This window comes from Hakea prostrata, chromosome 1 (assembly GCF_041222555.1).
Source record: "Hakea prostrata isolate BN-2017 chromosome 1, UWA_Hpros_2, whole genome shotgun sequence".
Lineage (NCBI taxonomy): Eukaryota > Viridiplantae > Streptophyta > Magnoliopsida > Proteales > Proteaceae > Hakea > Hakea prostrata.
Genome location: NC_142600.1, coordinates 74,221,196 through 74,343,091, shown reverse-complemented (window position 1 = coordinate 74,343,091; position 121,896 = coordinate 74,221,196). Strand labels below are relative to the sequence as shown.

Below are 121,896 nucleotides of genomic sequence, written 5' to 3'. Positions count from 1 at the left end.
CTCCTTTTGATCCTCGTCTGATCGGTGGTTACACCCAGATCGGCAGCTATGGCACCGATACCCAGACAGGAGGCTACGGCACGGGGACCGGCGGTGGTTACACCCAGACGGGAGTCCATGGCACCGACACTGTTTCCTTCACCGTCTGCTCAAACGCCAGCCCCTTCAATCTTCTCACGAAATCAGTGTCGTCTAGCCAAAGATCCGGCGAAGGAAAAGCCCCCACTGATGCTCCCTTGGGTTGCCTGGTGACACATGGTGGCGACGTTGGCGTTGCCGGAGCCGAAGGTGGAGAGGTGAACCCGCAGAGTCGAGTGAGGAGAGAGAATAAATTTGTTCTATTTTTTTCTCAGTTTTTGGTAAGGGTATTTTTAGAATTTAAAACAAATAAACAGTGGACTAATGGTTTCAATAACAGAATGGACTACCATGTTTAATGAATTAGGTGTTTGTGTTTTTAAAACATAAAATGGGGTGTCAGTGTTTTAAAGCTTCCATTTTGGGGTGCCAGTGTAATTTGCTCAAAAAATTAATAGTAGAGATATGTTTGATAACTTTGCAAGCTAAGGGGAGCTAAGTGATATTATCCAACTAAAAGAGGTCTGAGTGTGATTTGGTCAACTATGATGGGTGTTATTAGTATATTTTCTTTAAGGCTTCAACCAAATCCGAATAATTCACGAACTATTCGGCAATGAAAGGTTTTAGGCTTTAGTTCGAATACCATCGCGATTCTCGAGCGAGCCAATCCCGCCAATCCAGAGAGCTGCCATCTTCGATCACGTCGACGAAGAAGAAGAAGAAGGAACAAGCGAGACAACTGCGTGATCGATGGTGTCACAATACGGCATCAAGTTCGCCGTCAGCATAATTTCTTCCCATTTTGGTGATCTCGTAGCTGTAAGTCTCCGAAAACTCTCCTTCTTCCTTCTCTCTGCAAACCTAAACTTCATATACAAGACTTTCTGCATCGAATTTTATCTCATTACTTCTTTGATTTTCATACATCTGTAGAAAGTATGTGAATGTCTCTTGCGCAAAGGAACTCTTTCACTGGCAGAGTTGCTTCGGTACACCGAACTCCAGAATAGTCAAGTAAAGAACTCTCTACTTGTTCTAATCCAACACAACTGCGTTCAACCTTTTGCTGTCCAGAAAGATGGTAACTTGATTCTCTTCGTTTTCGACTTGCCAGTTTCTCTTCCAGGAACCTTAGAATATCTTTCTAACATATTAATAGTCATAACATATCCGTCCAGGTGGATTTGGGGTTGCTCCGAAGCTTGTCACTCAGTACACTGTGCTATTCAACAACATCCTTCATCGTTTGAGGTTCTCCAAATTTTTGGCTATTGTTGCCGAGGAACTCGATAAAGAGGTCTAGACTTAAGGGGTACTTAAATTCATTACTCAGAGTTACGGGGGCATACAATTTTATTGAAAATTGATAATTTTTGGCAGTGCGAAGAACTCCTTGAAGCTTTACTTCAACACGGTAGGCTTACCTTGGAACAAATTTTACAGCGGGCGCAGTCCATGTCTAAGCAGAGTGATTGTGAGTTCTCTTTTGCTTCCCTTCTACCTTATGGATCTGCAATATGAACTAATCATGGTCTGTCTGAATAGATGATCTTCAAATGGTTTTCTCGTTGTCCCTTCTTTTATTACTTTGAAGTTCATAAAATTTTTATACAGACAGAAAATTTGTTTATTGAGTGCTTGATTTGCAGTGAATACTACCTAGTTCTAGTCTTTGTGTCTTCAACAAAATTTAAATATTTACTAGTTGTTATTTATTCCATTATCTTCTTTAGGGATTCTCTAATCTTCTTTTTCAGGGAGTACTTCTGTTCAGGATGCTTTGCGAGAAAGCTTTACTAGACTTGTCAATGCCCGTTATGTGGAACGCTGTCCAAACCCAGAGCCCTTTCTGGCACCACCAAATGAAGATGGTGATTCTTTAACTGGTAAACCTAGTGCTAAAGCTGCTAAGGTATGTGTGATAGTAATTACAATTATCTGATTGGTGGGACTGAGCTATGGGGTTATCTCCAATATTTGTGAATTTGATTAACTTAGTATATTAGTTTAATTCACTGACTTTTATATGATCACTTAATTTTGTACAAGCAAACTTCTTCGACTTGATCTTTGCCTTGTAGGTAAAATTGGGGAATTATTAGTCTTGGAAGTCAAGGAAACACTTTGTTTCATGATAACTTCTGAACTTATTAGATGACCTCTACATCTTGTTTTTTTTCTTTTTCTTCAGTTTGTAGAGGACCCCTTCATGAAAAATACCTTACAATTTCACGACTGTAACAAATGGGTTATCTAATTGATGGAAACTATAACAAAGAAAAGGTTGCATAATCCAACACATACTGGTTAGGTTCTGTTTGATAATCTCTCAAGAGTCAAGAAAGCAGTGTCTTAACAAGTAGATATCAGTTTCCATGTTTTGAGTCCTAGTGGCACAATTGCTGGTTTTATAGTCTGCATATGGATTTTCTTTCTTTTTCTTTTTATAGGTTTGTTTGATGAATATCACTGGAGAAACCAAAAGACCTATGTCATGGCTTAGTGAATGTTGCAACATTGTAGAACTGCTAATTTTTTGTTAGTCTTATGTCATTCCAAATGATGGAGCTATGTATCTATTGTCTTCCTATTTATGCTTGTAGTTGGCTAAAAGAACTGCACCAACTGTAGAACAACGAGCTATTACAGCTGCAGCTCCTTTGGAATCCACAAGATTTATGATTATGCCAGATATCGAGATTGATGCTGGAGGAGAAAAAACTGCAAGTCAAACTCCCAGTTCAAAATTAGGGGAGAAGGTCAGTGATGCTGGTTATTCCTTAAATTTGCTGCTTCCTCATGCTGATTTTAAATTTAATGTGGCAGCGTAAGTACGCAGAATTGGAGATGGATAGAAAAACTGTGGTTACAATTTCAGAGAAAGAAGTTCTTTGGCGAGCCAATTTTGAGGCATTTATACGTCATCTTAGACATAAGGTCAGTCTTATTTTTATTTGCTCGGAATTGCGATCAGAAAATGACACTGAAAAAACAATTTGCTTCTCAGAGAAAGTAAAATAATGGAAACTTTGTTTTGCTGTGCTGTAAGCTTCTTCCATGTGAACGTTAAGAAATCTACTATAAGCTTCCTTTTTCCCCCCAGGAGGTAGTGTCAATATAGATACATTTCCAATGGCATCAGCTACCTCTACCGTGCCATTGGTGGATATATGGTTACCGAAAGCTAAAAAAAGGGAGTGGAAAAAGGGAAAAAGAATTCAGTTCTAAGATGTCTTCTGATATTGATCTTGGATAGCTTCATTCCCTTCGTTTTCAAGCACCATAGCACAAATGGATAAAATTATCCGTCAGTGATTGGGTAAATATGAATATTTTATGGTCCAAAGTCCTACTAAAGTGTCTTCCTTATATATGGTATGTCCTATCATGGATATTTGAGTATTTATTTGCAAATCAAGAAGCTATCTCAATGGCACCCAAGGAGATCTGAATTGGTATGTTTTTATCATTTGAATAGGTGAGATTATCAAAGCTTTGTCTCAGTTTAGGTTGCTAGGTTCTTTTCAGTGGCAGAGGAAATTTTCGCTTTTTGATTATTGTGGACAATTGAAAGTGACTGCACTTGGCCTTAGACGTGAGAGAGCTTTATCATTCAACTGCAAAAACTCGTGAGATATGAGAGCTAAAAAGATCTGTTTGAACTTAGAAATGAAAACAATTTAGCACCCAAGGCTTATGGCATGCTGGAAGCATTGAACTTCTGTTGCAGTTTTATGTTCAATCTATTAAAGAAGCCAACTGAAACTCATTCATAATGCTAAAAGTTTACTGTTTGATGTTGCTGCATATTGAGAAATACTGATCTAGTTTTGAAGCGTGCCTTCTGAGTTATGACTCCCCACATAAGAAGATAGGTATTTTATGGGTTCAATTGTGGATCTTTCTCATGCGACTTATAAAAGTAGTGCTGGTGGTTGGCTTTATACAATGAAACATTGTTAAATTATGAGTTGATTTGAGGTTGTATTGGTTAGAGATTATCAAACCCTTAATGACTAACAGAGGAATTGGTGACCCTGGTTTAAGTCTAAGATTTTCGGTTCTCTTATTCATAGTTATCAAGGCATCCATGCTATTCAATGCAGTTGGATGGAGGGGGGAGGGTTGGGAATAAAATTGAGGTAACACCAGCAAGGCGACAAGGCGATACCAGGCGCCTAGGCAGCAGCAAAGCAACTGGACGCCTAGGCGACACTCTGACAACTATGCAGTCCTATTAACATTTGGCAACCCAAGTTTGTGATTTCCTTTGGTTGACACTAAAGGCTTCTCTGATGCAGAAGCATTGGTGTGGCTGGACAAACAAGACCTTGTTTGGTAGCCCAGGCAAAGGAGAATTGGGCCTGAATTTGGCCTTCAGTTCCAGTGGGTATTTCATTTTTTTTATTAGGGATAATTTACTAAAGAGTAAAAACAGAAATTAACTATGAGGAGGGTCTTCAGTTGCTGTCAACAGGTATTTGAGTTCATTTTTAGTTTTGAACTCTTTCAGTTTTATGTCATGATTAGGAGTTCAATTTTAATCTCTTTTATCCAAAACTATATGTGCTTGACGCCATTGATTCAACAGGCATGAATGAATTGAACAATTTTGAGTTTTATGTGCTGCTCTTGTGCTGACTGAGTTCTCTTCTTTCTAATTGACTCCAGATTCTACCCCAAGGTGTGAACTTCCTCATATTCTTCTTCTGTGTTTCTTCTTGACTCTGTTTTCCTTTTTTTTTTTCCCTTAAAAACCCCTTCTCTCTTCCTTGATGCTGATAATCATATTAATGGGCTTACTGTATTAGAAAAAATGTTTTGATTGGGCTATTTTTAAAGAAACAAATTTAGGCTTTAAATGGTTGAATGATCAGCGTAATCAATCAAGCCCTTTTAAGTTGGTGGGACATCAAAATTACAATGTGCCTCCCACTTGGGCATATCGTTGCAATTTAACGCTCCTCAAGTTGGAGCATACATGTCACACATGCTCAACTTGGACCTTGTAATCCCTCACTGAATATATTGATAATTATAAGAGAAATAAATGATAGAATCATTCGAAACCTTAACTTCTCACTTTAAAACCAATGGACGATGGTAGGCTTGTCTCTGCTAATTTGGTTGAAAGAGATGTATCACAGCAACAATGATCAAATCTATAAGAAATCAATATAACAATCAGTGGTTCTCTCTCTCACTCCCTCCATTCCTTCTCTCTCTAGATCTACCTGAGATGGCTGGACCAGAGCAGAAGAATCCCTCCAAGAGGAGGTGAGATCTGCTTGTTCTGCCTTTCTGTCTCTGTTTGTCTCTGTCTCTCTCGCTCTCTCCCTCATTTGCTTTAGATGGTCTGGAGCCGGTGCTGCTGTTTTGCCTCCTTCCATCACTCTCTTCTTTCCCTTATTCTCTCTCTCTCTCTCTATTCTGCTTGAGAAGACCAGCAAGGAAGAGATTTGCGTTCGGCCTCTCTCTGCTTTTATCCTCCCTCTCAACTGTCTCTGCTCTCTCGTCCTTCCCACACTCTCTCTCCCCCCTTTTATCTCTCTTGTTTCTATCACTCCTTCTCTTCCTTCTCTCTCTATTACTTGAGAATAGTCAGGAGCCGGAGCAGGCGTATCCCTTTGAGAGAGGGATCTCTGCCTGTTCTGTCTCCCTCATTTTCTCTCTTCCTTCTCTCTCTCTCACTCTCTCTCTCCCTCTTCAAACCCTCTCCTCTCCCCTCTTCCTGGTGTGAATGAATCTTTTGTCTCTGGTTCCGTCTCTCTTCCCTCGTGCTGTCTCTCTTTTCCATCTTCCTTTCTTCCCACTTCTTTCTTGCCTTGGCTGAGAGAGTTCCCTCGAGCCCTTCCCCTGCCACCTGCATTGTACTGTGCCTTGATCTTCCTACTTCTGCTGTTGCCACTGATTGATGCAAAGCTTTTGAAGTCAACTCTGTTGAAGGAACCTCTATAGTTCGATGCTTTGCCACTTGCGGTCCTTGCCGAGTCAAGAAGAAAAGGAGAGAGTGATGTTCTAGGTTTGGCTCAGTCGAGCTTGTCCTCTTGTCCTCATTTTTTTGGGTCCATCACTGCCTAATTCTTTGTATCTTCTTTCTCTTTATGCTCTTTAAGGATAGTTGTAACGCTTGGTGCCACATATTGAGCCTTCTTGGTTCTCTTTTATTTCCCTCCCTCATCCTTCCTTTGGTAATGAATTTTTTTTTTTCATCCAAAAGAAAAAAAAAAAAAAAAAGACAATCAGTTGAAAGGTCTTAGCAACTTTGTTGAACTCTTGAATCGATTAGTGCAGAATAGGGTGTGGAATGAAAAAAGGATTGAAGGGATGGGGGAAGCGAATGGGGAAAGGTGGGGTTGTTTCTGTCAGCTTGGGCTTGTCACCAATCCTAGCCCAGTAATTTCACAAAGGCTCAGGGAATTACTTCATTAATCATATCCGTCCTCAGTGTTGTTCTCCCTTACTAACTTACATATAAAAGACTCAAAAATATACACAGAAAAAAGGAAAGGCTTAGTCCTATCTTTACCTGCTAATGTAACCTAAATTGACTAGGAAAGTGAATTAATAAATGAATTGACTCAGTAAAGGACTCTAACTAAACCATTGAAGTATATCCCGTTTTCCTACTTCCTGTCCATATTTTAGGCTCATTAAATTGGTAAATCACAAAGCAAGCCCATGGGATCAAAATCCCAACACACATATAACCCAACCCAAGGCTTATCTCCACTAAAATAAGCACCAATTGATTTTCCTTCATCAATGTTTCCCCTCTTCCTTTGTGTATTTCAAACTACAGGTCTGAGAGAGATCTCAATGATCTCCCTCAGCTCCACTTCTTTCTCTTGGATATAGTTAGTGTGATAATGTCTCCCCTACGTGACGTAACCTTTATGACCCTAAACCCCCAAAAAAGCGTTTCATAGCAAATTTTGGATCTGGTTTCGGCATTTCATCCTGAGAGAAAGATCGGACTACTTTCTTTCTTTCTCAGATTGAAGTATTAGTGTTGTGCAATCAATTTGTCCCCTTGATGTACCTTTTCCCTGCAGGTTTGGTCACTGGTCAGCGGCAGTATTTCGAGAGTTTTACTCTAGCTGGAGGTTGAAGACAACACCCACCTCTGCCATTGCATGGCATATCAGTCTCTTACACCAACTTTCATTGTCAACCCCTCTTTCCCTTGTTCCAATTATTCTTCAATTAGCATCATTCAAAGTTTAATCCTAGCTGATAAATAATAAATATAAATCCCTATTTACCCGTTGTCTTTAATCTATCGAGTGACCCCTCACATATTTGATTAGTTAATTACTGCTCTACCACTCCCCAATGAAAAGCTTATATATTTTCAGAACAACCACCATTTCTTGTTATTTGACAATTTAGAAATTGGGTGGATCCATAGTGAACCCAAACAGGGTTCTGAACCCCAGGATCCTCACAATTTCTTACAAGATCCACCTGATTAGTCTGCTTAAACCTCGTCCAAATCTTAATCACAACTTCTTCCTTAGTTTCCCCCCTTCTGAGAGAGTGTGTCCACCTCCTACTGCCCTACTACCACTACCTGTGTCGTTGTCACGAATCCTAACCTGGACAAATTGATGCTTTCTTCTTCCTCTTTTTTTTTTTTTTTTTTGGTTGGGGGGGGGGGGGGGGTGGAAAGTTAGGGGCTGGCTTTACATATTGATGAAATTGTTGTGTTTGTAATATTTCTTGTCAATGGAAATTATGCGATAATTCTTCCTTTTTGTTCTTTTTAAATGTGTTGTAGGCTTGTGTTTCAATTGAGACAGCTCGGCTAGATGATGGAGCTGGAACCGTCTTGAATGCAATGCTGGAGGCAACAAAATATGCAGAGAGCAACGTTAAAACAGAGAATTCAGGTGATAACTTTCGTGACATCAGATGATGCTTTAAGCATTTCTTCATTGTATAATACCATTTGAGTTTCTTTGCTTGCTTCAGAAGATAAGGATTTTTAAGCTATTTAGTTCAGTTTGCTTCACAAGAGACTCAGGGCTAATGGAAATGAGAAGTAGAGAGGTATCTGTCTTGTCATTACTCATTAACATGAAAAAGAAGTGTCATATGGGTGTTAGTAAAGAGTGAAAGTATGCTGGCTAGCTAGATTTTTTGTGTTAACATCCTTAAGAGACCGTCTGTTTGATGGAATAAAATGGGTGGGAAAAGTGGATTATTTTCCTTAAATTAAGGGGCTTGTCCGCTGGAATGGCACGCACTTTTCCCACCCAATGCCTTATAAAAGTCCCACAACTGGGGTGGGATTTTGTGAAAAACAAAAAGCAAGCTTACATTTTGGCTGTGGAGCCCACATATTCTACTTTTCCGTTACTTTTCCTTCAGAATTCTGTCTTGCTACCCCATTTACATGGGTCCAACGCGTTTAACTATACCACCACCTTTTCTCCATTAAAAAGATGGTCTGTAAATGGCTCACTAAATTTTGAATTCACTCAAGCTTTTACTTGGGTTGGACACATAAGTTCCATCTTTTATCATTGAACTTTTGAAGTCATAGTGTCATACTAAGGTCTTGTGGTCTAAGGTTCTGTGCTGCATGCCAACAGTAGAGAAGGAATGAACCTATCTAGTATTTAGAATAGGCCAGTGATTCCAATATCCTTGGCTCAAGAGGAAATTGAAACTCTTTTACAAGAATAATGTGAACTTGATCCATTACGTTTCTTTGGTGAACACACTAGCAAATTGATCCTTACTCCTTCGAGGCCACATGTTCAGGAAGCAGCTTCTTAACTCTTGTTATTGTGGAAAATGACAGTCAAACTCAATCTATTTCTTCTCTATGAAAAGAATTGGTGCGAAGACATTCAGGCACAAAGGGTGCAAAGCAGTTAATTGATTAGTTATGAAATTAGTTAAGCTTTGTATATATTTGTATAATTAGCTGCAATGGTGAACATGGTTTCATATTTGTCTACCTAATCTGTACCCCCTTTTCTGATATTGGAAACACTAAAAAAACACTAGAAAAGATGTGATAATTATCAACGAAAACACAAAGGGTACGATTACTAAGCAATTAGGTCATATAGGCAGTTTTATAAAGCTATTGATATCTAATATGCCATAGAAAAACCCATGGTTGTTAATGTGTGAAGGATTTGCATGGACCCTAGAGGAGTCATACAATAGTTACCAATGTGGCAAGGCAACCATGGCATAGAAGACGTAAACAAAGCACGGAAGGATTGTTGATATTGAATTTTTTCGTCCATTTTGATGGTTTTCTTGTTCTGATATTTTGGTCATATTGTGATTTTACAGCTCCCTTGACAATGGATACTATTTTTGAAGAGGTGATGAAAAGTGAAAATGGTCGTACTATGACCTTGGAACATGTGAGAGCTGCACTCAGTCAGTTGGGTTGTCATACCACTACCAGAGTGACTGAAGAAACATACAGCATTGGTACATGTTTTCTCATTTTCAAGCCCTTTTTCTTTGGCTTGGAAATCATAAATAGTGCTTGAGGTGTTAAGTTTGCTAGAGATTTTAATGTTAAAAAATTCTTCTCATATTCAACTAATGAATGCACTGATCTTTTATAGATTTGAAGAGCATTATTGAAAGAGCGCAAAATGAGGAGGTATTTTTATTAAAGGAAGTTCTTCCATTTTATTTTTTCACCCAATACTGGTCCAACCATCCAATGAAATCTGCAGGTGGAATCCATTGTACTGAAAAGATATGGTAGAGACACCTATAGGGTATTCAGATTTCTTTTAAAGAACGATCACTTAGCTGAGACTGACAAAGTAAGAGTTTGTTACATCTTGGATGTTTCTGGGATTTTATTTATGTTCATCCTGACTGTATAAATTATCAAATGCATAGGTTAATAATTTCATGTGTGCAGTATTCCATTAATTTTTCTTTTCTTGTAGATTGCAGATGCTACTTTTGTAGAAAAGAAGGAAATAGTCAAGATTCTTTATAAACTTTGGAAGGATAACTTCTTGCATATGGAGGTAAATTTTGGGGAAAGAGAAAACAACAATATTTGAGTTTGCTTCGGTTGTTCTGTTTTTATTTCTGAAGCTTACTATTTAAAGATAATCTATCTGGACCAGAAATCTCCACAACCAACACTTCAACAAAATATCAGATAAAAGCATACGATCCTTGACTGTATCTGCTGTTGGAATTGGAGTTGATGTAGCCTTGGGTTGAAGGTTTCAACCAGAGACCCTGCCATGAACATTATTAAACCAGAACCATATTAAGAAATTTTTGTTTGACAAGTAGAGATGGCTGTATGGGTGGTTAATGCTCAGAATGCAAAGTGCTAATGATGTCAGGCCCTACTGAAGAACGTGGGTTTCATGCAAATCTAGTGGTTCCTAAATTTTAGGGGATAGTTGAGGGTAACTAGGAGTTGGTCAAAGGTTCTGGAAGGGGGAATTCAGGCCTTTGACTCGGATTGAATGGGGGTATCCTAAAGGGGATGACTTCCTCGAAGGAGGTGCAAATTTGATTAAAAAAAGAAAGGAGAAAGGTCGCTGACCTTGAGAACAGTTGATGATGGGATTCCTTGCCCAAGTCGTGGACCTGCTTGGTGAATCAATAGAGCAATGCCCAGAAGTTATTAGGGGAGGGGGTTAGGTCCCGGACCTCATGAAGACTGCCTATGCCCTAGACCAGTTTGGTAGTCAATAAGGGTCTGACAGCAGTCTCAGAAAAATTATTTAGGTATTCTTTTTTTTTTAGAATTCAAATTAATTAGAATACAACTCTAAAATTGGTACTTGGTATGGTTTTTCTTTTTTTCTTCCCCCCCCCCCTAAATGGACATACTATTGTGTTTTGACTTCTTAATTTTAGAAGGACAAAATAGACATTAAACATTCAACTGTAATGGTATCTTAACACGGTTAGAACTGAGGGAGGCAACAGTAATTTCATAAAGATTATGGTCTTTATAGTAGTTAAGTTATAGTATTGGGGGGCAACAGTAATTATCCCTATATAATATATTATTTACCTAGCCATGCCAAACCCATTTCTTGTTATATAATATACTATACCTAGTAGTAACATAATGATTATTGTTTATTATAGATAACCTATTACTATAATTGATTATTCATAAATAGGTCATAAACATAAATACTGTTGCCCCCCTGTACTATAGCTTAATTACTAAAAGGACTCTACTCTTTATGAAATTACTGTTGCCTCCCTCAGTTCTAACAGTGTTAAGAGACCGTTACAGTTGAATGTTTAATGTCTATTTTGTCCTTCTAAAATTAAGAAGTCAAAACACAATAGTATCTTCATTTAGAAAAAAACCCTATATCAAGTACCAATTTTAGATTCATATTCTTATTATTTTGAATTCAGAAAAAAGAATACCTAAATTATATTTTTTCCACTAAGAAAAGGAACTTCCTAAAATTGATAATGTCAAATTAGATAGTAAATAAATGAAAACCTAATGGAAGTAGGAACTTCTTAAAATTGATAACATCAAATAGGAAAGTAAATAACAAAAACTATAAAATAACACCAAATGGAAAGTAAATATAAAAAAGCTAAAAAATAAGGAGGTACCAAATTAGGGTTAATTTTTTCTTAATTACTAAAGTAATAATGTAATTTAATATAAAGTGTAAATAAGTAGTATAAAACTTTAGGGTTATTTTGGGATTTGAAATAAATAAAAATTGCTACATCATCACTTAACTAATGGAGTTTAACGGTAGGGGGCAACAATAATTATAGGTAAAGTCTAAGGTTGGATTAGTAATTTCAAAAAGTATAGAGGATAAAATAGTAAGCTATAGTATAGGGGGCAATAGTAATTATTTCTATTATATATCATCAGTTTGGTTTCAGGTTCTTCCCCCCCCTCTAGTGAAGGGGTTGGTTTTGGCTTACCGTGTTTATATGTACTAGTAAACTTTCAGGTGTAGATGCACCAATAGCTATATATGAGAGTACATAAAAGATATCAGACAAACGAGGGGAGTAATATATCTCACATATATGGCATGGTATTAATTTTTACAAAAAAAGAAGAAGAAGCTAATTAATTACTTTTTAGATTTATGTACAAAATTACTAATAGATCTCATAGTACTTTGGCTACAGAGTTCGGATATTTGGTAAAACTTATCAAAATTAGGTTGGGCCAGCTCTTAACCAAATAAATGCATCCAAGTAATACTCGTAAGTGACCATTAGTTATAAGGTTGTTAGATGTATTATGAAAGCAAATAATATTTCAAACTATATTATGTGTAGTAGTGATACTGGTGAATTAAGTGAACACAAAGAAATATTTAAAATTGTGATGTTTATTAAAAATTATAATTGCATGAGGCATTTTAATTAAGAGTACTTGATTTCTTTTTTTTCTTTTTCTTTTTTTCTTGGTGATTTAGAAATTAGAACTACTTTGTTCATACATTATGTATGATTTTTTGTTGGCAATCACCCCTTTTTCCGTTGGAAACTTTAATTAGTCAAAATGAAATGAAGAATCACCCTTAGCTGTATTATTCTATACCTTATAATATAAAATGGCGAATTGAGGAAATGAAGGAAATTCATTGAGGAAGAAATAATATGAGATTTGGGATTCATTTTTTTTTAGGGGCAACATTGTAAAGTCATAAGAGAGTAAAGGTAATATATGAATTGTGAAATTATCCAATCATGACTTAAGGGTCTATTTGGTTACATGAGTCTGGAGATTTTAAATATCTAGAGATTTCAAATCTATGGAGTCATAATTCATAAAATTAACTGTTTGGTTAACCTGAATTTGTGGAAATTTCATTACGAAAAACTATTTGGTCGACGTGATTTTTGTGAATACGCAAATATTTAGTGCTTTTATAGTAGGGGTAAAATCTCTGGATTTCACCCCATACCCATAAATCTACAGATTCACGTTTTTAGTGTAAAAAGATGAATATCTAGATTTCATGAATCTAAGGATTTTCACAACCAAACGGGTTTAAATCTTGCATTCATGAATCCAGAGATTTCAAATTTTGGATTCATGTAACCAAACAGGCCCTAACGAAATTTGCTAACCAAGTGTACCATTTTGAAAAATTTTAAGAGACATTTTAGGGTGTTTATGCCAATTTGATAGATCTTTGGGGTGTCTGTGCTTTTTGCCAATTGTCTTGGGGTGTCTCTGAAATTTTTCTTTTTTTTTATTTAGATATACATAATGCATGATTGAGTATAATATATAATCATACAAAATTCGCACTCGCATCCCCAAAACCACCCTCTTGTCCGCCTTCATTTCCAATGGCTCTTGGTCCCTTGGTCCCCTCCCCATTCTCGCACAAGTTTAGGACTCCCTTCCCACCATTTCGGGCTCCCCCAATGACACTACCATTTGGCTTCCCTCCACTACCAAAACCTTTTCCACCTCTTCAGCATGGAACCTCCTACGTGCCCATAACCCTAAACCCCCGGCCTTTTCCGGTTTGGTTTAAAAGACACATTCCCCGTCACTCCCTTACCTTTTGGACAACCCTCAACCATGCCCTCCCCACCCAATCCTTCCTTATTGACCACCACATCCTTGTTAGCCCAAACGAAGGGTTGGAGGGCATGGGGACAGTCCATAGGGAGTCTGAACAGAGAAGGAAAGAGTAGACCTAGGAAACCCAAATGGAATCATGCTTAGATGCAATTTCTAGATAAGCTTGAGAAGGCGGGCCAAGTTAACATCAGAGATCCGGTGAATGTCAAGAGCACCTTCAAAAGTTGGGCGACAAATGGTCGACCAACAGACAGGGTGAATAAAGCGAGAAGCTTCACGCCCTTTCCAGAGGAAGGCAAAGTACAGGGACTCCATGGCATGGATGGTAGACTTTGGGATGGAAAAGATTCCACACCAATAGAGGTAGGAGGATTGAAGGACAGAGCAAATGAAGACCAATCTACCAGCAAATGAGAGAAGCTTGTCTTTCCAAAGTTGAAGCTTTCTACAAATGTGATCAAGCATAAGGAGACAATGATGGCGAGTGAGCCTACCATGAATGAGGAGGAGGCCGAGGTAGGTGATGGGAAAGGAACCTGGCTTAAACCCCAAGAGCTGAAGAAGAGAGGCTCGCATTTGATCAGAGACACCCGAGAGGAAGATGGTGGATTTATCATGGTTGACCCGGAGACCAGAGAGATATTCAAATAGGGAGAGGGCTGAGAGAATGGAAGAAATGAACAAGTGATCAGCTTTGGAAAAGATCATGAGATTATCAACAAAAGCGAGGTGGGTGAGCTTTAGAGATTTACATTTGGGGATGGGAGAAATGAGGAGTTGGTCCGTGTTGGATTGGAGTATGCGAGAGAGAGCCTCCAAATCCAAGTAGAAGAGATAAGGGGAAAGGGGGCAACCTTGGCAAATGCCAACACGAGATGAGAAGAATCCAACCAGGGACCCATTGGTGATGATGGAGAATTGGGGTGGAGAAGCAGATCTCAATCCAATGGATGAAAGGAGCAGGGAAATCCATGGAAGGACATTACTAACATTACTAATGAAGTCCCAACGAATGGAATCAAAGGTTTTATGGAGGTCTACCTTGAGAAGGGCGGCCAGGGAGTGAGAGGATCTATCAAAGCCACGAACAATTTCCGCACAGAGGAGGATATTGTCCGCAATACTACGGCCATAGATGAAAGCAGATTAATTCAGGCTCACAAGGGATGGCATGACCTTTCTGAGCCTATTCGCTAGGATTTTAGAGATGAATTTGTAGAGGAGATTGTAGAGGGAGATGGGGCGGAAATCAGAGAGTGAGGAGGCTCCTTGCTTCTTAGGAATGAAAAAGATGAAAGTTTGGTTGATGGAGGAAAGCTGGGAAGGGTTGAAAAAGAAACTACGGATGGCATGAACAATATTGTGCTCAAGAAAATCCCAGGAGGCAAGGAAGAAACCCATATTGAAGCTCAAATTTCCTTGGCAGATTTTAAAGCTGTTTTAGACATAATGTGTAGGCCGTCTATTGTGAAGCCATCTCTTCTGATTCTGCCCACATACCATGAGAAACAACAATTGTAGTTTGGATGTGTTTCAACTGCGAATAAGCTGCTACAAAGAACTGTCAATGAAATTCTGTTCCAGTATTCTGTAGTTCAAAATACACCTATCATTTTTCTGAAGCAATTTGTTTTATTAACTTTGCACTGGAAATATTATTTAAATCTGTACGTTGATTGTTGGGTACCGGATATCTGCCATACTAATTGCTACATGCACAATCATTGGTGCTTCGGCTTTCAATTATGATATATATTTTTTTTGGGTTTGATAGTTTCAATTTATGCATGATATTACGGTCTGCTGCTGCAGAAAATACTTACACATGGAGCTAAACAGTCACAATTTTTGTTGTGGAAAGTGAACAAAAATTCTGTCTGGGAAAATATTGTAGACGAAATGTGGCATGCTGCCTTAAATTTGAGTCAACGGGTGGCATATGAGCTTGAAAAAGAACATGAGGTTTGCTCCTTCCGAATTCTTATGTAGTATAATTTCTTTCAGTTGATTCTTTTGGACTGCATTTGGTGTTGAATTGCAACGATTTTTAATCTGATTAATTTGATTCCCTTTTGTTTCTGTCACAATGTAAAAGATTTTAATCTAAGGGTATCTTAATTGCTGGCACCTTAAACTTCCAGTTTGCTGCTCTATTTGGTTTTTTAATTCTGATTTGTTGAGCTAAGATGGTCCTGAATCAGTCTTTAATCGATCATGTTAAAATGTACGTTTTGTATCTTTAGGCAACACCAAGACAGCTCCTTGTGTCAGTGTATGCCTTATGGACTGAGCAGTTGCTTTTCTAACATTTTGTATTTAGATTTCATTTTTTTGGGGGCTCCTTTAAATTATCAAAGTTTATTCTATAACAGTACATACTATTTGTAGTTCACTTTGTTACCATGAAATGAGAAGCATGAGATAATTTTAAGATTAAAGAAACAGGTCGAATGAGGGCTGAGGTCATCCGTAGAATACTCTTATATTTATATAGATCATAATCATTTGGTATGATGTATTCAGTATGTTGCTATTGTATTATGATGGGACGAACCTAAGTTTTTTTTTTTTTTTTTTTTTTTATTTTTTTTTTATTTTTATAATGGTAATCTTGCATCATTATGACTCTTTATATTTCTTTAGCCTGTAAGTAGAATTATAGAAATTTTAATATGCTACTTAGGTCACATAAAATGTTCATATGAAAAAAATGTACACGAGAACACTTTGTTCGCCAAGACAACGTCATACAGCTAGCTGCCTAATCACTATGGCACTTAGGGGAGCACTCAAGTGCAATGGTTGTGTGCCTCTTTATTAACTATTATTAACATGCACTTCTGGTTTTTGAACACCATAATGGGTGTGAATTTCTAATTTGGATTTGTGATCAGTTGCACCAAGGTTCATCATCGTCCTATCAACTAGCTGCCTTTGGGTTCTGATAAGTGTTGTTTGTTTTGCAGACCCCCTCCCCCTCCTTTTTTTAGTTGTCTTCCCTTGGTTTTCCAATCCTTTCTCTAAATGTATTGTGGACTGAAAACACATTGGGGAAAGGTAGCTAACAAAGTGCTGTATTAACTGGTGATAACTGGTAAAGTTTCAAGTTTGAATGTGTTGTTATCATGATGTATATGTTCTTCAGAGTAAAGCAGACCCAGCAAGAAGCATCAAAATTTAACTTTTTGAGCTTTTGTGTACAATTTTAATTCCTGTGATGACATTTAATCAAACCTTTTGAAGAATCTGCATAATATTTACCTTAAAATTCAAAATCCATTGTTTTTTATTTCATACTTGCCTGAATTGGAGGCACATCAGGCAAGTGAGGGGACAAAATTCTCCCAGATACAATGAGTACAAAAGCAAAGCATGGATTCTCTCTCTTGGTGTAGAATTACGCAAGACAACTGTTTAATCATGTGATTCGGCTGATCTTAACAGTCACTTTTGCTGACTAGCCATGTATGCCCGTCATAAAATGCTAGTTGAAATTGTTCGAGTGATTCACATGGTCTCTTTTTATATTGTTTAGTTGTAACTGATTTTATTGCAACTTGTGCAGATTCTGCAACTGCCACGAGAGAAGCGAGTTGGAGCCCAAGGAAAACGATTTGAACGCATAAGAAGAGTCAAGATACTCCTAGAATCATCCTTGATGAAACTTGATGACGCCCTCATGCTATTTCATGAGTTCTAAATATATAAATATTCATGGCGAAATGTGGACTTCTACTAGGAAGTGTAGTAGTCTGATTTCCTCTATATAGAAGCATAACTAATTAATCTCCCACTCCTTTCTTCATCTTCTAAACCCGTTTGCTGCAGCAAGTTTTATCGGAACTGTACAGTGATTTGTTTCAGATAACTTTTTTGATGATCTATAATCTGCTGGTAAAGCTTCAATATGTTTGCCAAGATGTCATTGATAAACAGTTGGTGCAAGTTCCGTATGTCTTCAGCTGCAATTGCAGGCTTTTTTTTTTTTTTTTTCAGGGGGGCCACCGGTAGGGCTTTTTAGTTTAAGAGTTTACACCGGTAGGGCTTTTTTATAGCGCAGCGTGCCGTAGGGGCCAGCTTCACCCCTCACCGGGTGGGGCTCGCTTGGTCGTGTCGTCTCGTATCCCTCCCCGCCCCCTTTTGCGCGCGGGGCGGCCCGCTTTCTTCGCTGTTGTGGTTTGGGGCTCCGCCTCGTGGCGTCGCTCCCCTCCGGGTCGGGGGGTGGGGGGGGAATTGGTGTGTGGATCATTTCCCTTGACGGGGAGCACTCTGTGCTCTTCCAACGGCATTACAACCGCAAATTATGTGGAGCTTACATGTAAAAAATAAATTTTATAACCCTAATCCTATGGGTCCTCTTGTAAGTCGTGGTCAACAGCAGTCGGGGGAGACAGACTTGGAAAATTGTTCCAACTCCGTGCGTTAAACATTGAGATTTGAGAGTTCAGCAGCTACCTTTTAGTCTCTTTTTTCATACATACCCTTTTGAGTATTTGGCAAGGGGTTGGTAATAAACACAAAAAAGAGGGAAAAAAATTATATAGAAAGAAGAAAGAAATAATTGAAGGCTGACAATGGAAAAGAATAAAGAATTTTAATACTTAGATCCATAAAAAGTTACAATACCCATAAGGCTGCAAGCCTATAACAACATCCATTCTTTACACAAATGTCAAGAAAAACTGAGACTAAAATCAAAATGGCAAGCCTTTTTTGAGGGTGAAGAGGTATTTTCACAACTCCCGAACAGAATTCAAGCATTACCCCAAAATTCTTCCACATTGTCATTTCAAAGAGCAGAAAATATTAAACCGATCATCAACACACCTGTAAAGTATTCTCTTTTAATTCCATGTGAGAATGATTCAAATCTCATTCCTTAAGAATTTAACAAGAAGAATGTAAAGTAGAAAATAAAGAGGGGGTCAAATGGAAAGACCCCAATGCCCTTCTTTCCCTTCAAAGCTTCAAAGAAGAGCATTTTATCACCATACATTAAGAAGTTGAACATTGGGTAAAGAGAAAACCCAACTTGAGCAGTGCATCAGTAACCACAGTGACCACCTGGGCCTCCAAAATCAAACGAATAACATCCAAATTGGTCCATTTGGTTGAGGCCCACATTGTAGAAATTTGGTCTGTCTGTGTAATTTGCAATGATAGATTCATTTAAAGCCACAAAGCTGCCGTTCTCATCCACAACTTGAATTCCTGTCATGAAGCTTGCATGCTGAAAACCTTCCTCTGGGAAATGTCCACTTCCCATGGGTGGGCTATTAAGTTCATTCATGACCTTGAATGTTGCTCCACCCCATGATATCCCAGTTGCAAAGCTATCTAAACTATTGAATAAGGCCTTGGGCCAATATCCAATTATGTGCAGCTGGTCATGTAATAGCCACCAGTTTCCAGTTAATCGGTCCTGTCACAGCCACACAAAAATATAAAGAGATTAGCCCCAAATGGGCCAAAATAAGCCCAAGCCCAGTCCATTTATGAATTTTCCCTCCCCAGCAAGAAGCAGTTCTGTCCATAATGCAATGGGCATGCTACAGAACTAGTTTTACCTGAAACACAGTGGGTCTGATTTCATACTGGGTGCCATTGTAGGTAGACAATGGTTCTATGATGTAGCCAATTGGAGTTTATGGATTAACTTGAACAAAACCTCTGGGCAGAAAGTATTCCAGCAACCTGTGTTCCCTCTACCTGTCCAAGTGAATGAACATGAAAGGAGTAAGAAGAGAAATTAAACCCAGTTAGTGAAGATAACATGGTGGTGGGAATATCGAATTAGAAGATCAATCTTACAGTCCATCTTGCATACATTCGAGTTGCCTTGTCCCCAAACACTAATGGATCCACCTGAAAATCTTATACCCTAAATCCAACTAACAAAAATGTGGAGTTTATACAAACACTGATGAGGAACAGTAAATCAATCTGAAAGAAACATGCTGACAAGGAGCTGTCTCCCTGGTCTCCATTGACAGTGAAACAAATGTCATCTTACACTGGGCATAAATAATCTTGCCGAAGTTTAAAAGCTTTTAATCCCAGAGAGAGGGGGGGGGGGGGGGAGGGAGGGAGGAAATAGGACTTACCACCCACCCTACTAGAATACAATTGTCATGGTTGGGAGCTTCATTGTAGATCCACATCAAAGCTTGAGTAAATTGGTGGTCTGAAACTTGTGGATTGTAAACATTGATGTGTGTTTTAGCCCCATAATAGACATTATCTTCTGTCATTATTATTCCTGCTCTCTGATAATGAATTTTTTTGAGATGTTAATTAAACTATAGCCAACAATGGAGAATGGGAACAACAACTTATATCACTTGACCATTCATGATAACTGATGAAAAAAGTAAAAAAGAAAAGGATAGGAGTTTAGTTTCATGAGGTAGATCAATGAAAGGTGGCTTACGTGAAAACCTGGATAGTTAGATGTTTGGGGATGAGATTTAGAAGCAATAGTATCCATGGAGATCATTCTAGCCCTTATCAGATCTTCCTTTGTAGTTCTCTTGATGGGGACTGTTCCTTTTGGGCAACCCTCACTGTTTAGCTTAATCTGTGGATGCCTAACCCCTGATGAAGCTCCATGTATCATCCCTTCTGGGAATTGACTTGGTCTCATCTGTACAGAAAATTTTCAAGTACATCCCTAAGACATCAGCATACCCGTCATAGATTCTTTTATCCTTGTCTACATTGAAAAATCCAAATCAACTTCATTGCAGAATCAGCCCATGACGCTTGAAATTTGAAGGCAAAATTAGAGGATGACTTGCCTGGATTGTATGATTCTTGAGCAACGGATGATAAAATGCAGGCTGCTTGTTTATATGAACGCCCATGTATAGTCTGTAGAAACAAATCATTTCATCTAATGGTGTTCTTTCTTATCTGATACAACTTGTTGGGGACTTGGGAAGATTTCATCAAGAGAAAGAACCAAACCTGAATAGTTTTGAGTGCAGGTTTGTTGAGAAGTCTGACTTGTCTATCCAGTTCCAAATCTTCTTCTCTGGATAAAGTAGCCATCTTTCCTTCTACACTATAACCAACCAATAACGTAAACAGAAATATTGATAATGGAGAGATCAGCAGGGAGACCTCTTTCAGATCCATCAAATGCCAAACCTGCATCTTCTTTACACTGCTCATATTCCTCTAGGGACTAATGTTGCCCATTTTTTTCACAACACAAAACACCATGGAAAGTGGTATCGTAAAGTTTTAGAGGTTGCTAAAGAAAGGATGTCTACGTAGTACATGTACATCCTGTATAATCCGAGAGAACTAATTTAGCCATGTTTCTTCTCCAGTGGATTTCGGAAAGAAATATTAATACTCATGGAAGGCGAATCATTTAGTTTGCATACCATCTCTTGTGTATATATATATTGATTAAAAAAAAATCTCCTATATTTCAAATTATATATCAGATGAATCCTTCTGTTAGAATAATGAAATTAAATGGTGACTCTGCATTTATTGTATTTCTAAAATTTTCCAAACTGCCTCCTTTACCTTTATACTTGTTATTAATACCCATGACTGATTTTTTTTATTTTTTTTTTTTTTTTTTTTTTCCCTCACTGGATTCAACAAGGATAAATAGGCCTTTCAGTTTTAAGTACAATGGATATTGTAATATAACAAATTTCAGGGGATATAAACGTAACAGCTCGTAAACTTAAGAGATTTATATGAAACTATATTATTTCCTCATCATTTATTTCCTAGAATGCAGATGATATCGATCTCAACTCGAACACTACCTTGGCCAAACTGGATTACGGGAATAGTGTCCCCTAAATATGTGATGAAAGTTATATGTGGGTAATGGTATCCTCAACCTTTGAAAGTAGAAGATTCTGATTTATTGATTTTGGTGTTTTTGACAAGAACCAAAATTGACGAGGAACACTAGCAATCATCCACTGGTTTTGGGTTACGGGCCCCGAATGTTCTTGACTGTCTGATGTGCATCGATTGACCTAAGAATACCATCCCAACTCTCAAGAATATCAAATGCATTCCAAAATGTTCTGACTCTCTCTCTCTCTCTCTCTCTCTCTCTCTCTCTCTCTTTCTCTCTCTCTCTGTGTGAATAGAGAGAATGCAGTAGTAACAACCTTGCTTCCCCCATTGCGTAATGTTCGACATTTCGAGTTCAACCTATATAAGCATTAGCCACGTGAACTACCAGCATAAGCACTGACCCCATCAACGTAGCCCCACTAGAGACTTGTATAGTCAACACGTTTGATTTGAAGCCTGTATAAGTGAAATTAAGAAGATTAGTTGTAATGATTTGTTTGATCTGAAGGAAAATATAGTTCTCTTAAGACGACATTTCCCTCCACCACCTACTGAATGTATTCCCTTGGAAAAACTGGTATGAAGTCCAGAAAATCCATCTACCTACAACAAAAATTTTTGGGGAAGATTGTTCCTCTTGAAAGATGTGCGCCTTCTAACTATAAAAATGCACAGGCACTAAAATTTTAACATATCCGCTCGAACATGACAATAAACCTTGGGAGCCATTTGCATTTTGCAACTGCAGATCAAATGTTCCTTTTTTGAATATACAGAAACCCATGTTCTGATGTCTAAAAGCAACAATCCCTCATCCTGCGGTTGTGTCTTGTGAGCAAATAGACGGACCACGCAGAACCCTTATGGTTCAAATCCAAATAGGTTCCCATGCAACTGATAACCAAAGTACTTACTAAATTCTCAGTAGCATAACAGAAAGGTTAAATAGGCTGTATCTATTATATACGTTTCTACTGATGGCTTTTGAGCAGACATACAACATCATTATTCAATTTTACACCTCACTTTAAGGTAGATTATAAGCTGTAAATAGGGGCTAACACTGGCAAAGCTGATGAATATACAGCCATATCTGAGTTACAGCATAGACCTCTAAAGTATGTGCTGAATCTGGAAAAACAAATTACAGATAAGAAAGCACAGTGAAGGCCAAACCATACAAAGTGATACTTTGATATCCACACGAAGACCACTGGTAAAATTGTTCAACAGGGCAAAATTGCAATAGTAAAAATAGATTCACATTGTTGATGATAGTTCCAGTTTCAAGTTAAAAGGTGAAAAAGGGTAGCAGAAAATGTACCCAGAAAAAAAAAAAGAAAAAGCTAAGCAAAGAACCTTCAACAAATTAGTTAAGATGGACGGTAATCTTAGTTACAGAAGTGGATTTTAAGATCATTTAATTGAATTGGTGACTCCATATTTTCTTTCCCCCTAGGGGAGAGTGGTCCGTGGTACCTCTAGAGATTTGATTTAAATCCAAAGCCCTGAATAGCACTGATCACTCAGCCAAATAGTCCTGAAAACAAGTGAGGACTTCAAGTAGCTGTAACAATAAAATTTCACACAACACCCTCAATACAACCATAAATAAGTGAGAGCTTGTATTTTCCTACAGCAATTAGCCACCCAAAAACCAAAAAAGCTTACTCAAATTATGTTAGTATGCAACAGAATTATGTGCCAATCACAGTTTAGAGTTAGAAATAGATAGAGCATATATGGTAGATACATGAGTTAAATGGGTAGACCACCCACTGCTTCCACATTCCCCCCCACCCCCTTTTTTTTTCCTTTTAACTTTCTTGTGTTTTCCCTTTGCCACTTTTGTTTTATACTCACTAGTGACAGTAAAATCAATATACATAGCAAAGGGGGACTCATCACCTAATCATTTTTTGGGAGTAAAAGACTAATCACCTAAACATGATCACTATAAAGAACAGAATGAAAAAGGTAAAATAAATCAGATGTAAAACAAAGATTTATCTGTACATTTACTTCTTAAGTTGTTACCAGAACTCATCAGCTGCCACAGAGGAAGGTGGATATGGGTCATCTTTCTCCACCTCCATCTCCACTTCTGGTTCTCCAGATCCAAATTCCATCAATTCGATATCAGCAAGGTTTTTCAGATCAACAATGGAGAGCTCATTGAGACACCTTACCACCAAGTCGGCAGCTCCAAGTTCATACACTGGCTGCTTGCTTGCAACTGCCACACACTTCATGTGAGCATCATGAGCAGCCTCCAAAGTTGAATTAGAGTTCCCAAATATAATGCATCGCTCTGGTATGAAGTTGAGAAGCTGAGCAGCATAAACAAACATCTCCGGGTCAGGCTTCCCCCTGTGAACATCCTCAGCCGCGACAATCACACTGAAAATACCTTCAATTCCAATTGATCCAATTGCAATCTCGAGAGTTTTCCTTGGACGGGTTGAAACCAAGGCCATTGGAATCTTGTAATTCATCAGGGCATTAACAAATTCTTGTGACCCTGTCCGCAATCTATAAATCCCACCTTGCAAACCTTCATATATCTCTTCCTTTCTTGAAGCCATTTTTCTCAGCTGCCCTGGATCTCTTGACCAACAGAGAACTTCAGAGATTGCCTGCTCATTTTTCATTCCTTCTATTCTTTTAAGTATGAAAGTTGGTGGTGGTGATTTTCCTTCTTCTCGGGACAAAACCAACCATGCCTGCTTCTCGAGATCAGTATCATCTTCAATAAGCACCCCTTCCCATTCAAAGATTGCACCCAACCACCCACAACCCATTCTTTCCTGCCGTAGCAACGGATTGTGTATTGAAGGATTATCTGCCTTATTTGGTGGTGGAAACAAACCTGGTTTATGTTGTATGGTCGTATCAGTCCAGTAATTCAAATCCTTGGTTGCCCTCTCTTCCCTTGGGGAACCCAAATAAGACTCTTTTGTTAATTCCATTCCAAGGGCTTTAATTTTACAACCCCTTGAGGTAGTTGAAGAAGATGAAGTAACCCATCGACCCAAAAATTCTGCACAAGGGAGCTGGCAAAAGTCAAACATTCTTCTCCTGAAGGAACCATCCTTGAAAGGAGACCCTTGAGATACCGGACGGTGGCTAAGAAGAAAGGTCGTTGCAATTGAATCCACCATTTTATGCCAAAATTGGAAATGCAGACACTACAGCTTAAGTCAAAACCAAGCTTCACGACAGTATCCGTCTTTGAGATTAAAGAAAATTACAATTTAAGTACCTCGTTGAATTGAACCAGAAACCAATTGATTCCTATGAAGCCTCACGCCCAGAAGCCAGTCCTGCCACTTGAGTTTCCCAAACCACTCTGCAATCTCCTCAATTCAAGCAGAATTTTGTTCCCGCAAATAAAAATACACAGGGGCGGGGGGAACCAATTTTTTTGGGCTGTAATTCGTATAAGGTGATTAATGTAGTCTATACATTCAGAAAAATAGAAGATTTACTATATAATGCTATAATTTCTTCATCTTTAATTGCATTCCCAGCCAACAAACACAAGCCAAGAAGAAAAATACGAGCAAATTCGAAATTCCACACCAGAGGAGAAATAAAATCGGAAGGAGTACAAGATTCAGGTACAGAGAAAATTTAACTATATGAAATCTAATTTTAATATTATAAACAGATACACAGAGAAGCTAAGAATCGAAGCTCTGATCAAATGAGAAATGGTTAAACAGAGGGTTAAAAAGAGAAAGAGAGAGAACCCGATAGAAAACCTGGAGAAATAAGAAGCTATCGAAGAACACAGAGATGACGACGAGCAGGAAGAAGTGATGAAGATATCATAAAGGAATTCAGAGATTGGTTACCAGGAAGACGAATGGATGAAACGAATTTCCTCTCTTCGAGCAAGATCCTTCCTTTCTGTGGCTTACAGAACAAGTAAGCCTGGAGAAATAAGAAGCTCTGATCAAATGAGAAATGGTTAAACAGAGGGTTAAAAAAAAGAAGAGAACCCGATAGAAAACCTGGAGAATAAAGCTATCGAAGAACACAGAGATGACGACGAGCAGGAAGAAGTGATGAAGATATCATAAAGGAATTCAGAGTTGGTTACCAGGAAGACGAATGGATGAAACGAATTTCCTCTCTTCGAGCAAGATCCTTCCTTTCTGTGGCTTACAGAACAAGTAAGCCTGGAGAAATAAGAAGCTCTGATCAAATGAGAAATGGTTAAACAGAGGGTTAAAAAGAGAAAGAGAGAGAACCCGATAGAAAACCTGGAGAAATAAGAAGCTATCGAAGAACACAGAGATGACGACGAGCAGGAAGAAGTGATGAAGATATCATACAGGAATTCAGAGATTGGTTACCAGGAAGACGAATGGATGAAAACGAATTTCCTCTCTTCGAGCAAGATCCTTCCTTTCTGTGGCTTACAGAACAAGTAACGTTTTACAAATTACAAGAACAGCAACGTTACCACCGGCACTAAACCGGTTGAGGAGTTTTACGTGTCGGTTACGCCACCATGAGAAAACTGAAATGGCATTTATACCCCCGCCTTGTTTAAGTAATCATAATTCCAGCATGAGCTCAATGATTGGTTCTCATTTTGCTCTGAAATTCCAAACGCATCAAAGACAAGCTTCGTCCGAGTCAATCCAACCGATCGAACCCATCGGTTCAGTCTAAATCGGATTCAATTGAACCATTTGAATCAAACTTGTAACTTCTTTTTTTTTTTTTTTGGTTTGTCAACCCCGGTTTATAAACCGGTGGTTTGACCCGCGTCGCACATCTGGCTGTGGTGGGTGAGTCTCCTACCGGGATTTTTGCATCCACAAGGATTCGATACCAGAACCTTGCTTAAGGGAACCAAACTGCTTACCACTTGGACCAACCCCCGTTGATGCATGCATCTCTTGTCACTATGTGAGTACCATTTCAACCACATGTGAGATGATTTTCTTCTTCTTATTATTTTTATAAATAAATCGATCTTATTGTTTAAAAAAGAAATTGAGAAATAGATAAGATTAAAAAAAAAACGTTATGAATTTAAAATTATCCAATTGAAGCTGTGTTTTTTATAAATTAACTATTGCCCCTTACTTCTAATGATGTTAAGAGATAGTTACCGTGGATATGTAATGTCTATCGTTAAGAGGCACCAACAATTGCCCTTATAAAATGATTTGAACGTGATTGGCAAGAGAAATGCATGCATTGACCCTTCAACGATCTAATGGCCCCCATCACCAATCAATTGGACTGATGGATCACTTTCTTGTCAAGAAACACGTTTGGCCAGTTGAACTTCTGAACCAGTACTTAGATTAGATGTGAGCCCCTCCTTATTCCGTGACTGAGAAAACGTCAAAAAAATTAGTTATGTGCTCTCCTAACAAAGAAGTGATTGACTCTCCTGACTTGAGTAGAATAATGCCCATATCCTTTCGAAAATTCTGGGTCGGTTGGTAGGTGATGGCTCTTGAAGTGTCTGGAGTGCTTGTGGATGTCATTCAATCAGTGTAGCAGAAGATACCAAAAGTCTATCGGTTCATGATATGGAGATGATTCCACAGCTTCCAGGCTTAGCTTGGTTAATTTTTTCTCTTTCCTTTTTTTGGTAACCAGCTTGGGTAGTCTTCCAGGTTTCCAGCAAGATGCACTGTTTCCTATTTATACAAATTTACAAGTTAAAGATAGTGTTTTTTTTTCTTTTTCAGATTTTCTATTTGATAAAAAGATTTTTTACATGTAGCCCCTAGTTTTGGATCCAATCATGTTAAATCTCTGAAACTGAATGAATTTACATGTACTTCCTAATAATAGGGCACCCACATCAATTACATCCTCAGAGAGAGCTTTGTCGTCTGCAAAGGTCGAACCTATGACCTCTCTACTGAGAAGTATAGATCTTACCACTCAACCAACGTTGCATTGACAGTTTCCTAATAGTTTTCATTTTTGCGACTTTCCTTTACCGGCATCCTTCATTTTTTTCCCATTTTTCAGTATTCATTTTTTATCTCTTCATTCCCCCTTTTCTTTTAAGACTTAATTCTCTCTAGTTTGTTTTAAGTGGTGTTGTTCTTGGTATTGCAAAATGAAACAATAGTAAGTCACTGAAAAGTGAAATTAAAATATCCAAACAAGATGACATATTTGAAAATCCAACTTCCGTCGCTAGACAATGCCAATGGCTACACATAAGCAACTTATATCTGAACCAGCAAACCAGCTTGTCTCACAGAAAAGCAAACTACAGCTAACACTTCCAAAGCTGATCCAGAGAAGAGATTGATGACACAAAATGGAACAGTTAGCAGCAAGCGACTCACGAAAGAAGCACCAGAAGAGATTCATTATAAAGACGATTAACAAGTACAGAAATGTGTGAAAATTATACACTCAAAATTTTCCCCACAGTCTACACCTTGACCTTCCACAGTTTTTTCCCTCCCTAAATTTGGGGCCATGGATATAAGAATTCAGCATTTACAGAGGTTAAAATCATCCATTTCTAATCCCCTTGGGAAGTACACCATAGTGATGCAAAAATGTGTACCGATCTCTTACTTTGCAACTTGACGAGACTCCTTTGTTACCCCATAGTAGATTGATTTACTACCAGGATACATGAGAAAATTCCAGCCACATGGTGATCCCCCGACAACATATGTGCCGGGAAGTCGACCGTCATCTGACTTGTGAGCGTTACCTCCAGGTGGTTGCTTCCCACCTGATGATTTCTCTATAGTTTTGTCAACTTTATGCTGCTCCGCCCTCTTGTCCACTTGGCGCTTTTCAGCTGGTTTCTGCTTGTCCTTGGTTTCACTTATCAAAGACTGACCATCCAATGTACTCTTACACTTGCCCATAGAGATCCTCTCCATTGTCAGCTGTTTATATAAATCCATCATAACCTTCATCCCTGCATGTATCAGTTAACAAATATATCAGAATGCCTACATATGAAAACACTCAGTGATCATAACATACTAGGGAAGAGAAAATGCATTGGAGACTGCTGGCTGCATATAAAGTGCACCAGACAGCATTCAGAATCAGGGCAGGTGTTGCCCTGAATGCTGTCCAATACCACATAGAAAGTGAGGGACCAAAGTACTACTTATGTGAAGAAGAGAAACTGATTTAGTGGAAGCGATCACAAAAGGAGTATTCTCAGCTGAATCTTACATAGACTGGTGAAGAAGCAAGTCAACATACTTAACATTTATTAAACCAAGACACTATTAGCCATATTATTTATAGAGTGGATCTTGTTGCAATCGAAGTGACGAACTACAAAGTTGTAACCATTTTTTTGACTGCCTTCTGTCTTGTTCCCAGAAGTTCTTTAAGTCAAGGGTACAAAGGTTTTTCAACCTGGTTGACAATAAACTTAACATTGAGCAATTCTTATGAGAGCTCATTGTCATGCACACTTTCATAGTTCACATGTAACTGACAATATTTTACCCTCATAAGGAAAAACACAGGTAATAGTAAAACGGCAGAAATGTACCGTAGCAACTTATTTTTCATCAATTTTGATGTAACGATCATTTACTTATTTAATGGGATAATAAACCATGTGATCTCCATGATTTGGATTATAATGTCTTCTGCAAATCCTACACCAAGACCAATTGAGCATAATTCTGAACAAGAGTCTGGGTTTCAAGGACAAAATACAAACCTGAGAAAATAGAGCAAAGTACTATTAAGCTACTTGCCATGGCTTAACCTGGCTACACCAATGGTACCAGCACTTTACACACTTACTAGTACCAAATCAGCCTTACTTCACCCTGAAGGGACTTGGGAAGATAACTATAAAGAACTCATAGAGATTGAGAATTGCACTTCAGTAGAAAGCTTGTCTACAAGGCTTGAAAGCTTGCTTGCTTTCTGGATGCATTATCCAAATGAGGTCCACCCTATTTATAGGCACCACATATTACAAAAAATGTAGATGATATTTAAAATAGGGTGGATGAAGTGGAGAGGTGGATCCGGGGTCTTATGTGATCGGCGTATTCCATTAAAACTTAAAGAAAAATTTTATAGGACCGTTGTTCGACCCACTATGATGTACGGTGCAGAGTGTTGGGCTGTTAAAAAAATCATATAGATAAACTCAGTGTAGTAGAAATGAGGATGCTAAGATGGATGAGTGGCAAATCTAGGATGGATAAGATAAGAAACGATCATATTAGAGTTGGTTTGGGAGTTGCTCCCATAAGTGATAAGCTTAGAGAAAGTCGTTTGAGGTGGCACGGCCACGTTCAACGGATACCTATAAATGCTCCTGTACGGAGAAGTGATATAATCCATATTGAAGGAACTAGAAGAGCTAGGGGTAGACCTAAGATAACCTTAGGAGAAGTGGTGAGAAAGGATATGTATAGCTTAGGCCTTGTATCTAGCATGGCCTCGAACATAACTGATTGGAGTGCAAGAATCCTTGTACCTAGTTGGGACAAGGCTTGTTGGTGTTGTATATTTAGATTTGTCCTTCATCCAATGATTGAACATGTTCTACTCAAGGAGACTAGAAACTTCCCCACCTCCTATATTGCTTACTTAAAATGGGCTTCAATGACAATCAATTCTAGTCACACTCGGTATCTATTCATAAGCAGAAAGAACCAAGGATCAAAAGTGGACCAGGTTCATATAGTATTGAGCGCACTCAGTCTTGACTAGGCTAACCGCTGCATGGGATCTTAATGAGTACCACTTTAATTTAAATTGTGCTACCTCTTGACGTCCTCCTAAATGTGGTAGCCTTGCACTAAGTGCAGCCTTTTGTTACTTCATTCCTAGTTCAATTAGGAAAGTCTATTTCAGTTTTATTTTATTTGAGTTTAAGACATAATAGCTATTTAGACAAGGAAGACTCCTTTTCATTGTAGGAATTTGTTTTAGCTGTAATTAATATATTATTAGACTCAATAGCTACGCACAATTTTATTAATGAAATAAGCTATATTTCCTAAGATCTGTGAGAAACAGTGCGGATGAGACACCAAAGACCTGAGATTGGTCATTTGCTTCAGTTTTCCTCTCCCCTCCTGTGTTTTACCGCCAGCCAGGTGTTGTTTGAGCTTCCTATTGATTGGTACTGTTAGTGACAAGTTGTTTCCTCTGTGTTCCTTAAAGATTCAATCATTCTTCACTCTACTATTATGTTCCATAATCTGTTCTTATCTAACAGCATTGTAATTGATTTTCTATCCACAGTAGTCTCTTCATTTCCAGTTTTCAGCCAAACTGTTTGGACTGCTGAACCTGTTCTACCAATTAGTTCAGGGCCAAGCTTAAGAGTATTGAAAAGAACCCCAGAGGCCCAGAGGACCACTCCACCAGGTTTTTGAGGGTATCAGATCTGTTGATCTGAAGATGGTAAAAGTATCCTAAGTTATGACTTTCGTGATTTCAGATATGAAGTTTGTTTGATTACTCGAAATCCGACCATTAGGTTGGGTCTATCTTTTGAGCTTAAGTTGAGCATAAAAATGAAACTCAGTCTGAGTTTTGGGAGAAGCTGACCTCATGATTTGATTTAATTTGAATATCCTAGTCTGAGATTTCAATTTTAGATTTGATCTCCTTCTAATTACTTCTAAACCAGCCACAGTATTGCTGCTATATATCAAAGGAACTTTATTCTAGTTGCTTGTGATTGAATCCTAGAGTTGGACCCTAGTCTGAGGAGGTTGACTTTTTGTTGACTCGTTGCATTTCAGCTGGCTTTGTGTGATTTGTTTGTCAACTTGAGACCCTGTAGCAAGATTGGGCCTAGTTGCCACAGATCCGGTATAGCATTGAATTGGTATCCGAACTATGGTCAAAGAGAGTTCTAAAGCCCCAAAGTAGGCTATAAAATCTCTTATTGAATATTCAAAAGCTAGCTAGGACAACTAGTACGGATAAGTAATTGGATTCATTTACTGCACAAATCAGGGTACAACAGAAAACTACAGTTAAATCATCAATAATCCAATCTTCCGAGAAAACAAAGCTACATCACATTTTGATCGAGACTTGAAGAACTAAGGTAAAGCTGAAATCCGAGGAGTACAATGGTTAACATGATCACAAATATTTTTCTGATTGGTTGCGTCCCCTCGACAATTAATTTCATTGGTTCAACCTATCAGAGGAGTGAAAAATGAAACTAGCCCTTACCAAGTTAACAAGAATAGACAGCAAGGGACTGCATGGTGCACTCCTGAGAATTTTTTCTATCATCATTGACAAAAGCCTACAATTTGGGAAGAAATGAAACTGATATTGAAGAATAGCATCTAGCATCAACTTTTCAACAGATTAACACAATTTGTCAGAGGTATATGACCTTGCAGGAATGACTAGCTCCTTCCTCACGTCGAATTGGGATTACAAGCCCATATTTGTGAGCATATCCTCAATTTGAATGACACCTTTGGGATGGCCCTTGAAGCATAGGTTTTAATCAAATCAGATCATCAATGTTGTATTCACAATCCAGAAACAACAGGGAGAACTCCATGGTTCCACCCAAGGAAGGGGGAACAAAAGAGGGGGGGGGGGGACTCCACAGCAAATAATCCAAGTGACGCTTATACTGAGCTCCACAAGCCACATCAGATAAGGGCAAAGCTCCAATGATTACTAGAGGTGCCATTACTAATCTCATGAGTTCGGCCACTATGCAACGTTTTCGGCAATGACATTTTGGACATGAATAAAAGGTCAACGGTGTCACTGAAATTGAGAGAATATGAAGATGTTTGAAGCAACAAATACCCATGGTATTGACTGATGTCTTACTGGATGACCATGGATTATGGCAATAATGTGGCCTGGGAGAGACAAGAACCAATGTTTCTTCGATTTCAAGGTAAAGCTATGGTACTTAACTGGATGACCATGGATTATGATGCACTAAAGTGTGGCCTGGGAGGAAACAAGAACCAACATTTCTTTGATTCAAGGGTGAACCTATTGTACTTAACCTACTCAATGTATCAGTCATGAAACCAAGACCTAAGGCTGCCCAAGCCAAGTGCCAACAATAGTAGCAGCCTATTCTAGAGAAGCAACTAGCAAAAGGAAACGTAAAAGAAATCAGTTGTGAACGAGTGTAAGCACAAGTGAAGGACATGTCAAAAGCAATTACTAGGATTATCTCAGGAAGTCCTTGATAACAAGTGGTGAATCAGATGTTGTAACCCCTACAAACAGAAATTGAGTCTACAGTTGAGACGGTTGGAGACAGATATGTGGAGGGTCCCATGGATACATTTAAAGATGTTGACACTGTGCATGTGGAGTTCATTTTGTCAAAGTGACTGAAAGCGCCCTCCTTACCTATATGATTACATTTTTACTTGAAAGGAGCTGCATGAACGTTACTATGGGTTGAAGACAAACATACACCAGGAGAAAATTGGTTACCAACTATATGGTAGAATTTCTTCTAAGATGAAGGAAAGGAGAAAGAGCAAATGGATGAACTAGAACACTTAAATGAGTTCCAAAGGAGGATCAAAGCTGGTACAGTTGGCATCCATTAAAAAAATAGGAAGAAAGGATGTCTAAAAGTGAACCAGGTCAATAGGGTATCAAGCAAAATTCTAAAAATTGGGTACTGAATCATTGAACCAACCAACTCATATCGGAATCAACCATTCCCAAGTTGACTGACTCAGTGTCAAAACCCTAGAAATTTCCTAGTTTTTGGATAATGACTGTCCAATTCTGCATTCAAAAACCTTGGTTTCAAGCCACTTAGTCCTGGCACGGATAGCCAGCTCATGGGAGCTTACTGAACCTAATAGAATTGCTTTATTTAATTCCTGGTTCAACAGTCTGAGTATTGTTTTATTTCAGATCAACTTGCAAGAGTTATATAGCTAAGGAAGACTGACCTGCAGGGGAGGGGATTGTTTTCGATGTTATAAATTACATTGTAAGATTCAATGGAATCACCTCTTGGCCCACAATCTGTGAGAAACAGCATGGATGAAGCACCTCAGAACTGAGATACTTTGTTTACTTTAGTTTTGTTTTCCCCAACTCTTTTTTGATGACAGGTAGTTCCCACCTCTGGGCATTATCCCCAAAACCTAAATTTAGGCCAGACCACTGGTAGAAAGTTCTAGACAATGGACAGTGCTTAGCCCAAAAGCTCAAATCCATGGGCTACTGAGCTTGGCCTGTGGACCTTTGGGCAAGCAACCCATGACATGCTGATCATAGGAATTAAGGAAAAGAATACACAGTTAAGTGACTCCAAAAACAAACTGACACAACCATCAAGACAAAGAAAAAAAGTAAGATAACACAATCATGTCATTTAGTCTGAAGGTTTTTACCTGGAAATATCTCAAAGAATTTAGTTATTAGAGTTACTAAAAGGACATCATGTGTGCTCAAAACTCACTTATTTCAGTTACAAGAGAAGAGGACTTGGGGAACATCCACAGTAGGTGCAACTAGATAAAAGCATGTCACAATGACTGCTGACACATGATACACCTGTTAATTGACCTACTTGTGTAAAGAATGGTATGTTGATCAGGTTTGACACTTTGACCTTGTTAGAAGAACTAAAACTATGTACTTGACGGACAGAATTAACCAAGATCCAATTCAGTCAAATGCTATGAAAGGAGATAACTATAGTTGGCCTGTTTTTTGTAGGAGCAATGAGTTCCCATGGGTCTTGATTGAGCTTACTCAGAATTAAAGATGAATTCACGATCAGCTTCTGCAGGTTCCAATGTTGGTATTGAAGTAATAAATAATTAAACTTGAGCATCAGTAACTCCATATTTGATTTAGACAAAAGATTATCAATATCTAAGGGAAAAACATTTGCAAACACACTGAAGAACCTCAGCAAGTGAACAAACTAGAAGTCATTTTCAAGAGCTTACTTTTCCGGATCTCAGTAGCTCCTTTGGAATTTCGAAAGTCAGGAGTTTGGAGAACCTTCAAGAGAACAAAACCTTTTAGGCTAAGGGGAGGTAAAATAATATTTCAAGATGAATCAGATGTAAATATACATTAACAGAATTGCTTTCCAACGTTGACTTTGGTAAGTTAACAGTAGAATGTTAAAATCCTAGGAAACAAGTGCAAAAAGGACAGTTCTCTTACAGAAGGACCAATTAGAATACCAAAATATAGAGTATCACACAAATATTTCATTTGAATGAAAATCGTGATTTTTGAATTTCACTGAAATTGTCCATGCTCAAAAATTTTATGGTTTCACCTTCTACCCCCATTTTCTTGATTTGTTTACCTGAATCCATCACTCTGCACTAAATTGGTTTATATGTTTGCTGAATTTAGCTTATTACATTTGAAATTATCAACATAGTAATTCTAACATGTGCCCATCTACTAAATTTAGATTCCAACTAAGCAAGGCAAACTAGACTGAAAAACATCACAACCTAGCACAAAAAGCAGAAGCTAGTCAAAGATAAGAACAGAAGGAACAACAATATCATCGTAAATGCTCAAGAGAGAAAGGAGAAAGAAAAAAAAGGCTCCTCGATTCAACTATGAGATAACTCCATCCAGCTTTCTTTCCTCTCCTATTAGGTGAAGCAGTGATTTGAGAGTTCAATGCTTCATACCCCAGCCAATTAATTTCAAACCACCCTAGAATTTCTGTCTTGCATAGATCAACTTGGTCTCACCAATGAGAACTCATTATTCAGTTGCTCTCCTAGTCTTCTAACACCTCTGTGGTACTCATCCCTATCCATAACCAATGAATCCCCGACATCCAGAAAAGGATCCTCGGTGATTAAAGATGGTCCATTCTCACAAAGATTGGATGCTGCTCTAACATTATCAACTCAATTCAGCCTTATCCCAACTCTACATAAATCGTTCTCCAACAAGATCTATTTCAAACCGTACTAGTTACAACTTGCAAGGTCCAAGTTAAGCAAGTCTTTAACTACCACTTCTCCCAAAGTCTGTATAGGTCTGCTTATGGCTCTTTACCTTTTCAATCTAATCAAATTGTAATTGGGTCACTACCTTGAGATCCCTCCCCCCCCACCCCCACCCGGCCATGTCTATATCCACATATATATTTAAAACTCTTGTTTTCTTTATGCTTGTCAAATTACTCTCCGGAGATCATAAGCCTTTTGTAGATCAATTAAGACCATATGGAGATCCTTGTTGCATTCTATCTTTCCATCATTCTCTTAAGTAAACAGCTAATCTTGCTAATCTTATAGCATAAAATCAATATGGCTATCTATAATAATAGTTTCATTATGAGTTTCAATAACTTTGTTCCACAATCACATAGCATGTCTCATTAGATTAATCTTCCATGCCTTTACAAGTATCATAGCTTTTATATACTAGAACCACAATGCTTCTCCACCATTCATCAAACATTTTCCCTATGCTCATAATCTCATTAAACAACATGGTTAGACAAGATAAACCACCGATCCATAAACTCTTCCTCACTTTTTAGGGGGATCCCAAAGATTTGGTGCCTTGCCTACTTTAATCCTCATTGAAGCTCCTTTACCTTCAGGCACCTTAATTTTTTGTATATATATCTCTGATGGGTAATGCAACCTAGCAGAACACTATTACTGGAAATATCTTCATTCCATAAATTGAGATAGTTTTTTCCATCTCTTCTAAATGTCCTTCCTTAATAGAACATCATCATATTCACTTTTAATGCATAATGCGGACAAAATCTCAACTCTTCCCTTCCCTTGTGTTGGCTATATGATAATAGCTTCTCCCCTCCCTTTGTAAATATCCTCATATTTCTTTGCCTCTTGCTTTTCCCACAACCTTCCCCTCATATTCACTATCTTATAAAGATCCTTATTCTTTGCACCTTGCTGCCTCAACCACATTAAAGAACATAATAACCAAGAGTTCATCCAAGAATTATGTACACACGGCCTATATATGTATGTCTATGAGGTAATCCCCAGAGCATATTGTGCTCTGATATAAGTTGAAGTAATTCCAGCAGCCGAAAAGTCAACAAAGTTATTCTTCATGGTTCCAAAACAATACCAGTTGGAGCAATTCGAAAAGCTGAAAAGTGAACAATGTTATGCTTCATAGTTCCAAAATAGAGGAAAATATCATCCAACTACCAACAATAATATTTCATTGATAATATTTGACGGCTATGACCTGCAGTAGGTAGGTGGAGTCAAGACACAAAATGTCACACATCTTCTTTGATATCATTCCATCTTAAGGAGGATGCTAGGCAGATATCAGGGGAACATCCTCTAACTAATGCTACTGCCGACCCCAAACATACTCATAGATAACACAATACCAGCTTTTAACTTTCAACTTCCGCTCAAATTAGTTAGTAAAGCTTAAACCTCATTTATCCCTAAAAACAAGAACAGGAAAGGGTTCCAATTTAATTTGAGGCAATGAGCTCATTCTCATTAGAAAAGTATATCCCAAGTTCCACTGCTTCGCAGTGATTCACAGGTAGATTTTGCAGCCAACTCCAGAACTTGCCGTACGCGGTGGACTGTAACACTCTATACATTCTTAATCTAGTTTCCTACATAGCCTAAACTGCATTATGCAATGTTTTAATGACAATCTTAAGATTACAACATTACTGTACTCTCAGCCAGAAAATGAGCAACTCCAACAAGCACCTTGACAGCTAATCGCCCCCACCCATGAAAACAGAGAGATCGCTGACTCGTATAAATCAAGTATATTCAATTAATAACATTGAGTTGAACGTAAACTGAAAAATCCTATAAGCACTTATCAAACTCCTCATGCCATGACATGATATAAAGCAACGAGTGAGCACGAAGAACTAAATATACAAAGGGCCAGCAACAGGGTTAAGGGAAAGAAAGATCGTTTCTGGAAAAATTCAAGCTTAGAGACCCCTCAGAGAGCGTAGAGGGTAGTGCGAAGAAAAAAAGAGCCAAAAACACCAGCAAAGCGGCCGTAGCATTTGATCACATAGAAGTAAGACAATCTGTACGGAGTCAGGATAACCTAGGGATAAGCGTTTTTCCTCCCTTTTCCTGAACAAGCTCGTAATTACCTCGATAAAGAAGGGGCGAAGATCTTTAACGACTGCACGGATCTTGAAGTATGTAGAGTTGCGGAGATCGGCACTTTCGAGCTTCCTTTTCTTGTTCTGAGAAGCAGCAGAAGAAACAACAGCCGTTGGAGCAGCCACCGCCGGAGGATCAGCAACCGCCGGAGGAGGAGGAGCAGGAGGAGGAACTAGTGGCGGCTCCGAAGGGAGAGTTTGCGCAGAATCCGATGGTTTCACCGTCCGAGTCTCGGCCACAGCGGTCGCGGTCGCGCTCGCGCTCGCGCTCGCTACAGATTTTGCCTCTTCCACCTCCATAGCTTCTTGTGCCAAGTAAGAACCAGAGACAGAGAACGGAGAACTGAACAACCAAATACAATTTTTCAGAAGGTAGCGTGTACTCTGCAACAGCAGGGAGCGAGGCTGCTACGGATGCTAAGGGTGGAAGGTCCAAGGCAGCTCAATATTAGAATGGATTCATGTTCATTGATAAGCCCATATTAGTGGACCTGTTAAACGGCCCAATAGTCACTAAGTGGGTCACAGCTTATATGGGCCCAATAGGTCCAATCCAGCCCAATATTAGAATTCATGTTGATAGATCGGCCCAATAGTCACTATGTGGGACCGCTTATGGGCCCATGGTCCAATCCAGCCCAATATTAGAATTCATGTTGATAGATCAGCCCATATTAGTGGACCTGCTAAATGGCTCAATAGTCACTATGTGGGACACAGCTTAATTGGGCCCAATGGGTCCAATCCAGCCCAATATTAGAATTCATGTTGATTGATCAGCCCATATTAGTGGACCTGTTAAATGGCCCAATAGTCACTATGTGGGCCACAGCTTAATTGGGCCCAATAGATCCAATCCAGCCCAATATTAAAATTCATGTTGATTGATCAGCCCATATTAGTGGACCTGCTAAATGGCCCAATAGTCACTATGTGGGCCACAGCTTAATTGGGCCCAATAGGTCCAATCCAGCCCAATATTAGAATTCATGTTGATAGATCAGCCCATATTAGTGGACCTGCTAAATGGCTCAATAGTCACTATGTGGGACACAGCTTAATTGGTCCCAATAGGTCCAATCCAGCCCAACATTAGAATTCATGTTGATTGATCAGCCCATATTAGTGGACCTGTTAAATGGCCCAATAGTCACTATGTGGGCCACAGCTTATATGGGCCCAATAGGTCCAATCCAGCCCAATATTAGAATTCATGTTGATAGATCAGCCCATATTAGTGGACCTGCTAAACGGCCCAAAATTCAGCCATTAATGGCCCATGAACAACTTCACTTTCGTCGTGAAATTGCCGGTCAGTGCAGCTGCCTCAATTGGTTTTAGCGATGGGGGGGGGGGGTAAAAGACTACTCTGGCTCTCTTTGGCGCCGATTTATATTTCAGTTTATAACCTACTTATGAATAATCAATTATGATAATAAGTTATGAGTAACAAATTATTTTAATTTGGTTACTATTAAATATAATATATTATATACCAAGAAGTAGGTTTAGTACAATTGGGTGAATAATATATTATGTATCGGGCTCTTTTTTATATCAATTCTTATTTTTTATTATGTCTATTTAAAAGAAATAAGTACAAGAATTCATTATTGGTCAAGAAAGAAAAATGGTTTGGTGAATTTTGTCAAAAATAAATTATGTAATGAAAAATAAGTTTAGTATGTCAAAATAAAAATTGTTAGTAAATAATAGTGAACAAGTGTGAAGAGAAAAATTTTATGGTTTTTAGAAGAAAAAAATGTGTGCTGACTATTTTACCCACAACTTAACATAAGTAAACTTGCATAAATGAAGAGAATGAAATTCTCATCATAATTCATAATAAACAAAAAGTTCATTATGGATTTTGAAAGTTTTTCTATTATTTTAAATAAAAATAAAACTGAAAACAGATGCCAAACAACTTAAAATAATGAAAAAACCTCATAATTGAGAATGCTGATTGATGCAAAAAAGAACCTTAGTTCTTTGTTAGTTTACCTCCCAAAACTAAAAAAGACCTTGTTCTAATTTTTTGTAATTTTACTTTTTGACCCCTACTTAATAGTAATTCTGCACATGTTTGTTAATAGGGGGGGGGGGGGGGGGGGGGGGGGGGGAAAAAAGGGGGGGGGGGGGGGGGGGGGGGGGGGGGGGGGGGGGGGGGGGGGGGGGGGGGGGGGGGGGGGGGGGTGGGGGGGGGGGGGGGGGGGGGGGAAAAGCAGGTACCCACAGAAATAAAAATTTACAATTATACCAAATAAATCTCTTTATGTTTATAGATAAAAAAAAAATCATAAATTTAAATTGTAGCAACAAATATTGATTAAAGAAAACTAAGTTGAATTATTTTTTGGTTCTTAATTTCAAGAACAAATTGCATTGGCATCCCAAAATATAGGCCTTAAAGCACTGACACCCCACTTTATGTTTAAAAAGTACATACCCCAAAATTAGATTTTTATTGGATATATTTGTCTAATTTGTCATTAAAAACTTTTCAAACATTGTTTATTATAGTAATTTTTTTTTAAACAATGATAAATTTGACAAATATATCAAAGAAAATTTTAATTTTGGAATCTCTGTGCTTTTTAAACATAAAGTTGGGTGTCAATGCAATTTGATCTAATTTCAATTATCAAAAAAATCCTTAATATCAATTGGTCTAGTTTGTACACCATACAATCAGATCGACAAGACCGACCTAAACTAGTCTAATGGACCAAAATCAAGAAAACAAAAATGCACAAGCCTTTATGAATTTTTTTTAGGGAAGTTTTTGGGGTCAGGGGGTTGAGAGGAAGGTTTGGAAGGAGAGAGGTTCAAATCCAAATTCTTATTAGACTTCCTATCTCTAGAGTTGCCAAAAGCTCATATTTTAATGATTCTAGGTAGGGAATTGATGTTCCAACCAATGAACGAAAGTTCGGTCGTTTCGCTTGGTTCGGTGGTAGCCGAAACCATTAAATCGGCGAAATTTCGGCGAGATTTCGCCGATTTAAAAGGTATTTTTCGTTCCAACTGAATAAGAAAATAAAAAATAATTAAAAAAATAAAACCTACCGTGAATGCTAAACCACTTTCAACCAGCTTTCACGCAGCCCAATACCCTCATAATTACCCTCCATGTGAAGACAGAAGTCACTCAACTGAATAGTGAATACTCACGAAACCCAAAGCCCTCATTAATTTCTTTTCTTTGGGGTTGCGTACACACTTGGTTTTGGATTGAACTTCATCTCTCATCTTCATCATGGAGTTGGACGCTGGGCGAGCTCTCGCCCGCAGAGTCGTCGGAAGTCGCTGCTTTTGCCACTTATTCGCATACCTTATCTCTTCTCCGCCAACGATAACAGTGCTCGCTGCAGTGTAGAGTGGAGAGTTCCTGTTGCAGCCATGGCTTGTGCAGCTCTTTCTGCTATTCACTCATCCAGCCCTGCTACGTTCTTATGCAATTCTCAGAAGCCCATGGCTTCCATGATTCCTTCCAAGTCATTATCCCAAACCTTAACTGTCCCCGGAAGCTTCAACGGTCTCCGCAGGCTCTTCCAGTCTAGCGCTTCTAAGCCAATTTCATCTCGCAGATCTTCTCTGAGAAGGAGCTTCATTGTCAATGCGGTAATTTGCCGAAATATTGTTCCTTGATTTCAACAGTGGTTTCAGTGCTGTGAGAGAGAGAGAAGCAGTGAACGATGAGGAATATTTCGCATCTTCTTCTTCTTTGGTCTTCTACCGTCGATATTGGCCGAATTTTCGCCGATTTGACGAAATTCCGGCGATATTGAGCGATATCTCGGCGACATTCTGTATTTCTCGTTTCGCCCCTCGTTTCGCCGGGCTTCGCTGATATTTGGCGGGGTCGCGAAATTTCCTTCCATGGTTCCAACTTCCAAGTCTTCTCTTTTAACTCAAATTTTTGTTTGCTAAAACACAAATATTATTTATACATGCAGCCAATTTTGACATGTGCTAATAAGTATGAATATAAAAACATTAATTGAATGAAATATTTTTAACTTAACTTGAAAGAGGCAACTTATGTGAATTGTGATATTTTGACATCTTTTTTTGCTTCCCAAAGAAATAGGTTCAGCCATTCCAGCCTTTCATGAGATCCAGAATCTAATGTTTCCAAGGCTTCACTTTGTGTTTTGCATCTACTTTGCACCTAATACTACTAAGATACACCATTTGAACTGAGTATAAGGCTGATCTAAACTCAATTCTTTTGAATAATCAAATTTACTCTCTAATTTATCTATTCTCTGAACTTTTTTTTTTTTTTTTTTTTGGGTGAAGAGCTTTATTCATTTAAAAGAGAAGCCCCTGGGATACAAAGTACCAATTACATCAAAGTGCAAAAGCCAAAGAACGAAAGGGGGGGGGGGAGAGAGCGAAAAATAAGATGCCCGAGAAGCGGCGATAAGAAGCTAATCTATCGGCTACGAGTTGCCTTCTCTATGAGTATGATTTACAATTAAAACATCAAACAGAGAGGAAAGGCTGAAGATATCATGTATATAATGACTGATCTTCCAAGGTGGAGTCTCCGACTTCTTGTTAATCAGATTAACAACAGCTTCATTGTCACTTTCAATAATTACTTGCTTTAGATTGAGAGAGATAGCCACTTTAGACCTTCTCGAATTGCAGACTTCCATTTGAATGGCTTGTGAATTTCCTCCTTTACGGTAGAAGGTGAAGAGAGTGTGACTCAAGTGATCACGAGCAATACCACCAAATCCCGATGGAAGCTATTGGAACCCTTGCTGATTGCAGATCCATCAACATTGATTTTGATGTAATGCAAAGGAGGTGCACTCCATTCAATGCTTTTGAACTCTTTTCTTGATTTGCTATCTGATGAAGGGCTAGATGCTCTGCTGTTGATCGGCGGATCTCCATATATGATATGGATTACTCATGGTCTAGAGTAACGACATTATTGAAAGCCATCCAAATGTGCCACAGCATGAGTAAGTGTTGTATGAGTTCCTCCAATGCTGAATTGTTTCTTCTTGCTAAATTTAACCACCGAGAAATCTGATCTATAAGATTTGTGGATTGATTCCACCAACAAATTCGAGCTTTGACCATACTGTTTGGCAAAGTGACAATGAAGAAAGATATGATTAGTAGTGGCCCTTTCTTGTGAACGGTGAGCAAATATCATTGATTCTACACCCTCTTTCGGATAAAGGCGGGTGTGGGGAGCTTTCCATGCGAAGTTTCCAAACAAAATGAATTACTTTGGGAGGCGGTGGGAGGTGCCATAAGACAAGCCATGGTATTGAAGGACTTTGATTATGATTTTCCGAAAAAATCTATAGTGGCAACTGTAAAAATGCCGGTTGATGTTTTCTCCCACATAATTTTGTCTTGACAACTCAATAATGATAATGGATGCTAAGATTTTTTCTGCCAAATCATTCGCCACCAATCTCTAACTTTGTCATCATTCCATTTAGTTGTTTCGTATCTACAAAGGAAGATACTAGGTTGGGGACTCACCGGGTGGCGGTGGAGCTTGAAGAGCTGGAGTATCTGGGATCCATCTATCCATCCATGGATTGATGTTATTGCCATTGCCAACCATATGCATAATGCCGGTAGCATCAAGTCTTTTACTTTGATAATGGATTTCCATCCCCATGATGCATTAATAGGGTTGTGGCTTGCGGTTACAATTTCTGAAGTATTTTTCCTTCATTAATTTGTACCAAAGTGATTGCTTACCAATTATAAGTTCCCAAGCTCTTTTAGCAATAAGAGCAAGATTCCACATTTCCATATTTTTGATGTTAAGGCCTCCCAATCTCTTAGGTTTACAAATTGTGTTCCAGGTGATGGGTGAAAGTGAGATTTTTCTCCATTTGACCAAAAGAAATTTCTATTGGAAGAGTCCAACTCATTGAGGATTTTCTTTGGTAAGATGAAACATGACATGTAGTGAGAGGGAAGAGCTTGTGTGACTGATTGAATAAGAACTGTTTTGCCACGAGCTTAAGAGTTTTGCTTTCCACCCCGAAGTCTAAGATTCACTCTTTGAATAAGATTTTGACAATGATGTTGCTTGATCTTTCCACTAAACAATGGGATGCCGAGATAGATGTCAAGATCGAAGTAGGAATGATATTGAACTTTTCAGCAAGAAGATTTCTAGTTTGGTTTGGAGTGCTCTTGCTGTAATGAGCTTTGCTTTTCTATCTATTTAGTTGTTGACCAGAAGCTAGACAATATTTATTTATGACCTTCAGAAATTGGTTAGCTTCGAGAGATAGTTGCTTGACCAAATAGAATGAGGTCATCGGCAAAAGCTAAGTGTGAAATGCTTTCTCCTCCCTTGCGAGTTTAATACCTCTAATCTTCTTGCTTAATCGGCTTTTATAAGTGACTTGAGAGTAGCTCCGCACATAGAACAAAAAGATAAGAAGATAGAGGGTCTCCTTGTCTTAGACCTCTAAAGGGGTGAAAGAATCTAGAGGGTTTACCATTGATAAGGATGGAAAATTGAGGAGTGGTTATGCGAAACATGATCCACTTAATCCAATTTAAAGGAAATCCATAAGCTTTAAGAACTCTCTCCACAAATGACCATTCCATTCCGTCAAAAGCTTTACTCATATCAAGCTTGATAGCCATTATGCCTTTCTTCCCTTTTTTCCTTTGATTTATCTTGTGCATGATTTCATGGCCAATCAAAATGTTGTCTTGAATATGTCGGCCTTTTATGAAACCATTTTGATTGAAAGAAATGAGATGGGGCAAGATCAATTTGATTCCGCTCACCATTAGCTTAGAAATGATTTTGTATGTAACATTACATAAGCTAATGGGCCTGAATTCATTGAGAGTTGGGACATCAACTTTGGGGATAAGAGAAATGAATGTTTGATTGATTTGTGCTTGGGAAAGAAGCAGTGTCAAAGAAATGTTTTACATGCTCAATTAGATCAGATTTGCACAAGCTCCAACTGGATTGAAAGAAGCCACTGGAGAAGCCATCAGGGCCAGGTGATTTCAGACTAGAAATGCTGCTGAGTGCTTCAAATATTTCACTTTCAGTGAAAGGTTTGGACAAGAGCTGAATATGATCTGAGTTGATTCTGTTTTGGATGGGCTCAAAGTAGGAGTCTTCAAAGACAGGTTTGGATGATGAGTAGACTGCTTTGAAATGATTTATGAAGGCTTCTTCAATTTCATTCTGATCATGAAGGGAGCTTCCTTGAAAATTAAGACATTTGATTCTGTTTCGAGCTCTGAACCAGTGATCCTATTATGCAAGATATTTCTAGAATATCTATTTTATAGTGCTACTTGCATCTTTTTATCTATGGTCGTTTATGCATTTGGGTATGTTGGTCGTTGAAAGATTTATTGACAGAAGAGTACTAAAAGGGTTCATAAAAAATTCAATTATTCTTCTTCAAATCAAATAGAAGTAAGAATGTACAAGGGCAACAAGTATAAGACTATATAATTGATGAAATAAAATTTATCTGGATTGGCAAAACATGTCTTTTATAGAAGTTGAAGAAGAAATCGAGAACACTACTATGCATCCATATTTTGTAGAAGAAGCAATATAATAATAGCAACAACAATTTGAATAGGGTGAGTTGAGGCGTACATAATAGTACTTTTCTTTAAGGTATTTAAACGCCCCTATAGTGCCAATTGGATTTGACTTTGGTGTCCTCACCTCCAAGATATAACAACTCCTTAGTCCTAATGGCATGCACCCCAAATGAATCTACTTGCAAATAACATTTGCAGATACTCACAAACTTGTCAACAAAACACATACACTTTGATAGAAAACCAAAAAACTAATATTGGTGTTAAGACTATTAGAGTTATCAAGAATCAACTTTTCTCTTTATATAGACGAGGAAGAGACACCTAAAAAGGAGTATCTCCATAAGGTACCTCCTAGACCATGTCTTTTCCCTTAAGTGTTGTTGTTAGTCATTTAAACAAGACTTTCTATAGACTACCATTAATAATATTACCTCTAACCCTTCATTATAAAACACAAAAAATATTTTGAATCTTATAATTTAAAAATAAATTTAAAATTCCAACAAAGAACAAGGAAAGCAATAGGAAAGAGAGCTCATTTAAAGTAGCTTATCACTCCTAGACTCGTAGTTAGGCTCTTATATCTTTCAAATAGAGTTAATTTCCTTTCTTAGAGGTTGCTACTACCGAGTAGCCAAGAACAGAACTTTGATTCCATCTTCTTCTTCATTCCCTTTCTCAAAGCTCGCTACCTAGTAGCCAAGAACAATACTCATGGGGTTTCTAGCTTCCTCGTTTTATTTTGTAATCTATACGATATAATCAATGCACTCTCCCCCAACCCCCGGGGCCACGACTACTGTAAGTGTCTGTTAAGCTATATAAGGGGAAACAATTTATCTTAATTTGTTGGTTTTGAGTTTCATTATTAAGATGGACCATTTAGAGAATAAAGGTTTATAGCTCTTCATTAATTCATGCACAGATCATAAAGTATTCATCTAAGCAATGTATGAATTGGCTTGTAGGTACGAATGTCTCTCTCATATATATCAAAAGATAAAAGGGATATGAAATGTAATGTATAATGATTGTGTGAGCTCTACGCTCAATAATCACATTTTTTGGGAATATGCATATGGGATCACCTAGAAGGAAATCTCAACCGTAGTTAATCTATGTTCAAATATTAATCTAGTTTATGTTAGGGTTTAGGGTTTAAGCACAAAGTTGCTTAAAACATTACACCCTGAATATCTAATTTGGAATACCCGGAACATTGCTTTCAACTAATATTTATAGAACAATACTAGGTTTTATGGTAGGTAAATTGGACTCTCCTATAAGGCCCATTACACCGTTGGATCGTAACTAATCTGATGGTCTATTTTATGACATATGTTAGTTATAACTCAAATACCTCAACCATAGTTAAGTATGACTAAATTACCTCAACAATCTCCTCCTATTTTTTACATATGGCTCCGGCATTAGTCCCATAATATAATGTTCAAATTGAATACAAAATCATTCATAACTTTTCAAAATAAAATAGTATCTAATTAAATCCAAATGAACACTTTGAATCAAAACATGAGTTTTAGAACAAATCTAAACCCAATCTAATTAGAAATTCTTCTTAGAAATGCATTACTTATTTTTACAAAGAAACAATACAATTGTTCCTTGCATCTTTGAACGATTGACTCATAAAGTGAATCATCCTTATCGAGACCCATCCTAAAAACTTTGACTAATTACTTGTCAAAAAAATATATCCACCAAACCCTAGGATTGGATTTGCTCCTCCATTTTTGCCATCCATTGCAAATTACCAAATATAAATTTCATAATATATGAGTTCAATCATTTGCATAAGTATCTAGTTCAACCAAAAGAACTTAGTACAACTTACATGATGGCTGAAAATTCATTTTCTTATCAAGTATCTATACAAGAACAAGATATAAATGGTTTATTTTACAAATAACCATTTTATGTTTCCATTTGGAATATTATGGTTATTATGTCCAACATAGTTATCGATTGTTTCATTAAATTTGGAATGATAAACCTTTTTATAGAAGACATATCATCAAATGTGAAATGATATAAAGATAACAACAACATCAATAAAATATGTTAACAATTTTCATATTCCTTGTTTGGAATAATAATGTAATTAAGCTTCATACAAATGTTGTTACATCATCAATGTGGAATGACCTTGGACACCTCTATACTCTATAATCCTACCAAATTATCTGAAATGTGTAAACCTTCATGAATGCTAACAACTGCTAAATGATATTCGAACAATTCAAAATAGTATAGAATTAGAATAAGACCTACCTATATGGTTTTTAAACCCATCTCTCCGATAATTTTGAATGTTAATATGTATTTCAATCCCTTTGTAAATGTATCTATCATGTTCTCATTGATCACACATCAACTAAAATGATCACTTCTTGTTCTATTAAGTAATCCAGTACAACATTTCTTAGCCTAATTTGTCTCCTATTACTATTAACGAGTGAGTTATTAACTATTATTGTTGTTACTTAATTATCGAAAAAACTTAAAGAGATTATTTTTAAGTTAATCAAAGGAACATCCATAATCATATCTTTTATTCACTATCTACTTTATCTCCTCCTGAGGCTGGAGAATATAATTCTGATTTCATACAGAATATAATTCAAAGCAATACAAATTTATCTCTTGATTTCCTTTCAACAGCTACTTTACCGGATGAAAAAATAATCACTAGTAGATTTGTTGTTCCTATTTCTAAGCAACAAGATGCATCAGAATTATCCCACTCGAATTGAAGGATGTATGGTTTAGAAAAAAGCATAGTTTGAAATACTCTTAAAGTATCTTATTAGTCTTGTGAAAGCAAACTAATGCTCTCTACTAGGATTATTAGTGAATCAACTCAGCATGCCTATCGTATAAGCTATGTTAAACTTAATGTAACTTATTGTATCTATTTTGTATAGATCAAAATATTCAAAACGTTGAAGGAGGATTATCAATCTTAAAATATTGCTTAAATAAGAGAAGAATAGAATCATTCAACTCACTGTGATTAATGTATTGCAATGTTTAAAATCAAAGTACAAAATGAAACATTGACATTAATTCAAAGCAATCTTGACATTGTTAAAGGTAATCATGAAAACTCTTTTTTTTTTTTTTTTTTTTTTTTTTTTTTTTTTTTGTTGTAACAACCATGAAAACCAAAATAGCAAAATTCTATTCATTTCCTTTTTCCTTTCAAAGTATCGTATTCAAACTTTCAAGGGCTTGATTGCACCAACAATTTTTAATTTTTCTCCCGGTTTTTTACCAATTCAACTGCCTTTTGGATTTAAGATATCCATACACTGTTACGAACTTGGGATTTTGGATTATCTATGGCTTTCAACCAACTACAGTCCACTCTACAAACTGAGCTAAGGTCGGTTCCCTCCTCAATAAGATAAGGATAACATTAAACAAATGAAAATTCTCAAAACAAAACAAACTGTATTAATCAATCGTCCATCAATTTTATCCTTCTTAAAGCATGAAATTTCTTTGTGAGTTTCATTCAGAGGTGATTCACAAGTCGTCTGCAATTCAAAGGTACCACCTTCAAACTTTATTTTGGATATACGTGTCTTATTCACATTCCTCTTTAAATCAAAATAATGATTAATTATTATTTATTTTGGTTTGAGGAATAATGTGTTTCCTTGTTGATATCGAAACCAACAAGGAATTTGGTTAGTTTTTTCAAAATTAATATTCTGGGAATTACATGATTAACAGATAAGGTGCTTGAATTCTCTTTTCCCTAAAAATTCAGGAAAAGTAGGAAAAATATTCAATGCTTGTATCTTGTCATGATTATGATGTTTGACAATGCCATTATTACAACGAATTCACTAAAATTAAATACAAAGAAAACTTAAAGACAAATGAACTGATCAAAGCAGCAAGCGATTTGAAAATGGTAAACAACTATTCACTACGTATGTCAACCTCACTTGTATGAATGTCTCTACATTTGCTCACCCTATGCAAGTGTGTGTTTGTGTGTTCTAAATACAACCAAGAGAACGATGGAGCACAAAAAGGTTAGACAACACGAGGCGTTCACCGGTTCCGTCGAAATCAATCTTGATTTGATCCAAGATACCCAATTCCTTGTCTTGATTTGTGCTTAAACCCTAAACACTAACAATCTTAAAGCATTACACCCTGAGTATTTAGTTTAGAATACTCAGACCATTGCTTCCAGCTAGTATTAATAGAACAACACTAGGTTCTACGATAAATTGGACTCTCCCACGAAGGCCCATTTCACCTTTGGATCGTAACTAATCCGATGGCATATATTAGAACATATGTTGACTATAATCAATACCTCAACCATATTTGAGTATGACTAAAATACCTCAACAGTTTCTTGGCCGTTGCTTGGCCTATTTTATACAGACCGCACGCAAGCCTTCATGTTTGCATCTCTCAACTACCTTCAGCCATTTGAACAAGCACAGATTCACATAAATTATATCGGCAGTGTTCATCGTTAATCTAAGCCATCTAATAAGCTAGACACGGTGTTCAATTTAATCATTTTTTTTTTTTTTACGTGAGAAAAAGTTTATTGCAACTTAATCTTTTGACTTTTAACCTTTCCAATAGAAATTTTGAAGGTGGGGTCATTATGTGCTAGTTTAGGTCGGGGGGTAAGAAGGAGTAAGGTTCCGAGAAGAAGCTTATCACTCTTAGAGGAGGAGAAGAAAACACTCGCAGTAGAGAAGAGACCCGTCGAGATAATAGAACAAAGAAAAAATACTGTAATTTTGATAAAGTAGCATGGTTCATTTGTTTGACATTTCGTAACAATTCTCTCCATTATAGAGGCATGGAGCATTGTTCTTGTTCAAATGTTTGATTTGATGCCTCAATTGTGAAGTCAAAATGGTTGAAGCTCTTGCATCTCTAACTACTGCCAAGCCTGGTAACCATCTTTCCATTTTAGCACCTCTATCTTGCTAGAAACATAGTGGTGCTCATTGTTGTTTTTGAGTTTGATTTTCTCAAGGGTTTTGCTTGGTGTGTAAGAATGAACTAGTGAACCATTGTGAGATATATGTAGTATGCCATGTATATAATCTCATCTCTGATTTGGCAAATCCATTCGAGATTCATCTCCAAGAGCACGAGCCTGTGGTCTTCATATGTCACCTACATAGTGAACTCCTTTCCAACTTGGAGAAGTATATTGATTACAGGTTATCTCTAATTTATTGACCTATTCTATATTGTTTTGTTGGCCTATTAGTTTAGTTGGTTAGAGTGTCGTGTTAATAATGCGAAGGTTGTTTGAGACCTCAGATCTGCATGGACCAAATTAAAGTTTTGCTCATCCAAAAAGGAAAACAACGAAATTAGAATAGGGAGATTATCCTATGGAGAACTAAATTGAATTTTCCATTCGTACTTTTTTTTTGTTGACTCAAATGTATATAGTGGCCCATTAGCTCAGTTGGTTAGAGCGTCGTGCTAATAACGCGAAGGTCGCAGGTTCGAGACCTGCATGGGCCAAATTAAAGTTTTATTCATCCAAAGAGAAAAATATCAAAGTTAGTGATTTTATGGAGTGAGTTAATGATGTTTTTGGTAATGGGTCACAAAACTGATTTAGGGCCTTTTTGGTTACATGAATCTGGAATCATTAATGGGAAATTTATATCCGTTTCATTGGTGTGATTGGGTTCATGAAATCTAGAGTTTGCTTCATTCATCCAAAGAGAAAAACATCAAAGTTAGTGGTTTTATGGAGTGAGTTAATGATGCTTTTGGTAATGGGTCACGAAACTTATTTAGGACCTTTTTGGTTACATGAATTTGGAGATTCATGTTTTTTTCGGTTTGAAAATGTTGCAAAACTGCATGATTGGGTTCATGAAATCTAGAGTTTGCTTCATTCATCCAAAGAGAAAAACATCAAAGTTAGTGGTTTTATGGAGTGAGTTAATGATGCTTTTGGTAATGGGTCACGAAACTTATTTAGGACCTTTTGGTTACATGAATTTGGAGATTCATGTTTTTTTCGGTTTGAAAATGTTGCAAAACTGCATGATTGGGTTCATGAAATCTAGAGTTTGCTTCATTCATCCAAAGAGAAAAACATCAAAGTTAGTGGTTTTATGGAGTGAGTTAATGATGCTTTTGAAAATGGGTCACAAAACTTATTTAGGACCTTTTTGGTTACATGAATTTGGAGATTCACGTTTTTTTCGGTTTGAAAATGTTGCAAAACTGCAAAACCTCGACGCCTGAGAGATTCGAACTCTCGCGGGGAAACCCCATGTACTTAGCAGGCACACGCCTTAACCACTCGGCCAAAGCGTCTTTATATTTGTTGGAGCGAATTAATTTACTCAAAACAAAAGAATTATAATGGTATATATCAACCACAAAAAATGGTGGGACATTCCACCATGTTCTATAAAGGAATAGATGATGAACTCCCTTAGCTAAGAAATCAACAAAAACATTTTTCAATTTATTAACAAAATGAAAAAATACAAATACAAAGTCTACTAAATCTTTAAAATATCATAAACTAAGTTGATGTACATTCAATCCAAAGAAGATGTAGCAACTTGAAGAGCTAGAATCGCAGGTAAACAATCCAAATTAACTTGAAGATTATCAACCCCCAACAATCTAGCAAAAAGTACTCCATCTCTGATAGCGAGAAGTTCCAAAAAAGAAGCGGATTCACCCCTCCCCTCCTTGCATTGAGCTGAGATGAAATTGCCCAAGTAATCCTACAAAATAAACCACAAATCAATTTACCTAAGACAAAAAATTATAATATCATTCCTTGCATTTTTTGAGATCATTTGTCGAGCCTTGTACATTGTGAGCGTTCACTATTAATCATTTACTATTAAAAACATGTTAATTGATGATCTGATATCTTTCTTTTTTTTTTTTTGGTTGCCAACCCCGGTTTCCAAGGCTTTGACCTGACTAATCCGGTGTTCGACCCGGGTCACACACCTGGCTATAGAACTCAAAGCAATACAAATTTATCTCTTGATTTTCTTTCAACAACCACTTTACTTGATATAAAAATAATCACTAGTAGATTTGTTGTTCCTATTTCTGAGCAACAAGATGTATCATAATTATCCTTCTCGAATTGAAGGATGTATGGTTTAGAAAAGAGCATACTTTGAAATACTATTAAAGTATCTTATTAGTCTTGTGAAGGCAGACTAATACTCTCTACTGGGATTATTAATGAATCAACTCAGCATGTCTACTGTATAGGCTATGTCTGGCTTAATGTATTTTATTGTATACAAGAGACTACCAATTAGTTTAGAATAATCTAAGTGAATCACACCTTTATTGTCACGAGATACAAGCTTTTGTTATAATCATATGGTGTTTCTATCGATTTGCATCCACCTCATCATCTAGAAAGTAGTTTTTCAATATGGTTAAATTGGCTAAGGGTAATTCATTGCCCAAAAAACTTACTTTCATGCCAAGAATAGTGTCTACAATATCAAGATCCGTCATGTCAAATTCTTTAGTGAATGTTTTTTTTTATGTCATTCACTATAGAATGATCAAAACCAATAATCAGCATGTTGTCTACATATAAGCAAAAAATTATAATCATATTCGACACAAACTTATAGTAAAGTCACTTATCAAAGTTACTAATTTGAAACCCTAAGCTCTTTACTATTTTGTCATATTTTGATGCCATAATTTAGGTGTTTATTTAAGATTATAAAAAACCTAGCTTAGTTTATAGTTTTTATGTTCAAATCTTTTATGACATACCCTTTAACTTTGTTTATGTAGATTATATAATTAGTATACTCTTTATCTATATCATTCACTATATCGGAATCCACAATATTTAAAACCAATATGAATCACTTGATATGAAACAAAAACTTATATACATATCTTTTTTTATTTTTAATACTAAGAATCAACGATACAAAATTCATAAGACTGAATCAAAAACACATTAGTCTTCTAAAGAACAAATTCAAACTCTTTCATCCAAATTTTGTTTTATCTTTCTTGCATTGATTTTAGACCAAGTGAAGGTCTCCAATTTGGTCACAATAAAACACATTTACAAACTTTAATTCAAATTGTGTCTTTTTTTTTTTCAATTCTTTTTTTCTTCTTCAGGTATTAAACTTAGATCCATTAAAAATCTGCAGTTTGACCATATCAATTAGAACGGCATCTATTATAATTTTATACACAATTAATTAAGGAGGAATTTAATTAACTAATGTTCAGTCAAATAAATATCAAACCTGAAGATAACTAAACTGTGCAATTCACTCTAACCAATTCGTTGTAACCAATTTATTTTCTAATCAAATTTACTCTAATTTAAGCAGCAAGCGATTTGAAAATGGTAAACAACTCTTCACTACGTATGTCAACTTCACTTGCATATATATCTCTACATTTGCTCACCCTATGCAAGTGTGTGTTTGTGAGTTCTAACTACAACCAAGAGAACGATGGAGCACAAATGGATGTATGAACAATTCAAAGGTTAGACAACACGAGGCGTTCACCGGTTCCGTCGAAATCAATATTGATTTGATCCAAGATACCCAATTCCTTGTCTTGATTTGTGCTTAAACCCTAAACCCTAACAATCTTAAAGCATTACACCCTGAGTATCTAGTTTAGAATACCTAGACCGTTGCTTCCAGCTAGTATTAATAGAACAACACTAGGTTCTACGATAAATTAGACTCTCCCATGAAGGCCCATTTCACCGTTGGATCGTAACTAATCCGATGGCATATATTAGAACATATGTTGGGTATAATCAATACCTCAACCATATTTGAGTATGACTAAAATACCTCAATAGTTTCTTCCTACATCATGAGAGATAATTAGCTATGCAACCTTTGCTTGGCCTATTTTATATAGACTGCACGCAAGCCTTCATGTTTGCATCTCTCAACTACCTTCAGCCATTTTGAACAAACACAGATTCACCTTTTTTTTTTTTTTTTTTAAAATTTTTTTAACGTTATTGCAACTTAATCTTTTGACTTTTAACCTTTCCTTTAGAAATTTTGAAGGTGGGCTCATTATGTGCTAGTTTAGGTCGGGGGTAAGAAGGAGTAAGATTCCAAGTAGAAGCTTATCACTCTTAGAGGAGGAGAAGAAAACACTCGCAGTAGAGAAGAGACACGTCAAGATAATAGAACAAAGAAAAAACTACTATAATTTTGATAAAGTAGCGTGGTCATTTGTTTGACATTTCGTAACAACTCTCTCCATTATATATAATTAAGTTTTCAGTTTGTTGACCAAAAAAAAGAGGCTTGGAGAAGTGTTCTTGTTCAAATGTTTGATTTGATGCCTCAATTGTGAAGTCAAAATGGTTGAAGCTCTAGCATCTCTAACTACCGCCAAGCCTGGTAACCATCTTTCCATTTTAGCACCTCTATCTTGCTAGAAATATAGTGTTGCTCGTTGTTGTTTTTGAGTTCGATTTTCTCAAGGGTTTTGCTTGGTGTGTAAGAATGAACTAGTGAACCATTGTGAGATATATGTAGTATGCCATGTATATAATCTCGTCTCTGATTTGGCAAATCCATTCAAGATTCATCTCCAAGAGCACAAGCCTGTGGTCTTCATATGTCACCTACGTAGTGAACTCCATTCCAATTGGAAAAGTATATTGATTACAGGTTATCTCTAATTTATTGACCTATTCTATATTGTTTTGTTGGCCTATTAGTTTAGTTGGTTAGAGTGTTGTGTTAATAGCGCAAAGGTTGTTTGAGACCTAAGACCTGCATGGGCCAAATTAAAGTTTTGCTCATCCAAAAAGGAAAACAACGAAATTAGAATATGGAGATTATCCTATGGAGAACTAAATTGATTTTCCATTCGTACTTCTTTTTTTTTGTTGGTTAAAAAGAAGAGTTCATTTTGACCTAAATGTATATAGTGGCCCATTAGCTCAGTTGGTTAGAGCGTCGTGCTAATAACGCGAAGGTCGCAGGTTCGAGACCTACATGGGCCAAATTGAAGTTTTATTCATCCAAAGAGAAAAACCTCAAAATCAATGATTTTACGGAGTGAGTTAATGATGTTTTTGGTAATGGGTCACAAAATTGATTTAGGGCCTTTTTGGTTACATGAATCTGGAATCATTAATGGGAAATTTATATCCGTACGGAGTGAGTTAATGATGTTTTTGGTAATGGGTCACAAAATTGATTTAGGGCCTTTTTGGTTACATGAATCTGGAATCATTAATGGGAAATTTATATCCGTTTCATTGGTGTGATTGGGTTCATGAAATCTAGAGTTTGCTTCATTCATCCAAAGAAAAAAAACATCAAAGTTAGTGGTTTTATGGAGTGAGTTTATGATGCTTTTGGTAATGGGTCACAAAACTGATTTAGGACCTTTTTGGTTACATGAATTTGAGAAATTTATAGCTATTTGGTTACATGAATCTGGAATCATTAATGGGAAATTTATATCCGTTTCATGGTGGATTGGGCACGTCAGAGTTTGCTTCATTCATCCAAAGAAAAAACATCAAAGTTGTGGTTTTGGAGTGGTTTATGATGCTTTTGGTAATGGGTCACAAAACTGATTTAGGACCTTTTTGGTTACATGAATTTGAGAAATTTATAGCTATTTGGTTGCTATGAATAGTTGGATTCATGAAATCTAGAGTTTCACGTTTTTTTCTGTTTGAAAACGTTGCAAAACTGCAAAACCTCGACGCCTGAGAGATTCGAACTCTCGCGGGGAAACCCCATGTACTTAGCAGGCACACGCCTTAACCACTCGGCCAAAGCGTCTTTATATTTGTTGAAGCGAATTAATTTACTCAAAACAAAAGAATTATAATGGTATATATCAACCACAAAAAATGGTGGGACAGTCCGCCATGTTCTATAAAGGAATAGATGATGAACTCCCTTAGCTAAGAAATCAACAAAAACATTTTTCGATTTATTAACAAAATGAAAAAATACAAATACAAAGTCTACTAAATCTTTAAAATATCATAAACTAAGTTGATGTACATTAAATCCAAAGAAGATGTAGCAACTTGAAGAGCTAGAATCGCAGGTAAACAATCCAAATTAACTTGAAGATTATCAACCCCCAACAATCTAGTAAAAAGTACTCCATCTCTGATAGTGAGAGGTTCCAAAAAAGAAGCGGATTCACCCCTCCCCTCCTTGCATTGAGCTGAGATGAAATTGCCCAAGTAATCCTACAAAATAAACCACAAATCAATTTACCTAAGACAAAAAAATTATAATATTATTCCTTGCATTTTTTGAGATCATTTGTCGAGCCTTGTACATTGTGCGCTTTCGCTATTGATCATTTACTATTAAAAACATGTTAATTGATGATGTGATATCTTTCTATTTTTAAAAATTATAAAAGTAACCCTGAATACATAGTAGTTTGTATTGATTTAACATTTAGTTAATAAATTACCACCCTTGATAAATGATTGATAAATTACCTCATGTATTATTTTTTATTCACTCTCAACCTTACTCCTCCTGAGGCTGAAGAATATAATTCTGATTCCATACAGGATAGAACTCAAAGCAATACAAATTTATCTCTTGATTTTCTTTCAACAACCACTTTACTTGATATAAAAATAATCGCTAGTAGATATGTTGTTCCTATTTTTGAGCAACAAGATGCATCATAATTATCCTTCTCGAATTGAAGGATGTATGGTTTAGAAAAGAGCATACTTTGAAATACTTTTAAAGTATCTTATTAGTCTTGTGAAGGTAGACTAATACTCTCTTCTTTTTTTTTTTTTTTTTGATACATAAACGCGGTTAAAAAACCCAAATCAATTTAAAGAGAGCTGGTCAAACGATCCACATGAAGGAACTCCTCTATATCTTGAGGGAGTTCTTGAAAGAAATGCGTAGGAGACTCCAATGTTGTTGTTCTCTTCGCCATCCAATCGGCAACCATATTTGCTTCTCTATTAGTATGAGTAATGATGATATTTCCATGCAAATCTACCAACTCTCGAATCGCCACAATAATCCTTGTCATCCTTCTTTGATGTTGAGCACTCAGTTTCAAACAATCGATTGCTTGTGAAGAGTCAAACTCCATGTAAACAAGTAGCATATTTCTTTCTATTGCATAGCATATGCCTACACAAATAGCATGGAGCTCAGTTTCAAGAACATTTGTCTTGGGGATTTTATGCACAAAACCTCCCAAGTACACCCCTTCTGAGCTGCGAAAAACCTCTCCAATTTTATTGAAATCTTCTTTACCAACTGCAGCCAAGGCAGACTAATACTCTCTACTGGGATTATTAATGAATCAACTCAGCATGTCTACTGTATAGGCTATGTCTGGCTTAATATAACTTATAGTATACAAGAGACTACCAATTAGTCTAGAATAATCTAAGTGAATCATAACTTTATTGTCACAAGATACAAGCTTTTGTTATAATCATATGGTATCTCTATCGATTTGCATCCACCTCATCATCTAGAAAGTAGTTTTTCAATATAGTTAAATTAGCTACGGCCCATTTCACCGTTGGATCGTAACCAATCCTATGGCATATATTAGATCATATGTTGGGTATAATCAATACCTCAACCATATTTGAGTATGACTAAAATACCTCAACAGTTTCTTCCTACATCGTGAGAGATGATTAGCTATGCAGCATTTGCTTGGCCTATTTTATACGACTGCGCACACAAGCCTTCATGTTTGTATCTCTCAACTACCTTCAGCCATTTTGAACAAACACAGATTCACAATTTTATTTTTTTTTAACGTTATTGCAACTTAATCTTTTGACTTTTAACCTTTCCTTTAGAAATTTTGAAGGTGGGCTCATTATGTGCTAGTTTAGGTCAGGGGGTAAGAAGGAGTAAGGTTCCAAGTAGAAGCTTATCACTCTTAGAGGAGGAGAAGAGAACACTCGCAGTAGAGAAGAGACACGTCGAGATAATAGAACAAAGAAAAAACTACTATAATTTTGATAAAGTAGCGTGGTCATTTGTTTGACATTTCGTAACAACTCTCTCCATTATATATAATTAAGTTTTCAGTTTGTTGACCAAAAAAAGAGAGGCTTGGAGAAGTGTTCTTGTTCAAATGTTTGATTTGATGCCTCAATTGTGAAGTCAAAATGGTTGAAGCTCTTGCATCTCTAACTACCGCCAAGCCTGGTAACCATCTTTCCATTTTAGCACCTCTATCTTGCTAGAAGTATAGTGTTGCTCGTTGTTGTTATTGAGTTTGATTTTCTCAAGGGTTTTGCTTGGTATGTAAGAATGAACTAGTGAACCATTGTGAGATATATGTAGTATGCCATGTATATAATCTCGTCTCTGATTTGGCAAATCCATTCGAGATTCATCTCCAAGAGCACGAGCCTGTGGTCTTCACATGTCACCTACGTAGTGAACTCCATTCCAACTTGGAAAAGTATATTGATTACAGGTTATCTCTGATTTATTGACCTATTCTATATTGTTTTGTTGGCCTATTAGTTTAGTTGGTTAGAGTGTCGTGTTAATAACGCGAAGGTTGTTTGAGACCTCAAAGTTGCATGGGCCAAATTAAACTTTTGTTCATCCAAAAAGGAAAACAACGAAATTAGAATATGGAGATTATCCTATGGAGAACTAAATTGAATTTTCCATTCGTACTTTTTTTTTTTGTTGGTTAAAAAGAAGAGTTCATTTTGACCTAAATGTGTATAGTGGCCCATTAGCTCAGTTGGTTAGAGCGTCGTGCTAATAACGCGAAGGTCGCAGGTTCGAGACCTGCATGGGCCAAATTGAATTTTTATTCATCCAAAGAGAAAAACATCAAAGTTAGTGATTTTATGGAGTGAGTTAATGATGTTTTTGGTAATGGGTCACAAAACTGATTTAGGGCCTTTTTGGTTACATGAATCTGGAATCATTAATGGGAAATTTATATCCGTTTCATTTGGTGTGATTGGGTTCATGAAATCTAGAGTTTGCTTCATTCATCCAAAGAGAAAAACGTCAAAGTTAGTGGTTTTAGAGCCTGTTTGGTTACGTAAGTCTCAAGATTTCAAGTATCTAGATTCTTGCCCTATTCTCTATATTGTTAATTTTCAAGTTAATTGCACCTTTGTTTCTATCTAATACAAACTTATACTATATTTGGACTAGTTGGGTTATTGACATGTATTTAAATGCCAAAGCAAGATTTTTTGTTTTTTTTGTTTTTAGTAAGATGTAGACTTACAGAGTTCAACTCTTGCTATGGTATATATGGCCATATAGGAACTCCTTTTATAGTTTTATTAAGGAAATCCACACTTTGATTTCTCTATTTATATAACATATGAACCCCACCGGCCCCACTAAATAAATCCACTTTTTTGTCCTCTTATTGGTTGGTAAGATTTCCCAATCTATATTTGCAAAATCTGACTTTTCTTTATATATATATATATATATATATCATCTGTTGATCAATGTTTGAGTGAACCATCAATCCTCCAATATTGATGGGTTCAGACAGTGGAAGTAAATTAAAGATTCAAACTATCTCAACAGACATCAGGAAAGTCTAACTTAGAGACACAAATTTGATCACATCCGACAAATTGATTGCTCAAAATTAAAATATAAACCGGAGGTCCAATGTGAACCCAACTAATTTCATATGAAGTACGCCAAACGCGATCAGACAGTCGTCATTTGAGCCTTGCATTTGCCCTTTCGGCCCTATTGATTATTTTTTTTTTAAATAAAAATTAAAAAAATAAAAATATATATATTATCTTAAATATGTGACTTTAGGAAAACATCATAAATACGTACATGATAACACCTATCTCTTTTGGAAAGAAAGTGTAATTATGAAAAAAGATTTTGGGACCATTATTAACAGTGTCGAGTAGCGACTTCGAAGACTGACTTTTTTAAGTCATGGAGGTTGTGTGTGACCAACCAGGGTAGGAGCTAAGAAGATTACCCTTAGAAAAAGGTAAAAAGTATGGTAGGAAAGTAGGGCCAATCGGTAGGGGACCGAAAGACTAGCACATAGTAGTTCCTAGGAAGATTACCCTTAGAAAAAGATAAAAAGTACGGTAGAAAAGTAGGGCCAATCGGTAGGGGACCAAAAGACTAGCACATAGTAGGGGACCAAAAATATGCACCATCATATAAGCTTTTGCTTTTTGGTAGACACCATATAAGCTTTGTTGAGGTTATGCTTCAGCTAGCTAGCCCACCTCTGCCGCGTATGTTTTTTTTTTTTTGGTAAAGGCAATGTTGGTTTTCTTATGTCCCTAGATCTGCCAACATAAGTGCATATATTCTAGTCAAGAAGGTTCTGTCCATTTAACAAAAGATAGACTGCCTTATTTCCAATATGTGGCTTCGGAATTCTTGTATATCTAGGCTCTGACTTCTTATTACTGTGGTCGTACTTCTAACACAGTAGTAGTAGCATTTTATGTAAAGGTACTAAAACCAAAGAGGTCTTTATTCTTATGTATCTTTGCCCTCCCTCGATCTATGGGGCCCCGGTAATTGAATTTGGCTGACAATGATGACCCAAAAAAAAAAGAGAACGAAAGCCTATTTACCCTTTTAAAAAAAGAAAGAAATAGTAGATATCATATAAGACTAATTAGCAAGCTAGGTTGCCTAGACTAGCTTCCGTGCACATTGACTACATTCTCAGGATGTTATTTTTAATTTGAATATAAAACAAGGCTTTGCCTCTAGCATCGAGGAAAATTTTATTTTTGGGGGTGTGTGGTAAAAAACTCATTCATTGAGGCTGCAAAGCTAGGAAAACAGAATAAGAAAGAAACTGCAACCAAGGAGAAGAAATGGGTTATGAAGTAAAAATTACCACCGACTAGTCCCTCCATGCTAGGTGATCAGTGATAACATTGATCTGCCTACAAATTTGAGTGACCATACTGATGCGTCTCAGTTATGTCGTTGTTGTATCCAACTAAACCACCTCTTGTTATGAAGACGATGAGTCCTGCAAGAAAGGTTAAATGCCGGCCGGCTAGAATACTAGGCAACCGCCTCCGATGGCTTAGTCAGATAGTAAACAGAATAAGATCCCGTACAAGAATTACACAAGATTATGTTCAGAATGTATTGGATGCCTACCGGAGGGGAGTGTCTTGGTATTTATACTGTAAGTATTACCTTTTATGTATTTGGTAAGTTTACCCGACGTAGGCTGTTGTTTCTCCTGAGATTATGCCTCCATGTCGTTGGTCCCACTCGATCGATTATTGAGTTGACCTTCTCGATTGAGAATGGTTGCCATACAAGTCAAACATACGTTATGCTTTGGTCAAGTTAGTTGGCTCTTATCCCGACTAGGTGGTATGCTGAGCGCCAACCGGGTCAGACCCGGCCGGGTAGGAGACTTCTGTATCACATACATTTCTCGAATTTCAGCCCCATAATGGGGATAAGACCATGAGGGGACACGGTTTTTGAACTTTAGAAACTTAAAAGCAAATATATTAAAATCAACATCCAACAAAAACATAGACCAAAACAGTAACTTAGACCACGAAATAAACCGGTTTAACTGCTGTCTCCAACCGACCATGGTCGGAAGTTTGAAAGCTGAAAAGTAGTCAACATTTTTTGGAACTTGACGTGATGACGTGTCTCTGTTGTTCATCTACTTATTAAAACCCTAAGCTGAGTCACGGCCCCCGTGTTCCCACCCTCCGTCCCTTCCCCTGGTTGCACTCAAACTGCTATTCTGTGTTTGGATGGTCACTCACTCCATTTACTTTTCTCATCTTAAAAATCAATTTTTAAAATCCACCTTCGAAGTTTTGTCGATTTCTTACTCATTTTTCGGCTTGTTTCCTTTATAATTATTTAACACGAAAGTCAATTCTTAAATCAACATTTCCATTTTCCAACCCAAAAGTCAAAACATATCTCACCAATGAGAATATTAGATGTGATCAGCTCCGTTATTGTCTAAAATGTCATTGACCATATTGAGATCAGGTCAGCTCAAATTGGATTTAATTAGATGTGAACATCTCGCATGAAACAATCAAAGGAAACAAGTCAGAGACATGTTCATGGCAAGAAAGAAAAAGAAGCAATAAACAATGTCAACCTATGCACATAACTTAGGTAAAGAAGCAATAAGGTAGCTTCTATTGCTTTTCTCAATAATTTCCCAATGGAAAATATATTTGTCTGTTTGGCTTTTACACTAGAAGTCTCGATTATATGACCAATTGTTCAACAATTTAATATAGTTTTTGATGTATTGACCTCAAGTTATATTGTGATCCGTTGACCATTGTGTTAGGGTTCATTTCTTTTGATATCACATATACTAATGATGAAAATAAATTTTGATATGGATTGATATGATCTTAAGTTATTTTGCCTTGCAAACTAGTTTATGGAGTCCAAAAAGCCGCTTCATAGTATAAAGTCAAGAGTTTGAATTTCTTTACGACTAATGACAAAGCCCTGTCATATATATAATAACTATCACTCTCCTTATACACAAAGTTACCCCCCTCCCCCGCGGAGTGTAGTTGAAGTGTATGTAAGCTGAACCGAATGAACCTCAATTCTTGAAAATATATCTCAAAAATTATAATAACATTTGAACGCTCTACCTGCATAAAGAGAAAAAATTTCAAAGACATAATTAAATTCTTGATGCTTATCCAATTTCAAACCAAGATTTTCTTCCTTTTAGCAAATTAATGGAAATGACATGAATTGTCAACCCTTAATTTTACATGTGGTTGACTTGTTATTTTCTTGTTTTTTATAATTTATATTTAGGTTAATATAGAGACAAGAAAATGGCATTGAATTGGCTTTTAGGATTTGAAAACTAGTTTGGAGAATTAATCAAAAAAACATTTATCAACCGCAGTTGCTTCTGTTGATTTGCAATGAAATGTTATTTGAAACTTCTATTCAATTATTATGCATTCAAGACTGATTCATTTCACTCGCTTGAGCCTTGAATTGGATTATTAGATATAGAACATTTCAGACACCATTTTGGTTTGACATAAATTGGATGATGAAAATGTCTAACCCTTTTAATTAATTTGAATAATGAAAAAAACTAAGTAGAGAAGAAGAAAAAAAAAATTCAACTTTGATTAAAAACTTTGACCTTAGACTTTTGATCTCTTCTACGAAGATTTTTGACTGATAACATTTAACATTAATTATCCAAAATTTCAAAAATTTTAAGGTTAATTGAGGTAAATATCCTTATGGTAATTTCCATCATGAGTCATGATCACCTAAGCCCACATCATCTATTCTTGTATTTGAATTAATTCTTTTTTTATCATGGACAGCCTTCTATTAATAGAATACAAATTAATCAATACCTGAATTGTTTCATTCTATAAAGAATATATATTTTTATTATCCATAAAAAATAAAATAAAAATCCTAGTTTAGGGTCTTAATCTAGTGTTTGGAAAGAATCTCAATTCCTTGGCTATATCAAACCACAATCCACATCACCTCTTACGTCAAATTCACAAAAAGCAAAGAGAATAGTCTAGTAGCACTTGAGCAACACAAAAAGAAGTGGGACACAATCGTGAAGCCTTCGTCGTCATCACTTGCAGTTGCATCCAGACACCTGGTTGGAAAGGGTGAAAAGGAAAGAAATAGGAAAGAAGCGTAGAAAGAAACCATGGGAAAAAGATTAAAAAAGAAAAAAATGTAATGCACGAGTGAGACCGAAATGCCTTCGAAGTTGAACAAGTTCAACTCGTTTCTTAAAGTCAAAATCCGACATTCTTGAACCCTCTTCATCTATAAATACCCCAGTTCTCCTCCCTCTGAGTACAATTAATCAATCCTCAATCTGCTCATAGAAAGGAAACAGAAACAGAAACAGATAGAGAGAGAGAGAAAGAGAGAGAGAGAGAGAGAGAGGGGTAGGAGAAATGGGTTTTCTTCAGTTTCTGCAAGTTCTGGGATTAGCCATGGCAGCCCTTGTCATGTTCGTATGTTGGGTTTCACCAATCCAAGCATATAAACGGCTCAGGAAGAATGGTTTTCGAGGTCCAAAACCGAATTTCCCTTTGGGAAACATTGAAGATATGAGAAGAAAGGAGGAGGAGAAAGATTCTCTTGAATCTGTAAATGAAACCCATAACATCCATTCAACTGTCTTTCCTTACTTTGCCCGGTGGAGGAAGACATATGGTAATTAGTACTTAAGCTTCAATCATGTTGAGTTAATGGATATGGATTACCTCTGTGTATATATAGCTAACTTGAAAAGGGTTTCAATCTTTCTTGTTTGTTTCAGGAAAAGTATTTGTGTATTGGCTTGGAACAGAGCCTTTTCTGTATGTTGCAGATCCTGAGTTCCTGAAGCAAATGTCATCAGAAGTAAAAGCCAAGAGCTGGGGAAAGCCCAATGTGTTCAAATATGACAGAAAACCTATGTTTGGGAAAGGATTGGTCATGGTGGAAGGGGAGGAATGGGTTCATCATCGTCATCTCATTGCAAATGCATTCTCACCAACCAACCTCAAGGTCTCATTTTCTTCTTCTTCTTCTTCTTCTTCTCCCTCTCTCATTTTCATGGCAGGTCATAGTATAGTTTCATGCAGTCAAACTCTTCTCATTTACGTATACGTCATAGCTTGCATGAACATGATTTATTGATTCCATCTTCTCTTTCACCAATTGACCAAAAAGATTTCCTTCTCGTTGTGCTTTTATAAACCCTTTAGATTTCATTTAACTGTTCAAACGTTCAATTTAGTAAAGCGACCGCTTTGATGGTTTTAAATGGGTTCAGGTTGTTGATCGATTTCCTTATCGAGAGCCATTGCTCTCTCTCTCTCTCTAGACTAAATGATCAGTCGGTGCTGTGAAACCGTTATCCTTTCCTCTCTTGTTAAGGACTTTTTTTGGTTGGTGGGAAGTTGCGAAATTGCTTCGGAGCTGTAGAGAATAAGATCTTGATCGTACATTTTCGAAAAGTGTATATACTTTTACTCTTTTGAGAAACAGATGGTCAAGATCGAATTCTCCAGTCAAATCTTGATTGACTGTTCACGGCACTAAAGTCAAGCCCAAGAGGTTGGGTTCCAAAAATTGAGTGACTAGGCCCACATGTTGTGGAAATCTTAAGGCAAGATTAGCCTTTTCCTCAAATAATTCAAACTTCTTAACAATTTTTGATTAGCTTTTGCAAAGAAAAATATTGGGTGAGAAAATTTGCTACCTTTCTTTGACTTTCCTTCGGAATTCTTTGATTTTGAAGAAGCCAGGAAATGGAACAAAGGAGACAAGTAAACATTCTCACATTTAAAAACCCTAAAAAACTCTTCATTTTATTCTCACCTTATACACTTCCAGCCCATCAAACGACACCATTAATTCAATTAGTCTATTTTAGTGTTATCAGTCAATACTTTAATCCAGTTCGACTATGGTGGGCCCATGCACGATCCACTCCGACCCAGCTCCACTACACAATCATTCTCAACTGTTGATTCTATTTACTAAACCATCATTTAGTTTCCATTATCACTCAAAATTGTCCAATTAGCGGTATGCAACAATGAAAAATATTTATTAAAAAAATATAATTAAAATGTCTCAGCAGAAGCGTGGTGAGTCCATAACTCACATGTCCCAGATCGAAATCTGACTCTGATAGCATAGAAAAATGCTTTCACCACTTTTTATTCGTATTGAATTCAATGATTTTGTCATTTTTCTTTTTTTTTTTTATCTTTCTTTCTTTCCTTGCACTTGATTGCACCATAAACTTGACTTTATTTACTTTTGTTGATCCCTTAGGCACTAGCAAGCTCAATGGTGGAGTCTGCCAATCATATGCTAGACCGGTGGGATACCCTCATTGCCTCTGGTGAGCCCACAATCGATGTTGAGCGAGAAGTCATAAGTACAGCTGCTGAGATCATTGCAAAGACAGCCTTTGGTATCAACGACGACAATGGGCGTAAAGTGTTTGAGAAATTAAGAGCCATGCAAGTGTCACTCTTCAAGTCTAATCGCTTGGTTGGTGTTCCTTTCAGCAAGCTCATGTACACTAAAAACACCTTGAAATCGAGAAAACTAGGAAAGGAAATCGATAGTCTACTCTTATTGATCATAGATTCCAGGAAGAGAAGACTAAGCAGAGTTGCAGATGATGATCATGATCACCCACAACAACAAGATCTGCTTGGGCTTTTACTTGCTGATCAATCGTCAGAGAACAATAACCAAACACTTGATGGGCAAAAGGGAATTGATAAGAAGAAGGAGAAGCTTACAGAGAGAGAGCTCGTGGACGAGTTGAAGACATTCTTCTTCGGTGGTCATGAGACGACGGCTTTGGCCATCACATGGACGTTGCTGCTCTTGGCCTTGCATCCTGAGTGGCAAGATCATCTGAGGGAAGAGATCAAAGAAGTTGCCGGAGATGGCCCCCTTGATCCTACCACGCTTGCTCGACTCAAGAAGGTATAATTTCTAACCGGGCTCTGAAATATGGGCACTAGATTGCATCAATCTAATGTGTGAGTGCGAATCACTTCTATAAGTGCTCGCCGCTCTCAAAAAAAATTTTTCCATACATATTGTGTGGGGTCCACAACTGATAAAATAATTCAGAATAGATCCCACATGATATGTAAGGTAAAAAAAATCAGTACGGACTTTGTCTCAGCTCAATTCGTTCCATCAGCTTCATAGTTGTTAGCGTGTTGACCAGCACGTGGTTTTTCAATTTGATGTGTTATGGGTAGTTTAGTAAATATACTCTTCTTCTTTTTTTTTTTTTTTTTTTTTTTCTTTTTTCCTTCATCTGATGGGCAATTTCCTGTGTGACAGATGGGATGGGTGATGAATGAGGTGTTACGTTTGTATCCATCAGCACCGAACGCTCAAAGACAAGCAAGAGAAGACATCCGGGTCGGGCGAATGGTTATTCCCAAGGGAACAAATATTTGGATAGATACTGTAGGAATGCATCATGATAGGAGTATTTGGGGTAAAGATGTGAACGAGTTCAGACCCGATAGGTTCAAGGAAGATCCGAATGGGGGCAGCAACCACAAGATGGGGTATATGCCTTTCGGGTTTGGAGGTAGAATGTGTGTGGGTAAGAACTTGACCCATATGGAATACAAGATTGTGTTGACCCTTATGTTGCGTAGGTTTTCTTTCTCCCTTTCTCCAAGCTATTGTCATTCTCCCACCATTATGCTCTCTCTGAGGCCTAACCATGGCTTGCCAATTGTGCTTCGAGCCCTTTAGAAAGCCCTTATCAAATTTTTTCTTGTAAAATTGTTACATTGAAGAATTCAAATTTGTTTTGTCTCCACCACGAATTGATATTCTAAGAGTTTATACATTCCATCAGATGAAAACCCTAAGATTAGAAGAAAAGCAATTAAAAACGTATACATTGACCTATTAGCTTAGTTGGTTAGAGCATCATGCTAATCACGCATAGGTCATATGTTCCAAACCTTCATGGGCTAATTTAATATTTAATTCATCTAAAAGGAAAACATTAAAGTCAAACTACATTGGCAGGAGTTGTAAACGATAAAACACCGATTGCATTTCAAATCCCAAAGTATATATTAACAATAGAGTAAATTGCATGGTGTTCTAAAATGGAGTCCTTAAAGCACTGATATCTCACTTTATGTTTAAAAAGCACAAAGACCCCAAAACTGGATTTTCATTAAATATATTTGTCAAAATTATCACTGAAGAAAACAGTTAAATCACTGTTTTATTTTCAAAAATATCCCTATAATAAACAGTGTCCGAAAGATTTTCAATAACAAAATCGACAAATATATCCAATGAAAATCCAATTTTGGGATCTTTATACTTTTTATGCATAAAGTGGGGTGTCAGTTCTTTAGACCTCCATTTTGGGGTGCTAGTGCAATTTGCTCTTGACAATATTAGCTTTGACCTGCCTGAGTCAAATTAAAGTTTTACTCATCTAAAAATAAAAATATCAAAGTTATAATAGAGAGATTATTCTATGGATAATCAAATTATAATTTAATTTGTGTTCTTTTTGCTGAAAATAAAATTCGATCGATAAATACATATTGGCCTATTAGCTCAAGTTGGTTAAAGCGTTGTGCTAATAACACGATAACCAAATTAAAGTTTTGTTAATCCAAAAGAAAAACATCGAAGTTCAAGCAGAGAGATTATTGGAAAATCAAATTATTTTTCCATTCGACCTCTTTTCATTAAAAAATTACATTTTGTTTTTTCGGCCTATTAAAGTAGAGAGATTATTCCATGGATAATCTAATTATTTTTTCATTCATGCTCTTTTCATTAAAAAATAAATAAATAAATTTTGTTTTGTTGGGTTATTAGTTTAGTTGGTTAGAGTGTGGTGTTAATAACGCGAAGCTCGTTTGAGACGTCAGACCTACATGGGCCAAATTAAAGTTTTGTTCATCCAAAAAGGAAAACAACCAAATTAGAATATAGAGATTATCTTATGGAGAATTAAATTGTTTTTTTCATTCATACTTTTTTTTATATATAAATTAGTTCATTTTGACTTAAATATATATGGTGGCCCATTAGCTCAGTTGGTTAGAGCGTCGTGCTAATAACGCGAAGGTCGCAGGTTCGAGACCTGCATGGGCCAAATTAAAATTTTTAATCATCCAAAGGAAAAAAAAAAAACATCAAAGTTAGTGATTTTAAAGCCTGTTTGGTTATGTGAATCTGTAGAATTATGACTCCATAGAAACTTTTTATAAATTATAACTCCATAGATTTGAGTGAGTTAATGATGTTTTATAAATTCATAATTAAAGAAAATTGTTACATTGAAGAATTCAAATTTGTTTTTCCTTCACAATGACTTGATATTTTTTGTCAATGGTGGATTAATAGAGCAGTTAAAAGGCCACCCTCCCACAAGGAGTTCTTGGGTTTGCACCCATCGGGTGGCACATATATTAGTAATATTCCCCCCATATACAAACTCTTTGGCTTCACCCAAAAAAAAAAATAATAATAATAACAAAAATCTAACAGTTTATATATTCTATTAGATAAAAACCCTAAGATAAGAAGAAAAGTAATTATAAAAGTATATATTGACCTATTAGCTTAGTTGGTTAGAGCATCATGCTAATAACGCAAAAGTTGTAGATTCCAAACCTGCATGGGCCAAAATAAAACATTAAAGTCAAATTGCATTGGCACGAGTTGGTTAGAGGGTCGTGTGCTAATAATGCGAAGGTCGTAGGGCAGAGACTTGCATGAGCCAAATTAAAGTTTTATTCATCTAAAAATAAAAACATCAAAGTTATAATAGACAGATTATTCTATGGATAATTGCTTTTTTCATTTGTGTTCTTTTTGCTCAAAAATCAAATTTTATTTCAATTTATAAAGTATATATCGGCCTATTAGCTCAGTTGGTTAGAGCGTCGTGCTAATAACGCGAAGGTCGCAGGTTCGAGACCTACATAGGCCAAATAAAGTTTTGTTAATCCAAAAAGGAAAACATTGAAGTTTAAAGTATAAAATTATTCTATAGAGAATCAAATTATTTTTCCATTAATGCTCTTTTTGTTTTTGTTTTTTTTTGGCCTATTAGCTTAATTGGTTAGAGCGTTATGCTAATTATGCAAAGGTCGCAGGTCTCAAGACTGCATAGGCCAAATTAAAGTTTTGTTAATCCAAAAAGGAAAATATCGAAGTTAAAGTAGAGAATTATTCTATGGAGAATCAAATTATTTTTCCATTAATGCTCTTTTTGTTAAAAAAAATATATTTTGTATGTTGGCCTATTAGTTTAGTTGGTTAGCACGTTGTGCTAATTATGCAAAGGTCGCAGGTCTGAGACCCGCATGGGCCAAATTAAAGTTTTGTTTGGCCAAAAAGGAAAACAACGAAATTAGAATATAGAGATTATACTATGGAGAATTAAATTGTTTTTCCATTCATGCACTTTTTGTTAGAAAAATTAAATTTTGTTTTGTTGGTCTATTAGTTTAGTTGGTTAGAGCGTCGTGCTAATTACGCGAATGTCGCAAGTTTGAGACCGGCATGGGCCAAATTAAAGTTTTGTCATCCAAAAAGGAAAACAACAAATTAGAATATAGAGATTATCCTATAGAGATTAAATTGGTTTTCAGTGGTACCTTTTCTTTTTTCTTTTTTCTTTTTTCTTTTTTTGTTAAAATGAAAAGTTTAATTTGACCTCTAAGTATATGTTGGCCTATTAGCTCAGTTGGTTAGAGCGTCGTGCTAATAACGCGAAGGTCGCAGGTTCGAGACCTGCATAGGCCAAATTGAAATTTTATTCATCTAAAGAGAAAAACGTCAAAGTTAGTAATTAGTATACAAAAATCATTTTATGGAGTGAGTTAATGATGTTTTTGGTAATGAGTCACAAAACTTTTTTAGGGCCTCATTGGTTTAGGGCCTGTTTGGTTACATGAATCCAGAGATTTCAAATCTCTGGATTCATGAATCTGAGAATTATACCTGTTTGGTTGTAAAAATCTCTAGATTTCAGAAATCTAGAGATTCACCTTTTTACACTAAAAATGTGAATCTGTAGATTTATGGGTAAGGGGTGAAATCCAGAGATTTCAAAAAAGTTATACATTTGCACATTCACAAAAATCACGTCGATCAAATAGTTTTTTAGGATGAATCCACAGTTTTCATTCCACAACCAAACATCTAATTTTATAAATTATAACTCCATAGATTTGAAATCTATAGATTTGAAATCTTCAGACTCGTGTAACCAAACAGGCCCTTATGGAGTGAGTTAATGATTTTTTTGTAATGAGTCACAAAATTGTTTTTAGAGCCAGATTTTGGTTACATGAATCCAGAAATTTGAAATATTTAGATTCATGAATCTAAGATTTATACCCGTTTGGTTGTAAAAATCTTTGGATTCATGAAATCTAGAGGTTTATCTTTTTACACTAAAAACGTGAATCTATAGATTTACGAGTATGGAGTGATCCATATATTTCATTGCTACTATAAAAAGATAAATATTTGCACATTCACAAAAATCACGTTGACCAAATAGTTTTTTAGGATGAATTCACAGATTTCATTCCACAACCAAATAGTTTTTTAGGATGAATCCACAGATTTCATTCCACAACCAAATAGTTAATTTTATAAATGAAAAATTTATAACCGTTGGGTTGTTGTAAATCGTTGGATTCATGAAATTTTGGAGATTCACATTTTTAGCTCAAGATTGTTTGTAGATTCATGTTTTTTGGGATTTTTATTTGCAGCAGCCGTTGCTAGTTGCTGACAACGATATTGATAGCAACATGTCATCAAAATATGATCAAACAATTGAGAATCAAATAGTGTGGGTTCACTTGTAAGAACTATTTTCTATTTTTACATTTTAAGGATTTAAGGTTTATTAATTTACAAAATCAACACTTTATTTATCCGACTCCCAAATCCCGAATCTGCATTCTTTCTCTCATTCTTCATTTCCCTTCTTTCGCTTGGGAAGGAGAGGAGAAGTTTGGAAGCATCTCACTTCTCCTCTCCTTCCCAAGCATACTTGTCTTCTCCTCTTCTTGTGGCCACTTCCTGATCCAGCAAAGCGGCTGAATTGCTCCTGTCACACCCTACCCAGCCAAATCCGGTCATATCCGAATGCCCGTGAGGGTGATACACTGCAAGATCTGGGTTCAGTGACAAACCTATACAAAACATGATATAGCATAATTAAATGGACAAGAATAAATAAAGTTTATCATATTAAGTTATCAAAACTGAAATATTGGTTACAATCATCCATTACTTCAAAATAAAAGTATAACATCAGAGTTTTGAAAAGAAAAGAGGAACGTTTTATTTGCAGTGGAAAAATAAACTAAACTAGTTCTCTAGTGGAATTCACACTGACATTAAGCTCCATGTGTGGCCACTTCTTCTTCGGTCACTCCTTCAAGAAGATATGTCGGCAACGAATCCTCCATTTGGAAGAAGTCCTCAAAACTTGCAGTGTAATCTAATATAAAAGACATATAAAAAGGAATGAGTTCAAAAGAATTCAGTGAGGTCAACTCAACATCATATCATGCATTCATTCACAGGATTCCACACCACACATATAACATGAATATCAATAATGTAATTAATGACAATGATATGAATGTTTATGCTCTTAACTCTACCATGAAGTCTCTATGGTAGAGACGCATTAAGTCACACACTAGTTTTCTTTGGGCGGTCTCATCACTCTTCCCTCACGGCACTCAAGCACTGGTTCTCCGCAGTTGTTGTGTATAGTCCTGTCAAGTCATGGTTGGGGATTAAGTCACCACTCTCTCACTATGACTGGCGAGTGTCAAGGATAATCCTAGGCCCAATGCAAAGTCATACAGTCTTATACTACATGTGGTATGGATACTTCTCCTATGGCACCAACCAACTTGGTTCAGTATCCAATATCCCCCCTCATGCCTAGTGCCCTGTTGGTTCGATACTTTCCCACCTATGAATGAAATCCTCAACGAGAGGCATCTTTTGGATCCCATTCTTTAACCCAGTGGTCATCCACATATAATGGACATGATGATATCCATGTCTTCTTATGGATCATTTCACTGGTCTTGAGCGTCCATGAGCCCAAATCTATTATATGCAATCCTACATCTCTATGATGATAGTGGGCTTGCTTGACACATAGGACTCAGCCACTAACATCACAGGTTTATCAGCTTCAATACCCCTGCCGAAAGGGTAGTAATACTCATGAGGTCACCTAACCCAACATTTCTAGACATGCCTTAGGTATGTCAATCAGTATTCAGGGAAGCGCCAAGGGCCTTAAAATCTAAAAATAGAAAATAAGTTTTACAAATTACAAGTGAATCCAATTTTCAACTGTTTAATTATATTATAATTTTAATTACATGACCCTATCAACACTGTTGCCAACGGCTGTTGCTGATGCAAATAAAAATCCGCAGATGTGTTATTTGCGCATTCACGAAAGTTACCTCGAGGAACTCTACGAAGTTCGACAGATCGACAGTGGAAGCTTTGGTCGAACGAAAATAGCATTGAAAAAGGTAGATCATTGCTTGCATCTTCGTTATTCTTCATCTCTTTTGCATCTTCTTCTTGTTCTTCGTTCTTCTTCATCTTCTTTTTGCATGTCGCGTCTTCTTCATCTTAGTTTTATTTTTCCCCCCAACTTTGTTGGTGGACGTCAGTAGTTGGTGGACATCAGTAAGGCTAATAGATTCTTCCTTTTGCAGGGCCTGTTTCTTCGCATCATTGATGGCTAGTTGACCCTGTGGATTAGCATAACCTTTACCTGCATTCAAGGTATGATTTTTAGTTCGTGTAAAGGTAGTTAGACACCCCCACCCCCAAACCTACCAAAATAAAGGCCTAAATATATATTTTGGTTTTTCAATATTTTTTTTTCGTCACTTAGGATTCAAAGCATTGGTGATTCAAACCATTTGGCCATTCTCTTAAGATGAATAATTTGAGGTAATTGTTCATGAGAAAGGCCTAGTGAAATCCATATAATGAAGCACCAAAATTTAAAACCAATATGATTCATTAATACGAACAGCGAGATCAGCTAAAAGAATATCATACCCATTGAAATTTACTCTTGAACCTGAAGGAAATAATTTAAAGCCTTCATGTTTAGGGTTATAGATTTCGCATGAGAGAGCAACATAGCAGGCAACTGATGAGCACATTTATGTGTGAAATCTTAGGGCATAAAACATGCATTTTACACACTTATAGTGGAGCTAACTTGGGTTTTATGTTGTTTTTGCAAATTTTATGACTTTTCAATATTTAAGCAAATATTTGGAGTTTTGAGTATGAATCATGCAATTTTACACGTCAAGAAGTCCATTCAAATTCTCAAATGCGAAAATGAGCCTGATATGCAGCATGATGGGCTAGAGATATGATTATGGGCAAACTCCGAAATATTTAAGAGATAAAGAAGGCAAATTTGATCTATGGCTGAGATTATAAATTATCAATCAAATTTACAGAGATATTATTGAGAGAGTCAAAATGGAGAAAAGAGTCCTTGCATACCTCAATATCATATTTCCTATTTGTGATTTGATTAAAGAAAGAAAAAGAGGAAAAATAATTATATTTAGATAAGGAAGAAGGAAAAATCTCCTTTTTGAATGTTTCTGTTCAATTTTGATCAAGCCATTCATCGAACGGACATCCGGTGTTCGATCGAGCTGATTTTTGGAGAAGAGCTTCACGACTTCTTGATCCTCAAATCCAACGGTGCAATTGTGCATTTTATCTTTCTAAGTCAATCCGATTAGTACGTTAAAACCCTAATTGGTTGAGTCAGATAGAAACCCTGAGTTTGATTCAAATTATATCAGTAACAAATAGGACAACACTTCAGATTCTGAGAGAATTTTCAGACTTCTGCTAGGAAGTTTCTGGCCATCTGCGTGATGATAATAGTAATAGAACATCTAATTAGGATTATAGTTAGTGAACTAATATTAAAGTTCTGATTCTAGCTGCAAGTGGCCTGTTAAGTCTGGATTGAACTGGACTACATGGCTGGCCCTATTGTACAAAGGACTTGTTGTCTCACACTCAGGGTCTGGTTGTTTCTTCTTCTCGTGAACATATTCCTTACATCAATCTACATCACAAATCCTTCAAATAATTAAATTAAATTCACATATTAATCACTTGAAAATTTGTTATTCAATTTTGCTCTTTCACCTGATAGAATATGGGAATGCACTGTAGTTTATAGTGAAATCAAGGTGCAATGGAATAACAAGTCACAAAAATTTGTTTTACGGGCAGTGAATGGGAATTGGTTACGGGAATAAAGCCACAGTACAAGTACAACACCCAGGTGCTAGGCCGGTAGGTTTCCTAATCACAAGTGGTTTCTCTGAGGTTTCCACTTTCATTACTACCCAGTACCACTGATCTAAACAAGTTTCACCCAAATGATAAAAAGAAGAGACAAGAATTTAAACCACGTAACCGTGAAAAACTAACAGTAATTCAGAAGTTGATGATTTTTTTTTCTTCTTCTCTTCTCAATCTATTTCAGTAGAATCAATTATTATTGACCAGCTAGTTTTGATATACAAGATTACCTGAGTAAGGGACACAAGAGAGTCTGATATAGGTGCAAATGGGAAATGACTGGAAAGTGAAAAATCATACTAGGTTCTGGTAAGTGCCTTTTGAAATTTCAAAGTTTGGAATGAGATGGGAACAGCAGGACGACTTTAGTTTTTTATGGATTTAGTGCAAGTATTCATCACAAACTGAAAACAAAGCTTCTTAGTGGGTCACTAATCTCTAAGCCCAACCAACATTCACCAATCCTATATTTAAAAATTAATAAGATTATGAAACATGGTTAAAAGAGGAGACACGTGTTGTATGGTAACGATTTTGACACACTTATTTTATGCCATTTGCCTGTTTTGACACAGAAACAAAAATCTTGTGCGATACACCGGTCTAAAATTTATGTGCCCGTACAAGGATTTGACACACAAATTTGTTGGGTAGAGAAGCCCCAAATTACGGAAGCAATTCTGTTTGAAATTGCGGGGTACTGGTGAGGCTCGTGACGGTGATTAGGGTTATCGATGTAATTTTCACGATAACCCTACGCTTTGCTCAACTCTGTCGTCTCTCTCAACTCGCTCAACTCTGTCGTCTCTCTCTGCTCTCTCTCGTCTCGCTGGTCTCTCTCTGATTTCTCTACCTGCTCTGTATTGGAGGTTGAAGAAGAGCATCAAGTCGGGTTTGGTTTCGCGAGAAAAGGAGCCCTTACATCTTGACTGCCCTCCTCCTTTGTCTCTCAACAATATCGCCCCTGGTTGTGGATTCTGCTCTGTAGTTCGAGCTTTTGGTTACCGAAGAGTTTTTGTGGATTCTGCTCTCAAGGTTCCTCGTCTCGTCTCTCTCATCTCACTCAACTCGGCAAGCTCTCTGCAACCGACACTCTTCTTCTTCTTCTGTGGTATACTACCGCTGCCACCAGGTATCTTCTTAAATCTCTAGTTTGTTGAAGGCCAACAACTGAAACTATATAAATCTCCGTAGAAATTTCTAATGATCTGTTCCCTTAGCAATCGACCTTCTCTGTTGCATTATGAATTGTATCTAAGAAACACGTACAGCCTGAGGCAAATTCCACGGATAGGCTTCCTATGGATTTGTTCTTGTGCCAGACTCTCTGGTTGGTTACGTTGATACTCTGACCTGAATCTTCCTGTTGTCGGTTAGATTCATTTTGACAGAAAGGCCAACAACTGAAAATATATAAATTTCTATAGTGATTTAAACTGTTTACATGTATAAATTTCTGCAAAATTCTATGAGGTGATTTAAACTGTTTACATATATAAATTTCTGCAGAATTCTATGAGGTGATTTAAATTGGTTACATATATAAATTTCTGCATTTCTTGCATTTATGGATAATCTCATTTTTTGGATATCTTGATTTTCTGTAGCAATCTTGATGATTGAATATCTAAGAAATGGTCTATAGTAAGTCAGTGTCATTATCTGCCTTATGGTTTGCTTGTCCATCAAAATTTCATTTTGAATGAATCACTTGACAGAATTGAGCATCCACCAACCATGTTTTGATGTCTGATTTTGCTGAGTTGTGTAAGCTAAAATGTCAAACTTTGATATGCAAGAGCAGTAATTCGAACAGTAGTTTTGTTTGCTTTTCACTTTGGCTCATACTAGTTTTCTTCTTTCCTTTTAACAAACTGGATCATCTGTAACTAAACGTAGAATTGCAGCTCCGCAGGCTTAAATCAACCTATGACACTATGGCTTGGGTGGGCATTAATTTTAAATGTTTGTCCCCATTCTTCTGGAAAACAACATAGCAAACTAAGAAATCATAGTGCAAACCTCCACAAGGGCAGTGGGAACCATACACCCTATGGCTTCCAGTATGTGCAGGGTGAAAAAGCTCTCCAACTATTCATGTTCAGTCTTTATTATTTAGTTAGTTCTATGAAAACCAAATGCGTTGTTGGGCCTTGTCACCTGCTAAATGCTTGATCATGGGTTCAATTCATAGAAAGAATCTGAAAAAAAAGAGAGAGATAAGGATGCTTACACTTGACTTGACCGTCCCTAGGCCAGGGGCTGTGCTGTTCATTTAGCTTAGCATGCCCATATCTTTCTAGGGGTGTGACCAATTGTTACTTGATTTTGTTTTATGTGACCAATTGTGTATCAACTGATGTGTATTGTACTTTTTTAATTATTTTATTAAAAAAAAGTGCCCATTTTATATGCCGAATTGTACATACCATACAAGATTCTGTGCCAAGATGGGCCAGAGAAACGTGCCCATCTGTGTCCAACCATACAAGATTTCAGTATAGATTCTGTGCCAAATTTGCCTAATTTGGCACAGAACCATAAAAAGTGGATTTTGTGCCGAATTGGGAATTTTGGAACAGAATCGTTACCATACAACCCCTATATCTAAATTTGATTTGAAACTCTTAAGCCCAGCAGAGTTTCAGATTGGAGCTCTAAAGATAAGGTTGCTCACAGGTAGCAATCCGACGAACCAACCTAACCAACCAATGTTTGAATTCTCTCTCAACGTTTCCTTTGTTCGTAACTCTCTATTCATAGGAACACAGCTATAAGAAGTGACTGTTACTTCTTACCATCAACATTGAAATAATTTCCAAAATCTCATTAGCATCACATTTGAAAATTGTGTCTTTTCTCCAGCTGTCTAGTTTTTAGACAAGAACAATTAGCCCAAAGGGTAAATGGTATTATTTATCATACACTTTTTGGATAATAGATGATTTGAGACTCTTAACTACTAAAACGAACAATGAAGTTCCAAACACAGCAATAAAATGTTGTAACAACGTCTATTTGGTTATGGACCAAAAGGAAGAAGCTTCATTGAGAAACAGAGCAGATATCCTTATACGAAGAGAGGGTATTTTGCTTGTTTTCTGTTATTTATTGTCCCCAAAAACGAGATTGGTTGTTTTCAGGAAAGAGGATTCAATTGATGAAAACAAATATAGATATATAGAAGAACTCCCTATAAGGATAAATAAATTTCGGGGAAAGACAAAAGAAGAAGAATTAGATGAACATAGACGAATACTAATGAGAAAATCCTATTTCTTTCTTTGACCTATCGGCTCAGCTTCTCGCGATGCCACCCCCAAAAGATGCCTAAACGAATAATAATATGATAAAAAAGATAAACAGCTGCAACAAGCGATCCCACCATCAAAAGATGCCAGAATGAATAAGATGGTAAAGTGATAAACCGCTGCATCAAAATGACACCGACGAAGAAGTTTCGAAGGGACGGCGGCTGGGTTTAAAGCTCGTTTGAGAATTAGAATCCCTTTCGATTGTTCTCTTTCCCTCTTTTTTAAAATAAAAATTATAAAAGATTTCGATTTACCGTTTTAACTTCACTTATGGACGTAAGCACGGGCTTTTATTCTTATAAACATCACCGTGAAAGTACTAAAATTTGGGAGAAAAAAAACCACTGAAATTGATTTTTTTTCACCAAAAAATAAATAAATTTGAAATTGATTTTTTTCTCATAGATCTTCTCAACACTTTGTAAGTGAAAATAGTCTGTACTAACAGTAACACTATGAAAAATATATATTTGTGTAAAGATCAAAAATGAAAATTATACCAAAGACTACTTTAGGTTTGAGTTCGGACATTTTTATGAAGAAATTTTGGGTTAAAGATGTTTATAGAATTGGCAAAACATGTCATGAGACCTTTTGAAAATTAGTTTTTAGTAGTCAAATTCTCATTTAGGTGTTCTATCATTCTCGGAGAACAAAATAATGACCAAAATGCTTTTAGCAAATCGGGTGGGACTTCGTTATTTTCTTCCTAGAAAATTAGTTGATCCAAAAATCATGCTTTACGTGGCTATCTGCAAAACAAGCCTGACTTGTTTTTACATTTCGAGGCCACATTCCAATTCTCAAAAAGGAGTGGAGAGAAACTCAGGCGAGAGTCGTTGGAGGAACACATCCTTTTCTTGGCTCGCAACTTGAAGAAGGTAACAAGTTCTTCGTGTTTCCAGATAAAGCTCCCATGAGACTACACCTACTGGCACACCTAGTCTTGCCTCCATCACTCGTGCTCGTGGATCTAATTTTGGAAAATGCTTGTAATCATGGGGTTGCTATTGGAAGAAACTCAAGGCTAGTTCTCAGGTTTCTACAGATTCAGTTGGACCAAATAAAACTTGTTATCATTGAGGTCAATCCTAGTCATGTTTATAAATTTTATTGGAAGTTACATGGCAAACCTCCTCAGGATGCTCATATGGTTACTATTATGGAGACCACTTTTACATCTTCACAACCTAACCACAAATTGTATATGAAGATACCTGCAGAGGATTGCAATAGCTTCGCCTAATTTTTAGAACATGTTTATCTAACACTAATCAAATAGCGGTCTTCTAGCGTAGGAACACTGATAGGCAAAGAATGTTCCTAGCACAGAAATGTTGTCAAATGCTACCTAGTTTGCTCGGATCTCTCAACCTCTGATTTTCTCCCTCTATTGGTTTTCTTTCCCATGCTTTTATTGTGTCTCTCGCAACAATTATCTAGGTTTTTCAGTTAATTGTGCGTGTTTTTTCTTGACCTGGAAAAGCAAATCATCATCTGGATTTTGTAGTCAGCTTTGGGTTATGTTTTGCGATTACCTGTTTTTCCTATCTGAACAATCCATGAATCATCTGAGGTTTTAGATGTCTCTACTGTGCGTTTTTTGATGACGTTTTCTTTGAAGTTGTTGATTTTTCAAATCTGTAGATTAATGAAGAACTTTTTCGTGTTTTCTACTACTGTCTAGGGTTTAGACACGTCTTGTACTGTGTCGGCATGCCCATAGCCATGATGTGGTTGTCTCCCCCCAATTGTTGATCCTAGCAGTCATAGCTCCTAGCTGGCAAAAACTGATGCACACAGTGTGGTTTGATTGAATCAGTATATAAACATTGACACTTGAAAGAATACAGTGATGGGTAAGAAAAAAGGAAACAGAGGAGGCCAGACGCCATCTTCAGTGCACCAACTTACGCTGACGCTGAGGGAGGAAAGTAGCGGTAGGAAGCAAACCAAAAGTAGATCCAACAATATCAAGTCTATATTGAAAAAGCAGCATTTGCAGAATCTTGCACAGTGGGCTGGTGCAGAAGCATCTATTCCATCGCTGGCTGCCCTCTTTGGGCATCGTTTGGCAGATTGTGCCGAGGCCATGGAGACGCCACTTGATCCCTCTCTGTTCCTTTGCCAAAGGTCAGTACCTCTTCTTTCTTTGATCCAAGTTCTTCCTCATTGACTGAATACTTCATCCTTTCACCATTTCTGTTTTGACTACTATGTACATATATCAAGATATTTGATCTATATTTGTTCATTATAATGTTTTCTTCCAGTAGTTCTAATGAAGATATTTTCTTTGATGGAATCTAATGAAGATATATTGGTTCCTAGCTTCATGTTGCACTCAAGTTGAATTTCCTTGTTGATATTAATGTCTCCTCCCAATTACATATTAGTTACAACGAGGTGCAATATTCTCCTGTTTCCAGTTTTAATAACTTCACTTTATACAACTTTGGTGTTAAGTTTCAACCTGATATTGATACTTATCATTAGTGTTCTGCTCTATTATATGTAAATGGTCCAATATTTTAGTTTTTATCCAACTTTGAGGGCAAAATGATCTGATCTAACTTGATTCGGCTGATCCTTATTTGTATCAATATCAATTTTATGGCACGCGGACCAATATTACGAGTAAATCCCGGTGTAGAATTGCTTATGCAGGCGCATGCTAGCAAGAGTGTCAATTGTGTACCGAAAGCGTAGCATACCATACCGTTTTAAAATTCGGTACGGTATATTACGATATGGTATCGTATTGATATAAGATATTATACCGTCGGTATGTACCAAATACTGTACCGATTTACCATATTCCGAATACCGTACTCAATATCAAACACCGAAAATCGTACCGTATTGGGTTATTTCCGTAATTTTACTTTAAACTTATAACCCTAACTCCCTTCGTTTTAGACTTATGTTTTACACTTTTGCGAATTACTCTTCGTCTCTTTGAGTTCGACTTCGTTTCTGACTCTCTTCAAGTTCGACTTCGTCTCTTCGAGTTCGATCAATCCACGAAGGGAGGATTAGCAGTGATTTTAGGCTGGGCTTTGGCTTCTGAGGTCGAGATTACTTTAGCTCCATTCATTTCTCTTCTAGGTCTTCTTCGTATCTTTTCTTATCAACTACCAAAGTTCCATTGTCGATTGCTCGAGAGGTTGACCATCTCCGTTTGGCTAGCGAAAACCTGTCTACTTTGTTAGTGTTTCAGATGTGTGTGACCTCTCCGAATTACCCATTTTATTTTGTTCTTAAACTGCTTTCATGGTCTATCAAAGAAATTGTTGGAGCTGAATGCATGCATATGACGAACCAGGGTAGACTTTCAAGTACCCTTCTTGCTTCCCACCCCCCACCCTTTTTTTTTTCTTTTCTATTTTACTTTTATTTCTGAATTTCCCTAATCTCCCTTGTTTGTTCTCTACAAGTGTGATCAGAAACTTGATCAAAGTAACAAAATTCTTGGGGAGAAATGCAATCATTGTCAAGTACTTCAATTTTGATATCAAACATAACTTTTGCCCAATGAAAAAAATCGAAACTGGAATTTTGACCTTGAAAAAGGCCAAAATTTTGATATTTCGGTCCAAATTAGTGATTTTTTTTCTTTCTGAAAATTTGAACTTCAATTTTGGGCTTCATATGGACTCAAAATGATTTGGATTCTTGCATACTACCTATTTTAAGCATATAAACACTATAGAACTTCTAGTTTACCAAAAAAAACCATTGAAAATGTAACATTCAAGTATGTACTACATATGAGAAGAAGCGAGAATGTTACCAATTACAAGTCTACTCTATTCCATGTCTTCCTCTTCCGTCTGCACCCCATACAAATGACTATACAAGCCCCATAATGTTTGCCCCATATAGTTGCCGATGTAGTGCAGCTTTGTACGTGGCCTCATCCACATGTCTAAGATTTCCTGATGGTGGGAAGTTTTGAATCTCCAGATAAAGAACTGGCTCAACTGCATATGGAAAGACTGGTGGTGGCTGTGGTATAGAGTGGAAGATCTGCTCAACAAATGAAGACTTAGGCATAGAGTGGAAGATCTGCTCAACAAATGAAGGAACACCCTAGTTGTTAGTATAAGGTCCATACTGACAATAAGGTTCCAATGGGTAACTCCGATAGGTGATAGTGGGAGGGACACCATAAGCTCTATAAGATTCATAACCATAAGGCTCCACTAGTGGCTGACCCTGAGTCTGATAGCCAGGAGGGACACCATATGGTCCATAACCATAAGCTCCATAAGTCGACCCAGTAAAACCAATACTCTCCACAACAGTATCATATGAGGACTCTGCAAGCCTATGCCATTCGGATTCTCTGGAGGTGGAGTCTCTAGAATCAACTATGCTTATCGATCTCATAGATCCCACCAAGCTCTCGGCATCAGCTGGAAGGTAGGACCCATATGATAGCATGTCCTTTGTGCTATAGCCGTGCTATCTCCCCTTCCCCTTCCTCGAATATGTAGAGGAAACATTTTTGCCTTAAGATGTAGCTCAGTATGGTTTGAATCTTGTGTCGTGTGGGTGAATAGACTCTTGCTTGTAAATCTCGTTGGTCGTCCTCCCCCCTGACTCTCATGTACTGGTGGTGGTGGTGGTCTATCCCTAGGATCAGTTGAATCTTGATCACGAGGTCCAACACCCTCCTCACCCCCTCCATCATCATCATCACCATCGTCGTTATCATCCTTACCATTGTTGTCATCACCAGAGGCCTGAGTCACATCATTCTTAGTGTTGGACCAGACAATCAAATCCTCGCTCTGGGTGGATGCACTAGAGTGTAACACGAAGGGACGGGCGGGCGTTGCATGTGCACCCCCCTCTTGGGCCATGAAGTCCTCCACATCAGCCCGCATCTCCTTTGCAATCTATCTACTGGGACGACCTCCTTCCTCATCCAGCAATGGCTTTCCACTGTCCCTGATCCAGTCAAACTACTGGGTTATCATCATCCATCTCAAATATGTCGGCCAACTCAATCTTGTTACTCTCTTTGTCCATCCCCTGTTTAATATGATCCTCCCTCAGTCTCATATTATAGTGTAAGCAAAAAGGTCCTCTAGACTCTTCATGCCCAATCGGTTGCGCCTCTTTAAGTGAATGAGGTTGAAGGTGCTCCAATTTGGCTCACAATTAGTGGCAAAACATGTCTGGGAGAGCACTTTGCTTGTAATCGTACTCAAGTGGGGTGAGTCACGTCCAAATTGCAACCACCATTCAACTGCAACAAACATGGACTCCAAGTCATTTCAATACTTAAATAACTAAGTTAAAGATAGAATATAATAATTAAATATATAATGAAGGAACTTACCCTTAGGGGCAGATTCCTGTCCCAATGCGGCCACGAACCGACTGAAGCTCCTAATGGCATCCCTAAATGCCTTTATCTAATATATTAAGAAAAAAAACAATAACTAGGTTAATAACTTAGTATAAAACTATTAATTCTGAATATCTAATCATTATCTAATCATTATCTCACCTCCATAAGGATGTTTTCTTGTTTAGATGGATCTTGTTCCAACTTCTCCACTGTAGTTTTGATGGCATCCATCAAATCTTGCCTCATCCCAAGATTGTCCTTGTAATGGTACTTGGGATTTAAATAGTATGTTGTGTAAGAAAAAGTATGTCATAAAAGGGAATAGTTAATACTTAATAGTGTGATAACATAATGAAAATTAAATTGAACCCTAGACTTAACAACTCACTAGCATCATGCAGTGGATGCTGCAACATAGACTCCCATCTAATTTGGATGATGTTAACGACTTTCTTATTGCCGTGTGGGTAGACCTGAGCAACTTGCTGCTTCATCTTATCTACTGCAGCCCATATGTGTGGAAGAGTTGGTCTTCTCTGCTGATCTACCATCCTTAACACATGCGCCACAGGCTCAAGCATCTTAACCACTATCCTCATATTATGCCAGAAAGTCTCATCGAGTATGGTCAACTGTGCTCTCCTTCCTCCCATGGATGAAGAACCCTCCCAGTTAAACCACTGCTCTAATGCAAACATGCTCCTAAGACCAGTCTTTCTACTCTCAAAGATTTGAAGTGCTATCCAATTGGTAGCAAATCTAGTTACACCTGGCCTCACTAAGTCACCCTGACACTCGTCGCTCATCATCTTTAATGCATAGGTGTGGTTATAAATGAAGGTGCTAACTTGTCGGGCTTGTTCCATGGTCTTTTTCACAAGCTTGACCTTTCGGATGTCCTTTATCATTAAGTCAATGTAGTGAGTAGCACATGGAGTCCAAAACAGCCTATATATGTCCATCCATCAAGGCATCAATACAAAATTATAAAGTGTACATGTAATGTAAATATATGTATTTAAAAATGAGAATTTGTACTATATGTTTTGATACCTGAAGTTCCCTTGCATCTTCAACCCAACTTTCTTGTCATTGGAGACATTTATCAGTCACAATTTGGATCACATTTTTCACTCCAACCTCCTTCACCACTTGCTTTAATAATTTATAAATGTATTTTGCATCCTTCTTCTCACCGGATGCATTTACTGACTTGAGGAACACTGTCCTCCCATCACAATTCAACATGAAATTGATGATGGACCATTCCAACCATCAACCATCACAATCACTCCATAATGAGCCCACACAGGCTTTAATTCATTAATATACTCATTTAACTCCTCCTTATGCTTAGGCAAATAGACATTATATATCTCATATGGAGTGGGTTCCTGTACACCACTCCCAACCCTTCATATCTCCTCAATTATATCCTTATAGTAAGGCTGATGCAGCACAACCAGAACCAGAAATTACTGTTCACGCTACAGTAGCGTGAACAGTAACCTAGATGATATTTTTCATATTTGGTGGACCCCAAGTCTAGCTTGCATGGAAATAGATTCAAATTTGGTGGGCCCAAACTCCAGCTTGCAAGGAGATAAAATAGGATATGTTTTCGTGGGAGTTCTAGAGATAATTTAGAATTTTATTATTTATTATTGGGATAATCATGTAATCAAAGTTTTTTTATTTGGGTAGGATATCTAGGATAAGTTTTAGTTAGTTTTAAATTCCTAAGAGTCCTTGTAGGATCAGTCTTTTGTTAGTTTTAAATTACCAAGAGTCCTATTAGAGTCTGTTTTCGTATCAAGTATGTTTGTTTTGTTATTTAAACACTTGTAATCCGCTTATTGAGTATGGAATAGAAAAATATGAATTGAAGCTTGAGCTTTGTGCGTTTGCAGCCCCCCCCCTTCTCTCCTCTTTTCTTCTTCTTCTTCTTTTCTTCTTATGAGTGTTCTTCTCTCTCTTCCTCTTCTTCAAGACTAATTCTTCTAAGATTTCCCTTCTTCCCCCTATCTTCTTTATATCCTTCTTTCTTCTATATTCTGTCCCCCATTAAGGGCCCTTGGGCTGTATGTGTTGCAAGCCTGGAATACTATGGTAATAAGCCCATTTGGAGAAAGCCATCCCCACCTTTTCTTCACACTTCCCCACAAGTGCTTCAACTTTCTCTGCTTTTGCTCAGGCCTCCTAAATAGGGCCGAATCATTGTGAAGAATTTTCAGATTCGGATCTGTAGGATGTGCTGGTGAAGCTCGACCCCTTATTGAGGCCCGTGGGATAGGAACCTCCTGCCTCACGCTGCAACTCCTCCTCATAGGGTTTTGGGAGTTGCATGTGCCTCCCATACTTGCTGGCTCTCTAAAGGACCCACAACCCATAGACCTCTGTTGCCTCCTCATGTCATCAACTGTCTGCTAGTCCCTACTCATCATTATTGCCCTCCTGATTTGCTCGGCCTCTAGGTCAAGGTCACATCCATACTCTCTTGGCTCATCTAAACCATAATCATTGGGCTCTGGAAGGTCATCTAGGCATGCATCGTCGAACTCCTCCTTTTGTGTTCTCTTCTCTTTCCTCTTTTGCTTTCCCCCATTAATATATGAAGCCATTGCCTTTTTGACCTCTAAGGGCACCTTTTGGCTCCCTACTACATCCCTGTTTCCACTAGCTAGATGCACATTCAATCTAGTGGCCCCACCTCCTTCTATTTGTTTTTTGTAGTAATTACACTCACTCTTCCTCCTATCAGCTGTTAGTGGCCTCCCATGTTGCCAAGTTATGTTTGACATCTTTGGAAGAAAGTGCTTGATACAAGAAATACACATTAAGTATCTTGAAAAGCTCCACAATATGCTCCAAAAATACATACATGCTTCTAATATAACCTCCTTATATATATATATATATATATATATATATATATATATATATATATATATATATATATATATGTACATATATGTACATATATATGTACATATATATATACATATATATGTACATATATATGTACATATATATGTACATATATATGTACATATATATGTACATATATATATATGTACATATATATGTACATATATATGTATATTACCAGGGAGAAAAGCGAGGATCTTTTGCGGTGTTCACAAATATCAATGGAGAACCATTGATGAATGATACATGAATGGGGGAGGGTAAGCCTACTTCTAAAGAGAAGTGGAGAAATGAATGCTAAAGAGAGTCTAAGGAGAGAGTCCAAAGAGAAAGTCCCCTTCATGATAGAGAACACCTCTATTTATAATCATTCCAATGATCTTGATGGATTTTGGTGAGATATTGTTGATTAAGCAATGAAGGGTCTTGATCGTATTGTTGAGATCTTCCTGTAATCTTCTTGGATTTGGTGAGATAAGGTTGTGATAAGGTTACTGTAGATGAATAATAACCTGTCGGGTACCCTTGTTTTCGGCCGTCCGATTGGAATCTCGAATCTCGACCCTTGAGATGAATTGTTGAGATATTGTTTAAAATGATGTTTAGGTCTTGATTTGATCTTGGCCATTGATTTGCATTGTTGAGAGGGTATTTGCTTTGCACCATTGGATGCATATATTTGCTTTACACCGCTTGATGCAGATATTTGTTATGCCCCATTGGATGCATAAATGATGATTGATGAAGAATCTTACCAGGGCATTCCATGTGTCAAAGATACTGTTTTCGCTTTTGGTTTGGTTAAAAAAGATTAACCCAATTTGGTTGAGCCGGGTTTTGGTTGGATTGGTTTAACTGCGACATTTCCAAATGCAACACTCCTGCCCTTATCAAATCATTAACAGGGCTTGTACCAATCCCCACAATTTCTCTGGCTTCATCTTACAACAGCAATAAAGCCAAGCTGTTGGCTAAACAAGCACTTCTTGAAGCCCAGTTCGCCGCCCTTGACAAAGAAGATGAGGACGACAAAGAAGATTATGAACAATCCATCAGTGATTCCATGTTGTATTCCTTGTTATTTTGGACAACATGCACATGATCCACTAAATGATGAGAAGGAGGACAATAATAAAGACCTTCTCGCTGAATTCGTTGCATCCACCTCCTTTCTTTGTGTTACTAGCAAATGTGGCCGAGGACGTGGCAATGGACGTTCCAAAAATACAGCCAATACCACCGACAAAGGAAAAAAGCGTGCTGCCAAATAATCATTTTGCTTGAACAATTATGTCCAGTTTTCAGGATTTGAAGATGGGAAATCGTCAGCCATGATGACATCAAAGAATGGCCCGTAAGCCGTGACGGCAGTGTCGGCGCCCTACTACCCAAGGTAAGATATGGATTACCGTAACTATTCCAGCCATGAATAGTTTGATGAGTCCTATCAGTAAGAGGACAAACTGTTCATCATTCTGGTTTAAGAATGGTCCAGTCTATATCCGGTTTGGTCAAATATGATTAAACCAATCTAGCAAAAACCTAGCTTAGCCAAATTGGGTTAATTTTTTTTAACCAAACCAAAAGGAAAAACAGTGACATATGGAATGCCCTGGTATGGTTCTTCATTTATCATTTATGCATCCAATGGCATTTATGCATCCAATGGTGCATAACAAATATCTGCATCATGCGATGCAAAGCAAATATCTGCATCCAACAGTGTAAAACAAATACCCTCTCAACAATGCAAATCAAGGGCCAATATCCAATCAAGGCTAGGACATCATTTCAAGCAATATCTCAACAATACATATCAAGGGTCAAGATTCGAGCTTCCAATCGGACGGCTGAGAACAAGGGTACCCGACTGGTTACTATACATCTACAGTAACCTTATCACAACCTTATCTCACCAAATCTAAGAAGATTACAAGAAGATCTCAACAATGCGATCAAGACCCTTCATTGCTTTTTCAACAATATCTCACCAAAATCCATCAATATCATTGAGATGCTTATAAATAGAGGTGTTCTCTATTATGAAAGGGACTTTCTCTTTGGACTCTCTCCTCGAACTCTTTTTGAGCATTCATTTCTCCACTTCTCTTTAGAAGTAGGCTTATCCTCCCCCATTCATGTATCATTCCTCAATGGTTCTCCATTGATATTTGTAAACACCACAAAAGATCCTTGCTTTTCTCCTTGGTGTGTGTATATATATAGTATTTTTTTAATATATAAATAATTTAAAAAATATATAAAATGCACACTAATTATCTTAAAAAGCCCCACAACATGCTCCAAAAAATTGCATACATGCTTCCACTAATACTTTCCTATCTTTAAATTTAAAACAACAATTAATTAGTTTTTTTAATATTTAAATATTTTTTTAATTATTGATATATATATATATATATATATATATATATATATATATATATATATATATTAAATATAGTAAAAATAGATAATTAACAGAAGAAAAAAAATTTGATTCAACACCATCATAGCAATTTGGTGTCTCAAGTCTCACATACATTAACATGAAGCTCATACATCTACTATACATATGCATTTTTAGCAATATACATAATTTACAAAATATTTTTTAATAACAGAAAAATAAAAAAATAGTAGAAAGAACCAAAAAATTAATTTTGACACTACAAATTCATAGATCAACACTCTAAAGTAAACATTCTTAAATTTGGAAGTAATCCAAGAAGATTTAAGGCTCAAAAAAAAAAAAAAAAGAGGAAGTTGATTACTCACCTTGCAAGATTTGAGAAGATCCACAAATGGAGCAAATCTAGTGTTTGAATGAAATGGAATTGTTGAAATTAGGTGAAAATAGGGATGAAAGCAAGAGAAATCAAAACAAATTTCAAAATAGGGTCAAAATCAGAGAGGCGATATGGTTGAAATTAGCGATAGGTCTTAATACCGATCGAAAAGCTTGATTTTATAAGCTGGGGTTGTATTGTTTTGTGTCGATATGACACGATACGAAATATTGTGTCGTATCAACCGAAATAGCGTGTCATATCGATCGATATATTACACATTTCGTGTTCCTATCTTTGCATTTCGTTTCGTTTTTGAAAATTGCAAACATTTCGGCCGAATTTTGACAATTTTGGTTGAATTTTCTTCTATGCTTTTGTGGTCTTAGAGTGTCACTAGAACGGGGATTGGTTGTATGCTTAAGGATTAAAGTGTTTAGGAAGGGAAGCGTTAAATCAAATTGCTTAGAAACCGTTTGTGGAGAGCGTTATTACTTATAACTTAGTAGCATTTGGGATCACATTCGTTGGGTTGATGGTTGACCGCATATGTTTACTAGACAATGGAACATAATAATATTAATATGCCTCTAGTCAATACTTTAGCTTATTGTGGCAACATTACAAATCAGAAGATTAGAAGAATGGGTTTTTTTTTTACTGAAATTATGCAGTACCATATAATGAACTGTGCCATTTTTCCGTACCAATTTTATACCAAAACTGTACCGTACTGTTTTCATACCATACCATATAAATTCGGTATTGTACAGTTTCGGTATCCGGTTTTGAAATTCGGTACAGTACTGTACCAAATTGACATCCTGACATGCTAGTATGAAAACTACAGATCTGGTCCATCTCATTATCAAATCTTTGATGCTGAATGCTTTGGTCAACTGGGGGGGTGGGGTGTAATGCTTAACCCAAACCTTAAGCTTTTCACCTTATGTGTAGTCAGTTGAAAGTTAGACTCATCTTAGGACATGGAACTATTGTTTTAATACTTGGTACTCTGTTAGGTTTGTCTACAACTTCTGGAGGAAAAACTTATTGACATGATACATTTTGTTGATTTGTTCAATCTGTTGGTTGTTTCAGTTGGACGGATACAGGACAGAAAAGAATCAATCTTTTTAGTGCAATGTGTTGATTGTTTTAATTGGACAGATAAAGAACAGAAAAGAATGAAGCTTATTAAATATCCATCCCAACAAGTTAGATGGGAGAGTATGGACAGGATGTATCTTCCACGGGTGCATCTAATGTATGCTCCCATGATGAGAAGCTATCCCATGAATTGTGTGAGGATCTCCCTCAGATTTTATAGCTGATTTCCCCTACACGCAGTAGAAAAATTCCTTCTAGACTGGTTTTACTATTTCATGCTGAAAAATATCTTGCACCTGTTTATACATAGGTTGCTGTTTAAAGCTAGGGTTACTTGTTTTGCTAACTCCTTTTCCTGCTTCAAATGTTATATGTTGAACAGCATCAACGTATTGCTTAACTTGTGAAGAGTTTATTGTGAAATCCATGAGTTTAAATGCTGTCAGATTCATTGTTATGGATGCAGTGACAAAACAAAAGGAAAAAGAAAATCATGTGCCTGATGTGGTCATATGATTGGCTCACTCCTTGAGTCTTTAGAGTTGCCAGTCTAGTCATTGTCTTGGGGACAGTTCTGGGCATTATTTTGTCTTTTAGGTGCCACCGGTGTTCAAATAGCAGAGAATTCCCTGTCATTGAAGATTGGAGATAGAAGAGATAAGTAAAAATAAATAGGCTTGGAATTCTCTGAAAACCCTAGGAATTTACCAAGAATAACCTGAGAAATTTTCTGTCAGCTACTAAATCCTCAGCAAACTACTGAGAGCTCTGTCGTCATATTGTTTTTTTAGGCTTGGGTCTTACGCCTGACATTTTTCTACGGAAATGGCAATAGACGAACTCATGGAATGATATGCTCTGTGGACCAGTTTTTGAGGATCCTAATCCACTACTGGAGAATATAATCCTCGTTCATCCGACACTATCAACGAGAAACACTAAAGCTAACCAAAATAATTGCTTTTATCTGCACATTTCACTAGCAGGACTGGGGCTGAAGGTCTAAAACCCAAGGAGTGTGCTGTTGTAGTACCAATCCAGGTCCTCCTCTTGGTATGTGGTCCTAGATTGGTAGATGATCAACTAGGAGCCAGTTCTTCCAAGATCTTGATCAGAACCAACTTATGGGACAAAACAAGTTAGATTTAGGTAGGTTTGGTTATGGTGTATGAGTCGACTTCCTTTATGTGATCTCAAATGGGCTATCTTGTGGATAGTTATGGAGACACTAGATGGTTTCACATGGTTTCAGTGAGGTGCTTTAGGTGGATCTTGATCATCTATTGCCTGACACATGCTGCTGACCCTGCTGCCTGTCGCTAAGACCCTGAAATGTGCACTGCAAATCAATTTTATGATTTTGTGGCTTTGATTCAACCTACTCTTATCTGACACAAACTGATTGACTGTTTAACCAACAGGGAAAGATAGATTGTGTCTTCTCCGTCATCCTTAATCATGTCTTCCTCTTGTTCATCTTCCCTGCTTTCTTGCTTTGACTGTTGCAAAGGCTTGTCTTCCATGTTGACAAGTTAAGCTTTATTGGAGAGATCCTGGTGGTTATTTATGCTGGGGAAGAATATGAAGGTTTGTTGGTGGGTGTTCCAGGTTCATCACCAGCAGATCATTGAGCTATTGGGAACTTGTGGCGAGTGCTTCCAGGAAGGAGTTCCAATGGGGTAGGGATTGAGAAGTTTTGCCTTTCATGACATTGAAGTAGTGAGAGAAAAGACTAAGTAGACTTCCTTTAGTAGAAAGTAAATGCAATTCCTTAAGAAATTGGGTTTTCGTAGGGTCCAACCATATTGCTCTTTCATGATTTTAGGTGTGGCAGGTAGTAAAACTAAATGAGCAAGAACTTAGAAGACCCATAATGAGGCTTTTTTTCTAAAATTTTCTGACTTTTACATTACTGTTTTTGGGTTTCAGGCTTTTGTTCAGATTAATTTCCAGAACCCTTATTTTTGGGGACCATGAAATATATGACTGTTAATCAGTTATCCATTTGGAAATTACTTGAATTTATGGATCAAGGGATCCTAAGTTTGCTTGTCTTCTTTGATTTCCGCACTTGAATTTGTTTCTCCTGGTGGAGGATTTTATTCTCATTTCCTGTGAATTAGGGTTTGAAGATGTGATTCCCCTTCTTTATGTGAAAGAGATTAAATTTGGTGGTGGGTTTCTTACAGCAATGGATTACTGCGTAGATGTTGGGCAGCTGATTCGTGAAACCCCTAGCAGCGGTGTTTATTGGGTTCCAGGGTTAGGTGATATAGTTGTTCGTCGGATAGGATTAACGCTAGTGGGAGGTCCAGGACCTGGGCCAGATGCAGACCCCAGTCTGGTTTCGGGTTCATTGGTTTGGCAACAACACAAATCTGGCTGGTTTACAAGTACTTTCAAAATTTTGAACTTTCAAAACCGTTGGATTGCTTTGCAGTACATGTGGGAAGATCTTAACGATACACAGCAGGGGCTGTATGGGGTGTCAGGCAGCAGAGGATCAGGATCCTAGTTTAGGTTAAGTTTACAGGATAATGGGAGGTTTCTTGGTTTGGGGAATATTCTAAAGATGTGCTTGGGTGATATAGGAGTTTTGAAGTTGATGAAATTTGGATCGTGTCCCCCCCCCCTTTTTTTTCCCGTGGTGGGGGAGGGGCGCTTATGGTGGGGATGATGATCAAAGTTTGGAAGGATTTGAATGCTTGGTTATAAAGCTATGGGAATTCTTGATTTTAGGTCAAGAATTAGGGCTCACAATCAGGAACTGTTGAATTCTAGGTTTAGGGTTGTCAGAATGGGCTGTAACTTTGAGTGATGTAGTCGATATAGGTATATGACCCCCAAGTTTGGTGAGATCTGGATGTCAAAATTGGGAGGTATTGAGTTTGCTTGTTTTGGGGGCTATAGGAGTCCGAAAATTCACGAAAATAAAGAAAAGGTAATTGCATTTGGGGATGGTAATGCAAAAAGTTGACCGAACTGGAGATACCAGTGGTAGATCGATTGCAACCAGGATCTGTACAATAGCGAATACAAGATATAATAACTAGGACCCCTTTTTTTCTCCACATAAGAAAGAACATAAAGAAGATAAGAAATAAAGAAGAGGGGGGGGGGGTATACAAGAAGGATAGATAAAGAAAGGGTTAGGGGGATCGGCTATCTCAGCCCTGGGTCTCTTACCCACGGCTATCTCAGCTGTTGAACATGGCTTCCTCCATAAGCAATGGCGACATGACCTACAAATTTGATTTCTTTAAACTCTGCCTTTTGATTGCTATGTAAGGGCCTATTAATAGCTTGGTTAAGGCTTCACAAGGAATAGGAACTTAAAAGACTGAAAATAGAAACTAATAACCTGGTGACAGTAGAATCTTATGGCAAATAGAAACTAATTAAAATTAGAAATTACTAGGCTTTATGATTTGGTCATATTCATATATGATTAAAATAGAAACTAAACTAAGGTCCTATATCTCCCAAGAATAAAATCTGTGATCTCATCTTTGGCTTCTCAAAATCCTATGAAATTCCCAATATGCCTCATATCAACAGTGTTTTTGCCTGCCTTCATGTGTTGATCTATTTAGTGGTCTAGGTTGTCTAGTCAAATTGTGGAGCAAGGGGACCTTTTAGTTGGACCAGCTGGCTGGTTTGAGCTGGCTTCCAATGCTGGTTGGAATTGGTCCTAGCTGTTCATTCTTTGGCTCATTCCAATGTGTCCCTGTTCTACGTCAGGTGGGGTTTAAGCTTCATGCTTAATTTGATGGAGCAGCACTGAAATGGAGATTTGAAGGCTGAACCCTCAGCCACTGCAGGATCAAGGCTTGACTTCACCAAGAACCCAAATAATTCCCACCTTGGAGTTTCCTTGAGAGGCTACACCAATCAGTACCTAGATAAAAAACATCCTTAAGAGCAGCAGCATAAGGTGAGAAGTAACTCCATGTTCAGTCTGTATTCTTCATTCAATGGGGCTCCATATATCTAGCTTTACAGCCGAAACCCTTGAAATATGACTTAAAACCAACAAAAACTAGGGCTTAAACTTAGGACAACCAACTGAAATTGAACTTGGACATATGAACTTTAATAGGAAAATATAACCTAATAATAGCTAATTAAAAGACTTATTGACCCCTAAACTTTTTTTGGATCAGAAATTGAACCAATTGAAACATGGTTCTGTTAAACAGAAAAAGGACTGAAACAACATTAAGTTCGCGTATTTTCATACTCTACGCAGATTTACTCATAGTTTAGGTCTATTAAGTTAACCAATTATATAGGTAACCTATGGAAGCAGGCCCAATACCTATATGACTCAACCTCGTGCCTATTCCTAGGAAAAAGAACCTGATTTGGTGTTGGATCTGCATCAATTGGCCTTCAAGGCTGCATGAGTAACTGATCAATTCCTTGTCGAAACAACCAAGGTACAGTATTCATCCGTAACCGTAGTGCAGTTTTACTAGAAAAGGGTGCTAGTGGCACCAGGAGCTACCAAAGCTGAACTAGGGTCAACATGGATGACTTCCCAAATAAAGCCATCTTGCCTTTTGGTTTCCTTCTTACAGAAACATTTGATGTGGAGAACATAGTTTCACTTAGTTAATTCCTCGAAAGTTCTTGAGACTGGACTATTGGACCCTCGGCACAATAGAGCAAGATAACAAATCACCCAATCCAAAGCAGAGATGGAGAGCTAGTTCCCCTTTTTTCTCATTCAGTTGAGATGTTTAAGTTTTTATATTCAAGCAAAGATGGAGAGCTTTTTCATCTTTCTTCCCTTGTTTGAAATTTTAAATTTGCTTTCTTTGCTTTTCTCCTCAAATTATTTTCTTTTCCCTAACCTCATAAGGCATGTGGGAACCACTGGATACCCACCTTGAAAGTAACTAACAGGGGAGATTCTGGTTAAATCTGTTCCATGTTGAGAATACATTTTCAAAAAGATTTAATAAAAAAAGTCCCTGATAATTTAAAAAAGGACTTCTCTGAACAAAATATGATTAAGATACATCGACAGAGAGCACTGTGACAGTTCTTCACCTTGTTGCAACCTTGTATCACAGACTCAAAAATTGAAAAGAGTTTCGAAGTATGTATTAATTTTTCTACGTACCTATTAGCATCGTGTTCTCGTATCTTGTCTTGCACTGTTTGATGTGGTGCTGAAATAAGTTGCCCGGATACTCTCATGGTTACTTGGCATGATCTGATGCTAATTCTAATCTGGTAGTTTGCTTCAATAATTAAATGATATAGTTCACTGGCTCCATGAATGAGCGTAAATGTATTTGTTAGAATGATAGTTGATCATTTCCTAATACCTTTTTTCTTGTGTGAAATTTAAAGCAAAAATGACTTGATGGCATAGATTGTTTCCCTTATTGGAAGGCATGCATGGTTTTCCTGACTGTAATTCACTTTGTTACAGATGTGAGACTATTCTTCAGCCTGGCCACAACTGCACTATTCGAGTTGTAAAAGATAATGGCAGGGTACGGGGACATCACAAGAAACTCAACAATCCTACTCAAAACAATGTGGTTTATACATGCCACTTCTGTTCATATAGGAACGTGAAAAAAGGGACATCAAAAAATCACATGAAAAGACCTAGACCAGTTACCAAATTGGAATGTGTTACTTCCACTCCACAGGAGTCTACCATTGTGGAGAAAGGTGTGGCAAGGAAACAGGGTAATGACAATGTAGAGGACTTGTCATTAGAGAAGGCATCCATATCAGAATCAACGCCTGGTGGTCCAGTGGCTGATCTAACAACAGGTGGACAGATTGCTCAGGATGATATCCCTCTAACGCCGTTGGTGAAGACGAGTCTTTCTGTAGGAGAGGGGAAAGGGAAGACGTCTGTATCAGAATCAACGCCTGGTGGTCCAGTGGCTGATCTGACAACAGGTGGACAGATTACTCAGGATGATATCCCTCTAACGCCGTTGGTGAAGACTTGTCTTTCTGTAGGAGAGGGGAAAGGGAAGACATCCATATCAGAATCAACGCCTGGTGGTCCAGTGGCTGATCTGACAAAAGTTGGACAGATTGCTCAGGATGATATACCTCTAACGCCGTTGGTGAAGACTTGTCTTTCTGTAGGAGAGGGGAAAGGGAAGACATCCATATCAGAATCAACGCCTGGTGGTCCAGTGGCTGATCTGACAAAAGTTGGACAGATTGCTCAGGATGATATCCCTCTAATGCCGTTGGTGAAGACTAGTCTTTCTCTAGGAGAGGGGAAAGGGAAGAAAAGAAAGAAGAGAAGATCAGGTTCTAACCAGGCTAGCGGAACTGAATGCAATTCTGTAGGTGCTACTACGGAGGGTCCGGTTAGTGGCTCCAGTAAACGAAGGAGAAAATCTTGGACTACACTGAAGGAAATTGTTGAAAATAGTGAACGAAAGAACAATAACGTCACTAATTTTTCAATCCCATTCTTTTTGTAGATGGCCATTTCTTATGTGCGATAAGAAAATGTAGAGACAATAAAGAATCTGAATTTTTGAGCCGTAAGATCGGTGCTGAGTCGGCATGTTAGCACTTGGAAGTTGGAACTGAGTCTCAAAATGTGATGGGTACAGCCCTTGTCCCCACATTGTCGAACATGTGGAAACTTGCTCTTGTCGACTCCCACCACAACGTTCTGCGTCGAAGTGGCTGGTTCCAGAAAATCAGTCCGACAGGGCCTTAAAACTCTTCTCGTTAACTTAACTCGGAAGTTCTCTATTAATCTATCGTGGAAAAACAATTTTTTTTGTTTGGTTCTGGAGAAGGCATTCTTTTGACTACTCTTTTAACCGGTCCGTTTTCAGAGAACAGGAACGCTAATCATTCAAACAAACTCTTTTAAAAAACTCTTGGTGTTAAAAAACGTTTCCTAATCAAACGCGCTCTCAATTTTCTTGTCATGCCGCTTCCAGCCAGTCCACCTAATATATAGTTTGAAGCAAGTCCAAGACCCGGGCTGATCCGGTACTAGTGCCTTGCTTGTGTTGTCGACACTTTGAACCTGGATCTGATTTCTATAACGTCAGCAGAGCAATAGATTCAACTTTAGCATCAGGAACAAGCCGACCAATGAATAGCCAGCGTTTCATTAACAGTACCAAATATCTATGAATCGGCTGGAAACAATCCCAGTTCTTGCGAATCCAGATATGTGTACCTCAAATCTGAGTTTGATAATCAAACGACAATTCCAGACAATCCAATCAACATAATTTGATACCATCGTGCTAACTCCTGTTATCATTACCTCAATACCTGAGAAGGGTTAGCTTCAGATATCCATAAGTTACAAAATTGAATAAGATAATATTATCTAATATCATCTAAAACATCATGCAGAAGTGTCATCTCTTAATTAAAACTGTTTCATTTCTTACCCTTGGTGCCAGGATAAACCCTCAACAATACAGTGAAATGGCTAAATTGACATTCTGGCGTTGACAACTACTTCATCCCTACAACCTAACTTAATGGATTAGAGTTGATGACAGCATCATTTTGACATTGCAGGAATGAATCACTTTACCTGCGTGCTCTGTTCAATGTATGCAGAATTAGGATCCCCTCTATGAAGCTGGAAAACATAAAGCTGAATCCATAAACATCTAAGAGAGAGATCTCCTTCCCCCCCCCCCCCCCCACCCCCTCTTTTCTGGGGGTAAGAGACAGTTATCAATCTACACTTTAAAGTAGCTCGCTATACACTGACAATAATTCTTTTAACACATCGAGCTGCTACACTCCTCAGCGAGAACATGAAACAAAACAGCAGCTGTACAACCCGTTAACCCTACCTTTGAACTACAATTAAACCAACTACCTTCACAAACTACAAAACACCAGGAACACTCTGCTGTGGTTGTTAGTTAAGGTATACGATCTCAAGTGTTGGCCTGCCAAATGGTTTCTGCATTTCCAACATAAGCATATTAGTCGCTTCCTTAAAAAGAACAAAAAGGGACTTAAGCAGACCAGCTTTCGGAAAACGTCTTCAGACTTGGTGTTGGCTTGCAGTGCAGGGTGCACATTTCTGTATCATTTGCTTGCTTCTATTGTCAGTGCAGATACTTCATCGCGAGAAGCAAACCATGAGTTACCACATGCAGTACATTCTAACTGAAAAACGAAAAAAGAACACGGTCAGAAAGAAAAATCACAATCATCACAAAACCATGAAATGTCAACCTTCCCATCTAATAAGACACTAGGGCCCCTAATCAGATATACAGCCAGGTACATTGGCACACCTCTCTTTCCGTATAATTACTAATGTAGACAAAATCCCATAAAGCGGCAGACTGAAAAATCTGCAACAACAGGATATGGCTTGTATTGATTGTCTGTTATACTTCGTCCTGGTTGGTTTTGGATCAAATCGGCACGGTTTTACAGGATAAAAACTGACTCCAAAATAAAAAGAAAGAAGATAACAGAAGTGAGTACACTTCTTAATTTTGGTACGAAGTGTTATAAGAAGGCAATTCACAAGATACCATGGGGACCCTGAATCAAATATATAACGAATGGTGAGAACAAAAACACAAGAAAAAAATTTGCAACCTGATAGCGGTCACCACGTGCACCTCCCTGGATAATATCTATCAGACCAACTTTCTTCTCCATGCATCTTGAACATCGGGCATCTGTAATCTAATTCACAGACAACGAATCATATGCTATGTACATGCTTACTAAACATTTAACCACAGTTATATAATTTTTCGGAGCAAAGACTATCACATCAACCCATCAAGAGAGGCTAGTTTCATCATCCTAAAATATCTGCCACATGGCATGTTGATGGGTCCAGATTCTGGACAGAAAGACGCCCCTTCTCCCAATAGCCCAGCCCAAAATGTCAAGTTTAGGCCAAGTGGGAATAGGTTAATAAAAAAAAGACTTCCTCATTCGAGGACTGCAAACAGGGTGAACATCAAGACATGGTTAAACATGGAGGTACAGCATGCAAAAAATGACAAAGCTAAGACACAAGAAGGCATATGACATAGTCTATGCAACAAAATGTATTGGAAGCATGCCCTAGGTGTGCATGACAATAAGATATGATTATATGTAATATGGCAATAATAATCTTATATAATGATGCTCATATGCAACATAGAATACATATCCATGCAATATGATATAACTATGTTGATAAATGACCAAATATGAGAAAAACTACATACAATGAACAAATGATGACATATAATATAAGAATATTCATCCCTATATATATATATGGAAAATTACATATAGACCAATCTGCAATCAATTACATCTACAACCCCTAGAAAAAGAAATCAATTACAAACACCCCCCTACTGTTAGTATTAAAATTAAATGATGATATCATCACTAAACATATTGAAAATACCAAGTTTACCCTTTATTATACAAATATATTTTTTTAAACTGCCATTTTACCCTCTTCCCTCTATTCTTTTTTCTGTCTTCTCTTGACCTGTCCTTCCTCGACTCCCGCACCACTGTTAGATAGAGAGAGCTGGGTGAAAAAATGCAACAATCATAAGAAATTGAAGAAAACGAAGAGCATCAGTACAGGATCTCTGGGTTCAATTCAATTTGCATTTTTTTAGCATATATATAAGACATTTCAGACTTTCAAAGCTAACCCGTTTGAATTAGGGCTTCGGGGATCCACTCGCTGGTTATTCAGACAGAGAGCTGATTCTAGGGTTTTCAGCAAAGTTGATTTTAGGCTGACAATGACCCATTTCAAGACCAACCCCCCCCCCCCCCCCCCAAAAAAAAATAATAAAAATGAAGCATAGTGAGGAAGAAGAAAAAACTGAAGTCAAAGGTGGAGAGAATAACGGCGAATTTTTTGTTTGACAAGCAGTTATGAAGCTGTAGGGGATGGGCCTTGGTCTGAAAACTGTCTGAGCACCAAAATCCTGCCATCCCAACCTCCAGGTAATTAAAGCATCTGAGACTGCAACCTTTCCCCCTGGATTGCCAAATCACCCACTACTGTCTGTATTCTCAAACGGTCATACCACATCCTCACAGTATCGGCAAGGCGTGAAGTACGGAATGTCTCAAACTCTTCATCCAATTCATCAGGATGTGCATTATCAGCATGTAACAGACGGGTATCCATGCGAGGCAGGTATCTTGGCCTCCACCGATAGTACCAAACCCCAGTCAAGAAAAGGCACAGAAACTGTGGGTTAAGTATCAACTCTGAATACAGGACCAATATCATGAAGAGGATGAGAATCAGCATTGTTGTAAGAGGGTTTTCCAATTGCATATCTGATCAAACCATTTCCCAACAGCATAATCTTGAAAAAAATTAACCCATTCAGAACCCCCATAATCTTGAAAAAATCGCTTTACTCCTCATACTCCACATGCAGGAGTCAACATCTAACATATATTCCACAATTTTTTTCTCAGAGGTGGCTCTGTGCAATTCAGACTCATAGAGAGACAATCTGACAAGCCTGATGTCTCAACCTATCAAGCTGAGTAACAGATAAAGGATGAAGGAAATGCACTTTGGGCTGCAGAGGTTGTGTATGTATATGCATCATACTTAGCAAAGACAAGCATGTAAACCTCACAGCCAACTGAACTTCACCCATCTTCTTCACACCCATGGGATGTAAAACCAGGATAGGATCGGAGCTATAAACCCTATCAGTTTCGAGGGTAGCAGAGGTGGACTGCAGAAAGGGAGGGAGGGGGGGTGGTGTCGGAGTTGAGGAAGGAGAGGACAACAGAAGAGAGACAATAGAATAGAGGGATGAGGGTTAAAATTGTAGTCTAAAAAAATATTTGTATAATAAAGGGTAAATTTGGTATTTCCAATATTTATTTAGTGATGATATCATAACTTTAATAGTTGACAGTAAGGGGGCATTTTTAATTGATGTTTTTTTTAGATGTAATTGATTGCAGATCCAGGGGGTCTATATGTAATTTTTGACTACTACAGTATATGATTGATTTGGGTCACACATTTAGCACATGGCCAACGCGTCATGCCTTATCTAATGGATGGCACTGCCACATTGTGCCACGTGAGACAACCAGGTGGACCCTCAAAGAATCTTCTCTCAACAGAAAAATATTCTAGTGTTGATCCAGATTTTCTAAAAGAAAAATAATAACCTGCATGCACTCGGATTCTTCAGGCTTCTTTGCAATTTCTTCTGCTGTAAAACCATCCTGAAAGAAAACAAATTGAAGTATAACTATTTTCCTTCAGACACAAGAAATCAATAATATATAAGTTTTTTTAAAAAAATGCCACCTTGATAATATGTATGGATGGAATGCTAGAGGCAGATTTTGGTAGAACAGCCTAATCAAACCTGCCTATGGCAATCCGAGAGTCCAGGTTAGGGATCTCAGATGCTAGCAGACCCAATGATTACATCTGTGATTACATCTGAGATAAATGAGGCAACTGTGTTGTTAAGGGAAGAAAACAGATCAATAGAAGAGAGAAAATTGATAAAGTCAACCCTGTTGGGTCGAAGATGAGAGAAGAAAATTGAAATAGCAATCTCATCAATACTGCTCAACAGTATCAAAATCCTTCAGAAATCATATTTAATCCAATTGATGGTGTCTTTTCAACGACCTTCTAAAATTCCTAAATGGGCTCATAAAAAGACTTTTAATCTGTCAACCTATATAATAAGGTAAATAAACTCAAAAGAAAATTCAATGCAACTATTAAGCATTCCAACCTAACTCTAAGCGCTCAACCTATGACACAGGTCTGAAGACCTACATGCACATGATGAAACCCAAAAAGAGGCCATGAAATTGCTGCCCAGCTGCATAGCCTAACAATAGTAGTTGAGTCGATAGTTGGTTTTTTTCAGTTGTTATTTGTTATTTCGGTCAGACCAGCCTGTTGGTTCAATTTGTTTTAATTTGGTCCAAGTTAAACGAAGGTAGAAGATTTGTTTGCATTTATTAGTCAGTACCTTTTCAGCCTCCACACATGGGAGAGTTGGAGTTCTAGTTTGTGTTAGTTTTTAAGTCCTGAGATTCAACAAAAAAAGGGCGAATCTGTTGTGGAAGGATTCAGCAAGAGAAGAGCGCAAGGACAATTTTCCAATGCAGCCTTACCCCAGCAAATTTTTTCTGAGAGGTTGTTTCAATGCCTTGGCCTTAGGCAGCAACCGTGGACCACCAACCATTGCCCAACGCCTGCCATCCTGAATTGCGGCAAGTTAGTTCTGAAGTAATTAGGAGTAGTTAGCTAAGTTTTATGGTCCATCAGGTCTTTACTATTTCCCACGCATGGAATTGATTTCCTGCTTTGATTTCTGAAGTCCTCATCCTTATAGAACTTGTTTTGTAAGGTTAATAAAACACCTACTTAAAAGTCTCCAGTGTACTGAATAGGGAAGAATTTAGTGAACTGTTGGTTGATTTATGAGCTTTGAAGCTGCTGCCTTATTTCCTCTCTCCTTGCATTTGAAGATCTTGTAGTGGGATTCTCTTACTGCAAGTCTGGACATTTTTCAACATAGACTGCTGGACAGTGCTCTAGAAGCTTTCCAAGCTTGTGGACCTTGGAGTTTCAACCTAGGCAGGAAGTTTTCAAGGTCAGGGGCTTCTTATTCTTCCACCTTATTTTTCAAAATTTATTTTTCAGTTTGAAGGCTCCATTGAAGACCTGGTCTTCATGTTTCTCCACTTTGCTGTTCATTAGAAACCCTAACCCTAACTTAATCTGTCAAAGATCAGATCACCTACATCCCAGCATCAAATTACACTGATATTTGGAATAAATCGGCAGAACCCTAACCCTAGCCTCTGATCCAAGTGAAATCTCCTGGTATGCCCCCGAGCCCCTCTAACTTTAACATCATAAATTGTCTCAACTGCCCCTGAAATTTAGGAGACCTCAGTATAGGCCTTGGTATTTACATCAGTCCTTCCTATAGAACTGCATAACATTACACAAAAATCCACTTCTCTATCTAAGCATTAAAAACCTTAAAACAGTCCCCTACTCGACAATTGAAATTCCTTGTTCTTGGTCGGTTTTTCCTGACTTCCTAGCAGCATTTTCCTTTGGTCGAGCCCATTAAATCCAAGGCACATCTATTTAACTACTAATCTTCTCCACTAACTTAATCCAACTATTGCGAACCTATAAATCAAGTAAAAACAATGAAGCCAGATACAGCTATAACCACAACATTATCCTAACCAAATGGGTTCAACTACATGGATTTCATAGAGACTATGACAATGAACACGAGAAGTAAAAGGAAGTAAGAAAAGAAGATTAGTAAAGAAAGTAGTTAAAGCAGCATCTCAGAAACTTACCCATACAAGGGTTCAGCTAAATAGGTTCTTGTCCTTCAAAAGCCCTCTTTGTGGCCATACAAGTGATCGAGCCCTACCACATGCCAGTCCTTTCTTACCATTTCTCCAATGGTCATTTTAGGCTTGCTCCTACCTCTTTAAACTCCGAACGAAATCAGGCGACACCATAGTTCGAGGTCTAGCGAGATTTTTGCCCCCCTTCTTTTTGAGACCTTAAGATGAGATCTCATGCCATACCCAAAAAGAATACATCATCTCAGTCAAGTTCTTGGTTAACTTGAGATCTTAGTTCGAAATCTCGGATCTTGTGAGATATTGGTTCACTCTAATCTTTATAAATACCCCATCTCGGTCGAGACGAGTTGAGATATCTCAATCTCAACCTATTTTAACACTAGTTCCTTTTTTGCTAGTTTTGGTATTTTGACCAGATTTTTCATCAGAAAGTTGGTCGGGTCTCTACCTACGTTGCATCAACAAGTGGTTTAACTCATCTATAACAAAGATCTACTAATTTTGAAGCCAATCTTGAAGCAAGGTGAGTGTTCTTCCAAACTTCATTCTTTTCAAAAACTATTATCCACACTAGTGGGGCAAAAGTTGGACAAGCTGCTCAGTAATTGATTTTACTCTTGTACTCTTGTGATGTAACTTATAAGTACACTGAAGTTGTAATGTGAAATTGTGAACAACTGAACATGTTTGATGTATTAAGTCTATTGACTTTAAACCTTTATGTTTTCATTTATATCAAGTAATGGTAGTGCATTTCATGTTTATAAGTCTAAATGCACTCCTTCAGTATTCAAAGTTAGGCTGAGTAGGAACTCATATATACTTTTGTTCTCTCACAAATCTAAGGCCACCATTGTGTTCAGAAGGCCTGAAATAGGCTAAATACCAAATTCCAGCCCCATCTAAGCCCTAACATCCACCAAGATGGGCACTTGAGTTGGGTCGAGCTGACTAGGAATTTTGACCAGATCTCGGTAAGATCCTGGTTCTTGGGGTATCAAGATACTTGTAAGACTGAGATCCCAAACCATGGGCCAAACTTCCTGACTGGTGGATCTATGGGTCACTATTGGACATGACCACACCATCTTAAGCAACTCTCATTGAGCTTGTCTTGAATTGGTGCAACTCCTAATTAAGTTTTTGATCCAATATGTCATTACTTCATCTCTCCTGGTCTTGCTGCAAATCCACTTCAACACCCTTATCTCCACTACACTTAAATCTATACTAATCTTCTTAGTTGCCCAACATTTTGCTCCAAGTTTCAACATTGTTTTTTTAATTATTGTCAAGTAGAACTTTCTACCAAGCTTAATAAGCATGCATTTGTCACATGACACTCCCGATCCACCTCCCTCCCCACTTCATCCATCCTACTTTAATTTTTGCTGGAAGCAACATCCTTGATATTACCCTCTTTAGTAGTGGTTGACCCAAGCGCATAAACTTGCTCCTCAAGTTTCAGCACAAATGTCACCTCTCTGAGTTTGACTGAAGTTAGACATCACATAGTCTGTCAAACCTTTAGATTGCTTGATCTCCATAACTCTAGCTTTGAATTAACCCTTCCATTACCTGAATCCCATTTAGTTGGTTAAGGCCAACTTGTTACTGTTGTAGTTATAAGTTATAACACTTAATTAGAAAACTGATGTTGAAATTTTAATTACAAAATGTTTTGGACCTAGTGTAACCTTAAACACCACGGATAAATTTCAAGTTATTAATGCTAATTTAGACAACTAGCTAACCAACACTAGGAACAAATAAAAGACCAATACTGGAAGTATACTGAATTCAATCATCTACCCATCCAAACACCACCAGAGAGAGGGGGGGGGGGACAACAAAACAAAAGGCTAATAATGCAGAAATAAAAACAAAATGAAAATATACTACAAGACAAATACCCAAAATATCATCCATACCTTCAGTTCATTAGGTGACATGTTAAGCATTATTGAAGGTTCCAACTCCCTTTTTATCAGACGTCTGGCTAGCATTGCATTGTGCTGACACAAGTTATTTGGCATTGAAAATCATCAGGCAATGTGATACTTCATTTAAAAGGAAGAAACATAAATGATGCTCTAATATCAGCAACCCAACAGTAGTTTTCAAACAAGGACATCAACTTGAATTTTAAAATTCCATAACACAAAGATGAAGAAAAAAGGGAGGGGACTAGGATAACAAGTGTACTCTTTTCCTAATGTTTCAAAGCCCATTAGGTGCTATAACAAGGTTATCAGGTGCAATTAACTAATGTAATATCATGTATAATGGAAAGCTCTGTAGCTTACAAAACGAAAACAGCATTCCAGGCTCTGTTATACTCTGTCATTCCACTCTGAATGCAGTTTTCATTATCAATGACAGCAAACATAAAATTCTACTTACGCCAGAGAACTGTTTCCTAAGCTGCTTCATTAGTTGATATCAATGTGTCTATAGAGACTCTGAAACAAGATATCGACCATCATTGTTTTCGGCAATATGGTTAGTTTCTTTATTTTTCAATTGTTTTAACTGCTGAAAACATCAAAATACTAAATTAAGCCAAAGCCCAAGAACACAATGCTATGTCCAACCTATCGTAACACTCATGCAAATCCAAGGCAACATGGTGGCTCCTTGAGATCCATCGTAAAGTATAGCTTATACATGCCAAGTATCCAAGACCCAAAACCTAATGATCATAACTAGGCCAGTTTGACCAGTGGGTCAAAGTAGGTCAACACAACGGTATGAAGAAGGAAGCACCATACTCAACAAAATAATAGAGATACTCTACAAAATTATAGCCATCTATTAATTTTGGGGAAGTACTGCTGTACTGGTACTTCTGTACTTCTTTATAGGGAAAAAAGAAAAAATGCTTCTATAACGGGAAACAGCCTCTCCACAAAGGAAGGTATGGCTGCTCATTGTGACCCTACCCAAATACCAAAGTCTCATGATCCTAGTGCTTCATGTTTCAATGATCATCTAACTAAGGCCAAATGATTTAGCCATCTGGCACTGGGACAGACAGTTCACCTTCAAAATGGACAGTTCAAAGAGCCTGTTGATTCTCATAGCTCTTCAGAATCAGATCCATGTGAGAAGTGACCCAAAAGGTTGTATATTGATGATTCAACCAGTTCGGGCATTCAGTCCAGAACAGGATTGGAAAAACTCAATGGAAGACATACCAAAATAAATACTGGAGTAATATGAAGACCCAACAAATTGAAAGATATAATGCTTATAAGGGACCAATGCATGCATGACAAATGGAAATCCATCAATCACAGTAGTTGATAGTTACGAAACCCAACAAATACTTAAAAAGGGTAAACAAGATATGATCAAGGTTTGCTTATGGGTAAGTAATCATGACCAACTTCAAACTGATACAACATATCTATATGTCAATATGCACCACATTGTACATATTCTTATAAGATTTAACCTGTCAAAGAGCAAAACATAAAAAAGTGGAGTAAGAAGTATCCATTGCTGAACCTTAAGGTTGAATAATAGCTGTCTCATCTTTTGGTTATACTTTGTAACATCAGAGGCGAAAGTTTCATGCGAGACCCTCTCAAGAGCAGTTACTGCTGAGACAGCAGCATCAGGCCAGCGCATTTCTTCCTCATCCTGTGAAATCCAATGAGTTGTTATCACAATTAGAACATTATACCATTAATAAAAAGCCAAACTGTATATATATACATATATAGCAACCACTATGTATAGCATGAAATTGGAAATTCATACCAATATTAGCTCAGATTCATCGAACACTATATAATCATCCAGATCAAACACCAGGTTTGCATCATGCCATTGCTAATTCATGAGCACAATGGTATTTTATTTTGCATTCCAATACACCACACCTTTTATACATCAGAACATTATCATCATCATCATTAATTGATTAATTCTTAATACTACTGTAACTATTGTTGTGCCTGTTACTTGGATCCCATTGATGATTCCAGTTCTATTGCAATTTCCTGACTTTTCAAATCAAATCTTTCGTGGGGGGGGGGGGAATCATACTCACCTTCTTTTCTGTTCAGAGTCTCCGAAATAAACTAACTACCTGATCAATTAGGAAAATCTTATTTACTAGTCTACCTAAAACCTGCCCTAGTAAGCCTGTTTCAAAAGTCATCCTGATCACCACCCCAACCCCAGCTTCTTGATAAAAAAATTTATTTGAAACATTATACCAAATAGTAATCAATACTTGACCCTTCCATACTCTCACTTCCTCGTACCAGAGTCACAGACATAGACTCTCTAACTCTTAAAGCCACAAGGAGTCCCACATGGCTACATCAAGACAACACTTGGAAGAATAAACACATTTCCACAGTTCTTTCCGATAAAATTTCCTGCTTCATTCATCCCGCTAACCACCTCCCCCCACCCCCAAAAAAAAAAAAGGCAAAAGAAAAAAGAATCCCCACTTCATTAATATCCCCATGTAAACTTCCAATACTCGGTAAGTCGAAACGCAAAATCCCTAGTCCATATCATGCTAATGAATTTAAATTTACAGATTCACAGAAACAAGAAAAAGGAGGTTTGACCAGAAAATTCGCCAGCAAGCAATTTAAGTATGAAAGCTACCAAAATGTTGACCAACTTTATCAAAACAACTGTATTAGCAATATCTCAAAAGAATAACATAGTAAAATTGTCATGCTACTAATAAAAATTGTTATTAGTGGTTATTTACTAGCCAATTATTTGAGGCACGGAACCTAAATTCAAAACATATACAGTAAATGAGGGGAAATTTTCATTGGGCACCTTCATACTCCCCTGAGAGCCATCTGCAGATTTTTCTGAGATATTGTTGCCATTTGCAGCATGATCAGTCGATACAGGTGCAGCTTTTTCTTTATCATCCACCTGCTCTTTACCCTTTGGGTTACATACATACTGAACTGTTTGGAGGAGCTTCTCCAAACATCTGTCACGATATGATTCTCCAGTTAACGCCTTGAAGTCTGCCAATATCAAATGATGCTCGGAAGCATCATTGGCAGCACTTCCTGGTGTTTCTGCTTTTAGATTGGACCTGGAGGCCACATCATCTTCCCTTGACACATCAAGAGGAGAAATATCTTTCCTTCTGAGGGAACGTTTTTGCTTCAACAACTCTTCCTGTTCAGAAGGGGCATCTTCAGGCTCAACATCAGGAAGTTCTCCCAGGCGCTCTCGAGTCTTCTGAACTAGAAGATCAATCTCATGTTGTTTGTTGTCCTCATAGTCCTTATCTGTCAATTTCCAAAGTTTTTTCTCTACAATATCATACACTTTTTGGATGATAAAACCAGGATGCCTTGAGCGCTGAGGAAGCTGCTTATTTAACGGCACAAAATGAACGACACATTTGTGCATTATAGATTCTGCTGGTACAGCATCTCGATGGAAACTGTAGAAAAGCTCTCTAGTATCACGTGGTTCCCAACTTCCCCCAACCTTTTTTTCTGCCTCCTCAGGGCGATAGAACCACTGCCCAGTGACCATCACACTCCCATCACTAGTTTGTTCAATATCCTGCAAACAGAAATAATCAAAACGTATCCCATGAAAAGAGCACCCAAAAAAGGGGTAAGACTAGACCACCTGAAATAACACAGAGGACCAAAAGAAGAGATATAAAATAGGAAAAAAATGGAATGTAGAACACTAGCCCATATATACGCTTAGAAACAAGCACCAAAACCAGCCCAGCTAGAATTGGGATGCCACTGCTTCGAGAGTCAGCCTGGTCTGATGATGTGGTGAGTTTCTGTTGGTTTGATCGAGCATCTCTTAAGGCAACCCAACATGAAGAAGAGAAGGAATCAAGAGTATAAAGGAAGAAAGAGGTTACAGTCCCAACGGTCAACGTTACTGTTCACCAGAATAGTGATTTGGGGGCAAATATGGATAGCTGGTATAATGTTTAGTTGGCTATTGGTGGAATAATCCATAAAAAGCTAGCATCAATTTATTTTCTATTTCTAATCTTCGAAAGTATATCTATTCATTGGAATAGATAATGCACTTTTTGGTACGGTTTAAATTTATGATTAGTAGATGTAGTTGGTATGATTTAAGACCTCTATTTCTCATTAAATAGATAAATTTAAACATAAATTCATCAATGGCTTAGGGTTTCTTTATCATTTACCACCATAAACTATTAATTTTTGTTTATGTGGGTAATGTTAATGAACATGTACAAAATTAGTACTTAACTAGGGGTAAGATGGTAATGGATCCCCGGTTGGATTCTTCTCTTCTAGTGTTGGTATCCACCAAGGTTGCCCCCTCTCCCCATATCTCTTCTCCTTGGCTCTGGAGGCCCTCTCTCACATCCTCCAATCGAACATTGATCGGCTCCTCATTTCTCCCATCCCCGAATGCAAATCTCTTAATCTCACCCATCTCGCTTTCGCTGAAGATCTTATGATCTTCTCCAAAGCTGATCATCAGTCCATTTCTTCCATCCTCTCAGCCCTCTCCCTATTTGAAATTTGAATCTCTCTCCAGTCTCTGAGTCAACCTAGATAAATCTACTCTCTTCCTTTCAAGTGTCTTTGATCAATTGCGATCCTCCCTTCTCCAACTCTTGGGGTTCAAGCCTGGCTCCTTTCCTGTTATCTACCTAGGCCTCCCGCTCATTCCTGGTAGACTTACTCGCCATCACTGCCTTCCCATGCTTGACCACAATTGCAAGAAACTTCAACTTTGGAAAGGCAAACTCCTCTCCTTTTCCGGTAGAGTAGTGCTTATTTGCTCAGTCCTTCAATCCTCCTATCTCTACTGGTGCGGAATCTTTTTCATCCCGAAATCTCCAGTGGAGTCCTTGTTTTCTGCCTTCCTCTGGAAAGGGCGTGAAGCGTCGTGCTTCATCCACCATGTCAGTTGGTCGACCATCTGTCGCCCAACCTCCAAAGGCGGCCTCGACATTTCTCCGAATCTCTGATGTTAAGGCATGTCTTCTCAAGCTTATATGGAAAATTGCTTCAAAGCATGACTCCACTGGGTCAACTAGGTCTACTCTTTCCTTCTCCGGTCAGACTCCTTCTGGATGGTCCCCATGCCCTCCAACCCTTCTTGGATCTAGAGGAAAATCCTTTTGTTATGTCCCCGCGCTCTCTCCGCCATCTCTACCTCAGTCTCCATTGGTTCCTGTACTTCCTTTTTTGGCCTGTGGCATCCGATGGGCATTCTTTTTCCCTTTTTGGTCCCCGCTCAATTTAAAATACCCACATCCCCAAAACCACCCCCTTGTCCACCTTCATCTCCAAGGGTTCTTGGACCCCGTTCCCCTCCCTGCACTCACACAAGTTTGGGACTCCCTTCCCACTCTTTCTAACTCCCCCCATGACATTACCATTTGGCTTCCATCTCTTACCAAAACCTTCTCCACCTCTTCAGTCTGGAACCTTCTCCGTGCCCACAACCCTAAACCCCCTTGGCCTCCCCTAGTTTGGTTCAAAGGCCACATACCCCGGCATTCCCTTACCCTAATTGATTATTCTTAAACCTTAAGTAGGTCATACACATAAAAACAAATTATGCCGAAGAAAGCCTAAGGTAGTTTCCACAATCAGTTTGTTACTATTTTACGAGTTCCTATTTTGATGTTTATAAGAAGTATTTATATTAGTTGTTACTTAGTTTCAATTTTTGGTTTGGGACTTTCTATTTTGTGATGCTATGGACATAAATAGGGCCTCCTTCATGTAAAAAGGAAGATATTGAAGAAATCAAAATTGTGGCATAGACTCAGTTATGAAGTAATAACCAAGTTCAACAGCTGAGCTAACAGTAGCCCATTCCCTACCCCTTCTTGAAAACATTAACAACTTATAAAGTATCCAATTTATGCAAAACTGAAAACAAGAACACACAAACCTTAATGATAGCAACATAAGGCTTCTGATCTGAATCCTCAGGTGTTAAAAGTACTGGATCTTCCTGCATGATAACAACAGCCAAATGGATTATTTAATGAGAAGTCGTCAAAGCTAGCAAAAGAAAAAGTAACTTCACTATAAGTAAGTCAAATTAAATAGGTAGACAACAGATTCTTAAGATCTACCATCCAAATAACTGAAAACCTAAAATCATGCATTCAGAGACATCAAAACTGCAATTTGAAAGCCAGAGAAATAGTTAGATGACAGAGCGTGCCCAGATTTTCCCTTATTTCCACCCTACGTGCTTTTCTTTGGTGTATTCAGTGTCAGTCATAAGTTCATATGGTACTTAGCCAAACGGTCGAAGAAAATGTTTCACTTAGATGGGACTTTAAGAATAATTCAGGCTTTCCTCGACTGCGTACAAATGGTCAGAAATTGCCACTTCATATCCGAAATTGAAAATAGAGAAAAACACAACAAGAAGATCGACAAAAGCAAAGAAAGCTACAATTGAAACAAACAGAAAAGGATAACGTAGATCTAAAACCCTAATAAACTCTCCAACAAGCGTAAGAACAATGGACGAGTCAATGACGCAAAATTGGAGTAAAATTCCGAGAGGGAGGAAAAAAGAAAAAAAAAAAACTGGAATGTTACCAATTCGAATCGATTTCCATCGAACTCGAAAGCACTGTAATGAGGTCGCCGTCCTCTGCCTTTACCAGTATACCTGATTACTTCTCCGATCGGCTTGGCTCCTTCTTGCATCGTTTCATCTTTATTTTCGTTGCTCTCAGATTCTTCTCCCGCAAGTTTCATCTTCTTTTTCTCGTGATTTTCCGGTTGTGAAGAAGACGAAGGACGCTTTGAATGGGCTTGAGCTTCTCCCTCGTCTTCTACATCGCTGGTTGAGAGTCTTGAGACCTGTTTGTACCTTTTGTTCCCCATTTCTCGCTTCCATTAACCGAGATTTTGCCCGCCAAGTGCCACCAAACGGTGAAGTCATGTACGATGAGGTGGTGCCCTGGAAAAGGACATTGTTTTTTACGTTAATAACGAATCTGCCATTCCCGGATCCGCAACCCCAAATCCGGATCCACTTCTGACTTCACCGACGTTGCGTTGACTGTGAGTCAATCATTTGGTATTTTTATTTCCAAAAATACCCATCTTCCTATCACGTATGAATCCATTATCCATGGGTTGCATGAGTCAAGCCCTTAGGCGTCCTCACTGGGAACAAGGGCATGAGCGCAAGAAACAATGCGGGCCGGTTTTATGGGCAGGAGATTCTTCCCATCAACATGTAAATTCTGCTGGATGGTTCTAGTAAGTTCTTTCACCCCAACTCAGCTCTGTTTTGTATGTTTATTTTATCCAGATTCTAAGAGATTGCTATATGGTGGTTACAGCAGTAAAGACCAAAGTGAAATTGGTGCCTCAAATACTTGGATGTGAGACTTAAGATAAAGTCTAGGGGTGGAAAGAGAGGTTTTATCCCAGGCTCAACTACGATGCAAGTGTTGCTCCAAAATCTTGTTCGGCAGCACAAGCAAATTAATCTGTAAAAATGTGCTCGACTGGGTTGGTCAAGTAATGTCTCATACAATTAAGTTAGGAAAGCACTTAGCTTTAAAAAAAATAAATTGCATATCTCAATGCTAGTGGGAATAACTCAAGAATATTCATAGCTTGAGAGATTACCTTGACCATATGGTTACAAAGTTCGACTTAAACTCTAGAAGTGCTTCACACTTCTAAGAGATCCATTGAGTATTACTTGTGCTTAGGTCGTTGAGTTCGAACAAGACTCTAGCTACAAATTCCTTGACTTGACGGAATCCTTAGTAATTTGATTCTAAGATCTAGATATTTCGTGTTCAACTATGTGTCTCTCTGAAGACTTAGAGAGTTAGTTAAACCCTACTCGGATTCTTTGTTTAATGTGTAAGTCAAGCCTTGGTTCGTCAACAATCCGACTAGGACTTGTTCGGGCAGTGTTGAACCTAGTCGGTCCTCATTTACTTGGGTCAATGGAACTTACCCATATCACAAAGTGTGGCGGTCTTAGGAATGCACAAGGGGAGGCTATTTTTGCAGTGTGTGAAAAGTTAGACCATGAAGACACTCTTCTAGGTCAAGCGTTGGAGGCTAGGATGGGCCTCCAGTTCTTGTTGATGATAATTATGGTTTGTATTCGTTGAGTTTGATGATCCACTTTAGAACAATGATATCCCCCCCCCCCCAATGTTGTCGATGTAATTAAAGATAGGGTGAATATCACCCCCCCCCCCCCTTTCTTGCCAAAAAAAACTCCCCCCCCTTCTTACTTAGAAAACCCTCCCCTCTTACCTAGCAAATATATCAAACACCTCCATTGTGTTAACTTTCTTGGTTAAATTTAACTTTTATCGTTAAATATTTTTCTAAAATCCCAAACTACCCTTGGCTAAAATTTTTTTTTTTTTTATTTTAAACCCTAAATTACCGTAATCACCTTAACAGTTAAAATACTAAATTACCCTCAATTAAAATAATTATTAAAAACCAAAACACCATAGTTAAAACATAAATTATCTTTAATTTTTAAAAGCCCAACATACCCTTTTTTTTTTTAATTCAAACAATAAAAAAATACACGTACTAGTATGGTACATCGCCGACACACGGCGATAAATTGAGGTGTCGTTTGGGGGCTACACAAAACCCCCAGCGACACGATTTTTTCTAAAAGTCGACAAGAAATCGTCGAAATAGCGCGATATATCGGCAAAAAGTCGATATATCGCGATAAATTCTCAAAATATCGAATAAATTTAAAATTCAAAATTTAAAAATCTCGCATTAAATACTCTCTCTCTCATTTAAAAATATTAAAATATCTCTGCGACCTCAATCTTCCGATTTCTTTCCTTTCTCTTTCTCTGCAGAAACGGAAACATGGCTCCTCTGCAGAAACGGCGGACTCGATTTCTTTCCTTTCTCTTCTATTTCTTTCCTTTCTCTTTCTCTGCAGAAATGGAAACCATTGGAGCCATCGAATCTCTTCTATTTCTTTCCTTTCTCTTTATCTGCAGAAACGGAAATCATGGCATACAGTGTACTCCAGCGATCTCTTCTATTTCTTTCCTTTCTCTTTTTTCTGATCTGCAACGGAAACCATGGCATCTCACGACTCTCTCCCGCTCTCTGATCTCTCTCAGTCTCTCCCACACCTGCAGATCTCATCGATTCTCAAAAAATCGACCGAAATGTTGCCGGTAATCGTTGTGTCGCCTGTGTCGCCACGCACCGACACGGCGAACATCCGGCGACATTTCGATCCTTGGGTACTACTATCAAGTAAAATAAAAAATGCAATTTTAAAAAAGGGTATATTGATAAAATTAAACAAGTACTACTATTTTATTTTAGGTTTTTTTTAATTGTTTGATAATTTTAAAAAAAAAAAAGGGTATGTTGGACTTTTAATAATTAAAGATAATTTGGATTTTAACTATGGTGTTTTGATTTTTAACAATTATTTTAATTGAAGGTAATTTAATATTTTAATTGTTAGGGTGATTACAGTAATTTAGGGTTTAAAATAAAAAATTTAACGGTAAAAGTTAAATTTAACCGAGAAAGTTAATAGAGGGGAGGTGCTTAATATATTTGCTAGGTAAGAGGGGAGGTTAGTGATATTATCCAACTAAGAGGGGTGTAAGTGCTATTTGTCCAGCTAAGAGTGGAGGTAAGTGATATTTACCCTTAAAGATATTAAGGGGTTAGCTTTTTTGTTTAGGGTGCATGTTTTCTTTTGTATTTCTAGGGAGGCAAATTAGATTATCGACTCGCTAGCTCGGTTTGGACAGTCCAGGTCGTAAAGACCACTAATACCACTACTTAGCTTGTAATCAGGAGGCCTTGAGCCCCTTATGTTCTTCTCACTAGATTAATTTTCATCCAAAAAAAAAAAAAAATGTAAGACCTCCCCTTCCTCCCACCCAAAATAAAAACCCCAAAGTTCTATGAGCCCCTAATCTTTGTGATCAATTTGATGATGAAAATAGAAGTAGAAATGTATAGGTTAAGGTGTTTGTTCACTTCATAGCCTCTGTGTTGTAACTTGATCGTTTTGAAATAAAGTAGTTTGTTACCCCATAAAAAGACATTTTATGCCCCTAACTACATGCAATGCACATCGTGTACAAACATGGCCATTTAATGCTTTAACTAGAAAAAGAGAATTATTAGGGCCTGTTTGGTTACATGAGTCTAGAGATTTCAAATCTATGGAGTTATAATTTATAAAATTAGATGTTTGGTTGTGGAATAAAATTTGTGGATTCATCTTAAAAAACTATTTGATTGACGTGATTTTTGTGAATGTGCAAATGTATAGCTTTTTTGAAATCTCTGGATTTCATCATTTACCCATAAATTTATAGATTCACGTTTTTAGTGTAAAAATGTGAATCCCTAGATTCATGCCTAGATTTCATGAATCTAGAGATTTTTACAATCAAAACGGGTATAATTCTCTTATTTATGGATCCAGATATTTGAAACCTCTGGATTCATGTAACCAAACATGCCCTAAAGTCATGTTGATGTGCGATATGGGCCCCTAATAATGATCTTGCTTGCCGTAAATTGGCGTTGTTATTGAATTATTATCTTCTCAAGTTTAGCGCATTGTCTAAAAAAAAAAAAAAAAAAGAAGAAAGAAAGAAAGAAGAACAAAGAAAAAAGAAGAATAAGAAAGAAAGAAAGAAAAGAAAAAGAAGAAAAAGAAAAAAGAAGAAGAAAAGAAAAAGAAAAAAGAGAGCATTGGATAGTTTTTAATACAAGTAAGTTTACTTGCATTTTCATTTAGGATTCAATTTTCTTGAGTCACTATTATGATCTTTATGAGGCTCTTTAATTCAGTTAGTTCCTCCTCTTTATGCCATTTATTTAACTACATCTCTTCCTCTTTAAATTGAAGAACTCTTTACCTTCTTTAGATCAAGGAATCAAGTGTGAAGTCCCTTCCCTTCTTTATCAAGTATCTCTTGGTTTAATCAACTCCTTCGTTTAATAAGTCGAGTTGCTCATCGGATTAATCAAAGTTATCTTGAGTTGAATCCTCTAATGTTATCTATATGCTTGTATTGGATGTTATTTGTTCTATTGATTTTGTATTGAGTTTTGACTTAACAATATTATCATAAGTATTTTTATACTAGGTTGAACACAACCCTATATCACTATAAGGATTCCAATAGTTGAGTGCACAACATTGGGGGAGATAGAGGTTATTTTATCTTGAAGACCAATTTGCATATTCCTTGTTGAACTATAGGGTGCATTTATGGTCATAAGGACAATATTGAGTGATACAATCAACGCACCATCTTACTAAAATCGTTGTTATAAATTATAGAAAGAGATACCAATGCAAAGTTATTTTAGCAATAACTAGTAAGACCCACGCCTCTTAGTGGAGAGATTGTGCTCCCAATATAGTCCAGGTGAGGAATATTATCATTTACTTAGGACATCATTAATCAGTTTCATTATCCTCAAGACTCGGATGTGGATAATTTTTTGCTGATTCAAGATATTAAACTTCTTTGCAATTCCTTCAATAAATGCAGTGTTCAGGAGTGTCTAATGCCTTGTCTATGATAGCCCTATTGATTTGAGCTCCGTATGATATAATCTAATTCTAATCTATGGGTCCATCATATTTGTGAAGAGGAGGTCTCCTTTTTTTTCTTTTTTTTACATCCTTTTTAAACCCAAAAAATAAAAAGAAATAAAATATATAGTTTTTTCTCACTGGCATTAAGATGGATGACTTACATTTACAAAAAAAAAAAACCCTAAAAGTGGAAGAGAAGGAAAATTAGAGCTGAAATTGCAGAGAGGGAAGACAACCATCCAACCAAACCCTCCAAATAAGATCACAACACTTGAAAATTAAAGCCAGAAGGAAAGAAGAGGTTGGTGAAGGCATCCTCCACTTTCATCTTTTTTCATAAAGTATATTTAATTCCTTTCACTCTTCTTCACACTACATAAAGCAATGGGCACTCCTATGCTTTTATGAAAACAAGGGTCCCAGGCCTAAAGCTACTTACTTGATTAGGGGACTTCATAAACTTCCGTGTCTTTAATTGTCAAGGAGTTAGGAATCACCATTAAAATCCCAATTGTATTAGGTGGGCTCCATTTAAGAGATTAAATAGATTTTTTTTTTTGATAAGAAGATTGAGTAGAATTAAATTTAACGTTAATAGATTTTAAATGCGAGAATCTAACAAATGTTCTAGAATTAAAACGAATGATCGAAGTTCATTACATATAACATTTGTCATATAAGGTTGTTGAATCCACATGAATAGATTTGATTGGGTATTTTATCAGTGTCAACTATCGATCTAAGGCATCAATCCTTTTGTTTACTTGAAATAAATAATAAATAGGTGACATTTTAAGACAAAATAACAACCATTCTTGATCAATTTAATTGAACTACAAGAAGACTTTTCTTACACCCATAAAAACCTAAAAAATGCTCTTTTTTAAGCAAAATATTTACAAAAATACATGAGATAACTAAAATTTTGGTATAACAAATTAATTAGCCAACTTGAATCAGAGACAGGTCTCTAACCGATCCTTCCCATATCACTAAATGATATTAAATTAAATTTCTCTCTCATAGTAATTATATAGAGAGAGAGAGGGAGAGGGAGAGAGCTCATAAGGTGAACATTAATGACTAATCAATGTGGAAAACAGCTTTGTACAAGTAGAGTAAATAAGAATAATTAGGTGTAAATTGGTCGATTTATATAATCAAGCACATTGATTACTTTACTGTTTCCCTTTAAATGTACTTTAACACTTTTTATGCCCCCCCCTCCCCAAAAAAAAAAAAACTATATGCTGCCAAGCTCACCCCTCCAAAAAACAAGGACCAAAGACTAAGGGATTGAAGGATGGTGGTTGATGTTGTTGTATCAAGGATTTATGTGGCATTACTAATTGGTGTTAAGCATTTTGTGCTTTCAGATTTCCCCCTGTTATAACTAGTCGTTAACAATCTCGTGTAAGATTTGATTGTATTATGTGATGTTGTTGTTAGCAAAGATGGTTCCGTTTGTTCAAAACAAAGAGTTTAGTTGACACTTGACATAGTTGTAGCTCTAAAGCTCTAACATATTTCAAGTAGTTAATCCCTGATTTTGCTTGGGAGCAGCGTTGTTCTCAACAGTCAAAGACTCAAATGTATTTTGGAGTTCATAGCAAATCTGGACCGTTGAGTAAAGTGATCATTCAACGACCAAGATTTTCTCTAAACCCCAAATTGAATCTAGACTGTGCACTATTGGAAGCAGCGTTGCTCGTAAGCATGATTCGTTAATCCCCACTTGATAATACAACGAGAGTTAACACAGTTGTTAGTCTCCACTGATGAATACAAAAACTTATATTTCACAAACCTCAAAACCAAACACTTGATATCTCATGCTATGCCAAGAATACAAGTAGGGGTAGTTAGATTCTCCTCAATGGTGGATATGTTTTAATTTTAGTGTAATGGTGGCAATTTATTAGATAGAGGGGGAAAAGAAATATAAAGAGGTATTGGATTTGAATCTTTATCCTATCACACATTTTTTTATTGAGTTTAGATCATCTCTCTTGATAGGGAGCACAATCCCCAAACGGGTTTTCCACAAAAATAGGGGTGGGGCCTCTTATGGTGTTCCTCGTCAAGGGAAGTGATCCGGACTCCTTCCACCCCTCTTTCCATACCCTATGCTGCTATGCATGTGGGTCTAAGTCCTTAAAATGACAAAATGATACACATCTTTAAGTGGGGTAAAACTCTATTCTCCTTCCTTAATTGGGAATATTGCTCGGTTATCGACTATTTTGTCTTTACAGTAGCATTTTGACTATACATTACTCGAACACATTGTCATTCCATACCCAATTCTTAGATGCATGACTTCATTCATCTTCATCTTAGACCTCACTTGGAACAAGCCCACCCATTGTCAGAAATCAACGCGGAACCTTCTGCTAGAAACCACCACTCCCACTAGAAATCACATAAAAGCTAAAAAAAAATAAAAAAATAGAATTTTTTTTTACTCCTCAAGCCTTAACTAGAGATTGACAATCCACCCTTCACTTCACCATATCCACCTGAATCCGAATCCTCATCCCGTTGGGGAGCACAGACTGCTCTCCGATGGCTTCCCAACCACACAAATACGTGGGGCCCACAGGTGAAAAATACTTTTTGAAAAAAATAAAAAAAAACTTCAAATTTTCACCTGTGGACCCCACGTGTTTGTCTGGTTGGGAAGCCGTCGGAGAACAGTCTATGCTCCACCGACGGGTGAGGATCTGAAGTCTATCCACCCACTCCCCTATTAAATAGGGATCTAGTTTCAGTTTTAGGCACAGATTTTCTTTAACTGTACAATACTAAATTACTGACCGTACAATTTTACACGTGATGATATACATTTTGCTACGCTGGCGCTGTACCTAGGCTTTTCTTATTTGGTGTAAAGAAAAAGGAAACCAGAGAACATATGGACTTGGAAGTTGAATATGGTCTTCCAAAGTGGACATGAATGGACATGAACAGAAGGATCTCAGTTGCTTGTCTCTCTCTAAGTCTCGCTCTGTACTTCCTGCGAATGACCACTCACCGAACAAAGCTCCTGCTCACTCAGGCACTCTCAGGCATGCCTCTCACACTCTTATCTTTCTCTCTAGTTTCCATTTTCATGCTCTGCTGTTCTTATTCTTGAACTGAACTGAACTGAACTTTTGAAAGGACCTCTTTTGGTTGTTTTCTAATTGTGGAGAAGAGTGTTTTCCTGGCGGGTTTTGGTTGCTCTACTAGGAAAAGAGCTAGGGTTTCTAACGTATTGTATGTTTCAAGATCGATGAAGCAAATGGGTACTTCAATTAACTGTTGTTTTCGTTCTATTTTAGTTTTCTTGGGCTGAATTCACTTCCATGAGATCTGGTTGAAATATGGGAATTCCTTTTGGCTTTTTTAGTCTTTCTTTTTTCTTTTTGCTTAATTGGGTCCGGAATTGGCATGCAAATGCAACGGATGACCTTTCGTTTCTGCATTTTACTATTTTTCTCTTCGTTGGGAGTTTAATCAGTGACAGACGATTTACCACGGATTTTTGGTTTCAGCCTAAATGAACTAACGATCTGGTTTTACCAGGTTGTTCTGATTTTCTATTTTTCTTTTTTTTGGTATATGATATCTTTAGGTTTCTAACTGGTTTCTTTTATGGACTTTGCTCAGAGTTCGGCCTTGTAAAATAAGCTACCGAACGTTTTATAGGTTCCTATTACCCTGTTTTTTCTACTATTTAATTCGGAGCTCATAGATCTACAATGAGAGTAAATGAGCTTGTGTTGTTTACGTTTGTAGTTCTTGTTTGCATATTTTGCGAATTCTGTATTCATCCATGTATGTTTCTTAGTAAAGTTTGCATCTTTGGATGCCGTTATTCTTTATTTTTAGATGTTTACTCGTTTCAAATTTTCCTTACGGATCAAATTGAGTGTATGAGAGGAAGATTTATCACCAAGCAGTACTACACCTATTTGTTCAGTAGGTTGAATATATTACCTGGAACTTTTTGGTGCCATTTTATATTGATGTGAGGTACCATTCGCCCATTGTCAAGATCTGTAGGTTTTTTTATGACTGGAGTCTTGTTAATGGGAGGTAGCAGTTATGATGTTTGGTGCATAATTGGATGCATCAAATGAACCATTGCTTAAGTGAAGCATAATTTATTTTTTATTCACATATTCTTTTCATTTCTTGCAGCACTTTCTGTTTGTTTATGGGGTTGGACGCTGAGCTACAATTTCAAGAGTATCATAGAGTAGGTCGAACTCCCAGTAATGTTCGTCATTCTCATTGCTCTAGCCC

At 37.3% G+C, this 121,896-nt stretch overlaps 8 protein-coding genes and 8 non-coding genes across 24 annotated transcripts in view; 10 read left to right on the top strand and 6 right to left on the bottom strand.

Annotated features, from left to right (window-relative positions):
• The first annotated feature begins 692 nt into the window (after nucleotides 1-692).
• LOC149030016 (RNA polymerase III subunit RPC82 family protein) lies at nucleotides 693-17,584 on the top strand. Its single transcript, XM_089142334.1, has 14 exons — nucleotides 693-900; nucleotides 1,015-1,162; nucleotides 1,260-1,378; nucleotides 1,462-1,555; nucleotides 1,839-1,993; nucleotides 2,685-2,840; nucleotides 2,908-3,018; nucleotides 7,862-7,973; nucleotides 9,397-9,540; nucleotides 9,681-9,718; nucleotides 9,795-9,887; nucleotides 10,017-10,100; nucleotides 15,452-15,601; nucleotides 17,205-17,584. Exons 1-14 carry the CDS (start codon nucleotides 832-834, stop codon nucleotides 17,337-17,339), a joined length of 1,608 nt encoding a protein of 535 aa, XP_088998460.1. The 5' UTR covers nucleotides 693-831; the 3' UTR covers nucleotides 17,340-17,584.
• A 1,099-nt stretch (nucleotides 17,585-18,683) lies between these two features.
• Nucleotides 18,684-20,282, bottom strand: LOC149030015 (protein neprosin-like). Its single transcript, XM_089144326.1, has 5 exons — nucleotides 20,070-20,282; nucleotides 19,744-19,905; nucleotides 19,451-19,504; nucleotides 19,334-19,348; nucleotides 18,684-19,061 (listed from the first exon to the last, which is right to left on the bottom strand). The coding sequence occupies exons 1-5, from the start codon at nucleotides 20,280-20,282 to the stop codon at nucleotides 18,684-18,686; spliced, it is 822 nt and encodes a 273-aa protein (XP_089000452.1).
• Nucleotides 20,283-22,826: 2,544 nt separating this feature from the next.
• On the bottom strand, nucleotides 22,827-24,837 carry LOC149030014 (Haloacid dehalogenase-like hydrolase (HAD) superfamily protein). The gene is made up of 3 exons (XM_089142332.1): nucleotides 24,735-24,837; nucleotides 23,510-24,512; nucleotides 22,827-23,012 (listed from the first exon to the last, which is right to left on the bottom strand). The coding sequence occupies exons 2-3, from the start codon at nucleotides 24,439-24,441 to the stop codon at nucleotides 22,967-22,969; spliced, it is 978 nt and encodes a 325-aa protein (XP_088998458.1). The 5' UTR covers nucleotides 24,442-24,512; nucleotides 24,735-24,837; the 3' UTR covers nucleotides 22,827-22,966.
• Nucleotides 24,838-27,766: 2,929 nt separating this feature from the next.
• On the bottom strand, nucleotides 27,767-37,976 carry LOC149030013 (uncharacterized). Its single transcript, XM_089142331.1, has 3 exons — nucleotides 37,563-37,976; nucleotides 34,399-34,453; nucleotides 27,767-28,400 (listed from the first exon to the last, which is right to left on the bottom strand). The coding sequence occupies exons 1-3, from the start codon at nucleotides 37,872-37,874 to the stop codon at nucleotides 28,042-28,044; spliced, it is 726 nt and encodes a 241-aa protein (XP_088998457.1). The 5' UTR covers nucleotides 37,875-37,976; the 3' UTR covers nucleotides 27,767-28,041.
• Nucleotides 37,977-50,631: 12,655 nt separating this feature from the next.
• Nucleotides 50,632-50,705, top strand: TRNAI-AAU (transfer RNA isoleucine (anticodon AAU)). The gene has a single exon. It is a non-coding gene; the product is annotated as a tRNA-Ile (tRNA).
• A 728-nt stretch (nucleotides 50,706-51,433) lies between these two features.
• TRNAS-GCU (transfer RNA serine (anticodon GCU)) lies at nucleotides 51,434-51,515 on the bottom strand. Its single transcript has one exon. It is a non-coding gene; the product is annotated as a tRNA-Ser (tRNA).
• Nucleotides 51,516-55,135: 3,620 nt separating this feature from the next.
• On the top strand, nucleotides 55,136-55,209 carry TRNAI-AAU (transfer RNA isoleucine (anticodon AAU)). The gene has a single exon. It is a non-coding gene; the product is annotated as a tRNA-Ile (tRNA).
• A 711-nt stretch (nucleotides 55,210-55,920) lies between these two features.
• On the bottom strand, nucleotides 55,921-56,002 carry TRNAS-GCU (transfer RNA serine (anticodon GCU)). Its single transcript has one exon. It is a non-coding gene; the product is annotated as a tRNA-Ser (tRNA).
• A 2,929-nt stretch (nucleotides 56,003-58,931) lies between these two features.
• TRNAI-AAU (transfer RNA isoleucine (anticodon AAU)) lies at nucleotides 58,932-59,005 on the top strand. The gene has a single exon. It is a non-coding gene; the product is annotated as a tRNA-Ile (tRNA).
• A 5,123-nt stretch (nucleotides 59,006-64,128) lies between these two features.
• Nucleotides 64,129-67,492, top strand: LOC149030007 (cytokinin hydroxylase-like). Its single transcript, XM_089152097.1, has 4 exons — nucleotides 64,129-64,414; nucleotides 64,521-64,750; nucleotides 66,029-66,697; nucleotides 67,067-67,492. Exons 1-4 carry the CDS (start codon nucleotides 64,153-64,155, stop codon nucleotides 67,490-67,492), a joined length of 1,587 nt encoding a protein of 528 aa, XP_089008223.1. The 5' UTR covers nucleotides 64,129-64,152.
• Nucleotides 67,493-68,796: 1,304 nt separating this feature from the next.
• Nucleotides 68,797-68,870, top strand: TRNAI-AAU (transfer RNA isoleucine (anticodon AAU)). Its single transcript has one exon. It is a non-coding gene; the product is annotated as a tRNA-Ile (tRNA).
• A 766-nt stretch (nucleotides 68,871-69,636) lies between these two features.
• Nucleotides 69,637-69,710, top strand: TRNAI-AAU (transfer RNA isoleucine (anticodon AAU)). The gene has a single exon. It is a non-coding gene; the product is annotated as a tRNA-Ile (tRNA).
• A 744-nt stretch (nucleotides 69,711-70,454) lies between these two features.
• TRNAI-AAU (transfer RNA isoleucine (anticodon AAU)) lies at nucleotides 70,455-70,528 on the top strand. The gene has a single exon. It is a non-coding gene; the product is annotated as a tRNA-Ile (tRNA).
• A 5,328-nt stretch (nucleotides 70,529-75,856) lies between these two features.
• On the top strand, nucleotides 75,857-97,251 carry LOC149030003 (RNase P Rpr2/Rpp21 subunit domain protein). Of its 4 annotated transcripts, none has more exons than XM_089142330.1 (3): nucleotides 75,857-76,271; nucleotides 80,307-80,586; nucleotides 96,086-97,251. In XM_089142330.1, the coding sequence occupies exons 2-3, from the start codon at nucleotides 80,309-80,311 to the stop codon at nucleotides 97,110-97,112; spliced, it is 1,305 nt and encodes a 434-aa protein (XP_088998456.1). In that variant the 5' UTR covers nucleotides 75,857-76,271; nucleotides 80,307-80,308; the 3' UTR covers nucleotides 97,113-97,251. The 4 variants fall into 4 exon arrangements, with proteins under 4 accessions (XP_088998456.1, XP_088998455.1, XP_088998454.1 ...); XM_089142329.1 differs by having other exon boundaries at nucleotides 80,276-80,586; XM_089142328.1 differs by having other exon boundaries at nucleotides 80,141-80,586.
• A 98-nt stretch (nucleotides 97,252-97,349) lies between these two features.
• On the bottom strand, nucleotides 97,350-112,901 carry LOC149030002 (ASI1-immunoprecipitated protein 3-like). 5 transcript variants are annotated; one of them, XM_089142323.1, is made up of 9 exons: nucleotides 112,596-112,901; nucleotides 111,931-111,993; nucleotides 108,826-109,578; nucleotides 107,524-107,658; nucleotides 105,945-106,028; nucleotides 101,815-101,871; nucleotides 99,235-99,324; nucleotides 98,672-98,790; nucleotides 97,350-98,581 (listed from the first exon to the last, which is right to left on the bottom strand). In XM_089142323.1, the coding sequence occupies exons 1-8, from the start codon at nucleotides 112,884-112,886 to the stop codon at nucleotides 98,710-98,712; spliced, it is 1,554 nt and encodes a 517-aa protein (XP_088998449.1). In that variant the 5' UTR covers nucleotides 112,887-112,901; the 3' UTR covers nucleotides 97,350-98,581; nucleotides 98,672-98,709. The 5 variants fall into 5 exon arrangements, with proteins under 5 accessions (XP_088998449.1, XP_088998448.1, XP_088998452.1 ...); XM_089142322.1 differs by having other exon boundaries at nucleotides 97,350-98,790; XM_089142326.1 differs by lacking the exon at nucleotides 97,350-98,581 and having other exon boundaries at nucleotides 98,703-98,790; nucleotides 99,235-99,317.
• A 7,637-nt stretch (nucleotides 112,902-120,538) lies between these two features.
• Nucleotides 120,539-121,896, top strand: part of LOC149030001 (uncharacterized) — a 5,995-nt gene continuing 4,637 nt past the window's right edge. Inside the window, exons 1-2 of one of the 2 annotated variants that reach the window (XM_089142317.1) lie at nucleotides 120,539-120,674; nucleotides 121,792-121,896. The exon at nucleotides 121,792-121,896 is cut by the window's right edge and continues 1,858 nt beyond it. In XM_089142317.1, the coding sequence (XP_088998443.1) occupies nucleotides 120,559-120,674; nucleotides 121,792-121,896 (221 nt within the window). In that variant the 5' untranslated portion in view covers nucleotides 120,539-120,558. The other variant, XM_089142318.1, reaches the window with a different exon arrangement.

Excerpts from the sequence above, each read along its gene's own strand:
- LOC149030013 (XM_089142331.1), bottom strand. The coding sequence starts at position 37,874 with ATGGAGGTGGAAGAGGCAAAATCTGTAGCGAGCGCGAGCGCGAGCGCG. Across the intron at positions 34,454-37,562 it reads TTCGCCCCTTCTTTATCGAG|GTTCTCCAAACTCCTGACTT; the intron begins GTAATTACGAGC and ends GTTCTCTTGAAG. Across the intron at positions 28,401-34,398 it reads AGCTACTGAGATCCGGAAAA|GGATGAAGGTTATGATGGAT; the intron begins GTAAGCTCTTGA and ends TGATACATGCAG.
- LOC149030007 (XM_089152097.1), top strand. The coding sequence starts at position 64,153 with ATGGGTTTTCTTCAGTTTCTGCAAGTTCTGGGATTAGCCATGGCAGCC. Across the intron at positions 64,751-66,028 it reads TCTCACCAACCAACCTCAAG|GCACTAGCAAGCTCAATGGT; the intron begins GTCTCATTTTCT and ends TTGATCCCTTAG. Across the intron at positions 66,698-67,066 it reads CGCTTGCTCGACTCAAGAAG|ATGGGATGGGTGATGAATGA; the intron begins GTATAATTTCTA and ends CCTGTGTGACAG.
- LOC149030014 (XM_089142332.1), bottom strand. The coding sequence starts at position 24,441 with ATGGAATTAACAAAAGAGTCTTATTTGGGTTCCCCAAGGGAAGAGAGG. Across the intron at positions 23,013-23,509 it reads GTGGCAGCTGATGAGTTCTG|GACTATTTGGCTGAGTGATC; the intron begins GTAACAACTTAA and ends ACTTGTTTTCAG.
- LOC149030016 (XM_089142334.1), top strand. The coding sequence starts at position 832 with ATGGTGTCACAATACGGCATCAAGTTCGCCGTCAGCATAATTTCTTCC. Across the intron at positions 9,541-9,680 it reads TGAAGAAACATACAGCATTG|ATTTGAAGAGCATTATTGAA; the intron begins GTACATGTTTTC and ends GATCTTTTATAG. Across the intron at positions 9,719-9,794 it reads AAAGAGCGCAAAATGAGGAG|GTGGAATCCATTGTACTGAA; the intron begins GTATTTTTATTA and ends TGAAATCTGCAG.
- LOC149030015 (XM_089144326.1), bottom strand. The coding sequence starts at position 20,282 with ATGAGACCAAGTCAATTCCCAGAAGGGATGATACATGGAGCTTCATCA. Across the intron at positions 19,906-20,069 it reads CTAACTATCCAGGTTTTCAC|AGAGCAGGAATAATAATGAC; the intron begins GTAAGCCACCTT and ends ATTCATTATCAG. Across the intron at positions 19,505-19,743 it reads GTATTCTAGTAGGGTGGGTG|GTGGATCCATTAGTGTTTGG; the intron begins GTAAGTCCTATT and ends TAAGATTTTCAG.
- LOC149030003 (XM_089142330.1), top strand. The coding sequence starts at position 80,309 with ATGGGTAAGAAAAAAGGAAACAGAGGAGGCCAGACGCCATCTTCAGTG. Across the intron at positions 80,587-96,085 it reads TCTCTGTTCCTTTGCCAAAG|ATGTGAGACTATTCTTCAGC; the intron begins GTCAGTACCTCT and ends ACTTTGTTACAG.
- LOC149030002 (XM_089142322.1), bottom strand. The coding sequence starts at position 112,886 with ATGGGGAACAAAAGGTACAAACAGGTCTCAAGACTCTCAACCAGCGAT. Across the intron at positions 106,029-107,523 it reads AGCTATTATTCAACCTTAAG|CACAATGCAATGCTAGCCAG; the intron begins GTTCAGCAATGG and ends AACTTGTGTCAG. Across the intron at positions 98,791-99,234 it reads CACGTGGTGACCGCTATCAG|TTAGAATGTACTGCATGTGG; the intron begins GTTGCAAATTTT and ends TTCGTTTTTCAG.